We start from the raw sequence: 116,271 nt of genomic DNA on the forward strand, positions 1-116,271 counted from the left end.
TTCACAGATGCCCACACACACCCGGGGAAACCTTCCCCCTGCCCAGAGTGTGGCATCTGCTTCCTGCACTCCTCCCTCCTGCTCAGCCACAGGCACATCCACTCTCATGAGAGGCCCTGTCCCTGCACTGAATGTGGGAAAAGCTCCAAGAGGAAGCACGCCCAGAAAGCCCACCATGGAATCCATCAGGGATACACGGAAGGGCCAAGGTGTGGGAGCCCTGAGCCAGCCTCCTCCCTTGGGGATCAAGACCCTCAGTTCATGTCCACTATTGGATACATTCCAGGAGTGTGGGTGACTGGGGTCAAGTGCTGCGAAGGGGTTTATGATGGAAGACATTGTTTCCTGTCAAGCGTTCACCACTCAGAGCGGGTGGAGGCAAGAGAGAAAGGAAAAAAGGGGGAGGTGTACAAAGTGACAAAGTCCATAGGTGCCTTGGAGTCCTCCTTCAGAGAGCAGGATATAGAGGTAATCGGAAATGTACCAGCGAGTTATGTCACCCAGAAATGGACAGGTTGGAACTGGACTGCAAGAATCTGTTAAGGAACGGGAAGATTCCATCATTACCCATGACTTTGTCCCAGGACTAACACTGTTTGCTGGAGTCTGGGTTTATGGCGCAATGACATTTTAGGCAAATCGAAGGTTGCACTGCCTGATGCTTTCCTCTCACTGAGCATGAAACAAGGAGAAATGACGCTCAGAGCCTTTCACCCAGTTTAGAGCTGCCAGTGCAAGGCAGAGGACATTCTCCAGCTTCAAATCTCATCCCCACCTTTACTAACAGGCAGTCTGCTCAACTGTCTGCTAACCATCCTCATAAAGGACTCTGGAAGGTGAATTTCCACTGTGGTTATCTATCTCGATGTGCCTACGAGGTGGCACCTGGGACCTAGCTGGCTTTCAACACCATTTCCCTTTACCCCAAACAGGGGGCCTTTGGTGGCCTCTTGGTGTGTAGACTCCCTGGATCTTCTCCATCCTTCTCTACAGTGGACATTCTGCAGGAGGAGCCCCGCGTGTCCCTGTGCCCAGTGTGAATCCAGGAATTTATACAGAAGGGAGCAAGGGCCTCTGCTTTCACATGAAGTCCTGGGTGCATCTCTCTCCGAAATGTTTCCCTATAGGTAAGAGCACCTGACTCTGCCCGATTCCTAGGCTCTGCCTTAGTGGCTCCCACCAAGATCACCTTGGCCAAGATCATCTTTGGCAAGCCAGGCCAAATGGGGCCTTTCCAGCCCAGGGCCAAAAGGGCAAGGCTGAGCCTGTCTTGCCATCTCCTGTATGTGGGAAGAGGGCTTAACACTCTTTCTCCTCAGTATTTAACCATCATCTTTCCTAATCAATGTCAGCATCATTGACAGTGCATCATTACCATTTAGGCAAAATATCCACAGAGGAAGTCTGATTCCTTCCCAACCTTCTCTGTTTACTCATTGTCTTCCCAATGAAATAGTTTGCTGTCTGTTTGCCCTTTTATTCCCTCAGCAGCCTACATTTACCTTCTGATTTCTCCAAACTGAACTATGTGTGGCACAAAGCTATCAGTTTGGCCTGCACACTATCAGAGTAATTCTCTTAAAATATTAACAGAAGGTAATTCACTTCTTTAGACCGGTGTAGAGCTCCCCGATGTGCAGGATGAAACTATCCAATATCTGGTGTCAACCTATCCTTTCAATCCTTCAGGGTTTTTATTTTATTTATGTTTATTTATTTTTGAGAGAGAGGGAGAGAGTGCAAGCAGGGGAGGGGAAGAGAGAGAAGGAGAGAGAGAGAGAGAGAGAGAGAGAGAGAGAGAGAGAGAGAGGATCTCAAGCAGGCTCCGCGCTGTCAGCACAGAGCCTGACGGGGGGCTTGAACTCACAAACCCTAAGATCACCACCTGAGTTGAAACCAAAAGTCGAACACTTACCAGACTGAGCCACCCAGGGGCCCCTCAATCCTTGTTTCACCCTAACAGTATCTGGCACTGCATCAGAAAATGTCCTCATTCCCTTCACACTCAGAACTTTCCTGAATTCCTGGCTTTGTATCAGAGATGTTTATGGTCATGGAATTCAGCTGTTTACTCAACACATATACATTGAGCACTGCTGCCCTCTCTGAATTCCACCCATTCATAGACCAAACTCATTTCCCACTTGATGCATCAGTCTGGAAAGTCATTCAGAGCAGGGATTCTGTCTTATTCATTTTGGCAATCTTGACATTCCACTTGCTCCCCCAGTAGTTTGTTCAATAGACAGTCACTATGCTTGGGACAGAGTAGAACTCAGTATTTACTGTCATTTTGTTGTTGGTGTGTTTTGTTTTTCCCTACCTCCTCTGTTCAAAAGTCATCTTCCTCAGAAAGCCTTACTACCTCACAAGGTTATCTTGTGAATTCCTGAAATGTTGTCTTCACTCCTGGTCAGCTCTGGGATAGCGTTTTATCCATAAAAGGTGCTTTAACAAATTGATCAATGGGTTGGAGAGAGAGATGTCACCAGTTGAGGTATGTAGCAAATGGCATATTCCCTGCCCCCTAGATCGCCTGGGAGATGACCCTGAGCTGGTGAAACCCTGGACAATTAACACTTAGACAGAAGTCGGGACTGATGGAGTGGGAGCCGACTGGTTACATCAGCAATTTTCCTATGCCTTTCACATACATGCTTGCTGCACTCTGTTAATTTGTAAATTTATATGCCTCACTCAACTACAATCTTCATTCAGAGCATGGTTCATGACTTATTTCCAAACTGCCTAGCACTATGCTTTGTACACTGAACAAATGTCATGTAAAAATAAGGAACGGAGATGTGCATAAGACTGAACCTGGAAACAGGCCAGGAGCTCTGATTGTTGAGTAGACCAGCGAATTCGCATAGTGCGGGGCACGGGGTCGTGTTCTGCGGTATGAATGAGGACCCGGTCGGCCCTGGGTTTAAATCTGTTGGTTCTCCTTACTAGCAGTATCCCTCTGAGATTTTCCTCACCGGTAGAACTGGATGGTGACCACCAACGACTTCACACAATAGTAACAAAGAATAAATAAGATCCCCTCTTATTAGAGGGGAATGGTGCCTGCGCGCAGGAAACGCCAACGTTAATTTCCCTCCCCAAAAGGCAACAAGGAAGTTATCCAATTCTCTGAGAAGGTCACCCGGGTAATCTCAGCCCCGGGCCGGCCAGAGTGGCTCCGTCACTCAAATCCTTCCCTCCCTCCGCGAGGCAGCGCGTGCCAGAGAATAGGGGCCCGTCAGCGACGCCAGGCTAGCTCACAGCTGCCGGACTCAGAACCGGCCAGAGGCACCCGGCTTGAAGGGTCGGCTTCCTGCCCTTACGCTTCCGTTGGCTTCGTTTAAACAGGCCGCTTTCGACAGCACCCAATCAGGAAGCTCGATCTTCGGCCGCCGCCCAATGAGCGCGTGTAATGGGGGGAAAAAGGGCGTGAAGCCCAATCGCAGCGCCATCACACTTGAGGGCAAAGAGGTTAGGAAGCCGGCATGGCGCTCCGGTCAATAAAATCGATAGCTGGAAGCTGCCTGTGTTCCAGGCTAAGGCGGTGCGGGAGCAGCGCCGCCATCTTCCCCGAAGGCATCTTCCGGTGCCTTTCACCCAAGTTCGGGCAGGAGTTTCCTGAATAACAGCGAAAGGTTTCCGTTAGCCCCGCAAGGCGGCCGATTCCGATTCCCTCCGGGCCTCCCCAGGCACACTCAGCCCCGGTCCGGCGGGGGCTCCCAAATCTCCAGGTCCGCCAGGGGTCCAGGCCGAGACGGGGAAGGCCGTGGCGCCGGCTTCTGGGGTCCAATGGCGCCACCTTCGGCTCCGCTCTCTGCGCGGGGACCAGGAGAGGCCAGACCCGGCCGGAGAAGGGGAAGGAGGCCGAGGGCGGTGAAGTTCGCAGACGTGGCCGTGTACTTCTCCACGGAGGAGTGGGGGTGTCTGCGCCCCGCGCAGAGGGCCCTGTACCGGGACGTGATGCGGGAGACCTACGGCCACCTGGGCGCGCTCGGTGAGGCCCGGCCCAATTCGCTTCCGCGGGGCCCGAAGGGATGGAGGAGCTTAGGGGCGGGGGTTGGGGGGACGGCAGAGTGTCCAGGGACCTGGCCTGCGACCAGGTTGTGTCAGGGGAGGAGGACAGGGTCTTGGCAGGAGATGACACCGGGTAGGTATTTACCCAGCGTTATCTAGGAGCTGGGCGTCTGACTGGTTCTCCTTCCCCAGGGTGCGCAGGTCCCAAACCAGCCCTCATCTCCTGGTTGGAACGAAATACCGATGATTGGGAACCGGCTGCTCTGGATCCGCAGGAGTGCCCACGGGGGGTAGCAGTCCAAAGAAGTGAGTGAAAAATGCCTGTGGAGGGCCTGCGGCCTCTAATGACTCAGTTTCAAGTTTTGGTAGCTAGGGGTTCCTCTGGCCCGTCCTGTAATGCTTTACTTACTTACTGTGTTGGTTTTCATAACTTCAGGGTCTTGTCTCTCTGATGGTGTTGGGTGGGTCCACCATACAGTGGCTTACCCATCAGTTTGCAAACTAACGGTCTGCAGTTCTCTATTGTGTGAATGAACCAGTGAGCTTTTCAAAGGAGTTACACTCCGGTGTCCTTCCCAGGATCCCTGTCCTCAGCTAGCTTTGAATTGGGCCCTGAGGCACCTGGTACCTTTCTGAGTTTTCCGGATTTTGGTTGAACGGATCTCATAGGGAACAGCTGCCTGGGATGTAGGGCCCTCTTTCTGCCCTTTTGGCGGGGTGACTGCTAATCAGTGCAGGAATCTGTACTCTTCTCAGGATCAAGCAAGGCTCTGATTGATGCCATTCAGGTAGAAGGACCCCAGATCCACCCACAGGGACGGATGTAACTGTCGGAGCTGGAGTTTTGGTGCCAGATTCTCTGAGACCAGTGCTATCTTTCCAAGATTCAGATCTGACCGTGATACTTCCTTACTTAAAACCTGTTTGCGGGGCATCTGGGTGGCTCAGTCGGTTGAGCTTCTGACTTCGGCTCAGGTCATGATCTTGAGGTCCGTGAGTTCGGGCCCCGCATCGGGATCTGTGCTGACAGCTCAGAGCCTGGAGCCTGCTTCCGATTCTGTGTCTCCCTCTCTTCTCTGTCCCTACCTGCGTGCCCCCCCCTTAAAAATAAACATTAATTTTTTTTTTTATTTTAAAAAAAGTGTCCGTTTTTGCCACGACAGGTTGGCAAATGGCTGTCAGTTATATCAAGTCATTTGGGGAACTTGGTTAAAAAAAAAAATACACAGATTTCCTGGACCCAGAACTATTGACTTACTCTTATGGATGTCTAGGCCGTTTGTAACGGCCCCAGTCAGTTGGCATGTACGTTTAGATTTGAGAACCACTGGATAAAATATAGTTCAAGGCCCTATACAGCAGTGGTTCTTGGAGTATGGTCCTCAGACCAGCAGCAGCATCAGTCAGGAAAGAATTAGAAATACAGATTCTTGGGCCCCATCCCAGACCTGCTGAATCCAAAATTGTCTCAGTAAGTTATCCAAATGCTTCTGATCACAATAAAATTTGAGACCCATTGGCTTAGACGGCCTTAGAACCTAGTCAGCTCATAGCTATTATAGCTCATAGCCTATAGCCAGCTCATAGCTCATTTGTTTCTGCTTCCTTGCCTTACACTTAACCTGTTCAAAAACTTTTAATTTGTAAAATCTGCATAACCTCCAAGAAACTTTTTCTGACTTCTCCAAATTGAGTTAGGGACTCCTGGAATCTCCTCTATTTCTATAGTAGTACGTCACCGTGGCACTGACACAGATTGTCTGTGGCACTGACACTCCTTGAAGAGGGGCTGAGTCTGTTTGTGTTCCAACCTGTAACACTGTCTTAGGCAAGGGTGGGGGCCCAGTATTTGTTAAATTAATTTCTCCCTGTGTTCCTGTAGAAACCAGAACCAGAAAGAAGAACGGAGACAAGGAAGTATTCCCACCTAAGGAGGCACCCCGAAAGGGGAAGCGAGGGCGGCGGCCCAGCAAACCCCGACTGATCCCCAGGCAGACGTCGGGGGGCCCCATCTGCCCTGACTGTGGTTGCACCTTCCCTGATCATCTGGCCCTGGAGAGCCACAAGTGTGCCCAGAATCTGAAGAAGCCTTACCCTTGCCCAGACTGCGGGCGCCGGTTTTCCTACCCCTCCCTGCTGGTCAGTCACCGGCGGGCACACTCTGGTGAGTGTCCCTATGTTTGCGACCAGTGTGGCAAACGTTTCTCCCAGCGCAAGAACCTCTCGCAGCACCAGGTTATCCACACAGGCGAGAAGCCCTACCACTGCCCTGACTGTGGCCGCTGCTTCCGCAGGAGCCGGTCCCTGGCCAATCACCGGACCACGCATACGGGTGAAAAGCCCCACCAGTGCCCTAGCTGCGGGCGTCGCTTTGCCTATCCCTCGCTGCTGGCCATCCACCAGCGCACACACACGGGGGAGAAGCCCTACACCTGCCTGGAGTGCAACCGCCGCTTCCGTCAGCGCACCGCCCTCGTCATCCACCAGCGCATCCACACCGGCGAGAAGCCCTACCCGTGTCCGGACTGTGAGCGGCGCTTCTCCTCCTCCTCCCGCCTGGTCAGCCACCGGCGGGTACACTCCGGGGAGCGCCCCTACGCCTGCGAGCACTGTGAGGCCCGCTTCTCCCAGCGCAGTACCCTGCTCCAGCACCAGCTCTTGCACACGGGGGAGAAGCCGTACCCCTGCCCAGACTGCGGACGTGCCTTCCGGCGGAGCGGCTCCCTCGCCATTCACCGCAGCACGCACACCGAGGAGAAGCTGCACGCTTGCGAAGACTGTGGCCGCCGCTTCGCCTACCCCTCGCTCCTGGCCAGTCACCGGCGCGTCCACTCGGGCGAGCGGCCCTACGCCTGCGACCTGTGCTCCAAGCGCTTTGCCCAGTGGAGCCACCTGGCCCAGCACCAGCTCCTGCACACCGGGGAGAAGCCCTTCCCCTGCCTGGAGTGTGGCCGTTGCTTCCGCCAGAGGTGGTCTCTGGCCGTCCACAAGTGTAGCCCCAGGGCCCAAAACTGTAGCGCTAGATCTGCTCTAGGGGGGGCCAGCCAGAAGGGCGATGCCCTTTAGTGTGGGAAGGACAGTGGCAGTTCATTTCAGTGCATGGAGGGGCCCGGAGAAGGGAAGGAGAGCCCCAGGTCATACAGGGCAGAGTCAGAGCAAAAACCCAGGTTCCCTGCCCCAGAGACCTGAACTTCAGTGTATTCCACCACACTGGCTGCCTTACTGGATGTGTCGAGAACGGACGGTCCCGTTAGGAGAGGTGACATCATTTGGTTGTTTCCCGGCTACCCTGTCCTGAAAGAATTTCTGTGTGTGGATATCAGGACTGAGAGTTCTCCCGTCTGCTTTAGAGGCTGTTGGCTTTTGCTTTGTCACAGGGGTTACCTGTCCTCTTTCACAGTCAGGAGAATCCCATACTCTGCCCCTTCCTCCATACGTGGTTAAAACCAACCTGATCTAGCCCTCTTTTTACGACACTCCTGCCAAGTGTTTTTTGTTGTTTTTTTTTTTTTTTTTTTTTTAACCCTTGCTTTAAAACCTCCCTTGACGGGGAGCTTACTACCTCACAAGGCAGGTCATTTCGTTGTGGGATAGCTCCGATCTTTAGAAGGCTGTTCAGGACCACATTCTCCTTCCCTATAAGCCTTGCCCAGAATATGTCATACTTCATGTGCGTGACAGCATTTCAGAGAACTCTATCGCGACTGCTTTTGCCCCACGTTTTCAGGTTAAACAGCATCGTTTGGTCCATCATTCCTTAAAGACAGGGTTTCAGTTCCCACACACATGCTCACTCTCCAAACAGGTGCTGGGTTTTCAATGTTCCTTTTAAAGCCGGCACCACAGTGTGCACAGTACACCTCCTTGGTCTGTACTTGTCTTGGTGGCTCTAGATTGCACTGACTTTGGGGATGGTGGCACTGCACGGGGGCTTCATGGGGTGGCAGGCACCTAAATACCTAAGGTTTTTGTTTGTTTGTTTTTAAACCACATACTGTGAAGCTAAGTCTTCTGCACCCTATGTTTGAAAAATTGGTTCCAGTGGGTCTGGGACATAGGCAAAGTGAGCTCTGGGAGAAGACTGATTTTAAGGCAAAGCAGGGGAGCTATAGTCTAGCAGCAAGAGGCAAAACTGGGACCAGCTTGTACTTCATCCAGTGGATTTGGATTCGTTCCAGGCAGCCAGTGGCTGGAAAACCCTTGAGAACTGGGTCTCACCCTTCCCTGATTTCTCATCAGAATAAGGAGACATCAGCACAGACCTTCCAGGAGTCCTCAGCCAACATTTTTCATAAAATGGAGTGAGGCCATTCAAGGAGGGTAGAGTCAACAGTCATCAAGTTGTGCTCATGCCTGCCTTCCTCACATAAGCTCTCCAAAGCAGCAGCAGCAATGTGTCTTAATCTTTGATATGCCTCCCTGGTACCTACCCCTGAGTAGATGCTCAGTAAAGCTTTACCGCATTAAATGAACAAGGCCTACCACTTTGCCTTGGGTAGCTGCACCAAATTGGAATTTCCAGACATGACTTCTCTCCTATTCCAACGGCTGGAGTGGGTCATGTTCCTACCCCTATTGCTTGTTCCTTCGGCTCTCCTCATCTCAGCCCCAAAGTCGGGGAGCAGTTGGGGAACAGTGTTTGTAGTTACCTCTGTTCTGGTGTTTAGCAAGTTGCATTGTAACTGTTTCTCCTTGGATGAATGGATGAGCTACCCCAAGACGGGGGTCGTACCAGATTGGGTCTCATTAAAATGTCTGATAAATGAATTATGTTCCTTGTGGAATTACTATTTATAAAATGTAAGTATAGGTCCTTGACTGACTAGAAATTTTTACAGTTTATTTTTTTGTTGGTTTTTAATGTCTATTTCTGAGAGTGGGAAAGGGGCAGAGAGAGAAGGAGACTCCAGGCTCACCCAACTCTTTCTTTACCTAGGAATTTTGTAACTTTCTTTGGCCTGGATTGTAACTCCAAGACTTGGGAGCCACTGGTGGCCAAGTTCCAGTGTGTGGTCTGTGGAGGGTTGAGACGAGTGACAACTTACTAGGTTCCCTAAAGCACTTCAGTCCCAGGGTCCGTTCCATTGACCAGCTATGATCCTGGCCCTGTTTTCAGTGGGAGATCCCAGTATCCTTCCAATAAACTCTCCCTTCTGTTTTAGGTAGAGTTTCTGTTACTTGCAACCAAAGAGCGAACAGATTTATAGTCCCAGTATGGATTTACCTCCCATCTGCCTTCATGTCTATGTATGAGCTGTGAAGAAGAAAAAATTGCAGGGTTGCTGAAAGCCAGCATGACGCCTTTCCTGATCTCCAACCTCAATTGAGCCTTCCTTATTACTTAAGTCTTCCCTCTGTCCTTCACCAGTGAAACACAAGGTTTCACATGGGAACTCTTAACATTCCACTCCCCACTGCCCCCACATTTACCAGTGTGACAAGTATTTACTTGCTTCCAGGAACTACCTCAGGGGACTCCCTTATGCACCATGCTCGACAACAAAGCTGTCCTTGGATTTCATCTGTCCTCTCAGGGATTTTGCTATTGTTCGTCTCTCCCCTTAATTTTATGGTTTCAGAGTCCCTCTCTTTGCTGGAACACACACATGCCAGTATTTAAACATGATAAATATTTTTTAAGATTTTATTTTTAAGTAATAACTCATAACCCCAAGATCAAGAGTCGCACACTCTACCAACTGAGCCAGGCAGACGCCCCTCAGCTAAATTTCTTGAAGGAGTAGCCTATGTTCACTCTATTCTTTGGCCTACTGCAACAGTATTGTAGCTACTTTGTTGAGCATTTAATGATGCGCCATGTACTGTGTTAAGTACCTTGTACACTCCAATCTAATTTGTAGGAGAACCCCTTCAAGTAAATGTTAGGAGACGCTCCACAGTGTGTCTCCAACCTTGCCCCGCATTCAGCTGAGTATGCCAAAAATGCAAGGCCCTGCCTTCAGCAAATTCTCCAAGCCGATTCAGACCTAGAACCTCCTGAATGAGGGGTTGGGTCCCTTGATGAAGGACTATGTTACACTGGCAAAAACATGCTGTGTATCTTCTAGCCTTTTCCAAATGGACCTGCAGCCATTTCCCAGAGTGGCAGGGCACAGGAAAAGGGGAAGTCACAAGAGTGTTCAGCGATTACTGGACACTGGATCTAGACATTTTCTAATTCTCGGAGATCCAAGACATGACTGTTAGTTCACCAGGCACAGTGGACTCATGGAGATCAGGCGTGTGTAGAAAAGCGTTGACTCAGCAGGCCTATGTTGCTTCAACCATGCACATTTCAAAGAAAGTTCGCCCTTGTAATATTTGGCCTGATTAGGGTGTTTTGTATGCTGGAGGCCTCGAGTCGCACTCTACCAGTCTGACCAGATGAGTTAATCCTAATAACGTGGTTTATGATGAATGCCTGTTTTTGCTCTGGGGGGCTGAGTCTGAGTAGCTGAGGTCAGTCATGTGGATACTCCGTGTCTGTATGACTGACCCCCCCCCCCCCCCCCCCCAATAAAGACCCTAGACACCAGGGCTGAGTTTCTCTAGTTGGCAACGATTCACATGTATTGTCACAAATCCTTGTTGGGGGAATAAAGTGCATCTCTGCAACTCTACTGGACAAGGACACCTGGAAATTTCCAAGTTTGTGCCTGGTTTCTCCTGGGCTTTGCCCCATGCACCCTTTGCCTTTGCTGATTTTTATCTGTATCTTTTTGCTTTAATTAGCTACAAACTGGAGGATAGAAAGAAAGGGGGGAAAATGCAAGGCCCTGACCACTCTTTCCCCAGCCATTTCTTAGGGTTGTGTTTGCATGAAGCAACTGTCAGGGAGAAATAGTGTCTCTACATGGGACAAAGAGCAGCTTCTTCCTACTTGCCATGAAACGCCAGGTTCCCCCAGCTCATTGTTCCTCCCCCGCAGTGCAACTCTGTGTGTCTAGCATCCACTGGGCCCCTCCGTGTTGTCTCTGTGGAGCTTAGGAGGCAAAAGAACCAATGCATACGTGATGCTCAGGTGACGTGTGCCATGAATAAGGTCTTTTGTCTCTGACATTGGAGTCTCTTGTCCTCTGCCAGCATCCATGAAACAATAACAGACTAATTTTTTTACTTTGTAAGTAGGGTAACCTTCACTTGCACACTTGACAAGAGGTATTATTTCCCTTTAATAGAGGAGGCTCAGTGATATATTAAGTAACTGGTCCAGGATCACATATCTGGTGGTACATCTAAGGGCCATGATTTCCAAGCCAGGTCTGACTCCAAACCTAGCTGCTAGACAAGGTATTACAACACAGAAACTGTCCTTTAAGATGCCTTGATGACTCAGCAAATCAATGATTTAGTTTTTATCTTTTTTACTTTAGTTTTCCTACCAGAGGTCTCTTGTAACTTAGCTTTCATGCCTCATATTCTTCTAGTGTTCCTGGTATTTTCTTGTAGTTCCTTCTAGTGTGTACACGTAGGAATTCCTTCTCAGTGTTTCTTGTGAAATGTACACGTTTTCCCAAATTCCAAGAACAATCCGTCAAGAAACTGGGAAAGTGCAAAAAATGTATCATAATTCTCCTGTGAGCTAAAGCTTAACAATAAGTATAGAGAAGGTGCTGGTTTGGAAGAGGTCATTAAAAGCAAGAGCAGGAACTGCTGACTGTGCAGAGTTGAAAGTGAATGTCAACACACCTGTGAAAGGGGCAGGAGCAACTAGAATAAAAGATATCACAACAGGGGCGCCTGGATGGCTCAGTCAGTTAAGCATCTGACTCTTGATTTTGGCTCAGGTCATGGTCTCACGGATTCTTGAGTTTGAGCCCCGAGTCCCCGCGTCAGGCGCTGACAGAGTAGACCCTGCTTGGGATTCTTTCTCTCTCTCTGCCCCTCTCCCACTCATGCTCGCTCGTTCTCAAAATAAATAAATAAATAAAAAGCTATCACAACAGGATCAGGTAATGTTACCTGTAGCTGTGGCCACGTTGGAAGCCTGTGTTCCTGGTCCTGTCTGCTGCTAATCAAGAGTCATTCTTGCAAATAAAGTGTTATATTCACAGGATACTTTGCACAAATCTATAAATGGTGTTAGAGAAATAAGTTTTGGAAGCAAAATAAGTTGGTCTCTTTAAAAAAAAATTTTTTTTAATCTTTATTTTTGAGAGAGAGACAGATACAAAGTGCAAGCAGGGGAGAAGCAGACAGAGAGGGAGACACAGAATCTGAAGCAGGCTCCAGGCTCTGAGCTGTCAGCACAGAGCCCAATGCCAGGCTCGAACTCATGAACTGTGAGGTCATGACCTGAGTGGAAGTCAGACGCTCAACCAACTGAGCCACCCAGGCACCCCAAAATACTCTTAAAGTACTGTGAGAGCTACAAAACTGTGGACTGTTGTGGTAAAATATACATAAAATTTACCACCTTAACCATTTTTAAGTATACAATTCAGTGGCATTAAGTACATTCACAATGTTTTATAACCTGCCACGATTTCCAGAACTTCTTGATCATCCCAAATAGACACTATGTACCCATGAAGTAATAAACAAATACATGAATGTTGCATTTGCAATTTTGATAGTTATTACCAAATTGCTTTCCAAGGAGGTTGTATGAATTTACACTCCCATCAGCAATATGTGGGAGTGTCTCTACCACCTGTGAAAACACAGTGCGTCACTCATTGCTTCATTCAACAGATATTTTGGGCAACTGTCACAGGCCATGTAATGTCTTTGCCCTCATGGAGATTTGAGGCTAAAGAAAAAAATAAATAATGTCAGGAAGTGATCAGTGCAGGATGAGGGGATGAAAGTGATGAGGGGGATTATTTTGGGACAGGAGTGTCAGCAAACTTTTTTTTTAAGATTTTATATTTTTTAAAGTTATTGCTACACCCAACATGGGGCTCGAACCCACAACCCGGAGGTCAAGAGTTGCACACTCCACTGACTGAGCCAGCCAGATGCCCCAGCAAACTTATTTTTTTAATTAATTAATTAATTTTGAGAGAGGGGTGGGGGAGAGAGAGAAGAGAGAATGAGTGGGGTAGGGGCAGAGAGAGAGGGAGAGAGAGAATCCCAAGCAGTCCGCCCCATCAGTGCGGAGCCTGATTCGGGGCTCGAACTCAAAAAAACTGTGAGATCATGACCTGAGCCAAGATGAAGAATCAGACACCTGGAGCACCTGGGTGGCTCAGTTGGTGAAGCATCCGACTTGAGCTCAGGTCATGATCTGGTTCGTGAGTTCAAGCCCCAAATCCAGCTCTGTGCTGACAGCTGGGAGCCTGGAGCCTGCTTTGGATTCTGTTACCTGTAGCTGTGGCCACGTTGGAGGGGCCATGTCTCTCTCTCTCTCTCTCTCTGCTCCTCTCCGGCTCAAACTGTCCCTCTCAAAAATAAATACACGTTAAAAAAAGTTTTTTAAGGGGCGCCTGGGTGGCTCAGTCGGTTAATCGTCCGACTTCAGTTCAGGTCATGATCTCACAGTCCATGAGTTTGAGCCCCGTGTTGGGCTCTGTGCTGACAGGTCAGCGCCTGGAGCCTGCTTCGGATTCTGTGTCTCCCTCTCTCTCTGCCCCTCTCCTGCTCATGGTCTGTCTCTCTCTGTCTCAAAAATACATAAAAACATTAAAAATTTTAAGTTTTTTTTTTTTAATATAAAAAAGAAAAAAAGAGTCAGACACTTAACTGACTGAGCCACTCAGGCGCCCCCTAGCAAACTTTTTGATCCTTACTCATCTGATAGGTGAAAAATACTATCATTCAATTTTAGTTTGCATTGCTCTATTAGGAGTGACTTTTAAAAAGTAGGCTCCACACCCAGCGCGGAGCCCAAGCCAGGGCTTGAACTCAAGACCCTCAGATCATGACCTGAGCCAAGATCAAGAGTCAGACACTTAACCAACTTAGCCACCCAGGTGCCTCTGATTAATTTTTCAAATGCTTTAAGAGATCCCTGTATTTTCTTTTACATAATTGTCATTTATATTATTTTTTTGTTGCTAGTCTTTGTCTTCTGCATTTGTAGTTTTTAAAAAATTTTTAAAAATTTACAGTCAAGTTAGTTATCATAGAGTGTAACAGTGATTTCAGGAGTAGATTCCTTAATGCCCCTTACCCATTTAGTCCATCCCCCCCCACAACCCCTCCAGTAACCCTGTTTGTTCTCCATATTTAAGAGTCTCTTTTGTTTTGTCCTCCTCCCTGTTTTTATATTATTTTTGCTTTCCTTCCCTTATGTTCATCTGTTTTGTATCTTAAAGTCCTCATATGAGTGAAGTCATATGATATTTGTCTTTTTCTGACTAATTTCGCTTAGCATAGTACTCTCCAGTTGCATCCACATAGTTGCAAATGGCAAGATTTCATTCTTTTTGATTGCCGAGTAATACTCCATTGTATATATATGCCACATCTTCTTTATCCATTCATCCATCGATGGACATTTGGGCTCTTTCCATACTTTGGCTATTGTTGATAGTGCTGCTATAAACATCGGGGTGCATGTGTCCCTTCGAAACAGCCTACCTGTATCCCTTGGATAAATATCTAGTAGTGCAATGGCTGGGTCATAGGGTAGTTCTTTTAATTTTTTTGAGAAACCTCCACACTGTTTTCCAGAGTGGCTGCACCAGTTTGCATTCCCACCAGCATTGCAAAAGAGATGCTTTCTCCGCATCCTTGCCAACATCTGTCGTTGCCTGAGTTGTTAATGCATTTGTAGTTCTTAAATAAGGAAATTAGTCCTTTGGGATATAATTTGCGAATATTTTTCTTAATTTGTCATTGTATATTGACTTCTTTTTAAAATTATTTTATTTTTAAATGTTTATTTATTTTGAAAGACAGGGAGAAAGAGCGAGTGGGGGAGGAGCAGAGACACAGAGAATCCCAAGCAGGCTCTGCGTGGTCAGTGCGCAGACATGATGTGGGTCTTGATGTGGGGCTTGAACTCAAGAAACCATGAGATCACAACCTGAATAAAAATCAAGAGTCAGATGTTTAACTGACTGAGCCACCCAGGTGACCCTTTTTTAAATTATTTAAAAATTGAAAAAAAAGTTTATTTATTGTGAGAGTGAGCGGGGGGGGGGGGCGGGAGGAGGAGGGGGAGAGAGAGAGAGAGAGAGAGAGAGAGAGAGAGAGAGAAAGAGAGTCCCACGCAGACTCCAAGCCCTCAGCACAGAGCCCCACTTGGGGCTCAACCCCACAAACCATGAGATCATGACCTGAGCTGAGATCAAGAGTTGGATGCTTAACTGCCTGAGCCGCCCAGGTGCCCCTACTGTAAATATTTTTCTAGTGAAATGTTAGTTTTCATTATTCAGTGCCACACGTTGTGCTTTGACTCATATTGTTTCCTCCAAGTTCATCTGGGAAGGGTGGCAGTTTGCTGGGGAACCGCACAAAACATGGAATACTTCACAAATTTGCTTGTCATCCTTGAGCAGGGGTCACGCTAATCTTCTCTGTATCATTCCAATTTTAGTATGTGTACTGCTGAAGTGAGCCCTGTATGCCTATTTTTAATCTAAAATGAAAAATACTTTTGGGGTGCCTGGCTGGCTCAGTTGGAAGAGCATGCGACTCTTGATCTCCGGGTCATGAGTTCGAGCCTCATGCTGGGTGTAGAGACTACTAAAAATAAATAAACAAATAAAACTTAAAAAAATGAAAAATACTTTGAATTTTAGCCCTTGATTCCAACTGTTATAATTTCCCGGATTTTAATATTATAAACAAAACATTTGTTAGTTGTGCTGTAGTTGATTCGGGGGTACTGTAACTCAAAATATAATTTCCCACCTCAGTGTCCAGGTTGTACCTTGCTTACTCTATCATGTTTTATACTTCACAATATTCTTTTGGTCCTTAAAAGAAAAAAAAAATCATGTAGGAAAACGATGTGGAAAAAAAGAAACATGATGTGAGTAGCAAAATTTATATTTTTCTTTTTTAAAATGTTTATTTATTTTTGAGAGAGAGACAGAGCATGAGCAAGGGGGGTGCAGAGAGAGAAGGAGACAGAGCGCGTGAGTGAGTGAGCAGGGGAGGGGCAGAGAGGGAGACACAGAATCCAAAGCGGGCTCCAGGCTCTGAGCCGTCAGCACAGAGCCTGACATGGGGCTTGAACCCATGAACCGTGAAATAATCTGAGCCAAAGTCAGCTGCTTAACCGACTGAGCCACCCAGGTGCCCCCATTTTTCTTTTTTCTTTTCTAGCCAATACTGGGCCCCTCTGTTCTGTTGCTTTTGCTTCCTCCACCTCCTTTCACTTATTCCACACTGCATAGCAAAAGATTAATGGGTGATAGTGATACAGTGCTTGTAAGGAAGGAACTTGTCATATTTCTTACAACAGACATTGTTGGACTATTTGCCAAAGCACACTTGACTCGGTGGGGAGCTTTTGTACTTTTTCTTGCAGGAAACACAGCCATCTTTGGAACTATAGTTTTCTTGGCCTCTGGGAGCAATGATGACTTCGGTTGGCAGCAGTGGAGCAAAGGAATCACTGATCTATCAGAAACTGGACACTTTGTCATTTGGTGGCAAACAGGAGACAGGAATAATGCTAAACGAAATAATAGCAAACCTCTTGGGGTTGATATAGGTACTCACCTTTCACTTTTATTGTACACAGTATTTTCACAGGGACTTGCTAATGCATTTAAAAGATTTTTATCTTTTGGAGGAAAAAAATAACCCAAATCTCCATACTATAGGCACGATAGAAGGACCTTACAACATTTTCATGTTAAGTCATTATGCTCCCATTTAGGTCACAGCACAGGCCACTCCCCAGCCACCGAGGGAGGAACTGATTAAATGGGAGAAATTTATTAAATAAGAGAAAATAAAATTTCCTTCTAGAAACCTTTACATTTATGATCAATTGATTTTCTTTCTTTCTTTTTGAAGTTGGCTCCACACCCAACATGGGGCTTGAATTCATGACCCGGAGATCAAGAGTTGCATGTTCTACTGTCAGCCAGGTGCCCCTATAAGCAACTGATATTCAACAAAAATGCCAAGACAATCCAAAAAGTGAAACAGTCTTTTCAACAAAGGGTGGTGAAACAACTGGATATCCACATACAAAAGAATGAAGCTGGATCCCTATCTTCAACCACAAACAAAACTTAACTCAAAGGAGCACCTGGTTGGCTCAGCTGGTACAGCATGTGGCTATTGAATCTCAGGGTCATGGGTTCAAGCCCCACACTGGGGATAGACATTACTTACTTACTTAATTTATTTTTGATAGACAGAGAGAGACAGAGCACAAGTGGCGGAGGGGCAGAGAGAGAAGGAGACACAGAATCCAAAGTAGGCTCCAGGCTCCGAGCTGCCAGCACAGAGCCCGATGTGGGGCTCGAACTCACAAACCGCAAGATCATCACCTGAGCTGAAGTCTGACGCTTAACCGACTGAGCCACTCAGGTGCCCAGAGATTACTTTAAAAAAAAAATCTAAAAAAAAATTAACTCAATATGGACCGTAGACCTAATTGCAAAAACTAAAACTCTTAGAAGGCGGTGCCTGGGTGGCTCAGTCAGTTGAGTGTCTGATTCTTGGTTTTGGCTTAGGTCATGGACCATGGAATGGAGCCCCGTATCAGGCTCTGCGCTGACAGCAAGGTGCCTGCTTAGGCTTCTCTTCCTATAAGTGAATGAATGAATGAATGAATGAATGAGGAAATAAACACTCTTAGAAAAAAAACATTGGTGTCAATCTGCAATCTTGGGCCAGGTGGTTTGGTGTTAATCTGGATCTTGGGCCCTTTTCAAGTTTATTTATTTATTTATTTAGAGAGGGAGCATGAGAGGGGTAGGGACAGAGGGAGAGGGAGAGAGAGAATCCTAAGCAAGCTCTGTACTATCAGCACAGAGCCTGATGCGGGGCTTGAACTCACAAACTGCGAGATCATGACCCAAGCTGAAACCAAGAGTTGGATGCTTAACTGACTGAGCCACCCAGGTGCCTCTGGTCTGGCAATGGTTTTAGATATGACACAAAAAGGACAAATGACAAAAGATATGCACTAATTAAATCAAGATTAAAACTTGTGTTTCAAAAGATACCTTGGAGAGAATTAAAAGACAATCTACTGAATGGGAGAAAATATTCCCAAATGAAAGGGATTTGAATCCATAAACTCTTACACTGACGCTAGACAAAGACATTATAAAAAAAGAAAATTCTATGGGGCACCCGGGGGGCTCAGTCGGTTGCACATCCGACTTCTGCTCAGGTCATGGTCTCACAGTTCATGAGTTCCAGTCTCATGCTGGGCTCATTAGCAATGAACAATCCAGAAAGGTAATTAGGAAAACAATTCCATTTATAATAGCATGAAGAAGAATAAAATACTTAGGAGTAAATTCAAGTAAGGAGGCAAAAGACTTGTACATTGAAAACTACGAAATACTGCTGAAAGAAATTAAAGACCTAAATAAATAGAAAGACATCCGTGCTCATGGATTGGAAGACCTAATATTGTTAAGATGCCAGCAATACCCAAAGAAATCTACAGATTCAGTGTAATCAAATCAAAATCCCAAAGGTGATGACGTTTTGAGAGGTGGTGGTTGCAAAACATTGTGAATGCTCTAAATGCCACTTAATTGTACTTTTTTTTTTTTTCAACGTTTAATTTTTGGGACAGAGAGAGACAGAGCATGAACGGGGGAGGGGCAGAGAGAGAGGGAGACACAGAATCGGAAACAGGCTCTAGGCTCTGAGCCATCAGCCCAGAGCCTGACGCGGGGCTCGAACTCCCGGACCGCGAGATCGTGACCTGGCTGAAGTCGGACGCTCAACCGACTGCGCCACCCAGGCGCCCCTTAATTGTACTTTAAAAATGGTTAATCACAGGTGCCTGCCTCTGGTTCAGATCACGATCTCAAGGCTGGTAGATTCAAGCCCCGCAACGAGCTCTGTGCTGACAGCTCAGAGCCTGGAGCCTGCTTCGGATTCTGTGTCTCCCTCTCTCTCTGCTCCACCCCGCCCCTCCCCCTGCCAAAAAAAAAAAAAAAAAAAAAGCATTAAAAAAATTTTTTTTAATGGCTAATCATGCTTTGTCTAGGCAATATGCAGTTTGCTTCTCTTTTCTTTTTCTCCCAACATTTTATTTTGAAAGTTTTCAAACACACAGTAAAGTTGAAGGAATTTTACAGTGACCACCCACATATTTACCACCTCACCTCATTCTAGCATTAACATTTTACTGTACTTGTACTTGCCTTATCATGTAACTATCCATCTCTCTACCAGTCCATTTCCTTTTTTGATGCACTTCAAAGAAATTGTCAACATCAGTACACATGACCCCTGAACATTTCAGCATGCACACTATTAGCTAGAGTGCAATATTTGCTTTACATATTTTTTGAGTTAAACTTACATAGAATAAAATGAAAATAAATTTTAAGTATTTGCTAAGCATACACCCAAACCTCCATCAAGAGATAGAACATCACTATCACCCTACAAAGTTCCCTCATGGCCTTTCCTAGTTAAACCCACCCCCCTCCCGCCAGAGACTACTGCTCTAATTATGTCGGCACTACAGATTCAATTACGCTGTCATAAAACATCACATAAATGGAATCCTACAGTGTGTGTTCTTTTGCCTAAGGCTTCTTTCATGCAGCAAAATGTCTTTATTGCTTCTCTTTTAGATCTTCAATTCTTGAATTCAGAGCTAGGAGAGTGCTCACATCCCCAACACAGTACTTGACAAAGCTCAGAAATTGCTATTCAGTAGTGTTACCTATATTAGTTCCCCACTGCTACTGTAAATTACCAAACTAAGAGGTTTAAAATAACACAAATTTATTATCTCACAATTCTGCAGGTCAGAAGTCTGAAAATAGGTCTTCCAGGACTAAAGTCAAGGTGTCAGCAAGGTCGCATTCTCCAAACTCTAGAGAATCCATTCCTTGCCCTTTCCAGCCTCTCGAGGCTGCCCCGAGTCCTCGATTTGTGTTCCTTTTCCAGCAATGCGTCACTCCCGCCTCTGTTTTTGTTGACACATCTTCTTTGACACTGATCTTCCTGCCGCCTCCCTCCCTTTTTGTTTACATAACTCATTTATTATAGGCTAGCAATGTTTCAAATGAAGAAAGACTCCTCCAGTCCTCAGAATTCACTGTGACGACGGAAGTGGTCTTGTAGGTCCAGACGCCACCGGCTACTCTTTTCATGCAGGCGCTATGATGCCAGATCCCCACAGTTCACGTCTTCATCCTTGTTTTGCCACAGAAGGAGCAAACGTACTTGGAGTGCTGGCTTATTTCAATTTTCTTCACCATTTTCCTGAGGGAGGCAAATGGCTCCTGTATTTACCGACAATTCTGACCTTCTTGGGGCATTTTAGCCACGTCACTGCAAACTAGGTCTGAGCCCAGAGAGGACCCTCTTGCCTCCCTTTTATAAGGATCGTTGCGATTACATTAGACCCCCTGGGATAATCCATGATAGTCTTCCCATCTCAAAATCCTTGGTTTAATCACACCTGCAAAGTTCTGTTTGCCGATGTAACATATTCACAGGTTTCAGGGGTTAGAACATGGACATTCTGGGGCCCACTATTCTGTCTGCCATGTCACCTGAATAAATAAAAGACCTTAAAACCATGCTTCTCAAACCGGGTAGCCTGAAGATGGAAAAGAAATATGGTACATATTCTGGATATGCTTCTTATGGATTTGGGAGACAATTTTACTAACTTAAATTAATAAATGGATTATAACACTAGACTTCCCCTCTGAGTCAGAAATTCGGCTTCTATGATTTATTCTACAGACACGCTCATATATGTGCCTAAAGAAGTATATCTAAGGGGGGGGGGGCAGTGCATGTGTGGCTCAGTTGGTTGAGCATCTGACTCTTAATTTCAGCTCAGGTCATGATGTCAGGGTTCCTGAGTTCCAACTCTGAGTCAGACTCTGCACTGACAGCGCAGAGCCTGCATGGGATTCTCTCTCTCTGCCCGCATCCCAACCCCAACCCCCCCCCCATCTCAAATAAATAAACTTAAAAAAAAATCATATCTAAGGATGTGATTACATTATTTTATGGCAGTAAGACTGGAAAAAAACTGACCATTAACAGAAAATGAACTAGATAGGGGTGCCTGGGGGGCTCAGTCGGTTGAGCATCTGACTTCAGCTCAGGTCATGACCTCATGGTCAGCTGTGCTGATAGCTTGCTCAGAACCCTGGAGCCTGCAGGGGATTCTGTGTCTCCTCTCTCTGCCCCTCCCCCGCTCACGCTCTGTCTCTGTCACTCAAAAATAAATAAATGTTAAAAAAAAATTGTAATAAATTTTTAATAATTTTTTTAATTACAAAAAAGAAAATGAACTAGACAAACTGTTCCATCCATAGTGGAACACTATGTACGCAGCCATTAAAAAAAGCAGATCTATATGTACTGAAATTGAACAATCTGCAAGATGTATCAAGTGAGAAAAGAAAGCAAAGTGAACAGTGTGTTTATTATACTACTTATGAAAGGAAGAAAATGTATCCTTTCATGTACCTAAATTATCTCAGGAAGGACACAAGAAACTGGCAACAGAGGTTGTCTCTAGGAAGGGGAAGGGAAAGGGGAGGGAAGTAGAGGAAGGAGACTTTTTTTTTTTAATTGAAGCATAACACACATATGTAAGTGTACGTACAGGTCAATTTTCACAGTCTGAACACATCTGCGTAACCAGTGCCTAGATCAAGAAACAGAATATTGGGGTGCCTGGATGGCTCAGTGGGCTGAATGTCCAACTCTTGATTGTGACTCAGGTCATGATCCCAGGGTTGTGGAATTGAGCCCCATGTCAGGCTCTGTGCTGGGCATGCAGCCTGCTTGGGATTCTCTCTCACTCCCTCTGCCCCCCACCCCCCACAGGCATTCTCTAAAAAAAAAAAAAAAAGAAAAAAAAAGAAAGAAAGAAACAGAATATTACCAGCACTGGGGCATCTGGATGGCTCAGTTGGTTAAGCGTCTGGGTTCAGCTCAGGTCATGATCTCATGGTTCCTGAGTTCGAGCCCCGAATCAGGCTCTGTTCTGACAGCTCAGAGCCTGGAGCTGCCCTCAGATTCTGTGTCGCCCTCTCTCTCTGCCCCTCCCCTGTTCATGTTCTGTCTCACTCTCTCAAAAATAAATAATAAAAACATTAAAAAAAATTAAAAACAGAATATTACCAGCACTTTATTTATTTTTAAATGTTTATTAACTTTTGACAGACAGAGCGTAAGTGGGGGAGGGCCAGAGGAAGAGGGAGACACAGAAACTGAAGCAGGCTCCAGGCTCCACACTGTCAGCACAGAGCCGGACGAAGGGTGCCAACTCACAAGCTGTGAGATCATGACCTGAGCTGTAGTTGGATGTTTAACCAACTGAGCCACCCAAGTGCCCTGCTTTATTTATTTACTTTAATGTTTATTTATTTTTGAGAGTGAGAGAGAAGGCACACGAGCAGGGGAGGGGCAGAGAGAGAGGGAGACAGAAGATCCCACGCAGGCTCTACACTGTCAGCACAGAGGCTTGAACTCATGTTCAAGCACATGGGGCTTGAACTCATGAACCATGAGATCATGACTGAGCCAAAATCAAGAATGGACACTTAACTGACTGAGCCACCCAGGCACCCCTATTTATTTCTTTTAAAGTAATCTCTACACCCAACGTGGGGCTCAAATTTATGACCCTGAGAGCAAGGCTCTACTGACTGAGCCAGTCAGCCACCCCATTATCAGCACTTTATAAACAAAAAGCTTGGATTAGTTTTGCCTGTTTTTATACTTTATGTAAATTGAATCACATATTACATATTATTTTTGTGTCTGGCTTCTTTTGCTCAACAGTATGTCTGTAAGATTCATCCATATTATGCATGTAGTTCTAGATTATTCATTCTCATTTCTAAATAATATTCCATGAATAGTATTCCAATGATTTATTTATTCATTCTTCTACTGTTGTGAACAGTTTCCCGTTGTTGGCTACTGCAACTAATGTTGCTGTGAACATTTGAGTACGTGTCGTTCAGTAAACCTATGTATGCACTTCTTCTGATTACGTGAGTAGGAGTGGAATTGCTGGGTCGTAGATAGGCATGCAAATATTTAGCTTTAGTAGATACGACAGTTTTCCAAAGTTGTACCAATTTACACTCCACCTGTAGTATAAGAACGTTCAACATGTTCAAAACTTACTTTTGACTATGCACTCTATTGAATTTGACTATATTATGAAATAGAATGCATATCCACATGAATTGTATAGCTAGATTACGTCTTCAAAGTGGTTTCACTGTACGGATGGACAGCTTTTTGTTATATCCGTAGAACTTTCCTTCTCTGCTCCCATGAATACTACTTGGTTGGAAAAGTTTGAAAAACAGATTAAGAGGTGATTTGATTCATTTCCCCGTTTGATTACTCATTTATGAGCTGTAATTCGAACACAAAATTTCTGATCGAGACAGGGTACAGTAAGTGCTTAGCTAAGCACTTGGCTGAACCTGGGAGCCAGATGATTTTGAACCTGCTGCGTCTGTGAAAGGCAAGACATCTGTGACCTCGGGGCATGGGCCAAATCAAATACCTGGTAGGAATCGTTTCCGCAGCTCGCCCGGGCTAGCCCTGCCCAGGGTACCCAGAGCAGGTTGGGGCAGGCCAGCCCTCACTTCCATCATCTCGTTTTCAGCCTTTGGCTTTTACTCACCTTCAAGCCCGGGACATCTGCACCTGCTCGTAACAGGTCTCATGTAAGTAGAAGGCAGTAGCCTCAAACCGTCAAAAACACTCTTTTAGGTCCTGTCCCGGAAAAGCCAGGTCAAAAGAAAGCCTACTTAAGAAGAGAGAAAGAAAGAGAAAGAACCTACTGCCTCTCACCGCGCGCCACCTTCCAGACAGGTCGCTCCTTCTCCTCAGCCTTTCAAATAGGCCGCTCTGGAGAGACCAATCACAGCCTTCCTTCTTCCCCTAATCGCCGGCGCCGTCCAATCAACGTACGTCATCTACGATTTGCTGCCCTGCAGGTCCAACCTCCTTCCTGGTTTTCCCCTTGGTAAGGAAGGGCAGACCGGAAAAGCAAGGGAGGTTGAGGCCGAAGAGGCGCCATGTTGGTTAAGGGCACGGCCGTGGCCGTTCAGGATTTTTTCAGAAGAAAGCTAGCAAACCTCTAGCGTTTTCACATATTCCAGAAGCCTCTCTTGGCGTAGCACTGAAGGGTTTTTCCATGACGCTTCCCGGAGAGGCCGGGCGTGAGAAAGCAGCCCTGGGGTCGTGAACTTCGCGGACGTGGCCGTGTACTTCTTCTGGGGGGCTGGGGGTGTCCGCGGCCAGCGCAGAGCGCCCTGTACCGGGACGTGATGTGGGAGACGTACGGCCGCCTGGGCGCGCTCGGTGAGGCCCGGCGGTCCAGCTAGGGGGAATGACGGGAAGGGGGGACTGATGTCCCCAGGTTCGAGTGGGATGGAAGTGTGGGGCACTAAGGAAGCAGCCTCATCCTTCCCTCTCGGGTTCTCAGCCGAACCCAATGTTTCCCCTCCGCAGGATTTTTAGGCCCCAAATCCGCTTTTATTTCTTGGGTGGAAGGAGAGGTGGAGGCCTAGGATCCAGAGGGTGAGACCCCAGCAGCTGTCATCAGAGACGGGGGAAAGGTAACGGGTACTTCACTCAAACCCAGTATTGGCACCTCTTAGACGCTCGTCCCCTAACTCGAATCCATAGCACACACTGCCTCCTCCAAAGCCCCATCGCGTATCCCTAAACCTCCTCTCCCGAAGGTTCCAATCTCACTGCAAAATGGCTCATAGAACAGCTAAATAGCACTACTTAATCACACTGGAAAACCCCAGTCTAGTACAGAATAGTGCTTGAGTTGTCAGGGCAGCGAAAGGAAAGGAGAAACACATACCTAATTAGATTTTTCTTGTGCAATAAAATGAAGATAAATGTTCCTTTTAGGTATTAATATGTGGACCACAATGCAAGGATAATGTCATTCATCAGAGATTCTAAAATAAAACATGTTGGGGTGCTTGGGTGGCTCAGTCGGTTAAGTGTGGGACTTTGGCTTAGGTCATGATCTCCTGGTTCAGAGTTCCAGCCTCGAGTTCAGCTGTGTGCTGAGAGCTCAGAGCCTGAAGTCTGCTTCAGATTCTGCATCTCCCTCTCTCTCTGCCCCTCTCTCACTCATGTTCTGTCTCTCTCAAAAATAAACATTAAACAAACATGTTTTCTCTGCCGTCACGTCATAATAAATGCTCATTCCCAGGTCTTCCTGTGGAACCTGGAGTACAGTCCAAGTGTAGACTTTTTGATGACATCCCCTTACTGGGGATGGCCCAAGGGAGGTCATTTAGTGGCTGTTTTGCAAAGGGGTCATAAATAGGTTCAGGGTTGTAAGCTCCACAAAGGCTGAGACCATCACCACCCTCAATGCCTGACAGAGTAGGGGTTCACCTCTGTTTATCTCCAGTTTTCAGAGCTTTCATGTGTTAACACCATCCAGATGATGAAATTTGCTTTTACTCCAGGCTAGCTTTCTGGGTTTGATGAGGTCCCAGTCTCAAAGAGCCCCAGTCCAGCAGACTGCCATATATTCAGACATTCATGCTGCTTCCCAGGTCAGGCCACCATATGGAATATGCTAAGTTTGAAGTTTTATCTTTTATCCTGTCTCAGGATCCGGGGATGACAATGAGGAAAAAGAACTGAACAAGAGTCCAAAACAGAGAGATGGCGTATGAGGAAGTGTCTCTCGAGGAGTGGTTACCATCCAGCAGGCCACCTGGCCCCAGTCACAAAGCCACCTGCGCAGAGCTCTACTGGACTCTGGGCAGAGCCCGATCTAGCCTTGGTTCAAGGACATTACAACCCACAAATTACCCTACTCTTGCCCAAACTGTGGCCACAACTTCAGCTACCCCTCCCTCCTGGCCAACCTGGGGAGTGGCCCTTCCGGTGTGACCAATGCCAGGCTCGTCTCTCCCAGTGCAAGCATCTGTTCCAGCATCAGCTCTTCCACACAGGTGAAAAGCCCCACTCTTGCCCTGACTGTGGGCAACGTTTCCACCAGAGGGGTTCCCTGGCCATCCACAGGCAGGCTCACACCTAGGAGAAGGCCCCCCCCCCCCCAGACTGCAAAAGTTGCTTCACTTACCCCTACCTGTTAGCCATCCACCAGGGCAAGCACAGGGGGGAGAAGCCCCGACAGCTGTCCCAGCTGCAGCCTCTGTTTTGCCTACACCTCCCTGCTGGCTGGCCATCCTCAGGTGCACACATACAGGCGCACACACTGTGTGGACTGTGGCCTCCGCTTTACCTATACCTTTCTCCTCCTCAGTCACCGGCACATTCACTCTGATAGCCCACCCTTCTTCTGCCCACAATGTGGGAAAGGCTTTAAGCGCAGGTATGCCTTGGAAGCCTATCAGTGGATCCATCACTCTGGTGAGAGCCTGAGGGAGCAGTGGCCTGTGTTAGGGCTTTCAGAGCCGATCCCTGTTTTGGGAGGCCTCCAGTTCATTTCCAGTACTTTCCAGGTATATTCCAAGAAAGTGGGTGATGGAGCTCACAAATGATGATTAGAGTTTTCTTTGGAAGGGAAAAGGCCAAGTTTATGCATTTGCGGGATAAGGAGTGGAAAAAAAGGAGGCATTTGAGGAAAACAAAGCTCTGAGTTCAGAGGGCAAGCTGATACCTTGGAAGGAGGCAGGAATCAAAAGCCACTTGAGGGCTGAACCCATTCTCTGAGGCTTCTGCTCCCAAGTCCCATGTGGAGTTTCTTCACTGCCAATCATTTCCCTAACTAGCTTTTTCCCCCTGGGTTGTTCTCTCCCTTAGAGCATTCTGCTTTCTGGACTGTAGCTCTCCTGTTCCTCAGAGATGAGATCCCCTGGACACAAGAGCCTATGGAAGGAGCCTGCACCCTCTCCGAGGACCCTCTGAGATAGAGGGCACACCTTGGGCCCATCCCCAGTGGGGGAAGCTCATCCAAGGATCCTTTTAGCCAGTGCAGGTGAGACACTTGGCAAGGAGACACATGCAGTGTCAAGCCACTGTTGGCACTCTTTGGTCATAAGGGCCTAAAGGTGACGACAGGGAGAACAGTGGCTTCAGCTGGGAAGCTGCCGTGCCCTGTGCTCACTCTGTACATAGCGCACAAAGTATCAGGCTTAGCTGAAAGGTTTTTTTCCCCTCTTTTATGAATTAGTGATTACGATGTTGTGTTTTTTTTTTTTCTTCAGATATTCGCATGTTGTCTGGATTTTACACCTTCTGAATAAAGATGTGTTCTTGGACCACAGCAGGCGGAAACAAAATGCTGGGACTTTTGTTTAAAAGAAAGAGTAAATTACCGGTGATAAGGGTTGAAATCAAGGCCTAGTATCTCCAGTCTAATTTTTACTGTAACGTTTGTATGTGTCAACAGTTAAAAGGGGTCTTTGTGACCCACTTAGATCCGCTAGCCCTATTTTCAATTAGGAAACTCTTGAAGGAATAAGCAAGGAAGTGGATGGGACTAAGCATGTCTGCATGCCAGGCATGCCAGGGGATTCAAATAGCTCTTTGAACAAAAGACTGCTCTCAAAACCCCTGGGTTCCAAAAAGGATTATTTTCTAAAATGTTTATGTATTTTGAGAGAGACAGAGAGAGAGAGAGAGAGAGAGAAAGCATGTGCAGGGGAGGGGCGGGGGTGGGATGGGGAGAGAATCCAAAGCAGGCTCCATGCTCAGCAGGGAGCCTGACACGGGCTCGACCCATGACTAACAATATCACAACCTGAGCCGACATCAAGAGTTGGATGCTTAACCGACGCTTAACCACCCAGGAGCCCCCCCCTCCCCAAATGATTGTAACTGGGTGTTATTTTACCTCACCACATAGCCTCTCCTGAATTGGTAGACCTGGATTCCAGGTTGGGCTCAGTCCCAACTAGCTATGGGGCCTTAAGCATGTCATTCAACCTTTCTAAGCCTCAGTTGTCTCACTTGTCAACCTCACAGGGTTGTTGGAGATAAAACGTGAAAGCACCTAGCATGTCTTCATAGTCTGAAGTGACTGAGTGCCCTCGTGTCACTGTATGACATTTTTTCAAACATTCAAAAGAGTTGTAAGAATTTTATGGTAAACACTCGCGCCCATCATTTAGATCCCACAATTAATCCAGATTCTACAATTACGCTTTATCACATGTCGATCCATCTCTCTAGCCCCTGTCCGTTCATTTATGTGTCATATTTTATTTCACAGTAAGTTGCAGACCTCATTACCCATCATTCCTCAGCTCTTCAACATAAGGCTGAGCTGTACGCAAAAAACTTCGGCATTCTGTTATAACTAAAGCTATCTCCTGCATGTTTTATGAATTCTCATAGTCCTATGTGATCGAGATTCTGGAACAACATGTTAGTGGGCAATCAAAACATTTTGAAAGCGAGAGCATCTTTGTATTTTTATGTGTGGCAGGAAAAACAACATGACCTCAGCCACTTATGATGGAGCACAGTTTTAGTCTTGAAGGTGTGTTAACGATTAGTTAACACCCAAGTTTATTGTTTAGCTCTATCTCCTTCTTAAGTTTTCTCTATCCCTCGTGCAAAAAGAAGTGGTTTATAACATTGTACGTGAGTACACAAAAGTATTTTTTGGTCCAGGTGAAATCCTTTGTAGTTTCTCTTTAGGTAAAGTTGATTCTCTGCTTGGAAGGAGACTCCTATCTGGAGGCACATTTTTCCTTACTCTATTTCTACACTATTCATCATTGTGAGTGCAGTGAGGCCCCTCCAGGACTCAAGGTTTGTTTTTTTTGTTTTTTTTTTTTAATGTTTATTTTTGAGGAAGAGAGAGAGAGAGACAGAGTGAGCAGGGGAGGGGCAGAGAGAGAGGGAGGCACAGAATCCGAAGCAGGATCCAGCACAGAGCCTGATACGGGGCTGGAACTCACGAGCCATGAGATCACGACCTGAGCCGAAGTCGACGCTTAACCGACTGAGCCATCCAGGTGCCCCTCAAGTTTATTTAAAAAAAAATTTTTTTTTCAACGTTTATTTATTTTTGGGACAGAGAGAGACAGAACATGAACAGGGGAGGGGCAGAGAGAGAGGGAGACACAGAATCGGAAACAGGCTCCAGGCTCCGAGCCATCAGCCCAGAGCCCGACGCGGGGCTCGAACTCACGGACCGAGAGATCGTGACCTGGCTGAAGTCGGACACTTAACCGACTGCGCCACCCAGGCGCCCCTCAAGTTTATTTTTTAAATTAAAAAAAAAAATTCTTGGGGCGCCTGGGTGGCTCAGTCGGTTACACGTCTGACTCCGGCTCAGGTCGAGATCTCGCGGTCCCTGAGTTCGAGCCCCACGTCGGGCTCCGTGCCCATTGCTCGGAGCCTGTTTCGGATTCTGTGCCTACCGCTCTCTCTGACCCTCTCCCGTCCGCTGTCTGTGCCAAAAAAATAAATAAAGATTTAAAAAATTTAAAAAAAAATTTTTTTAAATGTTTATTTTTAAGAGAGAGAGAGAAACAGAGCATGAGTGGGGGAGGGGCAGAGAGCGAGAGGAAGACCTAGAATCTGAAGCAGGCTCCAGGCTCTGAGCTGTCAGCACAGAGCCGGACATGGGGCTCAAACTCGTGAACTGTGAGATTGTGACCTGAGCCAACGTTGGACACTTAACTGACTGAGCCACCTAGGCGCCCCTCCGGGACTCAAGTTTAAAAAAATTATAAAATAAGCAAGTAACTGTTGAGGTGATATCAGTGGAAGGCACACCAAAAGCCAGAAGTATTCCAGTGAAAACCAGCAAAGGTAGGGCAAGAAAATACAAACACGGAAAAAGGCACTAGCTTGGACAGCAATGAATAATTTGTGAACACAAGGGCGGGGGGCGGGGACAGCAGGTGCTAGCGCAGGCAGGACAGCCAAGCAAGGAGTGGTTCTCAGACCAGACAGTGGGCTGCTGTCAACAGAGAGGAGGGTTTTGTTAATCCAAGGACCAAATGGCACCTGCCTGATTGCAGGAATATTCCCAATGGGATAAAGCTATCTAGTATCTGTAGTCCAATGCCACAAACCATTAAGCTGATCCATCTCGGCTGAAAAACTAGGAGGATTTTGAATCTAGGAGGCAGAGGATACAATCCAGGACAGTGGGGAAGTAAGACCCTGGACGACAGCTAAGGCCCAGTCCAGTTTGAGGGCTCAAGGAGGGAGGAGGGAGGTTTCCTGGGGGGTGGGGGTGGGGGGGAATTTGAGGTTTGATGCTATCCCTGGTAGTTCAGAACAACTTAAAGAAGCAGAAAGGGCAGATGATGCAAGGAGAAAGGAAATATAATTAGAAAGTTTTTGAAAGCGGGTGCCTGGGTGGCTCAGTTGGTTTAAGTGCCTGACTTCGGCTCAGGTCATGATCTCACAGCTCGTGGGCTTGAGCCCTGCATTGGGCCCTGTGCTGATAGCTCGGAGCTGGAGCCTGCTTTGGATTCTGTGTCTCCCTCTCTCTGCCCCTGCCCCGCTATTCTCCGTCTCTCTCAAAAATAAATAAACATTAAAAAAAATTGAAAAAAAAACGTTTTTAAAAGCAAACAATGACAATGGCAATATTACAATATGTAAATGTACCAAATCAACGTTATACACCTTACATTTACACAGTGCTATATGTCAAATACATTTTAATTTAAAAAAAAGCAAACACTGACCAGAAGAGAAACATAATCACAGCATGTATAGGAAACTTCACAAATTTATTACCTCACGTCTGGAAAAAAGGTGAGCAAAATGGGGCTAGAAACCAAGCAAGTATCATTGCAGGATGCTCACAAATAATTTCTAAAATGAGTCTATCAAGAACAATAAGAAAAGCATATTTTTAAAAATGAAAGCTCCAGAAGAAGTGGCTAAGAGTTCAAAGTATATTGATCCAGGGGCACCTTGGTGGCTCAGTCGGTTGAGTGTCTGGCTCAGGTCATGATCTCTGTGGTTCATGGGTTCGAGCCCTGAGTTGGGCTCTGCACTGATGGTGTGGAACCTGCTTGGGATTCTCTCTCTCTCCCCTCCTTTCTGCTCCTCCCCTGATCCCACTCTCGCTCTCTCTCAAAATAAATAAATAAACTTAAAAAAAAAAAAAGGTGTATCGATCCAGTTTGGGAAGATGAGAAAGTTCTAGAGAGGATGGCGGGGATGGTTAAGATGGCAGTGAAATAAGTCAGACACAAAAGGACACATGCTATATGGTTCCACTTACAGGATGTACCTAGAATAGGCAAATGTATAGACACATAAGGCAGATTAAAACTTAACCAGGAGCCAGGCTAGAGAATGGGGAATGACCACCTAGTGGGTTCCCGGTTTTCTTTTGCAGTGATGAAAATGTTTTGGGAGTAGATAGTGGTGATGGTTGCACAGCATTGTGAATGTAATTAACACCACTGAACTGTAAAATTAAAAACGGTTCAAATGGCAAACTTTATATCTTGAGTATTTTACAATTGAAAAAATAATGTAACATACCAAAACCCATTAAACTGTACAATTTAAATTCAAGAGGTATCTATTGAGCTAATTTAATCTCAAAGCTGTTAAACAAAATGCCTTATACAAACGTTCACAGCAACACAAAAGGTGGAAACAACTCAAATTTCCATCAGCTGATGAATGGGTAAACAAAATGTGGTATACATGTGTCCCCTCACTTTTCAAAAGCTCCCATTAGGCCACTTCACTTTAAGAAAAACCTACGTTAAGGGGTGCCTAGGTGGCTCAGTTGGTTAAGCATCCGACTTCGGGTCAGGTCTTGTGGTTCATGAGTTCAAGCCCTGCATTGGGCTCTGTGCTGACAGCTCAGAGCCTGGAGCCTGCTTGACATTCTGTGTCTTCCTCTCTCTCTCTCTCTGCCCCTCCCCTGCTCGTGCTCTGTCTCTCTCTCAAAAATAAACAACCATTTGAAATAATATATTTGTTTAAAAAAACACAAAAAAACGTACATTAGAACCCGTTTTCACTAACTGAAAGAAAGCCAAAAAGAATTTTTGCTTTTACAGAGGCAGCTTGCACCCCAAGCAGCGAGAGTGGCCCCACCAAGCTCCTTCCCAGGGAACTACACTCAGCCCCTTGGCATCAAGCTACTATAGCTTTGAACTGTGTGAGTATCTGTTCTTGATCTAGATTTATTTTGTGCGTCCTACGGTATAAGTAAAGCCTAAGAGAGGTCATTTTTGGGGTCTGGAAATGTTAAAAAAAAGTTTTCCATATAAGTTAATGGTAATTGTTTCTTGGCTTTACACCATTTCTGGATGGCTCAGTTGGTTAAGTGACCAACTTCAGCTCAGGTCAAGATCTCGTGGTTTGTGGGTTCGAGCCCCACACTGGGCTCTGTGCTGAGCACTTGCTTGGAGCCTGGAGCCTGCTTCAGATTCTGTGTCTCCTTCTCTCTCTGCCCCTCCCCTGCTTGTGTTCTGTCTCACTCTGTCTCTCAAAAATAAATGTAAAAAAAACCTTTTTTTTTTTATTTTTTAAAAAAATTTTTTTTCAACGTTTATTTATTTTTGGGACAGAGAGAGACAGAGCATGAACGGGGGAGGGGCAGAGAGAGAGGGAGACACAGAATCGGAAACAGGCTCCAGGCTCTGAGCCATCAGCCCAGAGCCCGACGCGGGACTCGAACTCACGGACGGCGAGATCGTGACCTGGCTGAAGTCGGACGCTTAACCGACTGCGCCACCCAGGCGCCCCAACCTTTTTTTTTTTTTTAAAGAAAGGTTTCATAGAAACATTCTACTATCAGATAGCAGGGAAAACCTATATCCATACAGTAGAGTATTATTCAACCATAAAAGGGGTGAAGCACTGATAAATGCTACATCCATGAATCTTGAAAACTTTTTGCCTATTTCAGAAATCAGAAACGTAAAGGCCACAGATTGCAGGATTCCATTTCTGTGAAATATCCAGAAAAAGTAAATGCATAGAGACAGAAAGATTCGTGATTACCATGGGATGGAGGAAGGGGAGAATGAGGAGTGGCTGCTCAAAGGGTTGGGGGTTTCCTTTAAGGGGATGAAAGTAGTGCTAATGTTTGCATATTATTAATGTACTAAATGCTATTAAATTTTAAGGTATAAAATTAGTTTTTGTTATCTGTATTTTACCACAATCAAAAAAAAGTGTAATGACTGGAAAGTGTGTACACGGAGACATTCAGGGGTGACATCTAAGACGTATATTTTGTTTTGAGTGATGGTTAACACGGTTGTATGCATTTGTCAAGACTCAGCGAATTTTACATTGAAGAGCTGTGCGTTTTACTTTATGTACAATATAATTCAAATTAACAAAAGAGTTCAAAGTGGTCTTTAGGGAACACAGTGAAAAGGGTACGGGGAGCTGCCTTTTTCATTAAAAACCTTTGCATTACTTTTTAAAAACCATGACTATTAGTTAATTTGGAAAAAATTAAAATGTAATTAAAAATGTCCCCATTCCGATTCCAACCTCACCAACCAAGTTCTCCCCCTGAGCTCCAGTCCAGAGACTGACAGCCGTCCCGCGATGCAAGGAGTCGGGCGCGATCCACAGCCGTGGTCCCAACGGTAAACGTGTACCTGGTTTCTACCTCGGCTGTACCCCAGGGCTTGGCCAGAGCATTTGCGTCTCTGGGGCTGGGGACCGGATTCCAGATCCTGCCGCGGGAAGGCAAGGAGGGACAACGTCGAGGACACAATGCGCAGCTCCACACCTGCCGATGGCCGCCAGAAGTTCCACAACCAGCCGATCCAGGGGCGCTTCCCAACGCTCCACTCGCCCGGCCGGCCGGGCGGTGCGGCCTCTTCCTGCTCTTGGAACCAATCACCGGTCGCCTGGCAGTGCAGGCAAAGAGCGGTGCTGGAAGCCACCGTCCGTCCATCTTTCTTGAAGGCAGGAAGGCTCCGCCCCTCAGCCCACCTCTACCCAGTTCCCATTCCGCCCCGCCCCGCCTATCTCTTCTCCCACCCCACTTGCAGCGGCCATTGTGGTTGAGGGCAAGTGGCCGCTGAGGCCAGAGAAGCCAGATAGGCGCCATGTTTGATATGATCAAAGAATGGCGCCCTTAAAGAATCCAGAGACAACTGGAGCCAGGATGTCGCCATATTTTCTGAAGACACCTTCCGGGTCTCTTAACCCGGCTGTCTAAATCCAAGCTGCCATGAAGTGAATAAACACCGAGGGGTTTTGTTTGTCCCCATCACACCCCCCCCCCCCCCCCGAATCCCTAGCAGCCAGTCCCTGCTACCTCGGTGCCCTCGACTGCGTCCGGACGCTAAGGCTGGGCGGGGCCCCGGCCTCCGGAGCCCTTCCTGTGGACGACGAAAGCTGAGGCCGCGCGCGGGGAGGCAGTGGCCTGGGGGACAGGGCGGCTGCTGCTCGGGGCCGGGAGGCCCCATGGCGCCCCCCCCAGCCCCGCTCCTGGCGCTGAGACCGGGGGATACCGGGGTTGGTTGTAAGAAGCCTGGGGCCGTGAGCTTCGCGGACGTGGCCGTGTACTTCTCCCCGGAGGAGTGGGGGTGTCTGCGGCCCGCGCAGCGGGCCCTGTACCGGGACGTGATGCGGGAGACCTACGGCCACCTGGGCGCGCTCGGTGAGGCCCCGGGTCAGAATCCCCCCCCTCCTCCTTCACTGGGGTTCACAGGGGAGATGACGTGAGGACCCAGAGGATTGTGAGCTCTAATCCCGCACTATTCCACCAACAGCACCACAGCCACCTCCATTCCCAGGGCTTCAGGTTAGGGAGTGCTTCCATCCGGCATCCGCTTCCTTCAAGCAGGAGCGTTGCAGAACTTGTCCAGCTTGAGCATAAGTTCTGAGGAGGTGCCCTTACCCTGGCAGGGGGATGCCATCTTCCCAGGACAGCCTCTCAGGCCAGCACTGTGATCCCTGTTCTCTCCCAGGATTCCCAGGCCCCAAACCAGCCCTCATCTCTTGGATGGAACAGGAGAGTGAGGCTTGGAGTCCCGCCGCCCAGGATCCTGAGGAGGGGGAAAGCCTGGGAGGAGCTCTGAGAGGTGAGGGATTGTCCCATGTCCCCCCTCCCCCCCCCCCACTTGGCGCTCCAGGGCTTCCTGTTTCACAGAATTTTCTTTTGAATCCCCACTGCCAGCGTCCCTAAAGGAATTAAAGAGACTGCCAATGTTGGATATTAAAGAGGAAAGAAGACAGACCTGGTACAAAATTTTCAGAACTTGGGACAGTAGTCACGTTAGGACCAGAGTAGGAGAAGTAGGAGCCCAAGTCCAAGACTCTGGTTTCTAGGTCCCACTTGGAGAAAACACCAGCCATTCTTCCCTTTTCAAGAACAATTAAAAACCCCTAGGAATGGAAGCGGCTTCAGGTCTGCCTTTCACATTCCTCAAGCAAGGCAAAGTGGTACAAGAGAAAATGCCCAGTAATCAACAACTTGGTTTCCCCCCCATCACCATCCCCTAGCCGAATGCTCTTGTGCAAATGTTTCCTCGTCTGTAAAAGTCTTACCCTACAAAAAAAATTGAGAAAACACAACAGTAATAGCTACTGTTTTCTTGAGCATTTGCTAAATGCTTAACATGCTTCTACTGATTTAATCCTCCCGGCGACCCTATGAAGTAAAGAAACCTTTGAATCCCATTTGCTACATTGAGACACCAAGGCCCAGATAAGTCACGCTTCAAAGCCTGTGTTTTAATCGCTGGACAGTACTTTTCTGACACTTCCTAAGTAAAAGAATCCTATAACCTGAGACGGTGGAAGCAAATGTGTTTTAAAACGTATCTTAATTCCTGTTTCCCAGGAGGCACCCCAAACAAGAAGGAAGAGGCACCAGAGGAAGGGCCAGGAGCCAAGGGACCCAGAAAGACTCCTGGGAAGGAGCCTTCTAAAGAGCTGGTTAAACACAACCCTGACTGGACCGTAAGAAAGGTTTCGGCAAGAGCACAGCAACCCACCAACGCTGCCTGGAACCAGAGCACAGGTGTGCAGCCCTCGGTCCCGGTGCCCGGCGTGGACACTCAGGACAGCCAGCGGCGTCACGTGTGTGCGGACTGTGGCCGCCGCTTCACCTACCCCTCGCTGCTGGTCAGCCACCGGCGCATGCACTCAGGGGAGCGGCCCTTCCCCTGCCCCGAGTGTGGCATGCGCTTCAAGAGGAAGTTCGCTGTGGAAGCCCACCAGTGGATCCATCGCTCCTGCTCTGGGGGGCGGCGGGGTCGGAGGCCTGGGATTCGGGCTGTGCCTCGGGCTCCGGTGCGGGGGGACCGGGACCCGCCGGTGCTGTTCCGACACTACCCGGACATCTTTGAGGAGTGCGGGTGAGCTGCTCCAGCAGGCTGGGGTGGAGCCTGACCTTGGACTGCCTGGGCCCCCCAGGGAGGCTCCTGAGTCAGGGATTTGGGAACCAGAAATTCATCCCTTGGGCTTCCCTCGAGGATCCCTCAAGTTTTCAAACTTGTAAAAAGAAAAGTGCCTGTAAAGATTCAAATAGATTAAACTTGACGCTACTCCCCTCTCAGGCTTTCTAAAAAACTGAAGAGGGTAGACTTTTCTCAAAGTGTTCATCTCAGCAGCGCATGCCACCGAGATCTTTCTGGGGTCTCAGATCTTGCTGCTTCTCTACAGAGGAAGCAAATGCTGAGGGGACTAAGGCCTGGGGAGGCCCCAGGGGGTGGCGAAGCCCTGGCTAATTGACAGCAGCAGGGAGTCTGGGAAGTGAAGTGGGTGGAAAGAACACAGATGCACCTATCTAGTCTCTGCAACTTGTCCCCAGGCACAGCTGGTAAGTCACATGCCATCCCTGAGCCTCAGCTCCCTCACCTGTAAAATAGAGATTCATAATATCTACCTCAGAGGGTTACTGTGAAGGCTGAAATTTTAACAAGGTAGTATGTACAACATAGTAATTGTGCAATAAACATTTGTGGGAAGAACAAATTATTGTTGATATTTTATGCACTTTAAAGAAAATGTAAAGAAGCCTGCTAAAGAGGCAGGGCATGGATATCAGCAGCCACATTTTGCAGATGAGTAAACTGAGGCTCTGAGAGAAAAAGTGATTTTCTCAAAGCGTCACTGCTATAAGGCAGCAAAGCTGGAAACTGACACAGTGCCTAGAAATCTGCCACTTTATTTTTCTTTTTAAAACTTATTTATTTATTTTGAGAGCGAGCGAGCGTGAACAAGCGAGTGGGAAAGGGGCAGAGAGAGAGAAAGGGAGAGAGGGAGGGAGAGAGAGAATCTCAAGCAGGCTCTATGCTGTCAGCACAGAGCCTGACACTGGGCTCGATCCCACAAACTATGAGATCATGACCTGAGCTAAAATCAAGAGTCGGACGCTTTACCAACTGAGCCACTCGGGCGCTCCTATCTACCACTTTCAATGGGCAGTCCTATCTGGACAGAAAACAGATCAGGGGCTCAGGTGTGGCTGAGGTGAGAAAGGAGGCCTGGGTGGAGGCCTAGCCCTGCCTTCCTGGGGGAGTCTCAGCAGGAAACAGAGTCCCATCAAGGCCGGTGACCTTGCACTTAGAAAGTGCCATCAGCATTCAGTGGCCATATGTTGAGTGGCTTCTGTGGGAGACTGCTAGGTGGTAAGGGAATTCTGGGATAAATTAGGCCGATCCCATTCATTCATTCAGCAAACACCCTATGAGGCCTCTGTGGGTTTTTGTGCTGGGCTCCAGGGACACTCAGACTCACTCGGACTCAGGTCCCAAGTTCCATGTGGGAAGATAGTGATTGGGGCTATGATGGAGGAAGCCCAGAGGCACCACCTAACCCATCCTGTCTGGGAAGGGAATGCAGGAAATGCAGCTTGGAGGAGATGGTTGTGCTTCCCATGACATGAGTAGGAATGAGAGTAGAAATAGAGCAGAGTAGGAATTGGTGTGTGTGGGAGGGAGATTTTCAGGCAAAGGGAGCCTTGTTTCATAGAAAGGATAAAAATCAGCACGGCGTGGAGTAGAGGTTAAGAGCATGGTCTCTGGAGTCAGGCTGTCTGGGTTCGGACCCTGACTCACTTGCTTTATAGCGGTGCAGTCTCTAGCAAGTCACTTCTTGCCCCGCCTCTCATGTGCTTTAGTCTCTTCATCCATGAAACCTGGATAATAAAAGCACCTACCTCATAAGAGTGGTGTAAGGATTAAATGAGAGGGTACAGGGGCCCCTGGGTGGCTCAGTCGGTTAAGCGTCTGACTTTGGCTCAGGTCATGATCTCACAGCATGTGAGTAAGGGCCCTGCTTCAGGCTCTGTGCTGACAGCTTGGAGCCTGGAGCCTGCTTTGGATTCTGCGTCTCCCCATCTCTCTGCCCCTCCCCTGCTCACGCTCTGTCTCTCTCTCCCTCAAAAATAAATAAACATTAAGAAAAGAAATTTTTAAATGAGATAATACAGAAGAGAACCTGGCACGTTAGAGTTTAATAAACAGTGGTTATTGTTATTCCAAAACAATACAAAATAGTATGTGAAGAGGGCAAGGAGGAGACCTGGGCAGGTCTTCTGATTCAAGGAAGGTTTCCTGGAGGAGGTGGTTCAAACTGGCCTTGAAGGAAGGGAAAGATATCAACCAGATGAGGCATGTATAGGGAGTGGTCAGGGGCTCCACCTGAGTGGAAGGTAAAGAACCAGGTACAGAGTCATAGGAGACACCTGCAGTAACCTGGGAAGGTCACAGATCCCAGCAGGAGGGCTTGGGGTTTACCCTGTAGGGACTCAGGAGCCATAGAAAGGTCTTGAATAGGAGCAGGGCTATTTGACTAGTGCCGTCTGAAGATGTCTTTGTAAAACAGTGTGGAATGTGAGTAAGGAGACGGGACTAGGAATCTGTTCGGCATTTGCTCCCAGGTAAAGGTGAGCGAGAGCTGCGATCAGGCTAAAGACTTTTTCTTTTCCTTTTGTTTTTTTTTTTTAGGTTGGTTTATTTTTGAGAGAGAGAGAGACTTCACGTAGGGGAGAGGCAGAGACGGTGAGAGAGAATCCCAAGCAGGCTCCATATAGCACGGAGCCTGACACAGTGCTCAATCCCACGAACTGTGAGGTCTTGACTGGAGTAGAAACCCAGAGTCAGAAGCTTAACCGACTGAGCCACCCAGGTGCCCCCAGCAAGACTTTTTCTTGCAGCTGCTCTGGTTTGCTGACTTTTGAATTGGGGAGAAAGATACTCAGGAGAGGCTTCTGCCATAGAATCTGCATGGCTCGGTGACTGACAATATGAGCTATGAACAAGTAAGCCCCAGAGGGTTCAAGCATGGAGACATGGAGCAAGGGAGCCAGCAAGTGGGAGGGCGTAAGAGGCCAAGGGATGACCAGTCCTAGAGGGGGATGAGTCAAAGAGAAAGGGAAGCTGGAGAGAAGAGGCCCCACCAGGGAGGGAGGAGCAGAACCAGGCACAGTGTATCAAACACAGAGTTGCCCAGGCCAGCATACTGCACAGAGGGAGTGCTGTCTGCTTTCTTTCTCGTGTATCCATTTAACAAGTAACAAATAGTAAGCATTTGCCATGAACTAGGCACTATTCTCTGTGCAAGATACAGCAGGGAAAACAGACATAGGAACCATTTTGGAACTTACTTTTGAGAAGCGTGGGGAGAGACAAGTGATAAGCCAGTACCTAAGTAAGACAAGGTATTGTAACTAAATAATAAGTACTACAAAGGTACTAAGACAGAGATGTGCTCGAAGTGCCTGTTGCAGATGGGTACTTAGGCCAGGTCTTGGTACAGAGGAGACCTCTGAACGGAGTTCCAAACGATGAGAAAGAACCAAGGGGAAAGGGGTCAAGTGGCAGGATGTGGGAGTGGGGGAGCGCAGGGTTTCAGAGGCTGGGAGTCGGGGGCAGGCAGGGGTTCCCAGACAGACGGAATAGCAGACGCCATGCTCTGAGGTAGGGATGAGTTCGGGTGAGGTGCAGAAAGGACACTGGTGGCTGGATGGAGGAACTGAGTGGAGAAGAATTACAGGTGAGCTTGGAGGAGGGGGAAGGGAGTGGGTCACAGGACTCTGGCTGGCCACGGTGCCAAGTCTGGATTGATTCTAAATATATTGGGAATTCACTGGGTTATGATTTTTCTTTTTCTTTCTTTTTTTTTTTGTCTTGTGATAAAATATACACAACGCATTTTACCATTTTAAATATTTTTAAGTGTACAGTTTAATGGCATTAAGTACATTCACATTGTGTGCATCCATCACCACCGTCCCATCCCTCTCTAGAACTTTTCCATCTTCCCCAGCTGAAACTCGGTACCCATTAAACACTGACTCCCGACTCCTTTCCCCAGGCTCCTGCAACCACCATTCCACCTGCTCTATGAATTTGACTGCTCTAGGGACCTCATAGAAACCACTGGGAGGTTTTTTGTTTTGTTTTGTTTTGTTTTTTAATGTTTATTTTTGAAGGATGGGGGGAGGGGCAGAGAGAAAGGGAGACACAGAATCCGAAGGAGGCTCCAGGCTCTGAGCTGTCAGCCCAGAGCCCTACGTGGGGCTGGAACCCACGAGCCGTAGATCATGGCCTGAGCTGAAGTCAGACACTTAACCGACTGAGCCGCCCAGGCGCCCCACCACTGGGAGGTTTTAAGCAGAGTGTCAAGGTGAGGTGATTTGCAAACCCATTCTGGCTGCCCTAAGAATGGGCTGCAGTGGGACAAGCAGAGTGGAAATGGAGAGTACCAGAAGGACCAGAGGTAACCACTGAGAGTTAAAAGGACAGGACCTGTCTGTGGGCTGGATGTGGGGGCTGAGGCATCAGAGGAGCCTGGAATGATGATAAGGTTTTGGCTGAGTGAGGAGGTGGATGGAGGAGACAGTTCCTGGGGGGCCCTGGGGTGGGGGTGGGGGCGACGACAGGGTGGACTGCAGCATTTTAGAGCTGGAAGGGAGCGCTTGGGAGCTGGTTCCAAAGTTTAGGAAGCTGTGGGTGGAACAGGTTTCTTTGCTGAGGAGGGGTGTGGGGAAGAATGCTTGTTCTTTCCAGAAGCTCTCCTGTAAATACTGTTCCACAGAATACGCTCTGAGAAAGGCTGAGGCCCGATCTTAAAGACCTTATTTAAGATCACACAGTTGAATTAGGGGCAGAGGTAGGCTTGGAACCCAAACCTCTCGATTTCTCAGTGGGTGAGCCTGCTCTTTTCACTACACCAGGCTGCAGTGTCAGATGGATGGGACAGGCGAAAGCTGGAAGCCCAGACACCAGCCAGGTGACCCAGGCCCAAACCATCAAGGGCCTAAGCAAGAGGAGCCCACTGGTGACAGATGCAAACAGAGTGCCTTTTGGGAAGCCTGTCACCCTTCCTCCAGAGCAATTTCACATACCTCCTAAACACCTGAATGACACACACATATATTTTTTGCCCTGACATGACCCTTAAATGCAACCCTTTTACTTACTTTCAATACTTACCAGAACCTGTCATTTTTTTCCTCTTTACATTTATATGACAGTATGGAATTGTACATGCGACCAGAAACAGCCCTTCTGCCCTCCTAACCACCTCGTATTACAACTGCATCTTGGTCACCTGGCTTGAAACCTTACCTCTCTCTGGTTGCTGAGGTTGTACGTTCAATTGTTTGAGGCATTACAACATGAGTTCTGGAGTTAGGCTGCCTGGGTTTGAATCCTGGCTTCACCACTTACTAGCTGTGTGGCCTGGGGCAAGGTCACCCCTCGGGCCTCAGCTTCCTGATCCAGAAGGGCACTTATCTTTGAGGGATTGTAAGGGTTAAATGAGTTAACCGGAGGAAGCACTTAGAACAGTCTGGCATACAGTAAGTGATCAAAGTAACATTATTGATGTCTTAGTCGTTATCACAGAACCCACTGCATCCCCTGTACAGGCTGCCATTGTTCTCTTAGAGGAGCCTGGGCTTGGGAAATCCGGGGGCACCTTCAACTGGAGTATCAAAACAGTTGAGGGGCGCCTGGGGGGCCGACTTCAGCTCAGGTCATGATCTCATGGTCCCTGAGTTCGAGCCGCATCAGGCTCTGTGCTGACAGCCCAGAACCTAGAGCCTGGAGCCTGCTTCAGATTCTGTGTCTCCCTCTCTCTCTCTGCCCCTCCCCTGCTCATGCTCTGTCTCTGTCTCAAAAATAAATAAAAATATTTAAAAATTTAAAAAACAACAGTTGAGCCATGTCTTTCAGTAACTCATCTACTTTTTATACAGTCATCACTTAAATGGAGAATGCTGTTCATTTTCAGTAGGTCAGCAGGGGTCAGTACATTCAAAGTCTTCAGCTGCTTTTCTGGAACAGGCCTGGAGGAAGCAGGGCGAGATGGTGGAAGAGGCTCGAATTTAGTAGGAGTCTCAAGACCTGGAGTCACTAGGGTTGCCTGACCTTGGGAACAACTAGGTTTGTTTCCTCTTCAGTCAAATAGCTGAATTCTAAGGCATCCAGAGGCATCTGGCCCAGTGTCCTCCGTTAAAGACACAGCAAATGGGGGCGCCTGGGTGGTTCAGTCGGTTAAGCGACCGACTTCGGCTCAGGTAATGATCCCACGTTTCATGGGCTCCAGCCCCGTGTTGGGCTCTGTGCTGACAGCTCCGAGCCTGGAGCCCGCTTCGGATTCTGTGTCTCCCTCTCTCTCTGCCCCTCCCCTGCTTGCTCGCGCTCTCAATCAAAAATAAATTAAAACATTACAAAATTTTTTTTAATTAAAAAAAAAAAGACCTAGCAAATGTATGGAAATACCACAGACAGGCTATATCTGGAGGCATTTAAGAAACGGTGAGGAGGCGTCACAGAATATCATGCTGTACCTTGCAAATGAAAAAATTATTTTTGAGCAATGAACTAACTTGCTACACATAATCTTTCTTGTAAGACCGGAATGGGCCTTCTGACCCGGATTGGAAGAAGGTCGCCAGGCCGGCAGCCCCTAGTCCTGGCCCCCTTTCCCTCCGTAGGACCCCGGGCCGCCGCCGGCGCTCACGCACCGGAGCCTCTTCCCCTTTGCCTCGCCAAACCGGAGCACAGACGCCGAAGCGGCCACGGCCATCTTAACTATGGGCAAGAGGGTCTCCCAAGAGAACTGGCGGAACAGAAGACAACTCGAGGGTGGAATACACCAGGTTATTACCACCAGACCCATAATGACGCTATTAAATGCTTCGCTCTAAAACTGGAAGTCGCTGGAGTGCCACCATCTTTTCTGAGGGCGCCTTCATTTTCTCGGACCTGGGACCACCAAGTTCGCGTAACGGACCTTTTCTTGCCGTCCTAGAGCGGCCCCGCCGAGGCTACTTCCGGCCCCCTAGGCCCGGAAGAGCCCAGCTCCCCGGAGGTGGAATCCCGGGCGTCTCTCCTTGGTGCTTGGGGGTGGGGACTCCGACTCCGTCCTCGGCCAAGTTCCCGGCGCCCTGCTGAGGTGCCCGCTAAGGCCGGTCAGGAAGGAGGAGGGGAGAAAAGGCCGAGGGCTGCGAACTTCGTGAAGGTGGCCGCGTATTTTTTTCCCCGAGGAATGGGGGGGCCGTGCCGACGGCCGTGTGCTGGAACGTGATGCGGGAGACCTACACCTACTTGGGTGTGCTCCGTGAGGTCTGGTCGTCCCGCATCTCAAGGGAAGGGGGCGGGTGAGATCCGTAAGTCTGGGTGCCAGACTCACCCCCACTTCTCCCCTAGGTTGGGTTCGTTTCCCGTGATCCCCGCCAGATCGGCCTAACTGAAACTTATAACTGATCCTCTTCTGCCCGACACCTCCAGTGGCTCCCCAGGACTTACGCAAAAAGTTCAAAACCTGTGTACCATAGCGTGAAAGCTCGTGGCATGCTAATCTCCTTTTCCAATTCAAACCCAATCTCTCCCTACAGGCGAATGATCCCATGGGTTCCAACTACATGGAATCTGTGTTTTGGAGGACAGACATCTAACTAGATGACCCTAATGCAACATCTTTTGTGAGCCCTTCTGTCTCATGCAGGAAGACTCAACTGCAGCTGTTTAGCTCTATAGCTCTGCCTGAAGGTCTCCCTACTGCGCCCCCATAGCTAATAGGTGACATCTCTCTCCCTTAGTGTAAATGTAGAGCTTAGTGTAAACTTAGAGCAGGAATCTTATCTTGGTTCACCAATGTCTCCAACACCCAGAACATCTAGAACAATGCCTGCCACACAAGAGATGCCCAATATGTTTTCTTTAAATAATGAGTTGTTTCTTGAGTGCTTTGGGTTCTTCCCCAGGACTCCCAGACTCCAAACCAGTCCTCATCTCCTGGGGGGAGCAGGAGGCCCAGCTGTGGGGTTTAGATGCTCAGGATCCCCAAGAGGATGCCAGAGAGAAAGAAGGATGAGAGGTGGGGGTAATGTCTCAGTTCCAGCTGGAAGGGAAAGTTTTGTTGAACAAGAAACACCATCTACGTGTTCCTTACTACTTTTTGCTGACCTGAATTTATGATTACCCACCGGAGACTGGAGTCTTGACCTTCTCTTTCTCAATTGACTGTGGCATCCAGTGGTCCCATGGCCAGGTCACAGCATGAATCATCCAAACTTTTACAGTAGCAGTGTATGAATTAAAGCTTTGGATGGAGGGCGTTCACCTTTTTGTCCCCAGGTGCCTGTACCTTGTAACAGCTGCTCCTCTGGATGAGGGTATCTCTTTGGGTTGGTTTCAAAGTAGAAATGGCCCTGACTTGTGACCCCCTCGATTGTGACCAACACAGTCTAGGTGCGTGCTTCCAGGGGCTAGGTACTCATCTGCAGTTGTGAAGGTTGAGTAGAGTTTGAATCTACTGTGTTTCACAACAGCCACTCAGAAAAATGATACATTTGGAAGGGGCCAGCAGAAGGAGTCTATTTGGGAGATGTCATGAGCCCCTGGGGTGGAGAGACACTAGCTTGGCGTCTGAGCCTGTGGCCAAGGGTGCCTGTATGTAGCCAGGCCTTTCCCAAGCCCCAACTCTACACCCAGCCTCAGTGTCTGCTACTCACACAGCACCCTGCACCAAGTGCAGGCATGATTTGCCATGACCTTTCACCTGGAGAGGGACCCTTTGCCTGCAGCTAGTGTGGCCACTCCTGCCATAACTAGTACCTTTCATGCTCCCTGCTGACTCACACAGGCAATTTGTTTTATTCCTGTCTCTAGTGTGGGAGGTACTTTAGTCAGAGAACCACCAGGAGACCCCGGCCTGGTGCCATGGCCCTCAGGGGCTGACATGGGTGTGAATCCTGCCCTGGGTTCTTCCTCAGGAGCATCCAGACCCCTCTGTGGGTTTTCAGCACTCCCAGAGCTCTTCTAGGCCTGTGTGTGAGAGGCACCACCATGAGGAGTGGGCACTGACAGATGAGAAAACACCATTAGTCTTATGGAAATCTGTTTTTTTTCTTATGTCCTTCAGTGGTGTGAGAGGCTAGGAGGAACTACGGCTCAGTCAAGTCCCTGGGCAAATCTGCATGCTTACCTCTTCCAGGCTTTTTGTCTTTTCCTTTTCCCCTTTTCTGCTGTGATCAACTCTACTTGCCCAGCTCCTCCGATGTGGGGAGACGTGTCCACCAGATACAAGGTGTTGGGGCGCAAGGCTCAGGGAGGCCTCTGGAAGGAGGCAGAGAAAAGCTCCAGACTAGACCCCAGACCTACTGAAGGGAAGTGCATTTCCATGAGGTGTGTGAAATGCTGTGATTTAGCTGACCAAAGGAAAATGATCAAGTCTTCTTAGGGAAGGGTATTTATGAAGGCAAGTAGGGACACAGAGTAAGCTGTCAATTAAATGTGTGGAGGGAGGGGGGTTCAAGGTAGAAATGATGGAGAGAGTTGGTGCCGTTTGCTGTGATAAAGACCCCAAGAGGAGCAGGCTGGAGGACCAAAGGGATGAGTTCAGTTGCAGCCGTGACTAGTCCAAGGTGCTAGTTAGTGGGACATTCACGCAGGGCAAGGGCGGCAGGAGGCTCTGTGATCAGGAGCTTATGAGCCAGGCTCGAGCTAGAGGTAAACAGACGTTCCAGAGGCCTCCTGCAGGGCAAGTGGGGGAGAGTAAGCTTGCAGAAAGTGGGTCCTTCTGACCTTTTACAGACCCTACCCTACTCTCCCCCAGCTGCCCCCACCATCTCCTGAAATAGAAGCTCCCAGAATATCAGGCTCGAACAAGGGTCCAGTAGAGAAGGTTCTCTTTTACCCACTACATTTTTCTCCTTTCAACATTCGGAAAAGGCTGCTGTCACCCAGTGACGGGTGGAAACCCATTTAGGAACGTGGAATTCACAAAGGCAGAGCGGGCGGGGTCAGGCCGGACCTCCCGCCGCGCCCGTGCCTTCTGCAAACCCTAGCGGGGCTGAGACTGCGCCTCCCGGCGCGACGGGTGCGGGAACCGATGCGGGGCAGTGGTGGCCCGCCGCCCCTCCGTGGGCCGGGCGGAGCGGGCCGCCCTCACCGGCATTTGTAGCCGTCGCGGCCATTTTGGCTGAGGGCTCGAGGACAAAGCCACCTGGAGACCCCGGGGGAGGCGTCATCTGGGCACGGTTGCGTAGGAGCAACGTTCGCGCGGCGCGTTGCCGCCATTTCTTTCCGAGGGTCTGTGTCCCTTCGGCTGGCAGCTCTTGGTCGTTGGCCAGCGGGGTGGGCCCTCGAGGGGCCGGCTGCCGCGCTCCCGGCCTTCCGGCCCGCACCCCGGCCCGGAGGCTGCTTCTGGCGCGGGAGGCTCCCCGGACCCCGGCCCGGCACTTTCCATGGCGCCGCCTCCGGCCCCGCTCCCCGTGGGGAAACCGGACGCGGCCGGGCGCGAGCGGAGGAGGCCGGGCGCCGTGTGCTTCGCGGACGTGGCCGTGTACTTCTCCCCGGAGGAGTGGGGGTGTCTGCGGCCCGCGCAGCGGGCCCTGTACCGGGACGTGATGCGGGAGACCTACGGCCACCTGGGCGCGCTCGGTGAGGCCCCGCCTGCTCGCCTGGGCCACCTCCCCGCCCACCCCGCCCGGCCTCCGGGCCGGCTCGGGCAGTGGGAGGCCCTAGGTCTGGGAAGTCGGGACCGCAGGGGGAGGGCCTCCCGGCAGCGTGGGGTTTGCGTTCTCCTCCCCCAGGGTTCCGAGGCGCCAAGCCAGCCCTCATCTCCTGGGTGGAGGAAGAGGCCGACCTGTGGGGCCCGGATGCCCGGGATCCGGAGGTGGGACAGTGTCTGACGACAGCAGACACAGGTGAAGTATTGGATTCTGCGTGCGTCTCCTGGGACCTCCTCTGGGCCTGACCCATCCTGCTCCCCTGTGCCAACACCTACCCTGCTCCTCATTTTCTTCCCTGAATTGCTTTCCCAGCTGAGGTTACCATGCCTGCCTCTGCCTAGCTGCCGGGTTCAGCCCAGTCCTGCTGGGCTGCAGGACCCTGCCTACCTGCCTCTCCAGCGAATCTGTGCCCCTCACCACTTGTTGGTCCCTGAGCTCTTTTGAGCTTCACATCATCCCTCCTGCCATTTTCCTACCCTCTAGCTTCTCTGCCGCCTTTTGTTTCAGTTTTCTTTCTTTTGGTTATATTTTTGTGGCATCTCCATTCTCTGGGTTCCACTGTTTTCTTTCTCCAGTTCATCCTTGCACCGTAGCCTGTCCCTGTGTACTTGTCAATGCCAGCCGCATTCATCCCTCTCTTGTACTGTTCCTGCTGCCTGGACAGCATCCTTAAACATCCACTCCTCCTCCGTGATCCAGCAAAAATGTCCTCCCCTCCCCCATTTCCCTAACTCTGAGGTAGAATGTACGGTGCCCTGTTCCTTCCTTTTTTGTCTCTGCGTCTTTTCTGTCCTCTGCAGCTCAGGAAAAGGTGTCACTCTGAGCTTCCCCGCCTGTACTGAGCCGAGTCCCAGAGGCAGCAGCGGTGGGTCCAGAAGGTGGCTCTGTATCTAAGAGGCTTCTCTGTCACCATTTGGGGTTTGGCTTTAAGGACCAGGACAAGCCAGAGTCTGAGCTCTCTCTCCCCTTACCTCCTGGCAGATTCCAGAAACAAGGAAGAGAAAGGACAAAGAGAAGGGACTGAGGCACTAGAGAAGATCCTCTCTGCGGAAGCTCGGCCTGCTGGGCTGACGACTCTGAAATACCCTTCTGCTGGGCTCCCTTATGGCTTGGAGCAGCCATCCAAGGCACCTCGCCGGGGTCGCCCCCCACTCTGTGCCCATCCCCCTGTCCCGAGGGCAGACCAGCGTCATGGCTGCTACATGTGTGGGAAGAGTTTCGCCTGGCGCTCTACCCTGGTGGAGCACCTGTACACCCACACGGGTGAGAAGCCCTTCTGCTGCCCTGACTGCGGCAAGGGCTTTAGCCAGGCCTCCTCTCTGAGCAAGCACCGGGCCATCCACCGTGGGGAGCGGCCCCACCGCTGCCTGGACTGTGGCCGGGCCTTCACCCAGCGCTCTGCCCTCACCACTCACCTTCGGGTCCACACAGGCGAGAAGCCCTACCGCTGTGCCGACTGCGGCCGCTGCTTTAGCCAGAGCTCTGCCCTCTACCAGCACCAGCGGGTCCACAGTGGCGAGACTCCCTTCCCCTGCGCGGACTGTGGCCGTGCCTTTGCCCACGCGTCAGACCTTCGGCGCCACGTGCGCACCCATACGGGCGAAAAGCCCTACCCGTGCCCAGACTGTGGGCGCTGCTTCCGACAGAGCTCCGAAATGGCAGCCCATCGGCGTACCCACAGTGGTGAACGCCCCTACCCCTGTCCTCAGTGTGGCAGGTGCTTTGGTCAGAAGTCAGCCATGGCCAAGCACCAGTGGGTCCATAGGCCTGGTGCTGGAGGGCACAGGGGCCGGAGTGCCGGCGGGTTGCCTGTGCCCTTGGCCCCTGGCCAAGGGGAGCTGGACCCACCTGTGGGCTTCCAGCACTACCCGGAAATATTCCAGGAGTGTGGGTGATGGTGATGGTCTGTAAGATGGCAAGGCAAAGGGTGAAGGTCTAGGCATTGCCTGAGGCCCAGGCTTAGCTCAGGGGCTTGAACCTCTGTGGCAGCTCCAGGGAGGTCACAGAATTCTGGACAAGAGGTGGACCTGGGGGACGAGGACCATCTTATCTTAGGCCTTCACAAGCTTGATCTGTTGACACCTTGCTCCCAGATTCTAGAAGCCCCCTTTGCTGAGTTAGGGCTGAGCTAAGCACTTCCACAAGACATCCACTGTGGGGGAAGAAAAGGCCCGTTTCTCAGCCTAGATGTGTCAAGAGGATTGAGGTAGAAGAGAACTTTATTCTACCCGTTGTCTTTTTACTGCAGGGCTTAAAAACTGATGGCCGTGTACTGAATCTGGCTCGCAGCAACATTTAAAACATTACTTTTGGCCCAACCGGCATTTTCAAGTGTCCCAAATTCTTGGTTAAGATTTAAAAGGATGTTGCACGCAAAAATTCAGGTTTCTGGGCTCTTTTGAAACATCCAAAGATTTGGCAACTTGACCTGCGCTCCCACGAAACCTCAATTGGCAGGAGCCTAGGAGCAGCTGTCCAGCACGCCCACCGCTCCGTGTCACCTCCTGACTAGCATCAGCTGGCACTTGTCATTACTTGTCCATGCCCCTGGGTAAAGCAGGCCCTCTTATCTGGCATTTCCCCCTCATTTTACATGACCTCTTGGTTCCCTCTAGTCATTTGAGTTTGCAAACCGGTGCACAGCATTCATGTTCTCCTGAATCAGGGATTCAGGTAGCATGTATGTGAAAGGGTGGCAGGAGAGAAGTGAAAGCAGGCTTTATTTCAGATGTTTGCTGTATCACATTCTCTGATTTACAAAGTACTGTCTTGTCCATCAACTCATTTTGTCCTCATAACCACCCGAGGAAGGAACCATCTTGCTTGGGAAGGACAGTCCAGTCAGGAAGAGGCTGTCAGGATTGTATATTTTGCCCCAGACCGAGTGGTATCTCTGTCAGGCCACGGTATGACTCTCAGCTGACCGGCAGTTCCTGTGTTTGAAGAGGAAGGCTCTGAATGTGCCCTCCAGTCTTTCTCGGGCCACCCCGGGAGAGCCCTTTTGCTCAGGCTTTAAGCCACCCTCGAGCCAGCGAGGAGGGCCTCGTCATCTTTTTGAACTGGAAGGGATCTTGGCTTTTCCATCCTTTTTTCATCTGGGGACTCTGAGACCGGGGGAGGCCAAACAACCTGTCCAAGGTCACATACAGAGTGATATTCCAGGGTTCTTGGTCTACAGCTGTCTTGACCACAGCACTCCTGAGTTCCTTGCCAGTGTCTCAGCCAAGGTTCTGGAGGCATCTGCTCACTCCCTATAATGGCTCCCAAGCAATGACCTCGACTAGGGACAGAGGAACCCAGTATCGGTGAAGCCCAGGCACAAGACGACTGACAAAACACACATAGCAGAGCAAGGCAAGAGAGAAACCAGCCCAAGATGAGAGTTCCAGGGCAAACAGAAGCAAAGCTTGCCTCTTCTCCTTTTTAAGTACTGCCCATCATGAACAAAGGGGTCAGGCCAGGAACATGTGGGATTAGCAGCCTAGGGACCCGTGCTCATCTTTGTTCCCAAGCTGTATCACCTGTGACTCCATTATCCATCTACTACCAGTTCCTCTGTGGTCAAGTCCAGCCTTGCCCAGGTGATGAAGGAGCCAGCCAGGAGCGGACCTGCCTCTGGCCAGGATGACCCTTCACCTTCACCTCAAGGAGTAATACCAGGGTCTTGTGTCTTCTGCTAGCCTGTATGCACTTGCTCTCTTCACCCAACTCAGCCCCAGTCGTGTCTGGCCTACGTTAGGAAGAAACCAGATTTGTTGTAAAGGAAGAGGTAGAAAATTTGGTGAAAAGACACTGTTCAGGTGAAGTAATCAACCGACTTGATTCCAACTTAATCTTCAAATCGGACCCCACCAAGACCTGACTTACCCTAAGTTTTACTGGGAGGATTGGCTCATGAGCCACCTCGTCACAAGGGGGACGTGAAGTGAAAAGAGCACCTTGGCAACAGGAGCTACATTTGTATCAGCTTTTAATTCCCTAGAGAAGCCAGTGTACAACCCTTCCCTTGCCTAAACCCTCAGCACTGCCTGGGGAAAGCCCAGCCTGCAACACCACTTGTCAGCTCAGCTTCAAAGCCAGATCTGGACCCTGCCCGCAGCTTACCAATTAAAGGTACCATAATTGCTACTTTCTCTGAGTGCTTTGAAGTTTGCAAGGCTTGCTTAGGGGCCCAAAACCAGACCCAGCTCCTCTGCTTCCTGCCTTTGTGACCCAACGTTCCACCATTTAATCTAATTAAAAAAAATTGTTTTAAAAACATTTATTTATTTTTGAGAGACAGAGAGAGACAGCACAAGCAGGGGAGGAGCAGAGAGAGAGGGAGACACAGAATTTAAAGCAGGCTCCAGGCTCGGGGCTGTCAGCACAGAGCCTGATGCGGGGCTCGAACTCACGGACCGCGAGATCATGACCTGAGCTGAAGTCGGCTGTCTAACCAACTGAGCCACCCAGGCGCTCCTAATCAATTTTTTAGTGTAATGAAATAACTTATGGCTCAGCTTCACTCTGTTCTCAGCTCCTCATTTCTTGGCATGGATACCGCCACCAGGGATGGAGCTCCCTTTTCTCTCTGCTACCACAGGTCTTTGAGGCTCAGAGCCTGAACAATTTAAGCCAGGAAGACAGTTTTCCTAGGGCTTCCTGGTGCATCAGGAGAAACGCTTGTCTGCACTGGACAAAATGAGCCCCATCCACGTAGCTAGAGTGAAAGGTCGAGGTCATGACCACGTGACCCATTCCTAGCTTGTCCAAGGCATGTAAAATAAGGACAAGTATTGACTTGAGCTTTTAAAGACCCCTAAACAGTTTTGAATGTTTTTGTGCATCTTTCTAGGAACCGGATGTGCAAAGATGTTTACAAGCCAAAGAAGCAAAAACCTGCTCTAGGGCAGTTTTTTTTTTTTTAATGTTTATTTATTTTTTGAGAGAGATGGGAGTGCGAGTGGGGGAGGGTAAAGAGGTGGGGAGACAGAATCCAAAGCAGGCTGCAGGCTCTGAGCTATCAGCACACAGTCTAACACAGGGCTTGAATTTGTGAACTGTGAGATCATGACCTGAGCCGAAGTCGGACGCTTAACTTAGCCATCCAGGTGCCTCTATGCCAGAATTTTTTCAAAATAAGGCCTTTCTGCCACAGAATCCCATGCAGTAACTTTAAAATGTAGCTAGCTTCCTGGGTTCTGTCTCTGGCCTATTGACGTTTATTTTTGAGACAGAGAGAAACAGAGCATGAACGGGGGAGGGGCAGAGAGAGAGGGAGACACAGAATCGGAAGCAGGCTCCAGGCTCCGAGCCATCAGCCCAGAGCCCGAAGCGGGGCTTGAACTCACGGACCGCGAGATTGTGACCTGAGCTGAAGTCGGACGCTTAACCGACCGAGCCACCCAGGCGTCCCAGTCTCTGGCCTATTGAATCAGAATCTCCTGGGATGGAATCTTATGCCTGGTAATGATGTGCTGAGCAAAACATTACTTTCTAGCTGCTCTTAATTTTGCAAAATGTGTCAGGTCAGAGGATGACCTAGCCATATACAAAGACTCCCATTTTCTTTGTTTGTCCCAAAGGGGCCTGTGCCATGGCTGAGCTTTTCCTGGGGACCTGAAATCTTGAAAATACAGGGGCATCTCTTGTAGCATCTGACAGAAGGCCTCTTAGAGGGCTTGTCTGTTGCATGCAGGGAAATGACAGTTCACGCAGAAGCCCCCTCACACTGAGAAACTTTGCTCGGGTGTTGGCCAAGTTGGCTGGACCATAAGCCTTGGCCGCACAGTCAGTAGCTCTGCCCCAGTGCTGCTGCACACCAGGGATGATGCTGTGGACAAGGTGCCCCCCCCCCCCCCCCCAATTCAGGACACACACACAGCTCTTCCTCACCAGGGCACAGTGATAGAATAAGGTCTGTGGACTCCTGCCTTGGATTAGTTGGTGCTGGGTCAAGTTGGAACCTGCATCAGAGGATTCCCTGTGCTTAGAGCCTCTCACTGCTATGGCTGGTTGCTTCTCAAAGGTCCATTGCGTGGGTAGGACTGGTACTGGAGGAGCCTACCGGGAAGTCAGCCACTCTTTCACTCTAGGCACTAGTAAGACTGAATTTCCATGGGGAAATGCTGGTGCCAGAGGAGCCTGAAGCCCTGGCCTGACTCCTGCTACACGTGGGGCTTGTGGAGAGTATAGGCGATGGGACCACTTCAGAGCTGTGGCTGGAGGCCTCGCCACACACTTTGCAGGGAACAGCTGCTCTCCTGTGTAAATTTTCTGGTGGGTAAGCAGCTTGGCGGTCAGAGAAAAAGCGTCTAATGAAGGAGACTCGTTCTCATTTGTGTGAGTGCGTGAGTAATGTATTCTGCCCACGTGGACCATCTAGTGCTGGGCGGTGTGAGCCATCCTTGCCAAAGGCTTTAGGATAGGTGTGGAGGTGGAAGCTGTTCCTCTGGAGGGGAAACTACTCCTGCTTTATTTCTAGGAAGATAATTGTGATTCTACTTGTAAGCCTGCTTTCTCTAGGCTTTTACCGCTTGGAATTCTCCAGATTCTTGTTCTCATCTCTTTCAGGAGAATAGAAGATGCCATCTTTCCTCCTAACCACTTTCTTCCCTTCATTTGTCTGAGAAGGCAACAAGAAAACACAATCATGGCTCCTGATCACGCATACAGGGAGAATTTGGCTCATCAACTGTCAAGAACACTACCAAAATAGTTTCAGCAGCAAGGGTGAGAGAAAAAAAAAAAAGGGACAAGCATTGGATCCTATGAAGTTGTCTTTCCAGAGTCACTTTTTCCTTGATTCAGAACTCTGGTTCTGAAGTTCTGGTGTTCCTCAGGTTCCCTTCCTCTACAAGCTTCTATCCCAAGTCAGACAGGACTGGAGAGTTCTTAGCTCCCTTAAAGGCCAGATGGTTCTCTCCTTCTCCTGAACTCCATCACCCTCACGTGGAAGTAACTCCCAGAGGATCCCTGTCTCCCTGTGAGAAAATCCAGGAACTAGGGACTAAGGATCCCACTTCAGGGAAGGTGGAAGGGAGAAGCAGGTGATAGAAAAGAAAGCCGCCTCCTTTCTGCGGGAGGATCCGCCAACTGGCCCTTTCAGCACCAGAAACGTGTGGGAGAAAGGAAAGTGCTGGGAAAGGAAGTAAGCGGAAGACCGGGGTAGGAAGGTTGTGTGTCTCCAGGTCCCTGGCTTTCTTCAAAAAGGCGAGACAGAATGAAAGGTAAATAGGGGCGGGAAAAGTTCTGAAAGCATACGCCCGACTCTAAGGCAGACGCCAAGCGCCTCCCACTCAGCCCGCTGGCGCTTCTGGCCGCGGGGGTAGGTGGAGCCAGCCTGCGCCCCCTCCACCCAATCAGAAAGGTGCCTCGCGTTCCCTGGCGACCATGAGTGCCTAGCAGTTGGTGTAGAGGGAGGAGGCGGGACGATCGAGCTCTACCGGCCAATCGCTGTAGTCCCTGGGAGGTAGAGGCCGTGTCTCTGTAAGCCGGAGGCGGGGCTGTTTCCCTGGCAACGATCCTAGCCCTCCCGGAGGGGGTAGGGTAGAGATTAGGAGGAACCGAGAGGGGAGGGGGCCAGGAGGAGTCGGGGTGGGCGCGCCGATGTGGAGAAGTAGAGTTCGGGTTGGGGGTGGGAGGGAGGTCCCAGACTCAGGAGCACTAGACGGGGAGTCCGTCCAAGGTTCCCGAGGCGCGGCCGGAGCTGACCCTAAGGCCCGAGAGGGGAGGGGAGCTAGACACCGCCCCCGCTGGCGCCGGGAAGCGTCGCTCCTTCTCGCTGACCTTGGTCTCGCTTGTCGCCTCGCCCTTGGCCACAGGCACTGACGGACGCAGGGCTCTGGAGACGGATAGATAGGCTCCTGGACGGACGGAGACCTAGGGCACAGCACACAAAGTGCCCCAGCCTTTCCCGCCGGCTCCAGGGCGCCCCGTCATCCCCCACCTCAACCACGGGGCCATCCAGCCCAGGGTTAATGCCAACGAGTTTCCACCTCCAGCCGCTCCTAGAGAGGCCGTGGCGCTAGCCAGCGGGGGAAACTGGCCGCGGACGGACACTTCCTGTGCGGGAGGGGGAGGGGGTCGGACAGCCGCAGCCCAGCCCGGGCTGGGGGGCCAGACGGCGGGGTCGCGGGCGGGGAGCGACGTTCGGGGGCGGCAGGGCGAGTCGTGAAGACCCTCATCTCCGAGGCCACGACGCACGGGGGCCTTTGAGGGCCCCAGGGCAAGGCGAGACCTTGTGGGTGGGGGCGGGGCCGCGGGTAGGGGAGGGGCCCGGCCGGCCGGAGAGGCCCAGGGTCAAGACGTCCGGCCTCAGGGGCCCGGGCTGGGCAGCCGGGTCCCCTGGGCGGCGCTGAACAGGCAGGCGGCGAGGGCCCGGGTCTCAGGGCACTCAGGCCTGGTCGCAGGATCGTCCGCCATCGCCGCCGCCGCAGCACTGGGAGCCGGCGGGGATGGAACGGGAGGCGTCGCCGTGGGGCCTCGAGCCCGGGGATGTGCAAAGTCCTGATGAACTGGGGAGCCCTGAAGGGTCCCTCAAAGGTGAGGGAGGGAACGCCTCTCCGGGGAGCGTGCCTGGGAGCGGGAGAGGGGGCTGTGGGCCGTGGGAGGGGTAGAGAGCCGTGGCTTGGACACTTGGGACTTGGAGGAGGCGGGGGCGGGGACTGGATGTCCTGGGTCGGCTAAGGGGGAGGTGGGAATTTCAGCACTTGCTCAAGGGCCAGCGACCCTGCTGGAGGAGGAGGGAGAGGTTTGTGACAACTAGTGTTGGGACCAAATGACCTTCTAGGCCCCACGCAATATGGGTTTTCTGTAATTCTCTGATCCTGCAGGCAACGTGAGTGAGAATGAGGAAGAAGAAATGTCTCAGCAAGAAGGCACTGGGGACTATGAGGTCGAAGAGATACCCTTTGGGCTTGAGCCCCAGAGCCCTGGGTTTGAGCCCCAGAGCCCCGAGTTTGAGCCCCAAAGCCCCAGGTTTGAGCCTGAAAGCCCAGGTTTTGAGTCCCGAAGCCCTGGGTGTGTGCCCCCAAGCCCTGAATTTGCACCCAGAAGCCCTGAATCAGATTCTCAGAGCCCTGAGTTTGAGCCCCAAAGCCCTAGGTATGAGCCCCAAAGCCCTGGGTATGAACCCAAGAGCCCTGGATATGAACCCCGGAGCCCTGGGTATGAACCCAAGAGCCCTGGATATGAACCCCAGAGTCCTGGATATGCACCCCAGAGCCCAGGATATGAGCCCCAGAATCCTGAGTTCAAAACCCAAAGCCCTGAATTTGAAGCTCAAAGTTCCAAATTTCAGGAAGGTGCAGAGATGCTTCTGAATCCGGAGGAAAAGAATCCCTTGAGCATCCCCTTGGGAGTCCATCCCTTGGACTCCTTCACCCAGGGGTTTGGGGAGCAGCCCACAGGGGCCCTGCCCCTAGGGCCACCTTTTGAGATGCCCACAGGGGCCCTACTGGCTACACCCCAGTTTGAGATGCTCCAGAATCCCCTGGGCCTAACCGGGACCCTTCGGGGGCCAGGCCGGCGGGGTGGCCGGGCCAGGGGTGGGCAGGGCCCTCGGCCTAACATCTGTGGTATCTGTGGGAAGAGCTTTGGGCGGGGCTCCACCCTCATCCAGCACCAGCGCATCCATACGGGTGAGAAGCCCTATAAATGTGAGGTCTGTAGCAAGGCCTTCTCCCAGAGCTCTGACCTCATCAAACACCAGCGCACCCACACGGGCGAGCGGCCCTACAAGTGTCCCCGTTGCGGCAAGGCCTTCGCTGACAGCTCTTACCTGCTTCGCCACCAGCGCACCCACTCTGGTCAGAAGCCCTACAAGTGCCCGCACTGTGGCAAGGCCTTCGGTGACAGCTCCTACCTCCTGCGGCACCAGCGCACCCACAGCCACGAGCGGCCCTACAGCTGCCCCGAGTGCGGCAAGTGCTACAGCCAGAACTCTTCCCTGCGCAGTCACCAGAGGGTGCACACCGGGCAAAGGCCCTTCAGCTGTGGCATCTGTGGCAAGAGCTTCTCGCAGCGCTCGGCACTTATCCCCCACGCCCGCAGCCACGCTCGTGAGAAGCCCTTCAAGTGCCCTGAGTGCGGCAAGCGCTTCGGCCAGAGCTCTGTGCTGGCCATCCATGCCCGCACCCACCTTCCAGGCCGCACCTACAGCTGCCCCGACTGCGGCAAGACCTTCAACCGCTCCTCCACGCTGATTCAGCACCAGCGCTCCCACACGGGCGAGCGGCCCTACAGGTGCGCCGTGTGCGGCAAGGGCTTCTGCCGCTCTTCCACGCTGCTGCAGCATCACCGGGTCCACAGCGGGGAGCGGCCCTACAAGTGCGATGACTGTGGAAAGGCCTTCTCGCAGAGCTCCGACCTCATCCGCCACCAGCGGACCCACGCAGCTGGCCGCCGCTGACCTGGGACCCCTCGGGGGGTGGGGAGGCAGTGGGCTGAAGAGAAGGGGACAGGAAGCTAGAGAAACCTTTAGAAGGAATAGTGGAAAAGCTGGAGGAGGTTGGAGGAGTGGAGGGCCAGGGTGGAGGAAGTCACGAGCCCTGGAGACTTATGGGAAACGGGCTGTGGAGAGGGGTTGGAGAGAGGCCAAGCAGGCGGTGGGAGGCTCTGGGAGAGATCCAGAAAAGAGGTCAGCAGAGATCTGGCCTCGGCAGCAGCATGCCCCTTGGTGGGTGCCTGGCTTGGCGAAGTGCTAGGCAGGGAGGGGGGAGGGGGGAGGGTTACTTAGAGCGGGGTAGCTTAGATTGGTAGCTACTGAGACCCTCGTTGAGTCAGGAAGGGGTGAGGGTAAGTGGGGTGGGGAGTGGGACCCTGGGGTGGGGCCTGGGCCTCGGTGCAAACCCCAGCCTCCCTTGTCTTCCTCAGGCTTTGGAGCCCCTGAATTTGAGTTCAATAAAAACCTTTATGTGGTAAAAGAGACTTGTCCTTAAAATGTGTGTATGGACAGTGCCCTGGGCAGTGGGAGACACTCGGTGACAACTATACAGTGAAAGCCATAGGGCCTTGTTTGGGAAGTGCTTTTATGTTCCACGTGTCACGAGAATCTTATAATCCGATGCCCCAGAGACATGACCTTCCCATATCTTCCCAAGTTCATGTCTCATGCTTTGAATCCTGCACACGGAGGGGACTCAGTGTGGGAGGTGCGAGAAAGCTTTCAACTTTGTGGGATATCCCTCGTACCAAACAGAGGGTCTGGTCTGTCCTTGGACCAGAGAACAGACCCTGTTCTCATATCCAGGCCTAGAGCCTGGGTTCCATCTCCATCGCTCTCTCCTCTCCCCAGCGGGAACCTCTAACCATCACTTTGGGCGGACCCTGAGTCACCAGAACTGCAGGGAGTGTGTGCAGTTCCGACCCCACCTGTAGGGGGCACGTGTGGGACCAAGCGTGAGGATTGGACAAGTCTAGCCTTTAAAACCCACCCACCTGGGGCACCTGGCTGGCTCAGTCAGTTAAGTGTGGGACTCTGGATTTGGCTCAGTTCGTGATCTCTCGGTTTGTGAGATAGAGTGTCGGGCTCTGAGCTGACAGTGTGGAGCCTGCTTGCGATTCTCTCCCTCTTTCTCACTCTGCCACTCCCCTGCCCTCTCTCTCTCAAAATAAACTGAAAAAAAAAAAAAAAAAAAAAAAAGACCCACTCCCCAAGCTGTGCCTGATTTGCTACAGCTCTGCCTGTTTTGGGGAACCCCTAGACCTATGGGGGTCACCTTGCTCCCACCCCACCTTTAGCCTACTTTTCTTTCCTAAGCCTCAGCCCTCCTAACACTTGGCTCTTAGGAAAGGATGAGGAGTTGGTGCTGTGGGTGAGCCTGGGAGCTCCTGGGGCGTAGCCTGCCTTTACCTTAGTTGAGTAGGACAGGCTCTTTCATTCTTTTTTCACACATGAGGAAAATGAGTTTGCAGAGCTGCTCAAAGTCACTGCATGGATAAGAGGCAGTGAGACATTCAGACCACGTCTGCCTGGCTCCATCGGCCCCCGGTGGCTCGGCCACATAGGCAGGTGAGGAATCCTCGCTCTATGAGGGCTCTTGGGCCTCAGAATCCTCACCTCACCCCCAGCCCCACGCCCGTCTATAGGGCCTTATAACTTGTCAGAAGCAAATAACTTCTCTAAGCACATTTCAGTTCAGCGTCTTATGTTCTCCAAGGTTTAGAAGGAGACTTAGAGATTATGTGGTTCAATGCAGTTTGGTTGTGTTTAGTGTTTTTTTTTTAAAGTTTTAGTTTTGGAAGTGGGGCATTATTTTTCAAGTAACATCTCTTGGTCTTTTAAAGACCTTTGTAAACTTTATGCCCATTTTTGTACAGACATCCTACCACACAGAACTTCAAATATTAAATGAAATATTCCACCTCCCCCATTTGATAGACTTCATATATGTACCTATATGTGTTAAATAGAACTGCATTTGACCACCTGACATATTACATTTATAGACATTTGTTTTAACATTTATTCCAGTTATACAATTTAATTTTCATATTTTGGAGTTGATTTTCTTTTTCAACTCCCAAACGTGTTTGTGGGCCACTGAAAGCTGGGAGGTCCCGGGCGCGGTTCATTGATAAAGTAGCCTCTATGCTATTTCCAGAACTTTAATATATTAAAGCAGATCAAATGACGGGGGAGACTCAGCTGCTCCGCCCCTACCCCTCTCTTCCCCATGAGAGCTCCTGAGGTACCTTCAGATCCCAGGTGAGGCAGGCCAAGCCCAGAAAGGGCACGCATCGTTCCCAAGGTCACGGTGGAGAACTAGGACTCCAATACTAGGTCGTTTGACCTGCAGTCCAGTGAGCCGCTTTTACCACATCATCCTGTACAATCAAACTATATTTTAATGTTTATTTATTTTGAGAGAGAGAGCGAGCATGCATGAGCAGGGGAGGAGCATAGAGAGAGGGAGAGAGAGAGAATCCCAAGCAGGCTCAGCATTGTCAGGGCAGAGCCCAAAGCGGGGCTTGATCCAATGAACTGAATGGTGAGATCGTGACCTGGAGCTGAAATCAAGAGTCGGATGCTTAACCGACTGAGCCAGCCAGGCGCCCCTAAACCATGTTTTAAAAAGTAATCTCGGGGCGCCTGGGTGGCTCAGTCGGTTAAGCGGCCGGCTTCGGCTCAGGTCACGATCTCGCGGTCCATGAGTTCGAGCCCCGCGTCGGGCTCTGGGCTGACGGCTCAGAGCCTGGAGCCTGTTTCGGATTCTGTGTCTCCCTCTCTCTCTGCCCCTCTCCCGTTTATGCTCTGTCTCTGTCTCAAAAATAAATAAACGTTAAAAAAAAATTTTTTTTAAAGTAATCTTGGGGCGCCTGGGTGGCTCAGTCGGTTGGGCGACCGACTTCGGCTCAGGTCATGATCTCACACTCCGTGAGTTCAAGCCCCGCATCGGGCTCTGTGCTGACAGCTCGGAGCCTGGAACCTGTTTCGGATTCTGTGTCTCCCTCTCTCTGACCCTTCCCCGTTCATGCTCTGTCTCTCTATGTCTCAAAAATAAATAAACGTCAAATTAAAAAAAATTAAAAAAAAAAATCTCTACGTCCAGTATGGAGCTTGAACTCACAACTCCAAGATCAAGAGCCGCGTGCCCCACCAACAGAGCCAGCCAGGCGCCCCGCAACGAAACCATTCGTATCTACCACCTTTATCAAGCACTTAGGTGCTAGCAACAGCTTGCCAGTATTATTTCGCGTTCACAACAGCTCTGAGGTCTATGCAGCTATGATTCCCATTTTACAGATGAAGAAATGAGTCCCAGAGAGGTTAGGTACTTGCCCTGCGCGGCTTAGTTACAAAGCAGCAGCGTCCGGACTCCAACCTAGGTCTGACTAGGTTTTGACTCTTTTCCCAAGGAGACCAAGATGCTACTTTCTCACTTTGTGCCATGAGTACAGTGTTTTCTAGAGGCGGCATGACACGTGATAACATGTGTCATCATTCTGACAGCTTGCGGGGAACGTGGGCTGGGGTGTCCTTATGTTTTTACATTTTTCTCCCTTTTAATTTCTTTAAAAATTTTTTTTAACATTTATTTTTGAGAGAGACAGAGAGAGAGAGAGACAGAGCATGAGTGGGGGAGGGGCAGAGAGAGAGGGAGACACAGAGTCCGAAGCAGGCTCCAGGCTCTGAGCTGTCAGCACAGAGTCGGATGCGGGGCTCGAACTCACAGACTGTGAGATCATGACCTGAGGTCGGACGCTTAACCGACTAAGCCGCCCAGGCGCCCCTCTCCATTTTAATTTCTAATCGGATAAACACCGATAGATATAACCCATATAAACAAAAGCTCTTTGGGGATCTTTAATTTTTAAGAGTATAAAAGGGTTCTGAGACCAAAACACGTGAGGGCCACTGAATCAAACGCTTGTGGCAGCCTTGGTGAGGGGTCAGTGTTGGTCACACGTGTGAGTGAAGACTGAATCCTGCCTTTTATTTTTTCAATGTTTATTTTTGGGACAGAGAGAGACAGAGCATGAACGGGGGAAGGGCAGAGAGAGAGGGAGACACAGAATCAGAAACAGGCTCCAGGCTCTGAGCCATCAGCCCAGAGCCTGACGCGGGGCTCGAACTCAGGGACCGCGAGATCGTGACCTGGCTGAAGTCGGACGCTTAACCGACTGCGCCACCCAGGCGCCCCTTAATCCTGCCTTTTAGAGCCTCCTAGTCTCGAGCGAGGAGCCCACACAATCAGCGTTATGTGTTCCAATGAGGTATGTAAAGCGGAGATTAAATGGGTCATTTTGTCCAGGAGCTGAGGGGATGACAAAAGCTGTGAAGTGCTTCAAAGTAGGAAGATTTTATTTGTTTTATTTTTTACTTTTTAAAAACATTTTATCTATTTTATTTTTAATTTTTTAAACATTTATTCATTTTTTTGATAGAGACAGAGCACGAGTGGGGGAGGGGAAGAGAGAGAGGGAGACACAGAGTCCGAAGCGGGCTCCAGGCTCCGAACGGACAGCACAGAGCCCAACGCGGGGCTCGAACCCACGGACCGTGAGATCACGACGCAAGCTAAAGTCGGACGCTCAACTGACTGAGCCACCCAGGCGCCCCTAAAAATATTTTACTTTTAAGTAATCTCTACACCCAACATGGGGCTCGAACTCACAACACCAAAATCAAGAGTTGCATGCTGTACCGACTGAGCCAGTCAGGCTCAGTAGGATTTTAAAGAATAGAGAAGAGGTGGGACTGGGCAAGGGGAACAGCATGTGCAAAGGCACAGAGGCAGGGAAGGACACATAGGTATTTGAGGACAGGAGCTGTTAAGCAAGTTGGGATATAGATTCCTGGGCATGACAAGGGCAGGTCTGTTCCTGACGTGAACCTCCCAGATTTTCTTGTTTCCAACCTTAGTGAAAATATTTACTTGTTGTTTGTGTGTCAGAGTATCACTGAGGTGAGAGGATCCTCTCCATCACTCTCTAACCTGCTATCCTGCTTTTCTTCACAACACCCTCACCACCTGGAATCACATTTCTACTTTATTTTAATTTTTTACGTTTATTTATTTTTGATAGACACAGAGAGACAGAGCACAAGTGGGGGAGGGGCAGAGAGAGAGAGGGAGACACAGAATCCGAAGCAGGCCCCAGGCTCCAAGCTGTCAGCTGAGAGCCCGACGCGGGGCTTGAACCCACAAACCGTGAGATCATGACCTGAGGTCGGACGGCCAACCGACTGAGCCACCCAGGCGCCCCACATTTCTACCTTATAACTGTTTTCCCAGTGGGGCGACGCTTCCTGAGGGCAGGGACTTCTCCCTGGTTTTCATCACCAGGCCCTCAGGGCACAGAACAGGGCCTGACACAAAGCTCTCAAGAATCAGTAGAAGCCGGTAGGCTTCTCGAGACCTAGAGATAATCTCATGTCTTTTTAGCAGTTTTGCCTTCCCTGGGACACGGGCCTCACTTCTTCCTTTCTCAGGTCTTCCCTATGAGGAACCATGGGGCTGGACCAGAAGGGTGCTGACGAAGCTGAAGAGGCAGGCAGGCTTTGAAAGACTGCTCTGGGCCTTGTGGGCTCAAGAATGTTCGCTTACTCTCCTGCAGGCAGAAGGGAGCCATCAAAGGTCACTGCTTGGAAGGCCAAATGTTGCTTCTCAGCTCCCATTGTTGGACCCAGAGCTGGCTTCAGAATTACTCCGTATGCCGCCCCACCCCACCCCCGCGCCCCCATCCTACTGACCACAAGAGGGTAGCAGTGATGAGCCCCCATCCCTCCAAATGCTGCGGGCCTCGGGGTCAGGCTCTACCAATTGTTGCTTAAAAAAAACCAAAACAAAACCAGGGAGGGCCTATTCTCACACCTAAATGAATTGTCAGGGCCAGAATGTGCACCGGCATGAAAACATCGCACAATTGGACAGATTTTCACATTTATTGGGTACACATATGCAGGCACCGTGAGCCAGGTGGACAGCCGTGGCCTGCTCCCTTGAGCTCACAGCCTCCCAGTGGGGGCCGCAGCGGGGTGGGATGGAGTCCTGGTGGGGGCTGGGAGCAAGGAGGCAGGAGCCTGGGGAAGACCTTGAAGGGTGGAGACGCCAGGGGCCCATCCGAAACACTTTCTCGATCTTTTCACAGGCGCTAGGTTCAGTGAAATTGTGCAAGCGCCTACTGGGTCTGGCTCTGTGATGTCACCAAGGGATCCCAAGGTGAACATGACAGGTATGGTCCCTACCCTCTCGGAGTTCGATGTTTAATTTGAGAGACAAATATTAAGTAACAGTGTGAGCTGTACTGTGAGGGGCAAATGTAACACGGGAACCCACCTGGGTAGGGGTTGGGGCGGCCCTGAGGCAGTTGTACTCCAGCTGAGATCTGAAGGCTGAGAGAGCCAGCCAGGAAAAGGGCTGCGGAGGAATGTTCCAGGCAGAGGGAGCAGTCTGGGTGAAGGCGGTGAGACAGGAAGGAGCCTGGCTAGCGAGAAAGACTGGTGTAATCGGAGCTTAGAAAGGGAGGCGGGGAGTCTCTGGAGGAGGCCAGGAAGGCAACAGGGGCCCAATTCTGCACGGGCATGTTAAGGCTATTTCGCAGATCGTGGAAGGCGTATTAAGGAACTTGGTCTGTAGCCAAAGAGCAGGGGGTTTGCAGCGGCCATGTAGTGACACAGATCGGATTTGCTCTCTGGCTTTGCTCTCTGGTGGCAGACTGGAAAGCTGACCGGACTCCAGGCAGGGGAGAGTGAAGGACGAGGTTCTGGGAGTCTGGGGCCTCTGAGGACGTCCAAGGGCAGGTGGGTGTGAGGGCCGGGAGGGTCACTAGGTCCTGAGATGACAGTTTTTTCCAAATTTAGATCAGTCTCTTCCAGGGGAGGATACTAAGAAGGACTGGGGGAAGCCAGGACCAGCCGAGAATTACAAGGCCTCGCCTCCGCAGCCTTCCTGGCCCATCCCTCACCATGAACCTGCAAAGCAGGCCGGCAGGAGTGAGCTCCACGTGCCAGACAGCGAAACTGGGGCCTGGGTGGGGGCAGTGGCTTGCCCGAAGACACGCAGTGAAACACAGGTAGAGGCAGAGTGGTACCAGGCCTCCCGAGTCCAGTCCTGGGCCCTCTGCATCGGGCCTGGGCCTCAGTCTTTGTCATTTCCATCCTGGGTCTCCTCCTCCTGGAGGGGCTCCAGGCAGCCCGGATCCCCACCCTCTTCCTTGGGCTCTGGTTGTCCAGAGTCTTCTCTAGGGATTCCATTCGAAGCTTCTACGGTAGCCTCCATCTTCTCCTTCAGATTCCGTTTGAAGAAGCCGAGCTGTAGGAAGACAAAAATTGAGTGAGCCACAGTCCATGGAACACTCTGGACGAGTCAGCCTCGGCAAAACATGAAAGCACCCTTAATGTTAATGAGTCACACATGCCACCGACGCGTGGTATCTGCCCCAGGGACAGGACGGGGGTCTCTGCCACACCCAGCTCCTGGCTATATGTTAAAAAGCTGTACGTTTAATAGTGCGTTCTTTAGGCTCATCAAAATTTCATGGAGCAATATTTTAGGTGGGCGATTTGACCATATCCAGTGATACTATTAGCGAGAGCCTGCTCTCTGTTGAAAGGTCAAAACATATATGTTCTTTGGCTCAGCCATTCCAGCTCCAGGAATTAATTTTTTTTTTAATGTTTGTTTATTTTGAGACAGAGAGAGAGAGAAAGCATGAGTGGGGTGGGGGAGGAGCAGAGAGAGGGGAGAGAGAGAGAATCCCAAGCAGGCTCTGTGTCATCAGTGCAAAGCCCGACGAGGGGCTCCATCATATGAATCATGAGATCATGACCTGAGCCGAAATCAAGAGCAGACATTTGGGGCGCCTGGGTGGCTCAGTCGGTTAAGCGGCTGACTTCGGTCAGGTCATGATCTCACGGCTTGTGAGTTCGAGCCCCGCGTCGGGCTCCGTGCTGACAGCTCGGAGTCTGAAGCCTGCTTCGGATTCTGTGTGTGTGTGTGTGTGTGTCTCTCTCTCTCTGCCCCTCCCCTGCTCATGCTCTGTCTCTCTCACTCTCAAAAATAAATAAACGTTTAAAAAAATTAAAAAAATAATAATAAACATTAAAAAATTAAAAAAAAAAAAGGTGGGGCATCCAGACAGCAAACCAGCCAAGTGAAAACGCAAGAGGCAGATCTGATTGTGCAACACACACAGAGACATCAGGATATAATATCCAGTGGGAAATATAAGCTCCCAAGCAGTATATATGGTATTATTCCATTTGTGTTTTCTACACATATACATAGACACTGACTTCTCTCTTTTTCTCTTTCATGCTCATACATATACGTATGTTTAAACAACAAAATTAGACCCTGGAAGAATAGAAACAAAATGGTTGCTAATGACACCCCTCTGCGGGGTGCAACAGGGAGAAATTGATTTTCTGTGTTGTTTTCTGGACTATTTGAGGTTTTCATGTGGAACAGCTGCCCTCCGGCACTATTCACCTGCCTGTTCCTTCTTCAAATCCCAACTCAAATGCCTCCTCTCCTGGGAGGGCTTCCCGGACTCCCCCAGCCTAAGTGAGGCTCCAGCACCCAGGCCCCTGAGTGGGGCCCTTAGCAGGTGTGTTCCTGTCTGCCTCCCCCGTTAGACTGTGAGCTCCCCGAAGGCAATGTCTGTGGTACGTGCCCCTGTGTCCCACTGCCTGGCCCATGATACGTGGGAAAACCCTCCTTCCCTAGGTACCCAGTCCTGGCTCTGCCAGTGCCTAGTAGAGGCTGGGGGAAAGTCTCACTTGCTCTTTGGGCCTCAGGAGTTCTAACTACAGAAGGAGGGAGTAGGCTGAGGACGCTTTTAGCTTTAACGCTCCCTGATCTTGGTATTTTCTGCCCTTTCCCTAGCCTGGCTGTCTCAGTCATGCCCATTACTCCCAGAAGCTCCCACCTTGTAGAGTACCCCGAGAATCACCAGGAACAACAATAGTCCCCCAGTGCTGCTCAGCACGTAGACGTAGAGCATGTCCTTCTCATATACGATGTCCACCTTCATGATGACCTGGAGGAGGGGGGGAAAGGGGACCGTAGGAAGAAGGCTTTTCCACCTTTAATATTCTTGTGAAGGGCTAGGCCTTAGCAACTTCTGGTCAGGGTTGCTTCCTGACACTACCAGGCTCTGGCCCAGACACTTCCCTCCAGCGTGAACCCCTGTGCGGCCACCGGAGTGAACTGGCGAAGCTGCACATGACCCACCTTCAGTGCTTAAATGGCTTCCCTTCGTCCCAGGATAAAATGCCAGAATCTCAGCTCAGCGTGCAAAGCCTCCAGAATCTGGCTTACGCTCACCTTGTTAGCCGCAGCGTCCCTTCTGCTGCTCTGAGCTTCCTGCTCTTCAACCTGCCTCGCCCACCCGCTCAACTGGGTGGCCTGGGCCCCCGCGCTCGCGACCCACGCTGCTTGGAGCGCTTTCCCGTCATGCACAGAGTGGGTATGGGGTGGGTACCCTGGCTGAGCTGCCCGCAAGTTGACCTCCGCCCGACACATCTCAGACAGGTGACCTCGGGGGCTGCTTGGCCACCAGTGGTGGTGGGGAGCCCCGGGCATCCACCAAGGCCCACGCCAAGGCTGACGGCTCTGATGGCCGGGAAGCTCTTCCCTGTGCCGAGCCCGGACCTCCCACGTGGCTGTCCCCCTTCTGGCTCTAGCTCTTCTAGCTCGACCCTGGGGCTCCTCAGATGCCCCTGCTGACCTCTGCTGCCGGGGCTTCTGAGGAGGCAGAGACATACCTGGGCCAGGGAGGCACTGTCGTCATACAGGTGGAAGTGCTTGCTGCTGTTGAAGGAGATGGAGAGAGAGCTACAGAGGCTGAGCATGGAGGAGGCCTGTGGGAGGGTGGGGGAGGGGTCAGGCCAGGGTGAACAAGGGCCGGGACCCACCGACGTCCGCACCCCACCTCGACTCAGCGTGGAGAAGCTGAGGAGCACGGGACCCAGTGGGGTGTGCCACGGCCGCCGTGCTCTCTACCATAGCGTCCTCACGGACCGCTCCCCGCGGCTGGAAGGAAAGTTTTCCTACGGAGAACCCAGAAGAACCACCCGCAGGCCCGTGAACACAGCCCGGCAAGTTTCAAACAAATCATGGTTCTCTTTCATCCGCCACTATGTAAATATCGGGGCTTTCCATCAAGGTAGTAAAGAAAAAGGCAGGAAGACCAGGTGGTGAGGAAGCCCACCCTTGAGCCGTCGAGGTCCCCCCACACCCCCTGGACCATGGTGTCTGCGGCCAGCGGGTGCTACCTTGATCTCCTCCACCAGCTCCATTGTCCCGATCACTTGGACGAGGATCTCCTGCTTGAACGTAAGTGGGCAGCGGAACTTGGCTTTGGGCAAACAAGGCTGCCAGGAATAGAGAGAGCAGCGGTCAGAGGCCCGTCTTCCCAACTACACTCTGCCAGCCCCGGCCCCAACCTCTGAGCCCGTGCCCCTGTACCTCAGCCACAGTGGGCAGCGTCTCCGGATCCTCACGGTGGCAGGTCACAGAAGGATCCTAGGAATGGTCTTCAGTTAGTCCAGAGCAGAGAGAGGACGCCGGCCCCTTAAGAACCTGGCTTTCCCCCCCCCCCCCCCCCCCCCGCCCCTGCCCTCCCCCAGCCTCCTGGGGTGTGGCATCTCCCACAGTTCAGTCCCACTGGCTCTTGGTGGATTCAGAACTCACTGAGCCCAACGGGATTCGTCCACCCTCACACCCTACACATCCGTCCCCCTTTAGGAGCTCCCCGCCACAGACCTGGGTGTGTTGCCCTCCTCTGGGCAGGATCTGCACAGTCCACTCGTGTTTGATGGGCCCCTTGCTGTGTGACTCTGGTACCCCGACCAAGGCCTCCAGGGGGGGCACGTTGTGGTCATAGGGAGAAGGCTGAATCCTCACCTAGGACAGAGGACGAGGGGCTGCAGAGCCCTAAATGCCAGCCGCCCCCCAACTGCCACTCCAGATGCCATTCTCACGGGCTGAGCCCTGAGAAGCCATGCTCTGTCGGGCTTCACCCGGCCCCTGTCCTCAAAGCCTTACAGCGTGGGCTACGGGTGCCTCCGTGCTTTCTCCTGCGGGGCAGACCCTTGCACATCCAGCAACGTACTGCTCCAATATCATTTTTGAAGGTCTGGCTGATCCCCTCAGCGGCAGGGCGGCTCCCCCCTGTGTGTATCTCCACTAGACTGCGTGCTTCCTGAGGGCAGCAGCTGTGGCTTATTTCGCTTGCAATTCCCTGCTGCTTGACACCCTACCTAGCATAGCAGGCCTCCAAAAAAGTCATTTTTTGAATGAATGACATTTAACAAGGATAGATGCAAAAATTATTCGCACGATGCAGGTTGGAAAGCCTCCTTTTGCCAAGGGCCTTGGTTTAAGAAACATTTCCTGAGTACCTTTTATATGAAAGAGCCGGGGTGCCTGGGTGGCTCAGGCGGTTAAGCGTCTGACTCTTGGTTTTGGCTCAGGTCGTGATTCTGTGGCTCATGGGATCGAGCCCCATGTCAGGCTCCACTGCACAGTACAGAGTCTGCTTGGGATTCTCTCCCCTCTCTCTCTGCCCCTCCCCAACTCATGCGCTCTCTCTCTCTCTCTCTCTCAAAATCAATAGACAAACTTAAAAAAAAAAAGAAAGAGCTATCTGTGCTAAGGCTGGAAGACCCAGATATGGACAAGAAAGTGACACAGAAATAGCACCAGTGAACGTCCCAGGGAGGTCAAGCAGGGAATCAGATGTCCAGTTTGAGAGGTTCTATCATTTATTCACTCAACAAACATTTGTGGACACTTGAAAAATATCATTCAAATTAAATTGAAAAGGCCTAATGTCAGAGGCAGCGTTTGAATTTAACTGTGAAAGGTAGAGAGGAGTCAAACGGATAAAGACAGAGAAGGGCATCCAAAGAGAGAAAATGTAGCAGTTAGGGCAGCTCCAGGGGAGTATGATGCGGCTGGAGGTGCGGTGCCTGGGGACAGAGATAGGAGGTACGTCTGGAAAGGAGACTCGGGATGAGACAGTGTGCCCGGAAAGACTAAGGGTGAGAGATCAGGGGACCCTCGGCTAGGCAATGGGGAGTCATGGCAGGCAGGGAGACTCACTCACTGCAGGCTCAGAATGGAAAGGAGTGGGAAAGGCAGGTTGAGGTCCACGCTGGGAGCCTGTGCCAACAGTCCAGTTGCAAGAAGACGAGGATCTGAGCCCGAGCAGTAGCGGGGGCAAAATAGAGAAGAGAATACAGAACGGAAGCTGAAGAGGCAGGGGCCCCAGGCACAGAGGAGGGAGAAATTCCCCCAGGCTTGGAAGTTTTGCTTGAGGGAAAGGGTGCCTTCGAGGGATTCTCAGCAAACCAGAGGTGACGCTGGCTTAGGAGAAAATGATACATTTGGTTTAGAACATGTTAAGACAAAGCATCAAGAGGAACCACTGCTCTCCTAGGTGTATATCCAAGAGTTTATGAAACACGTCTGCATCAAAACTTGTACAGGAACGTTCAAGCAGCGTTGTCTGTAATAGCCAAAAAGTGGAAGCCACCCAGATATCCACCGGTTGATGCGTGGATAAATCAAACGCGGCCTACCTTGCCCTGGAATATTATCTGGCAATAAAAATGAATGAAATACTGACACACGCTCCAATGTGGATGAACCTCGAAAACACTCTGCTAACTGAAAGAAGCCAGTCACCAAAGACCACATAATGGGGGCGCCTGGGTGGCTCAGTCGGTTAAGCAACTGACTTCAGCTCAGGTCATGATCTCACGGTTCGTGGGTTCGAGCCCCGTGTCGGGCTCTGTGCTGACAGCTCAGAGCCTGGAGCGGGCTTCAGATTCTGTGTCTCCCTCTCTCTCTGTCCCTCCCCTGCTCATGCTCTGTCTCTCAAAAATAAACAAACGTTAAGAAAAATTAAAAAAAAAAAAAGACCACATACTGTATGATTCCTCCTCCACATAATACCCAGAACAGGCCAATCTATGGACAGAGACTAAAGTTGTGGTTGCCGGGAGCTGGGGGAGCGTGGGGCGAAGAGTGACTGCAAAAGGGGACAGGGCATCTTTCTGGAAAAAGGAAAATCTTCTAAAATTATACAGTGGTGTTAATAGTAGAGCTGGCATTTTAGCCTAGGCTGGGACTCCAGAGGCTGGAACTGGCGCGCTCTATCGCCTTCCTTGGATGACGGTGATGACGACAATGCCGACAGCAACCACGGTTGACTGGTCCCTCGTGGGTCAAGGGCTACGCAGGACACTTAACAAGCCTTTTCTTATTTGCTCCTTATAACGACCCCATACAGTAGATGCTATTAGCGTCCCCATTTTACAGATTGAAAACCTGACACTCAGAGAGGTTAAGTAAACTGCCCAAGGCCACACAGCTTTACATGGCAGAGCTTCAGAAAGACTTCAGGTCTGGCTGAGGCCTATGCTCCTAACCAGCCAGGGGAGAGGGAGACCATGAGGAAGAAGACCCCGTGGCCCAGCTGTCAAGCTCTCACTGGATTGCCATGCCTGTCCAGTTTACTATAAACCTGAGCTGACCTCCTGGTGGCAAAAAGGGCCTAATGGGACAGCTTCAGGCAAGAGAGAATGATCCCCGGGGTGCCTGGGTGGTTCAGACGATTAAGCCTCTGACTTTGGCTCAGGTCACGATCTCATAGTTTGTGAGTTTGAGCCCACATCGGGCTCTCTGCTGTTAGTGCAGTCTGCCTGGGATTCTCTCTCTCTCCGCCCCTCTCCCACACTCTCTCCTTCTCTCTCAAAAATAAACAAACAGTAAGAAAAAAAGAGGGAGTGATCACCAACGTCCCATGTCATGTTGGGTTGTAGTTAAAACAGAGACCGTTAGGGGCTTTGGCAAGAGTGCCAAGAGGGGCTGCGTGGTGGGTCAGGCGTCAGGGAGCCAAATGCAGAGTTTAAGATGCTGAGGGTGGTGAGGTGGACAGAGGCATCTAGCCCCGACAGAGAGATAAATGGGGTGTGTGTATGTGTGAGGGGAGCTCAAAGGGTTTGAGATGGCTCCCTGTGGAATGGCACAAGAATGGAAGCAGGCTTCCACAGTAGCTTGGGAATGTCAAGGCCACAGCCCAACACCTGCCTCAGCTATTAACGACCTCCACTTCCTGGGCATCACGCCAAGCACTCCATGAGGAGTAAGCAACCCACTTAAACCTCACGACACCTGGAAGTTCTCGTTCCAAACGCCATTTGTCACAGCGGGGAACAGAGGCATGGATAGTCAAGCCCTTGGCCCAAGGTCACACAGAGCTCGAGTGGTAGAGTTGGGGTTTGGATCCAAGCCTGTCCAAGTCTTTCCCACTATTCTGGTGGTAAAAGGACTGGTCTGCCCACCTCCGTAGGGAACCCAGAGCCATCCCGCTGAGCAGCACTAGAAACCAACTCAACTGGCCATTCTCAATGCAAACGGGCATCTGACCTCCCTGAGGGCCACGCTCCTCCATTGTCATATCCAGGTGACATGACTGCAGCCTCTGTTCTAAGGGGGCTACCTGCCTGGGGTCCCTTTCCTGCTGGGTTCCTGCTCCAGCCTGCCCTGATACCAGTGCGGCCTTGGGTGAGACAGTTTCTCTTTGGGGCCTCAGTTTCCTCCCCAGAAAAACAAGAATGTTCTTGGCTTGGTCAATGCCTACTCCTCCTTAGAGTCCTTGAGCTTTAGACTCAGCGGCTGGCCTCCCTCTTCTTTGTTACCACAACAAAGATGTTATCACGGCACCAAGCATATGGCGTGAGAAGCGACACATCGTTAACTTAGAGGTTAAACACATGGATTTGGGCATTCAAACATGTGCTCGAATCTGACCTTTCCTCCTTATGAGCTGTGTAACCTGGCAAGTTACTTGACCTCTCTGTGCTGTAGGATTTCTCATCCGTAAAATGCGAGTGGCAACGCCTCTTCCTCACGGGTTGGTGGAAGATCACAGGGGGGTCGCATATATAAAGCACCAGGCCCAGAACTTGGGTTGGGTGAGCGGTCAGGGGCTCCGATTTACTTATGGCTGCCCCAGCACCTAGCAAAGTATCTAAACTAGAACAGTGGCTCATTAAACGGGGGAATGAAAAACTAGGTTCTCTCTCAGAGCGCTTCTCCCAAGTGCTGCGATCCCACAGACCATCCATCCGGGTGGCGGTGGAAAGGAGCTGCTGAGTGTGTGGCTACCGGAAGCGTGTGAGGCTCTACCGGAAGGATCACGGGATGAGGTGGAGGGCGCTGGGTTTGCTGAGGATCGGGCCGTGTCCCGCTGGTCTCTGCAGCCTCGGTCCCCAGGGTGGGGCTGACAAATGTGTGGCCCAGAAGGGCCTTTTCACACGGGGGCTCCTACCTCGTAGATGTGTTTGGCATGGCGGATCTTGGGACCCTTGGGGGTGAAGTTGACATACAGTGTGGAGTTTTCCTGGCTGTGGAGAGAGAAGAGCAGAAGTAGAAAGTGGAGATGTCGACAGCCCCGTTTCCAGAAAAGCAGGGGCCCCGGGCCAGGGGAAGCCTCTGCGCTACCAGGCCTTGGGCTAGTGCTCTCATAGGCATGACCCCCCGTGACCCTTCCAGCATTCTGCTGTTTCCCTTGGGAAAGTAAGGCTGGTGGGAGGGGTCAGTCTGTTGCCCCGCATCCTGAGGCAGCGGGACGGGGCCGGAACCCAGGTGGATGTACCTTTGGAGCTGCATTCTCCCTGCTCCATGGGGTTCCCCGCCCCCCTTGAGGGTCTCCACTGTCCTCTGGGTTCTTCATCTCCTGCATAACAGCACAGCCTCTGGCTTCCTCTCCACCCCATCCTTCCAGGGACCTTCTTACGTCACTGTCTGATCCTGCCACCCACCTACTCAGAATCTGCCACTGGCTCCCTGCTGCCCAAAAGGGTCGGGTCCAAAGCCTCCCATGTCCAGGCCTGCCCACTTCCCAGCCTGCCTGCTCACCAGGCCCCACGCATACCTGCCGTCCCCTGAGCCTGCACACTCCCTACTCCTCAAATCCACCCCACTGCTTGCTGCTTCCTTTGCCTGGGCTCTTCTTCCTGCTGGACCATCCTTCCTCCTCCTTGGCCCTTATCTGAAACCCTCATTCTCCAGACTCCAGTTCAAGCCCCTACCTCCTCCATGAACCCTTCCATCTCTCCTCAACCCACATCATCTTTCCTGGCTCTAATTTCACACGACACTTCAGACAGTATCATTGTGTTTGGCATTTATGTTCAAAGCACCAGAGACGTTGGCTCGGTCACTGTCCCTGTCCTTCTCACTGAGCCAACCTGAGAAAGTTCCTCTGCTTTTCTGGCTTCGTCCTCTTTTCTGTAAATGAGAAAATCCAACTAGTGATCCCCATGGGTCACTCCTGTTATATATAACCTCCTGAGACTCACTGACTCTGTGTGCATACGAGCTTGGCCTCTCCTACCGGACTAGGAGTTCTCTGTGGGCAAGAGCCACTGTGAACACCTTGTCCTAATCTCTTCCAGCATGTCTGACCCCCCAGGATGGGAGGGCATCCAGCACAGGGTTTTGGAGTTGGACAGACCCAAGTTCAGAGGCTTCATCAGTGCTTCCTAGCTGTACGCCTCTGGATGAGCTCCTCCCTTCTCTGATGATCCTGTTTGTTCATCAGTAAAGTGGAGAGAGGCGTGGCTGCCTCATGACGCGTTGAAAGTGTTGAAAGCTTGGTGGGGGGGGAGCCCCAGCTGCACAGCGCAGCCGGCACAGCATCTGACATAAGGTCAGCACTCGCTGTGCCTTTTCTCCCATCAGTAAACCGCTGATCTGACTCAGAACTCTTAAAGGGCCTCCACTCTTGTGGGTGTTGAAAACCATCAGGGTTGTGGCTGGAATCAGTTCTAATTACTCCTGGTGGGGGGGCCCTAGAGAAGGAGGGGGCTTTGAGAGAGGGCCCTGGGAGGCTGAGGCGGGGAGGACAGTGCTGGCCGGCTGCTCAGGACTTACTCCTTGGTGAGGATGTTGATGGGGTACAGGACTGGGATGCTGGTGGTGGCAGAGTTGTCCTCCAAGAGGTCTGACTCCTCATTGTCACTGTGTTGGGGCGAGGCAGAGGGCAGTGTTAGGAAAAGGGCTTGGCCAGGGCCAGGCGGCAGTCTGAGAGCGAGCGGGGCAGGTACGCTGGCGGGGGTCCGGCGGGGGCCTGCTCACCAGTTCACACTGGCGTGCAGCTCGACAAAGTCCCCCCAGGAGCTGTTCAGCAGCTTGTGGAACATCACCTGGATGGCAACCTGGCAGGGGAGGAGAGGGGAATGAAGCACCTCACGGCCCCCACGCCCAACTGCTGTAATAATAGAGACCACTGTTACCCCTGAAAATGGTGCTTTATCCCCATTGCACAGATGAGGATACAAAGTTCCAAATGGTTAAGTCACGTGTGTAAGGTCATTCGTAACCCAACCCCAGGTTTGTCTGATTCCAAAGTCCAGGCTGTTATTCCCATTGGGGTCGGACCTGGGGTGAGTCCGTCTTTACCATTACCTGCACCCTTCCTTCCCCACATGAGCTCACAGCCCCTTGGTGGCTTGGTTCTTGGGGGCCTGAAGCACTCACCAAGGTGCCCGCTTTAAAGATCGGAGAGCTCACGTTGCAAGAGAGGGTCCTGGTCAGAAGCTTGGATTCCTGAGGAAGCTCCTCGCAGCTCACAGGTATCTGGCTGTGGGGCTGCATGTGAGAAAAGAAAGAACAAACTGAGTGGGCCAGGCCACCAACCCTCTGGGCCCACGGTCCCCAGCGGTGTCCCTACCAGGGCACATTCTCAGAGAGGTGGGGCCAAAGTTTAGTTCAAAGATGTTCACTGCACCAGTATTTGTAATCATGAAAAACTAGACGTGATCAAATAGTTCAAAGAGATAGGAATGGTTCCGCGTGTTGCACAATCACAGGAGAGGATACAGTGAGATTGTTAAAACGCTACTTCATCCACACTGTCAGCAACCATTTTTATTTATTTATTTTTTAAATGTTTATTTATTTTGAGAGAGAGAGAGAGAGAGAGAATGAGAGAGAGAGAGAGAGAGAGGAAGGGGCAGAGAGAGAGGCAGAGAGAATCTCCGCACCGGCAGCACAGAGTCCGACACGGGGCTCCAACTCACGAACCGTGGGATCACGACCCAAGCGGAAATCGAGAGTCAGACACTTAACCAGCTGAGCCCCCCAGGTGCCCCGTCGGCAACCTTTTTAAAAATGAGCTTGCTCCTGGGCTAAGCAGCGTAAAACCAGTCATCTTCATCATCTGTGAGGACAGATTTCAGCCTCAGATTGGGAATGGAATTAGACAGGGAAATAGAGACTTGGGGAAGTTCAGTGACTTCCCCAAGTCCCACCACAGGGCAGAAATCTAGAAGAAATCTGAACACAGGTCTGTCTGACTCCAGATCTCAAGTTCTTAATCACTCTACTAGATGACCCTTCCGGAAGCATTTAATGTGTCTGTATAAAGAATAATTCAAATGTCCAACAGATGACCGGATAAACAAAATATGGTCTATCCATACAATGGAATATTGTTCAGTCTTAAAAAGAAAGGAAATTCACCCATGTTTTCACATGGATGAAACTCACAAGCACGATGCTAAGCGAAGAAGACAGACACAAAAGGACAACACCATATGATTCCACTTCCGTGAAAAATGAGAACAGGCAAATTCATAGAAACGGAAAGTAGATTAAAGGTTACCAGGGACAGGGAGTGGGAAGGGGGAATTATTGCTTAACAGGTCTACAGCTTCTGTTTGAGATGATAGAAAAGTTCTGCAAACAGATGATGGTCGCACAACATTGTGAATGTACCTAATGCCACTGACTCGTATGCTTAAAAAGGCTTAAGATGGTACATTTTCTATTACATATATTTTACCACAGTAATTTTTTTTAAACATGGAGGAAAAATAACCATATGGAAAACAAAATACCAATTAGTTAAAACAAATATAGAGTGAATAAATATACAATGTAATTTGTACCTACGTGTATAGATACATAGAAGAATAAACATCGAAATATTAAAAGTAGTAAGTGCTGAGTTAGAATAGGTGATTGTTTTCTCTAAACTGCTGTGTGGTTTCCAACCTTCTGTGGTGATCATGTATTATTTCTATGATAATAATTAAAAAAATAAAATTGTGCTTAAAACAAGTTAAAAAAATTTTTAAGTTTATTTATTTATTTTGAGAGAGACAGAGACAGTGCGAGTGGGGGAGGGGCAGAGAAAAGGGAGAGAGAGAATCCCAAGCAGGCTCCAAGCTGCCAGCACAGAGTGCGTCATGGGGTTTGAACTCACGAACCTGTGAGGTCATGCCCTGAGCCAAAACCAAGAGTCAGGTGCTTAACCACTGAGCCACCCAGATGTCCCTAAAACAACTTTTAAATACAGGCCAAGAGGTGCCTGGGTGGCTCAGTCGGTTAAGTTCCTGACTCTTGGTTTCAGCTGAGGTCATGACATCATGGTTCATAAGATCAAGCCCCGCGTCAGGCTCTGTGCTGACAGTGTGGAACCTGCTTGGGATTCCCTCTCTCCCTCTCTCTGCCGCTCCCCCGCTGTGTTCTCTCTCTTAAAATAAATAAATAAACATTAAAATAAAATAAAATAAAATAAAATAAAATAAAATAAAAATAAAACGATCCAGGCCATCCTGCAAAAACACTTTGGTCACCTTTAGGAGGCAAGGATTTTGAGTTTACTGTATCTATGCACACCTTCTTGGTCACCAGATCCATGAGCTTGTGTCACACTCTCCATTCCATGTGACCCCCTCACTAACCCTGCGGGTGTCCCCAGCCTCACTGATGGTGGAATCTGAGGCACACAGAGGGTGAACCTTGTGTCACAGGCACACAGCTGGAGGGTGGTCATCAGGCTGAAAAGTTGGATGTGCCCCTAAACATTCTGCAGGCCAGCTTTGGCCTCTCTTTAGGCTGTTTTGTCTGCCTGCCCGAGGCTCCTTGAGGGGAGCAGAAGCTGCAGGGACCAGTGTGGGTGCTCACCTCGAGTATCTCTACTTTGCGGAAGGAGAGTCCCTGGGGGAAGCTCAGGTTGAGCTGGACCCAGTAGGCATCTTCTCTCAAGTTACTCAGCATCAGCTCTACCGAGAGGCTGGCAGAGGGCGTCAGACGTAGGACTCTGGATCTGGGGGCAAGACCAGAGAAAAGTTACAGGGACCAAGGTGAAGGAAGCAGGGTCACAGGCAGGGGCTTTCAGAACGCAGGGATCTGCTAGGCTAGAAAAAACGAATACACAAAAACCAGCTCTTGTGCACAGGCTTTAAGTGGTGTGACCTTGTCTAATCCTGCCAGGAGTGCACCAGGCACGTGAATTTCTCAGAGAGGGGGCTAAGCCCCAGAGGACAGATCTAGTGAGTACAGATGGGGGTCTTCTGACTCGGAGCCCCCTATCCTTTCTGGCACATGAGCTGCCTCAGGAAAACACCAGGTGGAACAGGAGGGTCCGGGGGGTTGGAAGCCTCACCTTGCAGGGGAGAAGGACAGCTTCAGGTTCGCCTCACACTCCTTGTCCTCCCCGCAGTTCTTCTCAAAAGGGATCTGAAAGGCCAAGAAGAAAGACTAGGACGCTCAGGCCCCAGACCCATTGGGGAGGGACCCTGGCCTCTCCGGCTGCCCCTTGTCCCTGCTTACCTCCTTGGTCTCTGCATGCGGTAAGGGTCTCAGGATGGGCTGAATGTCCTGGCCCTGCTGAGCATGGAGTGGTGGGAAGGCCGGGAGATACGACAGGTTAGTTGAGGCAGCAGAACTCTTGGAGGAGTGCTGGAAGGAGGGCTCAGGGCTTGGGGCTCAGCTGGGTTGGCTTGGCTGGCCCCTCCTAGGAGCCAACGCCTGCCCCAGGGGGACCTCACCCTTCTGACTTGGCCCAAGGCCACCCTGTGCAGCCCTCGGGCAGCAGCTCCTTGAGGAAAGCCGAGGCTCAGGGTGTCCGTTCTCCTGAACAGGAGATCTTGGCCTTGACACAGCAGCTCCAAAGCTCCTCCCAGCCCATCTCCTTCCCTGGGCTCGCCTGCCTATGACTAGCTCTTACTGTGCTTCTCCTCTGCGAACCCCATCTCCCTGCTGAAAAGTTCCATCTCTTCTCAGATCAAGGCCAGTTTTCCCCAACATTTCCAGGGCTTCTGCTCTGGGCCAGGCCCTGTTATGGGTACCGGGTATACACCAGAGGACAAAACAGACACACTGCACTGCTGTGCCCCCAGTCTGGTGGGAGAAATGACGTGGCATCTTCAAGTGTTTGATGGGACAGATACAGGTATATTCAGAGCATGTAGAAGCGAATCCTACCCCCGACATGGGGATCGGGGAAGCTTCCTGAAGAAACAGATCTCAACTGAAATCTAAAGGATGGGCAGGAGAGAGCCAGACGAAGAGAATGGAGGGGCAAGAATGGACAGCCCCACACAAAGGCACAAGGCAGGAGGTTGAGCCTGCGCACGTGACAAGAAGATGCTCAGACGAGCCGCTGTGCTGTGTGTCGGGGGCAGGAGATGGAAGCAGGGTCTAGGTTCCCCTGGGCCTTGCAAGCCACGATCGAAAGTTGGGACTTTGTCCTGAGGGTAATGGGGTCATAGAAGTGTTTATGAGTTATAAGCTGAATGCTCTAGAAAGACTCCAGCCTCCACTTGCAGGCCCCCCGCCAAATAACCACCAGACTCCTGAGTCCCGGCAGCCTCTGCTGACTGCTCCCACCCACGCTCAACACAGATTCCTGCTACCCACTAGACTGCAGCCAGTCCCCAAATGGGCATTCTGGGTCTCTGTCTTGCTCAGTTGTCCTTCTACCAGAAGCTAAGCCCACCTCCGCGTTTCCCTTGAACGTACCACTGTACCTTTCCTTATGCTGTTCCCTTTGCCTCTCCTCAATCCACCCACCCAAAAGGCTACTCATTCTGAAAGACCCAGAAACAATGACGCTCCCCCCAGGAAGCCTTTCTTGTCAACTCTGGGCTCAGGTCTCTTTTTTCCCCTGAGTTCCTACTCCACACAGCTTGGCTTAAAAAAAAAAAATTGGGGCGCCTGGGTGGTGCAGTTGGTTAAGCGTCAGGCTCTTGATCTCGACTCAGGTCATGATCTCATAGTTCATGAGTTCAAGCCCCGCATCAACTCTGGGCTGATGGTGTGAAATCTGCTTGGCGTTCTGTCTCTCCTTCTCTCTGCTTGTGCTCGAGTTCTCTCGCTTGCTCTCTCAAAATATATAACTTAAAAAAAAATAGTGTCAACGGCACAGACTGCTGGCTGTCTCCATACATCCTTCCTCACTATCTGCCCTTAAAATAGAGCCTCCACTTTTTATCTGGTCATATGGCCACCTGGACAGGAGACTCTGTTTCTCCGTCTCCCTTGCAGTTAGGTGTGGCCATATGACCAATTTCTGACCAATGAGATGTAAATGAAAGCATCATGTGGATTTCCAGGAACTAGTCTTTTTTTGTTTATTTTTGAGAGAGAGAGAGAGAGCGAGCATGAGTGGGGGAGGAACAGAGAGAGAGAGGGAGACAAAGAATCTGAAATAGGCTCCAGGCTCCGAGCTGTCAGCACAGAGCCTGATGTGGGGCTCGAACCTACGAACCACGAGGTTATGACCTGAGTTGAAGTCAGACACTTAACCGACTGAGCCACCCAGGCGCCCCTCAGGAACTAGACTTAAAGGGAAGGGGTGTGCTCTTCTACCCTTTCTAGTGAGCCGTGCTCCCAAAACCCACAAGCTCAGGCATCTTTACTGCCTGTGCTCACACTACGCCATCTTGCTGAATGGCTGGGGACGTTAAGGATCCCGTCTTGTGGGAAGACTTTCCTTATCCCCCTAACGTGTGGCGTGAGATTGTACCGCCACCCTGTATCTAACTTTACCACAGCCTTATCACAGCATGTTGTAACTGTCTGTTGACTCGTCTGGCCTCCAGAGCAGACTGCGAACCCCTTCCGGGGAGGGACCATGTTTTGTCTACTCCGGTGGAGCTAGTGCCCCGAATAGGGCTTAGCACAGGCGGGTGCTCAAGCAACTTCCCTTAAGTGCATGATGAGCGTCTGGTGGGCGGGGGCTTTAATTTTGGTGAGCACGTCACCGTCCTCATCAGATCTCAAGAGAGTGAGCGTGCGTGGGGGAGCGCTCGGTGCATGCTGCCAAAAGCCACGAGAAAGAGTGCACTTAGCAGCCACCGCGCTCCAGCTCTGAAGAGGCCTCATAAGGTCGGGACCTCTTTTACAGATGGGGACACAGTCCCAGAGAGGGATGGAACCTGCTCATATGTGCTCATGCCAGGAAAAACCAATCCACATCCTCAGGCTGGGGGGCCCAGGCTCTTTCCACCAGACCCTGCTGCCTTCAGACAGAAGCTAAACCACTGAGTGTCAAGGATTTGAGGACATGAGATCTGGCTTTGGCCCCGGGTAGGGAGTACGCGGTCCGGCAGATGAGGGTAGATACTGTTTTCCTCTTCTTTGACACCATGACGACACCCCAATTTGGCTTTGAGGGAACTACCTGCTCTCAACTGGATATGCTCAGGTGGGAAGGCGGATCAGGGCGCCCTGTCTTCCCACGAGTAAGGCCAGGCAGGGTGCCGTGTCCCCCCTCGAGTGTACACTTTGAGCAGCGCTAGGGGCCTGGTGAGGTGTAAAGCTGACGCTTGGCAGGGACCTGGAGCAGATTCACCGAAGGGGCCATGCCCTGAAGAGTCCATCCATTATCCCTTCCCCTCAAGAGCCCCTGGCGCCTCCACCCTGGCTCCCTTTCTTCCCAGTCTTGAATGGCCAAATACAAGCTCCCATACGTTCCCTTCCTGCTGAAGTGAGCTGTATTTGGTTTCTATTACTCAAAACCAAAGACTCCTCTATGATACAGTCTTGCTAAACTGAAATTCTCCTCTCCCCAGTTTCCCATCAATTCCCCTAGGTGATCTCTTCTTACCAGCCATTGGTCCCTTGGTGTCCCTTCTTCTTCCCGGAGAGAGAAATTTAGGGAGACGTTGATGGGAGAGATGAGGTCTTGAATGCACACCTGAGGGTGATGAGAATACCACCTGTGTTGTGAGTTTAACCTTCCAGTTAAATGCTCACCTTGCCCATTCTTTACAAATGATGAGATTCCAGTATCTGGTGTTTATAAAGTCCGGGGTCACTTCTCAGCACAAGTGTCACCCTCAGCCCCAATTCCCATGGCAGACATCACTAATCAACCACCCCACTTTTCCCACTGAGTCCTGACCAAAGCCCCTGAATCTCTGCCAGGCCACTCTAGGCAGTCATTATCGAAGTTTGCACAAGAAAAGAATATTCTAGAATAACTAGAATATCCTAGTTCCTCAAGAACAGAGCTGGGGCTCGGCCTTTTATGTTATTACTGGTCCCTCACAGTGGCACTTTGTAAGCACTCAAATCATCTTCACCCGAATTCCTACCAACCCGAAGATGTAGGCATTATTATTCCCACATTAGAGATGAGGAGAATGAGGTCAAAAGAGATGACCCAAGTTTCCTAAGGACTAGCACTAGGAAGTGAGCCCAAGTCCGTCCAATTCCCAAGCCTAAGGTCTTCCCATCATAACACACTGCTTCTTCTCTGGAAGATTTATGTTGAAAATTTCCAAATCTTTGGGTGGGTGGGGGGGGTGCAAGGAAGGAGAAGAGAACTGAGTGGAGCTATGAACGAGCTGAGAAAGTGAGCTCAGAATTGTTGACACTGGGCGATGGGTATTTGGGGATTCATTAAGCTATTTTTTTCCTGCTTTTATAGATTTGAAACTTCCCACAACAAAAAATTGAAAACAAATTTCAAAATCTTATACACCAATCCCACACTCAGTCTCTTATGAAATATTTAAAAGACTGGAAGAATTTACCACCATCCCTACTTCACACAGGACTGTTAGAAGCAAACAGAATTTGGGTATTATGGCAGTTGTTCAAATGGTATTAAAAAAAAAAAACCTTTTTCTGTGATGGATGTTAGCAGTAAATGACCATGTACCTGGGAAATAAGGATGCACACGTGACTGAATATTCTGCAGCTATTAAAATAATTATGAAAAGCCGGGTAGCAGCATTGATATATGATGGGTGGAAAAAGGGGAAAAAATGGGAAGTATTTTACAATGGTAATTATGCTGAAAAAACCGATGTACATAGATTAAGGACTAGAGAAAATATGCAATGGTATTATTACCACTATTACACAGTAGAGGAAATGATAGTATAGAGAGATCCAAGCGACCTGTGACCCCACGAGACATGACCGAGCTGTGCCTTGCACCCAGTGTCTCCTGTCACTGCAGTCAGTTCTGCCGCCCCCTCACTTCGCACAGCAGCTCTATGGCTCCCTTACCGGGAAGTGGAACCAGAACTTGATGCAGGACTCGTCTTGGGTGACCTCTGTGTTCCTGCTGAGTTCACGTCTACCTCCTGGGAACAGCCCCCGGCTTCTGGTCCGATGGCCATCTAGCTGCAGAGTGTAAGTGAGGGTGGCAACCAGGTGCCCTGGGCAGGGTGAAAAGGCAGGAGTTGGATGGTGGCAGATCCTGGGGCCAAAAGCCTGCATCTGGGGTGGGCAGCTGCTCTGGGGAGCAGGAGAATGGCACTGACCTTGAAATTGGGGGGTAATAGGCTTAACCTGGAAACAGACTGTGATGTTAACTCCTTCTTTCTTCTTGTTACTGGCTGAATAGGAGCATTCCACTTCATGCACTGGGATCTCAGCCGGGGAGAAGGACATCAGAGTGAGGACATCTACTACAGGCCGGGAGCTGCAGGGCAGAAAACCACCAGCTCTCTCACTCTCGGCCTCAACTGCAGTCCCCAGTCAGACCTGGGACTCCAACCACCAGAGTCCAGAGGACTCTCCTTCCTGAAAGCAGACCTCAACGTCCCTGTCTCCTTGAAATGGTAATAATAATTATAATTCACTAGGGCTTCCCGGTTTCTTCTAGCAACCTTCTGATCTGCTTTCCATACGGAAGGATGAGCTTTCAGAAAGAGAAAACATAGGCAGCTACTTCCACGCTTATAACCCTTCACTGATGCTACATGATATTCAGAATAAAATCCAAACTTGTTACTATCCATGCCACACTGGCTGCCTCTCCACTCTTATTTCCTCCCACCCTCTCCCTTGGTTGACGTTCCCGCCAAGTCAAATGTTTGCCTGCCTTATGGCCTCAGCACATCCTGAGCTTTCTACCTAGAAAGCTCTCATCCCAGATTTCTGCAAGCCTGGCTCCTTCTCATCTTTCAAGTCCCAGCTCAAATATCACCTCCTCAGAGAAGCCTTTCTTGGCCACCCGATCTAGAATAAGTCTCCCCTAGTCTTCTGTCTCACAGAACGCTGTTCACTTCCCCCATGGCACTTACCACAATTTGCAATCACCTACTTGTGTGTTTAATCTTGTATTATATATTTCCCCACCTACACAGTCTGTACCCAATGGCTGGTTCAGTATTAAGACACAGCAGGTGCTAGGGTGCCTAGGCGGCTCAGTCGGTTGAGTGTCCGACCTCAGCTCAGCTCATGATCTAGTGGCTAGTGGGTTAGGGCCCCACATCGGGCTCGTTGCTGTCAGCCTGTCAGCACAGAGCTCACTTTGGCTCTCTGTCCCCCTCTCTCTGCTCCTCTCCCGCTTGCGCTCTCCCGGCCCTCCACAGCAGGTGCTCAGTAAATGTCTATTCGCTATATGATGTTACATGATGCCTCCAGTAACTCTAAGATATGGTCAAGACAGGAAATGTCTTCACCAGTTCAAAGATGAGGAAACTGAGGTCCTGAGAAGCTAAGTGACTGGGGTGCGATCATCCAAGAAGTAAATGGCAGAGCTTCAGCCTGAATCCAGGTGACCAGGTTCTAAAGCCATCACAGGATCTTTAATGTCAGACAGGCCTGGGTTCAAATCCCAGTCTGTCACTGAATTGTAGCTGTTTAAACTGGAGTAAGACAGGGGCGCCTGGGTGGCTCGGTGGGCTAAGCGTCTTGACTTCGGCTCAGGTTGTGATCTCACGGTTTGTGAGTTTGAGCCCCATGTCGGGCTCTGTGCCGACAGCTCGGAGCTTGGGTCCTGCTTCAGATTCTGTGTCTCCCTCTCTCTCTGCCCCTCCTAGCTTGTGCTCTGTGTCTCTCTCTCTCAAAAATAAATAAACATTAAAAAAAATAAATAAATAAACTGGAGTAAGACATGAAGCCTGTATAGGAAGGGTACCTATGTGACAGGGTTGGGGGAAGACCAAAAGAGTCCTGCTACATAGTAACTGCTCCAAGGATGATTAGCAGTCCCGTCTTACCTGAGTATGATCACCTGCCCTTCCGCTCCCACAGCCACATCTGTCAGGCCATCTCCTCCAAGGTCTTTCACCCCATGAATGGAGCGTCCAAACCACCGAATTCCTGAGAACACCTGGGCCCCTTCTATCCGCTGAGACCAAGAGAAAAATTCATGCTAAGCTAGGGAGAGGACAGGCCGGAGTGGGAGGAAGAGTCGGGCTGGGGAGTGGGGTCTGGGCTTGGAGGCTTCTGGGTGCCTGGGAAGAGGTTTTGGTTGGCGGGCAGGGCGCCTCTCACCTGGCTTGGCTGGGGGCTCAGCCCACCATGCTGCCCGTTGAAGATGTACACAGCCCCCTGCCCCTCCAGAGGGGCCCCCACAGCCACGTCCGCCAGCTCATCCCCATTGATGTCGGTCAGGGCCGTGATCGCTGCTCCAAATCGCCCGAGAGGGTAGCCAGGATCTCCCTGCAGTTCTGAGACCACTTCGAACCCCAGCTGGGAAGGAGCAAAGTGACAGGTCACTCAGTCACTCTGCAAGCATTCGCAGGGTGGGGCACCGCGAACAGGAAGAACTCTGAAGAAAGGTCAGACGTGGTCCCTCAAAGAATGGGTATGGTGCTGGCAGACTCACCCGGGCTCAGGGCCCACCTCCACCCCTTGCTGTCTGTGTGACCTTGGGGCTTTGGAAAGTGACCCAGCAGGGCTCCCGTTTATGAAAGAAAGCTCAGAGCTACTCAAAAGGTGACTTGGAGGACCAAATGAGGTCTCGTATAAATAGAAGGTTTGACACTTGCACACAGCCCACCCACCCAAGGATCAGCGATTATCTGTCGGCTGTTCTAAAGATCTGATTCACCAGGATCAGACAGAGAAAGCCTTTCAGAATAGCTGGGACCTGGATCGGCAGGGGGATCTGTTTCTCCCACCCCTTCAGGTCAGGGTCCTGGTCCCCACCTGTTTTCTCTGGTAGACAAACACCCTGCCTCCCCTCTGCTCCCCATAGAACAGGGGGGCTCCAATCAGCAGCAACTCTGTCTCCCCGTCTTGGTCCATGTCAACGCCACACAGCTCGCCACCGAAATAAGAGCCAATCTGCAGGGAGAGGAAGACGTTTGAGGAAGCACCTGCGAGCTGGACACCTGCCTCCCCTCAGCTGGACCATGTCCGTCTTACTCCAATCCCTCAAATGAAGGTTGAGGTCCTGGACTCCCCCCACCTAGCACCTGTATGAATTAGGACAAGGTGGGTTCTCTGAGGTTCAGTTTCTTCAACTGGGAAGTAGAGGTGACAAAGCTTACCTCAGAGGGCTTTGTGAGGACCGAACCTAACAGTGCTTGGCACAGGGCCTGCTAGCAGACGGCAGGGAGCACGACCAGTGCCCCATGTGTCCCTGATCCCCTAGGGCCACGCTCACCTGGATCCCATCTATTTTCTGGACTTGGCTCCAGTGTCCTCTGCCCTTCAGCTCCTGGAACAGCAGCACCCGCCCCACATGCTGGTATCGGGGGGCTCCAACCGCCAGCAGCGATGTGAGCGTTTTGTTGGAGGGCAGCCAGGTCACAGTGTAACCTGTGGGGTGGGGGGAGAGAATGAGAGAATGGGAGGGGGCTGGTGCTTGGAATTAGGAGCACAATGGCTGCTGCAAAAAGGTAAAACCCAGGGGCAAACAGGGCAGAGACTGGAAAACTGGGTTAGTAGCAAAGCTACATTGAAACAGCCAGAGAACCTTCTCCTGAGAAGAGCAGCGACATGCTTCTCGTGGCACAAATCCCGCCATCCTGGTCGAAGGTTGCATTTGTGAAACTGTGGACAACATGCAAGGAAAGAGCAGCCATGCAGAACAGGGTAACCATGGCGCATCTTCCCGAGGCTCAGCTGACCTGAAGGCTGGTAAGGGAGACTACACATTTGACTTGTTGTTGTTTTTACTTTATTGTTTTGAGAGAGAGAGAGATCGGGAGCAGAGGAGGGGCAGAGGGAGAGAGAGAGAGAGAGAAAGAGAGAGAATCCCAACCAGCGCAGAGCCCGACACAGGGCTCCATCTCATGAACTGTGAGATCTTGACCTGCGCTGAGATCAAGAGTCAGAAGCTTAACCAACTGAGCCACCCAGGCGCCCCTACACTTCTTAAAAATCAAAAAATACAATGAGGTATATTAGCAAGAAGAGTGCAAAATCTGCGCGGACATTAAAAATAGAGCAGGAGAGGGGCGCCTGGGTGGCGCAGTCGGTTGAGCGTCCGACTTCAGCCAGGTCACGATCTCGCGGTCCGGGAGTTCGAGCCCCGCGTCAGGCTCTGGGCTGATGGCTCAGAGCCTGGAGCCTGTTTCCGATTCTGTGTCTCCCTCTCTCTCTGCCCCTCCCCCGTTCATGCTCTGTCTCTCTCTGTCCCAAAAATAAATAAACGTTGAAAAAAAAAATTAAAAAAAAAAATAGAGCAGGAGACCTGAAAAAAATTTGTTTGAAGTTATCACTCCAGGCTATCTTCCTACTTCATTGCTAGTGTGTGCGGCAAGGTTTTTTCATTGCTGGAATGTCTGAGGAAATGCTGCAGGAAACCGGACCAGGGATTGGGCTTGAGCCAAGATACACCTAGTAGGAATACTCTGATTCAAGAGATGACTGACTCAATTTCATCTTCTCTGCTTAGAGTGGTTGCAAGTGAGTGAGAAAACAGAGACAACCGAGATGATATGGCACAGACAGGAAGGGCGAAGAGGCTGAACCACTTTCCCATTCATTCGTGAACATTCCTGAAGCACAGGGGTTAGGAACTTGTCCTTTGAAATCAGAGACGAGGTTATTATTCCTTGTGCTGATACTTCCTAGCTGTGTGATCTTGAATCGATTATGCCTCGCCACTGAGGCTCAGTTTTCTCGTCTCCCATCCAAGTACTAACCAGGCCCGACCCTGCTTAGCTTCCGAGATCAGACGAGATCGGGCGCGTTCAGGGTGGTATAGCCGTAGACTCAGTTTTCTCATCTAAATAATGGGATAATAGGGGCGCCTGGGTGGCGCAGTCGGTTAGGCGTGTGACTTCAGCCAGGTCACGATCTCGCAGTCCGGGAGTTCGAGCCCCGCGTCGGGCTCTGGGCTGATGGCTCAGAGCCTGGAGCCTGTTTCCGATTCTGTGTCTCCCTCTCTCTCTGCCCCTCCCCCGTTCATGCTCTGTCTCTCTCTGTCCCAAAAATAAATAAACGTTGAAAAAAAAATTTAAATAATGGGATAATAGGAACCTCATAAGGTGGTTTTGAGGATTAAAGAAGATCACGGATATAAAATGCTGTGCTATGCTAGTGATATCTAAACTAAGATCTGAAGGATAGTGGCATCACAGGCACCCAAGATTATATTTATTTTTTATTTTTATTTTTATTTTTATTTTTTTTTATTTATTTTTTTTTTTTATTTATTTTTGGGACAGAGAGAGACAGAGCACGAACGGGGGAGGGGCAGAGAGAGAGGGAGACACAGAATCGGAAACAGGCTCCAGGCTCTGAGCCATCAGCCCAGAGCCCGACGCGGGGCTCGAACTCACGGACCGCGAGATCGTGACCTGGCTGAAGTCGGACGCTTAACCGACTGCGCCACCCAGGCGCCCCTATTTTTATTTTTTTAGCAGGAGTTGAAAGTTTTCTTTTTTTCTTTATGAAGTATAGTTGGCACAAAGTTATATATATGCAATCATATACCTATATATACATATAAAATACACATACATATATATACATATATATATGTATATATACATCTATAATCACATCCCTCTGTCCCTCCCTCCCTCTCTCTCCATATATATATATGTATATATGCAGTGTGTGTGTGTGTGTGTGTGTGTGTGTGTGTGTATGTGTGTGTGTCTAGTGTGACAAGTGCTTAACTAGAGATTAAACTTTGGGTTATTTTTTCTTCAGTGAGTGAAACCGCCAGCTAGCTTGCAGTATACTGGGGGACACAAAAGCACCCTGAAGGCACTAGAAGCTATAGGGTGAGTGTGGTGGTTACCAGCACAGACTTTGGGGCTACACTACCTGGGTTCTACCTACTAGTTTTGTGACCCTGGGCAAGTTATTTAAACTCTCCTGGGCTCAGCTCCTTCATCTATAAAATAAAGGTAATAAAAATACTCGCAGGGTTGTTATAAGAATAAAATGAGATAAACTAAGATAAAATATGTCAATACATCCCATGCACTTAGAACAGTGCCTGGCAGGGGCACCCATGTGATGCCTGATGCCCCTGATGCAAATGGCTCAGTTGGTTGAGTGTCCGACTTAAAAAAAATTTTTTTTTATGGTTTATTTATTTTTGAGAGAGAGAGACTAACAGAGTGTAAGCAGGGGAGGGACTGAAAGAGAGGGAGACATAGAATCCAAAGCAGGCTCCAGGCTCTGAGCTGTTAGCACAGGGTCTGACGTGGGGATCGAACTCATGAACGATGAGATCATGACCTGAGCAGAAGTTGGATGCTTAACCGAGTGAGCCACCCAGGTGCCCCAAGCGCCCAACTCTTGATTTTGGCTCAGATCACGATTCCAGGGTCGGGGGATCGAGCCCTGCATCAGGTGCCGCACTGAGCATGGAACCTGCTTAAGATTCTCTTTCTCTCCCTCTGCCCCTCTCCCCGACTCACATGCTCACTCGCTCTCTCTCTCTCTAAAATAAAAGGAAAAAACAAGAAAACAGTGCCTGACACATAATACTCAGTAAAGAATATCGAAAGAAAAAAGAAAAAATTGTGGAGAGCAGTCTCCCTCAGAAGGGTATATGAAAGGGGCACCTGGGTGGCTCAGTCGGTTAAGCGTCTGACTCCAGCTCAGGCCATGATATCATGGTTTGTGGGTTCAAGCCGCGCATCGGACTCTGTGCTGACAACTCAGAGCCTGGAGCCGGCTTCGGATTCTGTGTCTCCCTCTCTCTCTGCCCCTCCAATGCTCATGCTCTGTCTGTCTCTATCTCTCAATAAGAAGTAAATGTTAAAAAAAAAAAATGTACCCAGGATTTAATTTATGGGTAAGACGCAAAGATGACACAGAGAGGTTCACTGCCATTGAAAGAAGTTTATTATGCATAGCTCTCCATAGCAGGAGGCATGGGCACGACAGGCCATGCAGGGCCACGTGGCAGAAGCACCAGGGTCAGTGAGGAAGCAGAAGGAGAGAGGAGAAAATGGCCCAGAGCCCTTATTGTGCTTTTGGTAGGAAGGAATGTGAGGTAGCATAGGCCAGCTTGAGCAAGCTTAGGATGGGATGATTTGAACAATGTTGGCCGGCTCTGGTCTATAGAGCTGGTCCTTGGCTGACTAGAGATTTAGGTCAGGGAGAATATGGGCTTGGTGTGTGAAAGTTATGGTAAAGGAGGTGGTTGGGAATACAGGCTCAGGGCTGGCTGGTTGGCATGTGGAAGGCCTGCTCACAGGTCATTTATTTACTCTCTGTGGGAACTAGCTAGCCCTGGCAGGGGCAGTCTCTCCAGGATTCATGAGGCCTCAAGATGTCAAGCATCAGGGTCACCTAGGTAGCTCAGTCAGTTAAGCGTCTGACTTTGGCTCAGGTCATGATCTCACGGTTTCTGAGCTCGAGCCCTATGTCTGGCTCTGTGCTGACAGCTCAGAGCCTGGAGCCTGCTTCCAATTCTGTGTCTCTCTCTCCCCCTCCCCCTTTTGCACATTCTCACTCTCTCTTGCAAAAATAAATAAACATTAAAAAAATTTTTAAAAAACCCGCTGTCTAACCATCATAAAATACAGAGAATAAAAACATGATTACTACACAGCAGAGGGGCTACTAGGGGAAAAATTAAGAATGTTACGGCTATATTTAAACTCTGAGTTTGTTCATGCTGGTTGATTAATTGCTTTCATTATTATTTTGAAAGTTGGTCTCAGTGACTCTGGCCCCTAAGATCAAAAGAACCCAGCAGAAAAGAAAAGTACTTACCTAAATATCCTGCTCTTGCTTCTGGTGTCAGCGGTTCATTCCCAACAAATCTATCATCCTGCAGTTTGGCATCCATGTCTAGAAAGCCCCCAGCCCAATCCTTGGCTCCGACTGCCCCCACGACACCATGACCCTGCCCAGGGAAGGAGACGAGCAGGCTCAGCCACATTCCCATAACGTCCGCCAGCCCCCTGCTTCAGGCCCGCCACTCACCTGGCTGAGGTCAGCACTGATCCCACTGGAGGACAGCTCCATGTTGAAGGATGTCAGGTCCTGTTTGCTCGTGCCTGGGGGACAAGGTAAAGAGCATGGGTGGACCCCCAGGGAGCAGCAGGGACAGTGATACTGGAGAAAAGATTGAGAAAGAAGCATGGGACCGACCTTTGGACACAGAAGGAAGAGCCCACATCACAGTCAGACTGGGCAGTGACTTAGGCACAAGTGCACAAGCCCCAGACTCGGCACGGCCAAGATGGAGCCCTGGAGTTCTGTTCCCGCTCAGGCTTCCCCGCTGCAAGGGCTGGAGCCCCCACCCCTCCTGGCGAACCAGACTGATTCTCCCCTTCCTGTTCTTCCTCCAACACATCACCAAGTCAAGATGGTTCTACCTTCAATGCGTCTGCCCCCTTCTCTGAAGGGTCACTATTGCCGCCACAAAGGTCCAAGCCACTCTGCTCCCTCGCCTAGCTACTGCAGCAGCTTACTTACTTGGTCTCTGACTTCTTTCTTCTTGTCATGTCTATTTTCCACAGAGCAAGCTGGAGTAATCTTTCTTTTTTTTAATTTTTTTTTTATTTTTAACGTTTATTTATTAGTTATTTTGAGAGACAGAGAGAGAGAGAGAGAGAGAACAAGCGGGGGAGGGCCAGGGAGAGAGGGAGAGAGAATCCCAAGCGGGCTCTGCGCTGACAGCAAGGAGCCCGATGTGGGGCTTGAACTCACGAACTGTGAGATCATGACCTGAGTGGAAACCAAGAGTTAGACGCTTAACCCACCAAGCCACCCAGGTGCCCCTGGAGTAATCTTTTTTAAAAATGTATATCAGACCACACATTTCCCTTTCTTAAAAAGCTCTTCATTACTTGCCATTGCTCTTTGTTGTTTATTTAAAAAACATATTTTTAAATGTTTATTTATTTTTGAGAGGGGTGGGGAGGGGCAGAGAGACAGAAGGAGAAAGAATTTCAAGCAGGCTCTGCACTCTCAGCATGGAGCCCAACTCAGGGCTCAAACCCACAAACCATGAGATCATGACCTGAGCTGAAATCAAGAGTTGGATGCTTAACCGACTGAGCCACCCAGGCACCCTTGCCATCACTCTTTAGATTAAAACCCAAGCTACTGATGAGGAAATGGAAGGCCCTTGCCTCTCTCTCCAACCTTCTCTCATTTACTCACCACACTGCTATCACCGTGACCTTTTTCTGTTCCTCCAGCTTGCCTGCCCATCCCCCACCTCCGGGCCCCTGAGCTGATGATAAGGCTTTTTGCCCACATTCCTCACATGGCTGTTTGATTCTCATCTTTCGTGTCTTGGTTCAAATATCATCTCAGAGTGAATTTCACCTCCATTAAAGAAAACAAAAAGGCATCTAGAAAGACCTTCCTTGAAAAGCCTATCTATAGTGGCTTCCCCCACTCCTCCATAAACCTTTCTATCCAACTTATTCATTTCCTTTATAGCACTTATCATAATCTCTAATTATCCTGTTTGGTTTTTTTTTTCTTTATCCAACCCGAATACGAGCTCCATGTTGACACTACCCCTGAGTGCCTTGTTCACGGCCCCGGTACCTGGTTGGTGCAAGCATGAATTAATACAATGAAAATCATCCCACCAGCCTTGCAAGGCTCCTGAGAGCAATGAATTAAATGATACAGATAAACTGTCTATTACCTGTAAGCTTTCAAGAAACGCACTGATTACTGTGAAGATTTGTTCATTCACTCTTAATAAATGTTTAGAACAACTAAATATTTGGTGCCACAGATACAACGGTCAAAAGGCAGACACAATGCTTGCCATGACAGACCTCACAGTGTGGCGTGGGAGGCAGACACGGAGCGGATGATTCAATACAACGGAAGTCTCGGGGGCCAGGATAGGGAACACACAGCCGTTACCACGACACCCAACCTAGACTCGAGTTCAGTGAGAGCTTGTCAGAGGCAGGGACATCTGAAATACGATCTGGAGACTTTCTGGCAGTGCTGCCCTGCCCAAGAGAACATGCCTCTCGCGAAGGACCTCCTGCCCCCGTCCCCGGAAGAAGAGGAGAGGAAGCCCAAGAAGCAGCGCCTGGCGCAGAGCCCCAACTCCTACTTCATGGGCGTGAAGTGCCCAGGACGCTACAAAAAATCACCACCATGTTCAGCCACGTGCAGACCGTGGTGCTGTCTGGGGGCTGCTCCACTGTCCTGTGCCAGCCGACAGAAGGACAAGCAAGGCTCACGGAAGGATGCTCCTTCAGATGGAAGCAGCACTAAAAGCCCCGAGTCAACATGAGTGGGGAACTATCCCAACAAACAGATTTAGGATTAAAAAAAAGTAATAATAAAATAAGACAGAATAGAATAGAATAGAATAAAATAAAATAAAATAAAATAAAATAAAATAAAATATGATCTGGAGGATGAGGAAAGGCAGGCCAGGATAGGGGATCAGAGCTCGATTTGTACACAGCCTATGAGGTACCAAGCACTTTGCTAAACAGTGGTTAGGGCCTGAACTGTGTTCTGTAAAAAAAAGATATTTTCACGTTCTAACCCCTAGTACTTCAGAATGTGGCCTTGTCTGGAAATAGGGTCTTTGCAGTGTAATTAAACTAAAATGAAGTCATCGGGGTAGGCCTTGATCCAATATGACTGGTGTCCTTATAAAAAAGGGAAATTTGGACACAGAGAGACAGACACACACAGAGAGAAGATGGCCAGGTGGCAGGAGGGATGCAGCTACAAGCCAAGGGATGCTAGGGACTGTGGGCGAACACTGGAAGTTAGGAGAGGCAAGGAAGCACTCTCTTCTAGAACCATCAGAAAGAGCACGCCCCTGCCGAACACTTCATTTCTGACTTCTGGCCTCCAGAACTGCAAGATGGTAAATTTCTGTTGCTTTAAGCCACTCAGTTTTTGGTGCTCTGTTACAGCAGCCCTAGGAAACTAAAACAACAGTTAAACCTTCCAGTGCTGTGACATTGGTATTATCCCCATTCAGCAGAGAAAGAGCCTCAGGGAGAGAAACTGACCTGGCTGAGGTCACACAGCACAGGCAGAACGGATTCTTTTTTTTTTTTTTTAAAGTTTATTTATTTATTTTGAGAGAGAGAGAGAGAAAGAGTAGGGAGGGGCAGAGAGAGAGAGAGAGAGAGAGAGAGAGAGGAAGAGAGAGAATCCGAAGCAGGCTCCACACTGTTAGCCTGGAGTCTGATGAGGGGCTCAAACTCATGATCGTGACCTGAGTCAAAATCCAGAGTCAGACACTTAACTAACTGAGCCACCCAGGCCCCCCGACAGAGTGGATTCTTGAGTGGTCTACCCAATCCTGTTATATATACATAGCTTCGGGGAGCCTGGGTGGCTCAGTCGGTTGAGCGTCCGACTTCGGCTCAGGTCATGATCTCACGGTTCGTCGGTTCAAGCCTCGCGTCAGGCTCTGGGCTGATGCCTTACTCAGAGCCTGGAGGCTGCTTCAGATTCTGTGTCTCCTTCTCTCTCTGCCCCTCCCCTGCTCGTGCTCTGTCTCACTCTGTCTCTCAAAAATAAATAAATATTTTAAAAATCATATATACATTGCTTCTTCAACTGAACTGAACACCAAGCCTGTGTCCTAGCAAAAGGGCCTTCCCAGAAAGACTCATGTACCTTTCAGCAGACTAGCATTCCTGGGGAATTACCCTTCCAAGGCAAGTGTTCTATCCAGAGGCTACAGTCATAACCTTTTATTCTGGGCCAAGAGGGCCCATGGGCTCCCTGCACTCAGCCGCTGTCCACTTGCCCGTCTTAAGTAATTTGAAGATAAGTAAAAATGAGGGACCTGGCAGAGAAGGGGGCGGAATTATAGTCTTTCTAGAGCCCTCGGTTGACACCAGCAAAATAGGGGTCAATTCTGGCTCCACCCCAGACCAAGCTGAGCTTTCCAAAGAAGATGGAATTTCAGAGGGAAACAGAGGCTGGTCCTTAAAGCATCCTCGCCTAAATTTCCTCCTGAGGTCCTATTCCAGGAGAGCTCCTGACACAGCGTTAGATACTCCATAAGCGCGCGTTATTATTACTGTGTCTCTAGTCTGATGTCCCAGAAGTGTTTCTGTAAACAACTTCCCAGACTCTCTCTCCCCGGGTCAGCCACTCACCCTCAATGGCATAGATCTTCTTTTGCAGCTCAGTGAACAGATCTTTAAGCTTCTCGAATGTGGCCAGAATCTTTACAAACTCCTTTGCAGGTTTTGAGGCAAACTTGTGGAGCGTTTCCTGACTTTCCTTGGTTTCAAAATGCTTTCCGATCTGTGAGGGAGTAAAGAGTGGAGAGCTGGCATTCCCAGAATCACAGACCAATTTTCTAATATTTTCACAAAGCCCTGGCCCCAAGGAGAAAGGGGAGTGGGGGTTCAGGAACAGGAGAGGAAAGAGGGGACAAGCCAGGGGCCAGGGCCCGTACCCCAATGATGTAGCGGATGATGTCTTTGGCTGAGTCAATGTTCTGATCTGAGTCAGTGGCTTCCCCATCAGTGATGATGATAAGCACTTTGGTGGCATCTGGCCGGGCCCCCCGGTCTTGCCGGAACACCTTTTCCCTGTGTCCAGGAAGGCGGGCGATGTGAAAGACTCCTCCAGATCATGGTCTCCCTGACTCATCCAGCTCATTAAGTCACTGTCCTGCTGATTATGCAAAAGCCCTTCTCCCATCCCCCAGGCAGGTATTCCCAGCCTTCAAAGTTCTCTTCTGAACCGCCTACCTAACCCTACCTCGCCGACCCTGCTCTTCCACAGAATTCTGGGTGGCCAGGGGGCTGTCCCCAGAGCCCACGGGCAGCGACAGGGAGGCTTTCTGAGGAGCTATCTGGGCTTCCTACGCTCCAGTTCAACCACACGCAACTACTCTTTCACCAGTTAGACATGCTGGGGATCCAGGTGAGATTTCAGTGCGGAAAACGGTCTCCACGGCTGGAGAAAACTGGGAAGTCACTTTTCCAGAGCAAGCTAATCTAGCACCCCCTATCCACCCTGCCTCCCCCACCATCGCCAGGCCGCCTGTAGACCTCTGCTACAGCAAGTCTCCCAGGGGACTGAAGTGACTTGTTTCCATGTCAGTTTTCCCCAAACCGCGAGTTCCTCAGGGAAGGACCACGTCTGATTTGCTGCTGTATCCCTGGCTCCTGACAGAGTAGGCACTCAGTGCATGTGACATAAAAGGAGGACGGGAGTACTGTCGGACAGGCCAAGGCTCCAAAGTCCCACCTGTCCACAGCCTCCTTCTGAAGCAAGAGAGGGTGCCCACGGCTTCTGTTGGGACAGCAGCTCTATGTGTACCATCTGATCCTCCCCACCCCACAGCCAACAGAGATGGACAATTAACCCAAGAGTAGCAGGTCTACAACCCCTGACTTAGGACATGACCTGCTTTGGGAGCAGAAGCTCAAAGTCACACAGAGGGGCTGCGGTGGCAGGTGGAGGAGAGACGCAGAGAGAAGGGCAGGAAAGCCCCCTGGAAGCTTTAGAATGGAGGAGCTCTGACAGGCAGGGCTGAGACCCCTGTTCTATCTTGGATGCAAACTGTTTCCCCAAACTCTGTCCACACGGACATGGCCTCTCATGGCTGTTCATGGATTTCCACCCAGGTTCCAAATTTTTTAAAATGTTTATTTATTTTTGAGAGAGAGAGAGAGAGCAAGCAAGCACACGTGTGAGTAAGTGAGCAGGGGAGGGAAAGAGAGAGAGGGAGACACAGAATCCAAAGCAGGCTCCAGGCTCTAAGCTGTCAGCACAGAGCCCGACGTGGGGCTCAAACTCACGAACCATGAGATCACGACCTAAGCCGAGGTCAGACACTTAACCGACTGGGCCACCCAGGTGCCCTGATTTCCACCCTGGTTTAAACCACCATCACCTCTCATCTGGATTTTTCGGTAGCCTCCTACCTGGCCTCCCTGCTCCCATCCTTGCCCCCTCCACAGGCTAATAGCAGCCAGAGGGATCCTTTTAAAAACATAAATCAGATGATCACCCCTCTGCTCAAAACCTCCAATGGACTTGTCTTCTCACTTTGAGGGAAAGCCAAAGTCCTCACTATGGCCTCCAAGTCCCTAAGTACTTGGATTCCCAGGTTCTCTCTGACCTCACCTCCTACTACTTCCACCCCTATTTACTTCTCTCCAGCCACACTGGTGTCCTGGTTGTTCTTGGAGCCTCCCAAGCACATTCTCATCTCATGGCCTTTGCTATTCCCTCTGCCTGGGACAGTTTCCTCACCTTCAACGAGTCTTTGCTCACAGGTAACCTTCCCTCATCTTCCTACTGAATATTGCTTGCTTTTTCTTTTTTCTTTTTTAATCTTTATTTATTTTTGACAGAAAGAGAGAGAGAGAGAGACAGAGTGAGAGCAGGGGAGGGAACAGACAGAGAGGGAGATGCAGAATCCAAAGCAGGCTCCAGGCTCCGAGCTGTTAGCACAGAGCCTGACGCGGGGCTCGAACCCATGAACCGCGAGATCATGACCTGAGCCAAAGTCAGACGCTTAACCGACTGAGCCACCCAGGCACCCCTGCTTTATTTTTCTTTATAAAACTGACATCTTCTACTATATTATCAAATTGACTTCTTTATCCTATCTGTTGCATTTCTCTCCCCTAATACAATGTTGAACCTCGAGAGGGTAGAGATTTTTGTTTCAATTACTGCTCTATTCCCAGAACCTAGAACTTGGCATACATGGCCAAAACCAGCCCACAGCTTGTTTCTGTATGGTCCATGTGTAAAAAATGGCTTTTATCTATTTTTAAAAAGAATTACAAAAAAAACCAAAGAAGAATATGCAAGAGATACTAGATGTGGCCAGAAAGCCTAAAATATACTACCCAACTCTTTTCAGAAAAAATTAGCCAAGTCCTGGCCTTGAATACTGCCTGGCACACAGTCAGGTAGTCAAGAAATATTTATAAAATATATTTCTATGGCTGCTCCTTTTTGCTTCTGCAGTTGACACCTTTTGGGGTACCTTTCCATCCTATCATGACCTCTTTCTCTAAGAAACTGCCCCCTTCCCACAGAGGTGGGACCCCAGAATCCACATCTGTGCTATGTGACTTTATGCCACAGAGCAGAGCTGGATGGACCCGTGGACACCTAACCCAGGCTCGGCCAATCAGATTTTCTCTCCTGGAAGCTGGAATTCGGGTTGCTCATCCGAACTGAGGAACTGAGGCTGCTATTTTTTCCATGGACATGGCTTGCCACGGACCTACCAAAGCTGTCCATAGACAGGGAAGAATGAAGCAGACAGGACAGGTCAAGTGAGCCCCAGAAGAAAAGAGGTGGAAACACATCTGTAGAGTCTTAAGGACCTGCATCACTTGCATGTGTAACTAATGCAAATTCAACTATACCTGCCCAGCAAAGGAATGAAAATGTGAAAAACAAGCATCACAGCACAGGAGGCCCATGCGGCTCTTTCAATGGATTTGAGTGTGTGCCCAGGGGAGCATGAGATGGAAGACATAATTCTCTTATTCCCCAAATTTCTTCCATGTTTCCACGTTTCCAGTTTTCATAGCCACTTTAATGTTGAAAGATGGGCATTTCTGGCTCAGTCGGTTAAGCGTCGGACTCTTGGTTTTGGCTCAGGTCGTGATCTCATGGTTTCGTGGGTTTGAGCCCCGTGTCGGGCTCTGTGCTGGCAGTGTGGAGCATGTTTGGGATTCTATCTCTTCCTCTCTCTGCCCCTCCCCCATTCTTGCCATCTCTTTCTCTCAAAATAAATAACTATAGGTCTTAAAAAATTTTTTAGGGGTGCCTGGGTGGCTCAGTAGGTTAAGCGGCCGACTGCAGCTCAGGTCATGATCTCGCGGTCCGTGAGTTTGAGCCCTGCATCAGGCTCTGTGCTGACCGCTCAGAGCCTGGAGCCTGTTTTGGATTCTGTGTCTCCCTCTCTCTCTGACCCTCCCCCGTTCATGCTCTCTCTCTCTCTGTCTCAAAAATAAATAAACGTTAAAAAAAAATTAAAAAAAAATTTTTTTAATGTTTCTTCATTTTTAAAAAAAAATTTTTTTTCAATGTTTATTTATTTATTTTTGGGACAGAGAAAGACAGAGCATGAACGGGGGAGGGGCAGAGAGAGAGGGAGACACAGAATCGGAAACAGGCTCCAGGCTCTGAGCCATCAGCCCAGAGCCTGACACGGGGCTCGAACTCACGGACCGCGAGATCGTGACCTGGCTGAAGTCGGACGCTTAACCGACTGCGCCACCCAGGCGCCCCTGTTTCTTCATTTTTGAGAGAGAGACAGAACGTGAGAGTGGGTAGGGGGAGAGAGAGGGGGACACAAAATCCGAAGCAGGTTCCAGGCTCTGAGCTGTCAGCACAGAGCCGGATGCGGGGCATGAACTCACAATCTGCAAGATCATGACCTGAGCCAAAGTGGGACGTTTAACTGACTGAGCCACCCAGGTGCCCCAGGAAAGGTATTTTTTTTTTTAATGTTTATTATTTCTGAGAGAGAGAGAGAGACAGAGCATGAGCAGGGGAGGGGCAGAAAGAGAGGAAGACACAGAATGCGAAGCAGGCTCCAGGCTCTGAGTGTCAGCACAGAAGCCCGATACAGGACTCAAACCCACGAACCATGAGCTCATGACCTGAGCCGAAGTCAGACACTTAACTGGCTGAGCCACCCAGGCACCCCCAAGGTAAGTATTTTTTTAAGTATACAATATGGGGGAGCGTGGCTGGCTCAGTTAGTAGAGCATGCAACTCTCAACTGAATTCTCAGGGTTGCTAGTTCAAGCCCCACGATGGGTATGGAGCCTACTTAAAAAAAAAATAAATGAAATGAATGAACGAACGAATGAATGAATGAATGAATACATAAAATAAACAAACGGGCTCCTGGGAGTTGTAGTTTGGTCCGCTTGTGCTGGCACTGCTATTGGCTCGTGCTAGCCTCTGTCCGTCTGTGGGCAAGGGCCACGGTGGTGTTCAAGAACAGCCCGTGGAAGGATCATTTGAAGAGGTGGTGATGAAGGTCATACAACAGGCGTGGACATGTTTGGATTTCCAACAGCTACCCTGCTGGATTGCCGTGGCAGATATGCCCCAAATGTAGCATTTTTCAGTGCACGTGAGGACAGAAGCCCAACGCAAACATGTTCACTCCGAGGCCGCAGGATTCTGAAAGGGATTTCCAGAACCCTTTCAGAAGAGAGAAGCTGGAACAAAAATCCCCAGAGTCAAAGACACTACAGGAAGATTCACCTGGAGTGAGGCAGAGGGTCTGTGAGTGTCAGGGCTGTGGAAAATCCTTCAGGCAAAAAGGCAGTCTAACCTTGCGTGAGAGAATCCACACTGGTCAAAAGCCCTTTGAGTGGACCCACTGTGGATAAAGCTTCAGGGGCAAAGGCAATCTTGTCACATATCAGCAAAAACACACAGGAGAGAAGCCCTATCAGTGCAAGGAGTGTGGGACAAACTTTAGTCAACGAGGTAGTCTGGCCGTTCATGAAAAACTCCACACTGGACTGAAACCCTATGAGTGTGCTGTTTGTCAGAGAAACTTCAGGAATCAAAGTAACCTTGCTGTTCAAAGAAGAGTTCACAGCAGTGAAAACCCCTATAGATGTGATCAGTGTAGAAAAGCCTTCAGTCAGAAAGGAAGCTGAATTGTTCACATCAGAGTCCACACGGGCCTGAAACCCTATGCTGCATACAATGCAGGAAGCGTTTCTACACCAGGAGGAATCGTATCTTGCAAGGCAAAACACACACAGGAGAGATACCCTATCTGTGTGGCCAGTGTGGGAAAAGCTTCACTCAGAGAGGGAGCCTGGCTGTGCACCAGCAAAGCCATCCACAAAGACTCACCCTTTGATCACTCTCGTCACAGGAAGTTCTCTTCATGAATTAAAAGTACAAAAACCTTCAGATCAAGCAACTTATCCAATTCTATGGGATGAACGGTGACTCCTTCAGAAAGAGCATCATGGGGTAGGGCATACTGATTTTTCTCCTTTCCCCCAAATGAGTATGAAAAGTAAATGTCTTGTTTATTGCCCTTAACAATAACAACAAAATAAATAAAATACATAATATGGCCCTTCAACACACTCCAGCTACATTCATCTAGGCCTCACTTTAAACACAGCCATCTGGCATCTCTTTCTGTCCGTGCGTCCTGTCCCTGTGCTTTAATAAAACCACCTTTTTTGCACCAAAAACAACAACAACAACAACAATAACAATAAAGCCATCTGGTCCAACTCTGGGGGAAAAAAACTTCTATAGTAGATTTAGGAAATCAGGATATGCTAGTTTCCAACGTGGACTTGAATATGTCAAATTTTAGAACAGTTCAAGGAATTCTTCAAGGACAATTTTGACTATCAGAGATTTTTGTTCACACACTGACTCCAGAAGCCGATCACCATCTATGATGGGACTCTACCATGGCTTCCATGTTCACAATCACTTTCCAAGTCTTAATTCTAGTCCCTCACGAGGTCTGGCCATACTCCCTGCCCCAAAGGTTTATGAGCTATCCCTGCATCCTCCCAAGAACTGCCCTGGGGGATTTAGTTCGTATAAAGTAGGTTTCTGTTACTTACAGTTAGAAGAAACTGTACTAAAATAGCTCCACTTGAATTCTTCCAATAACCCGCCCCTTGCTGAGCCCACCTGTTGAGTTCCTACACCCTGAAACCCGAAGAAGCCAACAAAGAGTGGGCTCTCTCCTGCACAAGGGGACTCACATGACATAGTTGATGGCATGAAAGGTATTGGTCAACAGCCGCATATGTTTTACTTTGCCCAGCAGAGCATCAGGGTTCTTCACCCTAACATAATCCAAGAAATCAAATTCTGTTTTGCATTCCGTGGAAAACTGAACAGCAGCAAACTAGAAAAAGAAGAAATGAAACGGCATTACATATCCCTTCCCACTTGTCTGTTCCGATCTATTTCTTTTATTTAATTAATTAACTAATTAACTAATTTTAATTTACATCCAAGTTAGTTAGCATCTAGTGCAACAATGATTTCAGGAGTAGATTCCTTAGTGCCCCTTACCCGTTCAGCCCATCCCCCCCTCCCACAACCCCTCCAGCAACCCTCAGTTTGTTCTCCATATTTAAGAGTCTCTTAAGTTTTGTCCCCCTCCCTGTTTTTATATTATTTTTGCTTCCCTTCCTTTATGCTCATCTGTTTTGTATCTTAAATTCCTCATGTGAGTGAAGTCATATGATATTGGTCTTTCTCTAATTTTGCTTAGCATAATACCCTCTAGTTCCATCCACGTTGTTGCAAATGGCAAGATTTCATTCTTTTTGATTGCCAAGGAATACTCCAATCTATTTCTTATCCGAGACCTGGGGAACCCAACTCCACATCCCTGCCTCAAAGAACTCTTTTGAAAATGAGGTAATATATACACAAACACAGAAATAAAATTAAATAAGCCTCTGATCCCTTACGTCGTGCTGTCTGCTGAACTCCTATCCTCTGGGTCAGCCTGCCTCACCAGTGGGGATGGCTTCTAGTAACCATATTTGTGCTGAATGACCCTGCTAAACTGACTACAGCTGGTTGGGCCACAGAGAGAGAGCCACTTGACTGAGGCTAGGCCAGTCAGAATCTATTCTCCGGGAATTTGGAATTTGCAGAGGGAGGGGTTGGTTGAGAGGCCAAAAAAACCCACAAAAAACAAAAAAAAACCCAAAAACAACCCATCCTCCTGAAACCTGCACATGTGAACTTGGGAGCTTTCCACAGTCTCATGTGATCCAAAGAAGCTGAGGGAGCTAGTCTGCAAGAGAGAAGAAGGAAGCAAAAGCCAAAAAGAAACAGAAATGAGAACTAAGGAAAATCCTACAAGCTTTTTACTTCCTGGTTCTTGACTCTTCCAGAGGTCCAGTTACATCGTGGCTTTAGATTCTGGAGACACCTCATGCTAAATTTTTTTTATGCCTTAAGCTAGCTCAAGTAGGCATGTATTGCCTACAAACAGAAAAGCTAATTAATATATTTACCTGGTAGGAAGAGTTGCTGAGTTTCCTCATCACATCCTTCATGAAGTCCAGAATTTTCTGAAATTCATCTTGCTGCAGGCTCATTGAACCATCAAACAGAAATACCAAGTCTACGTTGCCCTTTATACATTCTACAGAGGCCAGACACAAAGGGACTTAATGAAGTGTCTCCATGGGTTGGCCTGCCCATGCTGGTTCCCTCGTATGAGCAACCACTGGGAGAGATTTTTACCCATTAGATCCCCAGCTCCTTACCCTGATAACCAGGATGACTTTGCAGCACAGGACCCTTCAGATTCTGGTCGAAAAGGTAACACAGGCCACTCAGATAAACATTCTGGTCACATGTCCGAGACAGTCCAGGGTCACAGGCCTGAAGGAAGCAAAGGTTAAAAAAAGAAGGGTTAGGGCTTCCTTTTCCTGTGTGTCTTTTGGGCATCATCAGTCAAGAACAAGAACCTTCAGAGTCATCATCCCCTATCCTCACTCCCCACATCCAACTGGTTATGCCTAGAGGACAGAGTCTAAACTCTTGAGTTTGGCATTCATATCGTTTACAGTTGAGCACTACCCCACATTTCCAGGCCCTTCTTCTTCCATTCCCAATCACACATTCTGTGTTTAAGCCAAATCACTCACGATTCCCGGAATATACAGTGTTGTTTCTTTCATTTATGACTATCTCTCCTGCCAAGCTGCAATTTTTCTTGAAAGTCAGAGCTCATGTCATCTTTGTATCTCACTCCTCTGACCCCATCAGAACCCAGCACATCGGCTGGCATGTTAATAACAGCTAAGTAAACAAGCTCAAATTAAATACTGGGTAAATATTTCACTCAGCTAGCCTTCTATCTCTCACATACCTGTGTCAGAAGATGCTTCTGGGATGAACTGTAAAGACCAATGGGCTTACAATCAAATGGGAATTTGACTCCAATCCTGGCTCTACCTCTTTAAAACCATGTGACCTTGGGGCACCTGGGTGGCTCAGTTGGTTGAGCATCTGACTCTTGATTTCAGCTCAGGTCATGATCTCGTGGTTTGTGAGTTCGAGCCCCACGTCTGGCTCTGTGTTGACAGTGTGGAGTCTGCTTGGGATTCTCCCTCTCTCCCTGCCTCTCTCTCTCTCTCTCTCTCTCTCAATAAATAAACTTGATAAAAAATAAAATAAAATAAAACCATGTGACCTTGGCCAAGTCTCTTAACCTCTTTGGTTTTGCTTCCTCATGTGTAAAATGTGTATACTGATCCCTATCTACCCGAGTGTCTCAAGGGTTAAAAAAGATAAAGCAGTGATTCCCAAACGTCAGGCATTTGTGTACCATGGGACAATTTCTGCCATGTGGGTGTCTCAGGCATATTATTATTTATTTGATATTTTATTTACTTGAAATTTACTTTCTTAAAACTTTAGCCTCATCCCAAGCAATTCAATCCAAGAAATCATGAATTTGATGTGTTGTATATTTTTCCTAAAAAAAAAACATTAAATAAAAATGTAACTATAAAACATTAAACGCTTGCATACCACCAAAAATCATCTCTGTACATCAGAGGTCACAGATATTTCATATTTGGAAAAAACTGATATTGGGTCTCAAAAATAACTGGCTCATATTCAATTCTTAATAAACACTGATTGAATCAGAGTCTCTGATGCTTTTAATCTTCTACAGGATCTTTATTCCATTTTCCTTTCTTCTTCTCAATCTCTCCTTAGCATCAAGCTTCACTGGCTCTCATATCACACTGTACAAAATTCTTACCAAAAGGCTTCCCTTTGTGGCGTCTGTCGCCAGAGTCATTCCCAAGTACTTGGAGGTATAGTTGGAACCTGTAGACACCAGGAGATTGGGCTGGAGGAATTTAGGCAACCCAGGTGTGGTGGGTCAGCCTCAATTTCCCTGGGACACCATTCCTCCCAGTTTTCTCACCAGTTACTCACCATGCAGGCTGACTGGGATGCAGTGGCCAGTGCCTGCCTGGCACTGATAGAGGTTTCCTGTGCTGTTCCCCTCACCTGGAGCTCCTACGACAACCCTGATGAGAAATCTCGCCTGTGAGATTGAGTTGTCCCGTTTTTTACCCACCCACTCCCACCCACTGAGGGTTCAGATCCACAAGAATCTCAAAGCAATGCAGCCACTCCCTTTCAGGGAGGCTCCTCAGCTCCTACCCCTTCCCTGTGGAATCCCAGATAAGATAAGCCAATGCGTCAAAATTCTGGAAAGTTAAGGATCTTTTTCCATTTATTGTCTAGAAAAACTGAGGTCCAGAGAATGATGTGGGACAATGTCACATTATGAGTTCGTTCAATCAGTCATCAATTCAAATTCAGTTCAGTTCATCAGTAGCATTAATTCAGTAGCATATCTACGACGTGCTAGGCTGGGGTATACGCTAGGGATGAGGTGGGGGAAAGAGAAGCGAAATCCCTGCCGTCAGGGAGCTCACTGCCTAGTCGGAGCGCCAGTGGGAAATCTAGGAAGCGTTGCAAAGCCTTTTAGGGGCTGTGATATTTACTCTTCCGTCAGACACTTATGTGGAGCTTTAAAGATGGGCTGTCCTCGTCCTATCTGACGGGCTCGCTTCTGTTTCCGAGAAATCCCACCCCGACTCCGTGAGACGGCAAGACCCTGGGGACCCGCTGGTTCCCCATCTGGCCCACCCGGGGCTGGGGTCCTGGCCGCCTGTCCTGACTCCGCAGGGCAGGGAGGCCCTGGGAGGCAGCTCACCAGTCTCCAACCTGCAGAACGCGGTACCCAAAATGCCTCCCGGCGTGTGGGAACGAGAAGTTTTGCACGTGGCGGACTTCCAGGTTGTAGCTGGAGACCTGGGCTGAGGGAGACGGTGGGGGGGCGGGGGGGGGGGGAGGTGCGGTCAGCCACTTCCGCTGGCCAGCGACCCCGCACGCGCCCCCAGAGCCACGGGCGCCGATTGGCCGGCGCCCACGTGCCCTAAGTGGGTGGGTCCACCCACAAAACCCTGGCGCTGTCCTCCTCCACCCCCGCAGCCAGCTGCCTACGCCCCAGAAGGAGCCGGACCTTTCCCCTTGGGCTTCCCCTTTGACTGCCTTGACCCCGGGGAAATTTGGAAGGAGCGACTCCCTACTACCCAGAGCCCATTTGGCCTCCCTGCAAAGAAGGAAGGATGAGAAGGCGGAGGTCCGTGAGATAGTGGCAGATGGAAGGCGTCCCCCAGGCCGTGCGGTTGCCCCATAGCAGGGTGCATCTCCCTACACACCCACTTCTCCCTTGGGCCGCCGGCCCAAGATAATTAGCCTCCGGCCTCCTTCCACAGACTCAGAGTTTCAGGATCCCCTGATTTCTGTGAAGCTGCCTCTCATCTCATGCTCCCTTACTGCCCACGCCACCATGCACCAGTCTCTTCCTTAGCTCTCAGATTCCCCCATGCCACCCCCCCACCCCCCACCCCCCAAGCAGCCTGGGCATCCTCTGCAAGCCCCTAACTGTCCATTCTGGCCCTGCTTTCCTTCCAGGCACCAGGCTTATTTCCACAGCATCCTGGGATGGCAGAGATGCTGCTCGCCCTTTGTTCAGGTGAATGGACTGACCCCCAGAGAGGGCAGGCCCAGACCCCAGCCCAGCTCCAGGTACCCATTAGCCATCTGCCTTTTTCTAAGACCTCACTCCACATCTCTACTGCCGCCTGTATCTCCCTTCTCTGTCTTTTCCTCCATACCTTGCCTCTACTTCGGACTCTCTTTCCTTTCCCCCTTTTCCCTTCAAGACTCCTGATCCTCACATCAGCTAAGGCCATTCCCACCCTTAAAGCCACTGCTCAGTACTCCAGTTCCACAAAGCCCTGCCCTTCCCCTGGCCACAGACACATGTCCCCTCCCCGACCCTCCCCTGTTCCCTTGCCTACCAAAGAAAAGAGGCCCAGACAGCAGCAGCCTCACTACGATGGTGCAGGAATTCATCCTTCCAGCGGCCGCAGGGACCTGACCAAGGAAGGCTCCAGGTTCAGAGAGCCCTGGGGATTCGCTGACAACCCAGACAGGGTCAAAGAGGAAAATGACAATGCCCCAGGGCCTCTTGCAGTGGGACTTTCTCACAGAGGCGCCAGCCTGGTGACACTGGGTGGGGGTGAGCCTGTAGGGGTTGTGAAACCGCATGAGTTGAGAGGAAGTGTAACCAGGTTAGAGACATTTCCTGTGCCTGCTTGCATTTTCACATCATCCAGGAGCAGACAACACGGTAGGCAGATGACCACCTCTTCTGCCCAAGGCCTGCTGATCCATTGTCTTTCACCAACACAAATGGAAGACTCTGTAAAGCTCAGTAAAGGACTGGTCAAATAAACTGTGGTACAAACATAATGGGATGCCACACACACAAAAAAAAAAAGAGTAAGGAAAGAAATAGGTAGGAAAAAGAAAAAGAATGAGATAGCTTTCTCTTCACATTGAAAAATGCCCATAATACACTGTTGAAGAAAAAGAGCAAGTTACAGACAGTATAGTTAGTGACTTATTTTTCTTCTAAAAAACAAAAAAGCAAAAAAAAAAAAAAATCCGCAGAAAGGGAGAAAATATTTGCAAATCTCATATCTAACACAGGACTTGTATCCAGAATATACAAAGAACTCTTGTAACTCAACAGTAAAAAGACAAATAACCCAGCTTTTCAAATGGGCAGAGAGTTTAAATAAACATTTCTCTGAAGATGACACGTAAATAGCCACTAACATAGAAAAGATGCTCAGTATCATCGGTCGTTAGGGAAATGCAAATCAAAACCAAAATAAGGGGCACCTGGGTGGCTTCGTTGGTAAGCGGCCGGCTTTGGCTCAGGTGATGATCTCACGATTCCTGAGTTCGAGTTCCGCATCAGGTTGACAGCTGACAGCTCAGATCCTGGAGCCTGCTTCAGATTCTGTGTCTCCCTCTCTCTCTGCCCCTCCCTGCTCACCCTCTGTCTCTCTCTCTCTCTCAAAAATAAATAAACATTAAGAAAATAAATAAATAAATAAATAAATAATAAAATGGTGAGGTTCACAGTATGTGAATTCCATCTTTAAAAAACGAAAAATATGGGAACGCAAGCTGGTGCAGCCACTCTGGGAAACAACACGGAGGTTCCTCAAAAAACTAAAAATAGAACAACCCTAGACCCAGCAATGGTACTACTAGGCATCTATCCAAGGGATACAGGTGTGCTCTTTCGAAGGGACACATGCACCCCTATGTTTATAGCAGCACTATCGACAATAGCCAAAGTATGGAAAGAACCCAAATGTCCATCGATGGATGAATGGATAAAGAAGATGTGGTAGATATATACAATGGAGTATTACTCGGCAGTCAAAAAGAATGAAATCTTGCCATTTGCAACTACGTGGATGGCACTGGAGGGCATTATGCTAAGTGAAATTAGTCAGAGAAAGACAAAAATCATATGACTTCACTCATATGAGGACTTAAAGAGACAAAACAGATGAACATAAGGGAAGGGAAACAAAAATAATATAAAAACAGGGAGGGGGACAAAACAGAAGAGACTCATAAATATGGAGAACAAACTGAGGGTTACTGGAGGGGTTGTGGGAGGGGGGATGGGCTAAATGGGTAAGGGGCAGTAAGGAATCTATTCCTGAAATCATTGTTTCACTATATGCTAATTTGGATATAAATTTAAAAAATTAAAAATAAAATTAAAAAAAAGGAAAGCTGAATTCAATCTATAATATTTGGCAATTTATAGAGAGCACCCATAAAAGTGAATCACTGTGTCATGAAAGAAATCAGATGGAAAAATAAAAAAATAGAAGTTGAAATTGCGTGTGTGTGTATAAAAAATCTGAAAAGACACACAACCAAACTCCCAAACAGTGGTTACCTCTGAAGAATAACGTTGACACATTTCTGTATTGTCAGATCTTTTTTTACAATGAGGATGTATAAGTTATGTAACTAAAAAAAAATACAAATAGTTAAAAGCACAACAGAATTGAGGAACTTGTCTTCGCTTATGGGAAAGTGGGAAGGACCTTCAGATTCTCCCTCTGTTGTGAAGAAATCCTGTTCAGCTTGCAAAGCCACTTTCAGTATCTGTCCCTGGGGAAGGCTTTTGCAGACAGATTATCTATAATCTGCTGCTAGGCAGCTACAATGTGACAAGTTGCCTCCTAGTACTTAGATAATATCAGGTAGTCTTTTTCAAATTCAGTTAAAATCAGATTATTCAGACTGATTCCTTTGGTCCTCTGTGCAGTGGTTATGATTTACATCTGACCAAATTCTTTTCTATTGTTCTGAGATGACAAAAAAGAACACACACTTAAAAATTCAAACATTACAGGGGCGCCTGGGTGGCTCAGTCGGTGAAGCATCCCACTTCAGCTCAGGTCATGATCTCACGGTTTGTGAGTTGGAGCCCCACGTTGGGCTCTGTGCTGACAGCTGAGAACCTGGAGTCTACTTCAGATTCTGTGTCTCCCTCTCTCTCTGCTCCTCCCCCCCACTCTCTCAAAAATAAACATTTTTTAAAAGTATAAAATTAAGGGGCGCCTGGGTGGCGCAGTCGGTTAAGCGTCCGACTTCAGCCAGGTCACGATCTCGCGGTCTGTGAGTTCGAGCCCCGCGTCGGGCTCTGGGCTGATGGCTCAGAGCCTGGAGCCTGTTTCCGATTCTGTGTCTCCCTCTCTCTCTGCCCCTCCCCCGTTCATGCTCTGTCTCTCTCTGTCCCAAAAATAAAAATAAAATAAAACGTTGAAAAAAAAAAAAGTATAAAATTAAAAAAAATTCAAACATTACAGAAGCATGTAAAGTAAAAGGAAGAAAACTCTCTTTTAACATCCACCCCAACTCCTAAATCTCAAAAATAACCACTGGTAATAATTTAGAGCCATAGATTCTTTGTGACAAAAAAAAAATGTCAGTTCTAATAATTAACCATACAGGTTGGACGTATTTGGAAAAACTAATTATCTTCCCACAGAGCATCTAACCCAGAATTAATTGTCAAATCAGCCCTCTCCAGAGTAAAGGTTTTCTTCTAGGCCATCTTCAAAATTTAGATTCTTGAATCAGGGCTTATGTTTATAGAAACTTCAAGTGTATCTGTAACAACCCCTGGGATGGAAGGAATTCAGGAAATGATCTCAAAGTCTCTACTGCTTGGATTATAGTCTATGTGTATGCTTCAGCAGGTAAGTATACTCATTTACATATTTATCAGATTTTGTTTTTCAGTTTGTTAATTCATTTAATTTATTTACTAAGAGACAGCAAGAATGAGTGGGGGGAGAGGGGCAGGAAGAGAGAGGGAGAGAGAGAGAGAGAGAGACAGAGACAGAGACAGAGACAGAGAGAGAGAATCTTAGCATGGAGCCTGATGCAGGAGTCGATTCCACAACCCTGGGATCATGATTGGAGCCAAAATCAAGAATCGGATACTCAACTAACTGAGACACCCAGGTGCCCCTGGTTTTCAGTTTAAAAGAGCAAAAGAACATTTTTCCCCCTTCTGTTTGAGGTCTATAAATCTGAGGAAGCCTCAAAAGTACAAGGAAGCCCCAAGGATTCTAGGGAATCAGAGGTTCCATGTTGGAGAGAGCAGATGACTCCCTGAAGAGTTGGGTTGCAGACATCTGAGGCTGGGACCACGTGGGGAAGTCCTGAGACAGGATGTTCCTTGCACACTTGTGGGCGCACGCGCACACACACACACACACACACACACACACACACAGTTCTTCCTTAGTCACAGGCCTTTATCATATCTCAAATAGTCTGTTCTCTGAGGGCTCAGTTGGGTCTCTCAGTTCCATTCCATTTGCCCAAACGCCCATCAATTCTCACGGGAACAATTTACTGCCACTGTAGCTCTTCCTTTCTTCACTCTCCTGCCTCTAGAGAAGGTTCCACCTCCTGGGGAAGGTCCATATTAACCTTGAGAAACCTGAGCTTGTCTCTCTTAGGCTTTAAAACCTCTGATGATTCTCCTTTTGCATACACACGATCATCTCCAAGCTTGTTGGCATGGCTTGCAAGGGCCTTGTTGCCTCTCTAGACTCTGTGCTCCGATTTAGTAAATGACTCATCAGTGTTCAAACAGATGAAGCATCTAGAGAGGACTTTATGAAACTCAAAGCATTGGCCTTACTGTCACCCACTTCTGAGGAAAGCAGCTGCAGTAGGAGCCTTCTGCTTGATGTTATCTTGGCTGCATCAAATGAGCAGTATGAAACTGACAGGCCAGGGGCGCCTGGCTGGCTCAGTCAGGGGAGCACGTGACTCTTGATCTCAGGGTTGTGAGCTTGAGCCCCATGTTGGCTGTAGAGATTACTTAAAAATAAAATCTTAAAAAAGAATAGGAAAGAGGGACGCCTGGGTGGCTCAGTCGGTTAAGCATCTGACTTCGGCTCAGGTCACGATCTCAGGGTTCGGGAGCTTGAGCCCCGCATCAGGCACGCATCAGATGAGCTGCTTCTGTAAATATGAGCCCTGCTTTGGGTGAGCCCCATTTCTTTCTGTCTCTGTCTCTGTCTCTCTGTCTCTCTCAATCTGCTCCTCGCTCACTTGTGCCTTCTCTCTCTAAGGAAGAAGGAGGAGGGGCACCTGGGTGGCTCAGTTGGTTAGGTGAGTGACTTCGGCTCAAGTCACGATCTCACAGTTTGTGGGTTCGAGCCCCAAGTCGGGCTCTGTGCTGACAGCTCAGAGCCTGGAGCCTGTTTCGGATTCTGTGTCTTCCCCTCTCTCTGCCCCTCCCCTACTCACTCTCTGTGTCTCTGTCTCTCAATAATAAACAAACATTAAAAAAAATTTTAAAAAAAAGGAGGAAGAGGAAGAGGAGAAGAAAGAAAGAGAAAGAAAAAGAGAAAAGAGAAGAGAAAAGAAAAGAAGAAAAGAGAAGAAAAGAAAAGAAAAGAAAAGAAAAGAGAAAAGGAAACTGATCGTGCTGGCAGGGAGACAGCTAACCAAGGGCAAGGTAGCCTCAGATAGACTGAACCCAAAAGATGCCAGCTTTCTTCAGGATGGCTTAGTTGCTCCACTTACCAACTGTTCCATGAAAATGGACTCAGGCATATCATGTCACAGAGGAGTGACAAATGTGATCCTACGCTGGGAAGTTCTGGGGTACCCAGGATCTGTGCATCTAAGATGAAGCCAACGGCCTGGATGCCTCAGCTCTTCTGTGTCCGTGGTAAGGTAAAATGATTTCAAATATGTCTTATTTTTCTATAGGTCCATCTGTAAACGATGAGAGAGAATTTTCTCTTGCTCCGCGCAGGAGAGTGAACAAGATTTTGTGTGCAGCAATTTCTCATCTTCATCACTGCTCATTCCCTGGCCCAAGCCACCATCACCTAGTGCCAGGATTTTGTGGCAGTCCCCTAACTGGTCCCCTGCTTCCAGTCTTGCCCCTGCTGTAGTCTGTTCTCCATACAGCAGCCAGGAGGATCCTTTAAAGATACAAGTCATGGGGCTGAGCCTGGATGGCTCCGTCGGTCAAGCGTCTGACTCCTGGTTTCATCTCAGGCCATGATCTCATGGTTCATGGGATGGAGCCCCATGTGGGGCTCTGTGCTGACAGCAAGGAGCCTGCTTGGGATTCTCTCCTCTCTCTGCCCCTCCCCTGCTCTTTCTTTCTCTCTCTCAAGATAAATAAATAAACATTAAAAAAATAAAATAAAAATATATGTCAGATCATGCTGCTTTCTTGCTCAAAACCCTTCGGTGGTTCTCCATTTCACTCAAAATACAAGCCAAAGTTCTCATTGTGGCCTAGAGGGACTTAAGTTGTCAGATACATCTCACTATCTTTCTGAAATCTAGTCCCCATCTTGCTCACTCCTTTTCAACTACACTGCTGTCCTGGCTCTTTGTTCAGTCCAACACACCTTTGCCCCAGGGCCTTTGCACCTGCTCTTCTCTTCCTTGGGTTTCCCAAGAAAGCCTCATGGCTCATTCCTGGATCATCTCCTCTGAACTTTTCTCCTTAGCAGTTATAGGGCTTCAGCTTATAGTACTTAATTTACTTATCCATCTGGTTTACTGTCCACCTGTTAGAATATGAACTCCACCAGGGCAGAAATACTGTTTCTTGTTACCATTCACTGCTGTACCCCCAGTACCTAAAACAGTGCCTGGAGCATAGCAGGTAAATATTTAGTCAGCAAGTATTCACCGAGGAGTGAATGCTTGGGGCTTCCCTTGCCCCTAAGGATAATTAAGCTTTCCAGGGTCTAGACTCTTAGGACCAAAAAGCTGTATTGTCCGAAAAGAAGAGGTTGAAGGAGTTGAAAGAAGAGGCCTGAATTCCCAGAGTCAGGAATTTATTTAATATAGGGGCGCCTGGGTGGCTCAGTCGGTTGGGCATCTGACTTCAGATCAGGTCATGATCTCAGAGTCTGTGAGTTCGAGCCCCACATCAGGCTCTGTGCTGACAGCTCAGAGCCTGGAGCCTGCTTCGGATTCTGTGCCTCCCTCTCTCTCTGCGCCCAACCCACTCGCATTCTGTTTCTGTCTCTCTCAAAAATAAATAAACATTAAAAAAATTTAATATATAAAATTAAATAATACACTGGTGGCAGGTTAGAAAGAAGTTGGGTCCCTCCAGAACAGAAACTTGGAGGACACAGAGGGGATAGTCATAAGTGAGGGGAGAACAGGGCAGAAATGCAGAGAAATAGATGTCATGAGAGAGAATTCATGAGGTCTACAAACAGGGAACGGTGACAACTGAAAGGCTACCTCCATTCCCGATGGCCTCTCTCGTTCCAGTCACAGTAGGGCCACACTGAACCCTTTCTCCTGTGCTTAAATGAATAACATGTTGAATAAGCAAGGGTGTGGCAGCAGGGAGCCTCGGGGCATGCCTGGCTGATGTAGAGGGCAGCTGGAAAAGCAGGCTGGTGCCTCCCTCTCCCCTTTACCCCCCAATCCACCAGGCCTGACTGCCTACAAACCCAGGATGAATCGGGGCAAAGTTCTCTTTTCTGATTCACACAGAAGACTTGCTGGTGCAAATGGTGTGCTTGCCCAGCTGCTACCTCCCAGCCCAGGCTCGCCACCCACCACTTCCTCCTGGGTACAGTGACATGGGCCCCTTTGGTCAGGATGGTTCTGACAGAAATATCTTGGTCACCACAGGGCCCCTTCTCCTTCTTCCCACCTGCCAGGAGAGGGAGAAACTGCCCTACCCCCGGAAGGGGGCCTCAGGGGAGGGGAGGATATGGAGGCCCAGAGGGGCTCAGAGGCCCCCACCCTATTGCAAGGCCCTTATGATCTCATGGCTAGGCACACCAGAGCATTCTAAAGTTCTAGAAACTCTACCTGGATTTTCTGAGGAAGGGCTGACCTGAACATACCACAGGTAGGGATTTCCTACAGATGGCACTCTTGAGTATTCACGTGCAGTTCACGGGGCCCTGATGTCACTGGGTGACCTCACTCCAGGGCCTCTGTTTCCAGCCCCTCAGCGTATGGTTGATTGTAGCCGAAAGAGCCCATCATTCAGGACCAGAAACCTGGGAACCAGCTCCGAGCAGTACTGTCTTGCCATGTTGTGCCAATGACCCTCTTCACCTCTCTGGGCCTTTGTTGCTTCCTCCATACCCAGATCCCAGGCTTCTGCAGGACTCACCAGTCTATGAGTCCAAACAAGATCATATTAATGTTACCACCGCCATGTTGTTGCCGTATTACCCCCACCTGCTAGTACAAGGTCTCCGGCTTCCTGCAGAGTCTCTGCTATTTCAGAAAGTCTTTAGAGGTATTTCACCTGTGCTCTACTCCCTGGTATGTGAGCTGCTCAAGGCTTCACATCTTGGCTGTCGTTCTATAACCAAAACTGGAGCTAGAACATTTCTTGGCTATTAGCCCAAGCCATTGAAATACCAAGACTGGGGTAGAGTCGGGAAGAATTTCTCTCCCTGCTTTGAGTTACACCAAGCTCCAACTGTTTGGGCTCCAGGGTGTGCAGGCTAGTAAGGCAGCTCTTTCAAGTTTTACTTATGTCTCTCTCTCTCTCTCTGTCTCTCTCTGTCTCACTCAAACACGGGATTTATGTTCAGGGGTCTGAGCCAGACTTACACTTGCATAATAGCTACTATGTACAGGAAGGATCACTACTCCCATCTAATGGCTAAACGTTCATTCCTGGGTCAAGTTCATTCTGGTCTGAGCCTCCCCACTCAGGGCACTCTTACGCTCCCTCCTGAATAGGAACCGCATTAGTTCTCCAGACACGGCCCACTTGTTCTTGAACTTCCAAAATGACCAAAACCCACATTTGGCCTACAATGGGGATCTTGGTAACCTCAAGCTGTCTTCTTTGTTACATCAAGGAAAGCAAACTCCCTGCCATCGCTCTACCCCAGTGGGAAACAGGAAAACATTTCCTGTCTTCTGACCAGGTCTCTTGAGTCCATCTAGAAAACAAGTCAAACAGAACCTGGAGGACTTGTCATTGTATGATGTGTTTGCTCTGTACAACAAGGTGGAGGGTTTGGGGGAAGCAGAAGCTCTCTTGATTATCTAAATGATTAGGAAGGCTTCCTCCCTTGTCTCACCACCTTTTTAACCCTTTCCGCCACTTCTCCTCCAGCTGAATGTTCCTGAAGCTCGTTCAGGGGCTATGGATGAGTCCCTATTAATTTAGAGGGTCTGGGCCAGATGTCATACTGTGGCAAGTCGCGGGCACCCATGTGGGCTTACTGAATGCAAACACATATATTTGTCTCAAGGATATCACAAAACCCTTAGAAGAACCCAAATACGATCAGGTCTTGCAGGCAGCTGGAAGAGGGCATCACATGGTCCCCATCCTTCTCTCTTTCTGTAAGCCACCTTTCCCCACTTCTTCAACGAAGTTTGGAGAAGGCTGCCCTCCAGGGCCAACCGCAGCTCCACTTCACACATCCTCTGAATTCCCACACTCTTAGGAAGGAGAATTTGAAACGGCCAACCTCTTTGTGTCATCCTTCATGACACCTTCGATTAGAAGTGTGGTAATAAAGTTTCAGATCTGAAAGGACTCTTGAATGTCACCTAATTCAACTTTGGCCTGCTGCGCAAAAGTCCCTTATATAATACCTCCTATTAAATCTTCAATCAAATTCTCCTTACACACCTACAGAGACACGATGCTCATGACTTTGTCCCAAGGAGATCCGCTGCGTCTCCGGCAGCTCTTCTTGTAGGAAAATTCTTTTTTTTTTTTTTAAGTTTATATATTTATTGAGAGAGAGAGAGCACACAGGGGAGGGGCAGAGAGAGAGAGAGAGAGAGGGAGAGAGGGAATCTCAAGCAGGCTCAGAGCCAGACATGGGGCTCCACGTGGGGCTCTATCCCACCAACTGTGAGATCACGCCCTGAGCTGAGATGAAGAGCTGGACACTTAACCGACTGAGCCACACAGGTGCCCCGGAAAATGCTTTCTTGTATTACGACACGCAAGTTTGCCTCTTTGTGACATCCATAACTTAGACCTGGTT

At 49.6% G+C, this 116,271-nt stretch overlaps 5 protein-coding genes, 1 long non-coding RNA gene, 1 other non-coding gene and 1 pseudogene across 14 annotated transcripts in view; 6 read left to right on the forward strand and 2 right to left on the reverse strand.

Moving 5' to 3' along the window:
* ZNF689 (zinc finger protein 689) overlaps positions 1 to 8,787 on the forward strand; it is a 9,762-nt gene extending 975 nt beyond the window's left edge. The window contains exons 1-3 of one of the 2 annotated variants that reach the window (XM_047837866.1): positions 1 to 1,127; positions 4,213 to 4,326; positions 5,903 to 8,787. The exon at positions 1 to 1,127 is cut by the window's left edge and continues 975 nt beyond it. In XM_047837866.1, coding sequence (XP_047693822.1) covers positions 1,085 to 1,127; positions 4,213 to 4,326; positions 5,903 to 7,086 — 1,341 coding nt within the window. In that variant the 5' untranslated portion in view covers positions 1 to 1,084 and the 3' untranslated portion in view covers positions 7,087 to 8,787. Of the gene's footprint in view, positions 1,128 to 3,070; positions 4,001 to 4,212; positions 4,327 to 5,902 lie in introns of those variants that run through there. The other variant, XM_047837865.1, reaches the window with a different exon arrangement.
* A 6,635-nt stretch (positions 8,788 to 15,422) lies between these two features.
* LOC125154862 (U6 spliceosomal RNA) lies at positions 15,423 to 15,529 on the reverse strand. Its single transcript, XR_007147955.1, has one exon. It is a non-coding gene; the product is annotated as a U6 spliceosomal RNA (small nuclear RNA).
* Positions 15,530 to 24,624: 9,095 nt separating this feature from the next.
* Positions 24,625 to 27,394, forward strand: LOC125154123 (uncharacterized). The gene is made up of 4 exons (XR_007147680.1): positions 24,625 to 24,689; positions 25,717 to 26,063; positions 26,878 to 27,052; positions 27,282 to 27,394. It is a non-coding gene; the product is annotated as an uncharacterized LOC125154123 (long non-coding RNA).
* Positions 27,395 to 33,665: 6,271 nt separating this feature from the next.
* ZNF688 (zinc finger protein 688) lies at positions 33,666 to 36,966 on the forward strand. 2 transcript variants are annotated; one of them, XM_047837869.1, is made up of 3 exons: positions 33,901 to 34,645; positions 34,956 to 35,069; positions 35,831 to 36,966. In XM_047837869.1, exons 1-3 carry the CDS (start codon positions 34,450 to 34,452, stop codon positions 36,349 to 36,351), a joined length of 831 nt encoding a protein of 276 aa, XP_047693825.1. In that variant the 5' UTR covers positions 33,901 to 34,449; the 3' UTR covers positions 36,352 to 36,966. The 2 variants fall into 2 exon arrangements, with proteins under 2 accessions (XP_047693826.1, XP_047693825.1); XM_047837870.1 differs by lacking the exon at positions 34,956 to 35,069 and having other exon boundaries at positions 33,666 to 34,645.
* A 9,205-nt stretch (positions 36,967 to 46,171) lies between these two features.
* On the forward strand, positions 46,172 to 56,797 carry LOC125154121 (zinc finger protein 764-like). Of its 2 annotated transcripts, XR_007147679.1 has the most exons (5): positions 46,172 to 46,892; positions 47,045 to 47,158; positions 47,945 to 51,076; positions 53,516 to 54,171; positions 56,739 to 56,797. XR_007147679.1 is itself a non-coding variant. In XM_047837868.1 (3 exons), exons 1-3 carry the CDS (start codon positions 46,697 to 46,699, stop codon positions 48,856 to 48,858), a joined length of 1,224 nt encoding a protein of 407 aa, XP_047693824.1. In that variant the 5' UTR covers positions 46,172 to 46,696; the 3' UTR covers positions 48,859 to 51,092. The 2 variants fall into 2 exon arrangements, 1 of the variants encoding a protein (XP_047693824.1); XM_047837868.1 differs by lacking the exons at positions 53,516 to 54,171; positions 56,739 to 56,797 and having other exon boundaries at positions 47,945 to 51,092.
* On the forward strand, positions 55,123 to 57,871 carry ZNF768 (zinc finger protein 768). Its single transcript, XM_047837862.1, has 2 exons — positions 55,123 to 55,486; positions 55,777 to 57,871. The coding sequence occupies exons 1-2, from the start codon at positions 55,399 to 55,401 to the stop codon at positions 57,351 to 57,353; spliced, it is 1,665 nt and encodes a 554-aa protein (XP_047693818.1). The 5' UTR covers positions 55,123 to 55,398; the 3' UTR covers positions 57,354 to 57,871.
* A 5,442-nt stretch (positions 57,872 to 63,313) lies between these two features.
* On the reverse strand, positions 63,314 to 113,205 carry ITGAL (integrin subunit alpha L). Of its 5 annotated transcripts, XM_047837880.1 has the most exons (33): positions 111,830 to 113,205; positions 106,696 to 106,922; positions 105,543 to 105,645; positions 104,753 to 104,847; positions 104,574 to 104,641; positions 103,063 to 103,180; positions 102,808 to 102,938; positions 102,520 to 102,584; positions 101,533 to 101,616; positions 95,238 to 95,373; positions 94,933 to 95,083; positions 90,797 to 90,870; positions 90,584 to 90,716; positions 86,058 to 86,212; positions 85,598 to 85,735; positions 84,941 to 85,138; positions 84,664 to 84,794; positions 82,978 to 83,138; positions 82,721 to 82,872; positions 81,308 to 81,397; positions 78,028 to 78,084; positions 77,861 to 77,934; positions 77,380 to 77,521; positions 74,947 to 75,057; positions 74,545 to 74,624; positions 74,341 to 74,427; positions 72,734 to 72,809; positions 68,158 to 68,298; positions 67,861 to 67,917; positions 67,668 to 67,766; positions 67,158 to 67,253; positions 66,320 to 66,430; positions 63,314 to 64,701 (listed from the first exon to the last, which is right to left on the reverse strand). In XM_047837880.1, exons 1-33 carry the CDS (start codon positions 111,862 to 111,864, stop codon positions 64,528 to 64,530), a joined length of 3,750 nt encoding a protein of 1,249 aa, XP_047693836.1. In that variant the 5' UTR covers positions 111,865 to 113,205; the 3' UTR covers positions 63,314 to 64,527. The 5 variants fall into 5 exon arrangements, with proteins under 5 accessions (XP_047693836.1, XP_047693838.1, XP_047693837.1 ...); XM_047837882.1 differs by lacking the exon at positions 102,520 to 102,584 and having other exon boundaries at positions 78,028 to 78,081; positions 101,533 to 101,678; positions 111,830 to 113,204; XM_047837881.1 differs by lacking the exon at positions 102,520 to 102,584 and having other exon boundaries at positions 101,533 to 101,678; positions 111,830 to 113,203.
* On the forward strand, positions 92,808 to 93,446 carry LOC125154135 (40S ribosomal protein S27-like; annotated as a pseudogene).
* Positions 113,206 to 116,271: the final 3,066 nt, after the last annotated feature.

This window comes from Prionailurus viverrinus, chromosome E3 (assembly GCF_022837055.1).
Source record: "Prionailurus viverrinus isolate Anna chromosome E3, UM_Priviv_1.0, whole genome shotgun sequence".
NCBI lineage: Eukaryota > Metazoa > Chordata > Mammalia > Carnivora > Felidae > Prionailurus > Prionailurus viverrinus.

Coding starts and splice junctions, on each gene's coding strand:
- ZNF688 (XM_047837869.1), top strand. CDS start 34,450: ATGGCGCCCCCCCCAGCCCCGCTCCTGGCGCTGAGACCGGGGGATACC. Junction 34,646..34,955: donor CGGCCACCTGGGCGCGCTCG/GTGAGGCCCCGG, acceptor GTTCTCTCCCAG/GATTCCCAGGCCCCAAACCA. Junction 35,070..35,830: donor CCTGGGAGGAGCTCTGAGAG/GTGAGGGATTGT, acceptor CCTGTTTCCCAG/GAGGCACCCCAAACAAGAAG.
- LOC125154121 (XM_047837868.1), top strand. CDS start 46,697: ATGGCGCCGCCTCCGGCCCCGCTCCCCGTGGGGAAACCGGACGCGGCC. Junction 46,893..47,044: donor CGGCCACCTGGGCGCGCTCG/GTGAGGCCCCGC, acceptor CTCCTCCCCCAG/GGTTCCGAGGCGCCAAGCCA. Junction 47,159..47,944: donor TCTGACGACAGCAGACACAG/GTGAAGTATTGG, acceptor ACCTCCTGGCAG/ATTCCAGAAACAAGGAAGAG.
- ZNF768 (XM_047837862.1), top strand. CDS start 55,399: ATGGAACGGGAGGCGTCGCCGTGGGGCCTCGAGCCCGGGGATGTGCAA. Junction 55,487..55,776: donor CCCTGAAGGGTCCCTCAAAG/GTGAGGGAGGGA, acceptor CTGATCCTGCAG/GCAACGTGAGTGAGAATGAG.
- ITGAL (XM_047837879.1), bottom strand. CDS start 111,864: ATGATATGCCTGAGTCCATTTTCATGGAACAGTTG. Junction 83,139..84,663: donor GGGCAGGTGATCATACTCAG/GTAAGACGGGAC, acceptor TCTGCCCTGCAG/CTCCCGGCCTGTAGTAGATG. Junction 72,810..74,340: donor ATCAACATCCTCACCAAGGA/GTAAGTCCTGAG, acceptor CTCTCTCCACAG/CCAGGAAAACTCCACACTGT.